Genomic DNA, 103,778 nt, shown 5'->3' with positions numbered 1-103,778 from the left:
TTACTGGTGCATTTACGGTTGAATCTCCTGAAGGGCCCGCATTTCTCTTATTTGTTTCACTATTTTGTGCTGGTTGTTGATTTTGTTGTCTGTTGTTGATTCTATCAACAGGAAGTTGTTGTTGGTTCTGAGTTGGCCTATTGTTGTCAATTACAGGAACGGGTGGTTGTTGTCTATTTATTCCATTGTTGATTAGTGGCACAGGTTGTTGATAGTTGTTTGGTAAAAGTTGATCATTATCATTGATGTTGTCATCTTGTATTTCTTCTGGATTCAGTTCTTCGTTGTCATTTTGAAAATCCTCTGGTAAATTAGTCGGTCTGTCTTTTGGATCGTAATATGGCTTCATTCGTTGCGCGTTTACCATTGACTTAACCTCTTTGTTTGTTGCACAATTTCTAAGTTTGTAAGTACTATTGGGTCCAATACGGGTAATATAATAAGGTCCGGACCATTTTCTATGTAATTTTGGTGCTTTTCCGACAGGAACTTTGGTACAATAAAGCCAAACACGTTGAGCTGGTTGAAATTCAGGTTCTTTAGATTTTTTGTCATATTGTTGTTTATATCTTTCTTGAGCTTGCTTGATGTTCTTAGCAGCTATTTTTCTTGAAGTTTCCAAATTTTGAAGTATTCTGCTTAAAAATATTTTGTGGTCTTGTGCCAAACGATCTTTTGGTATTAGCGCGGTGTCAATAGGTAATGTCATTTCTCGTCCATAAAGTAAAAAGAATGGTGAATAATCGGTTGATTGAGTGGCCGGCGTAGCACGATAGGCCATTAAAATTCCTGGTAGTACATCATACCAATCATCTTGTTGATCTCTTGTATAGGCTCTTAATGCTTGTAAAATTACAGAGTTCATTCTTTCGCATGCACCATTTGTCTGCGGATGGTATGAGCTAGTAAGGTGTCTTTTAATATTGAACAGTTCCGAAAGAGCTTTAACTAAATTTGAAACAAAATTACGTCCGCGGTCAGATAATAGAGTCCTAGGAGCACCATAACGGGATATTATTTCTCTATATAAAACATTTGCAACTTCACCTGCTTCCTCAGATCTTAACGGAAAAGCTTCGCACCATTTCGAATAGCTGTCAACTACGAGTAAAACATGTTTATATTTATCTTTTGTTGTTGGAAGTCCACTTAAAATATCCATATGCCATCGGCCGGAAATGTCATTTGTTGGTTGTGGTTGGAGAGGTGGTGGTTTTGAATTGAAAGCACTTTTGGAAGAACAACAAACAACTATAAGGAATAAAAAAGTGAAAGGTAAGAGGAGAACAGAAAGGGACCGATCCCCATTCATTCAACATATGGACAGAAAACAACCAATGTTTGAATTACCATTTTCAAATATCAGAAATACAGCCTTCGTAAGTGTTTTAGAAACAAATAATTCAACAAAAGTAGAGCTAAAAAGAATTAAAGAAAAATTAAAGGAGAATAATATTGACCGTGAAAATTTTAGACATCAGAACAGTCAAAAAGATGAAGAAATCAGTAATCTAAAAGAGCAGCTGCACACAATGTGGGAAAGAGCACAACTATATGTGAAACAAAATGAAGACTTTCGCCAAGAATTGGAAAAATTTAAATCAACACCAGAAAACCTGAATATTAATGATCTATATTGGCAAAATGAATTATTAAGGGCAGAAAATTTAAGGATAATAACAGTGAATACTAATTTAATGAAACAACAACATAAAGAGAAAAGTAAAATAGATGCAGAGTATAATGAAATAGTGAAAAAACATCCGATATACTTAGATCTTCAACTAGATTATGATCAGTTACAAAAGACGGTAGATATATTTAAAGAATCAACAATGGGAAGAAGAGAAGAAAGAGAAAAATATGATATAAAGATTTTACAGCTTGAGATGCAGATAAAACAATATCAGCAACAATTGCAACAACAACAACAACAACAGACATGGAATCAACCACAGAATGTTTATAATCAAGGACAACCGTTTAATTCTAGTTACTACAGCAGGAACAATAGAGGACGATTTTATTAACTTCGGAAACACGAGGACGTGTTTTTTGTTGAGGAGGAGCCATTTGTCACCAGGCTTATTTGGACTTAATTCTGATTTTATCATTTATTTAGAAATTGGACTTTTGGAAAAGATATTATTTACAAATTCAAATATTTACATGTATAGACAAATAATGTGTTAATCTTAATTAGTGACATATGATTTTCAAATGTTTGTGACAGATTTATTTATTGAGTAACAGAAATTAATATGAAAGACATTAATTCATACTAAAGGTGTGAAAATTACTGTATAGGAAAATGAAAGAATAAGATTATATGAGTATTATAAATTATAATTATCTTTTATATTAATTAATGTGAATGCTGTCACTTATAGCTTAAAGTTATGAAATGTCATTTTAATTTGAGTATTGTCATGTTAATTGAGTATTGTCTATTTTCGATATTTAGTATAAATACTTATGGTAAACTTTGTAAAATGAGTACGATCAGAAGTAATATACTTTGAGTTAGAAAGTAAGATACAGTAGGAGTCACATTATATTGACATTGTCCTTTGTATATGTTATATTAGTACTTTGGCTTGGAATTAAATTATATAACTTGAATGTGTTGGATCTTCGTGAACTGCAACAACTAGTTCCTGATATTGGTGACTTTCATGGTTTAATTGTTTTTCTAATGATTTTACAAATAAAATCATGACCCCGTAACCTTTAGGGAGCCAAGACAAGAGTCCCAACTGCGCTCCTGATTGGTTACATATCTATTAAAATCACATTGCAAGACTGGAACTTCAAATATGTTGTACAAATCTTATACTGTAAAATGTTAGTATTTGAACAGCACTATAATTAAGAAGTACTTTATCAGTACTCTATTACATAAGTACTTTTTTGGTATTTTAAAACTATTGTACTAAATAAAATAGTGCATATGCAAAAGCAAAGGAACTGTTTTGTTAATGGCGATCTTCATATGTAAAGCATTTCGGAAGATTAATAAAGGAGAACATACTATTTTTTTTTTCAAATACTAAAATACTAAATCTGTCAGGTTTTATAATTTACCCAACATGATTATATTTTTAAAGCTTTGTTGCATTTATAAAATAGATAGGTGGATTACTATTGAACTGTATTTTGATAACAAACAAACCGGTGATATGCAATATTTTATTGTTGTGATATTCATATGATGAAGACATAATCTTACAATCAGTTTAATTGAGGTCTGGAGGTGGTATGTCAGTAACTGCTAGTAGTCTGTTGTTATTTATGTATTATTGTCATTTTGTTTATTTTCTTTTGTTTCCTATTCTGACATTGGACTCACACTTCTCTTAAACTGAGTTTTACTGTGCGTACTGTTGTATGTTTGGTTTTTCTACATTGGCTAGAGGTATAGGGGGAGGGTTGAGATCTCAAAAAAACGCATTTTTGCACCTGTCCCAAGTCAGGAGCCTCTGGCCTTTGTTAGTCTTGTATCATTTTTAATTTTAGTTTCTTGTGTATAATTTGGAGTTTAGTATGACGTCCATTATCACTGAACTAGTATACATATTTGTTTAGGGGCCAGCTGAAGGACGCCTCTGGGTGCAGGGGGTTTCTCGCTGCATTAAAGACCCATTGGTGGCCTTCGGCTGTTGTCTGCTCAATGGTCGGGTTGTTGTCTCTTTGATACATTCCCCATTTCCATTCTCAATTTTATTATCAGTAAATTTCATATGGGATTCATGAAGTCACATTTACTTTTAATGGTGACGTCATCTTTTTATGTTATTGTATTTCATTGTTTATTTTGATACAAAACTTAGCAGGAATAGTCCTGTGTGTGATAAATTCGTCATACAGTTCTCTACTGACCCCCTATGGATCCATTGAGGGTTAGTAGCAAACCATATAACTTATATTAATAGGGCATTCCTTTCATTTTCAGTTGTCAAGATGAATTCTTTTAAAACAGGAAGGAATGTTATAAATTGCATGTGTTTTTTTTTATTATTATTATCGTTATAATGGTCAGTAAAGAAGTCTGGGATTTTCAGCAAGTAGGTCATTTTTTCCCCGATGTCCGGCTGTTATGGAATGCTTTGGTTTAATATTTTATTGGATAGATTACTGAATGATATCTTTGCTATACACATTTTCATTGTTAACTCTAATGTTTTAGTTTAATATGAAAAATTGTTTATTTATTATACTTGTGTCTACTATTTTACTTTAAGTTAAGTAAATATTTAAATTAGATTTAACTAGATTATTAATGTGACTCTTTTGGGTATCTAGTGTAAAAAATGTGTCTGATGACTCGGCCTGCCAAACAAGATGGCCGCCATTGCTAAAAATAGATCATAGTGGTAAAATGTAGATTTTGGTTATATCTCTGAAACCAAAGCATTTAGAGCAAATCTGACAAGTGTAAAATTGTTCATAAGGTCAAGATCTATCTGCCCTGAAATTTTCACACGAATCATACAACCTGTTGTTGGGTTGCTACCCCTCTATTGGTAATTTTAAAGTTTTTATACGACCGCAAAAAAAATTGCGGCCGTATATTGGTATCAGGTCGTTGTCGTCGTCCGAAGACATTTGGTTTTCGCACAATAACTTTAGTATAAGTAAATAGAAATCTATGAAATTTAAACTAAAGGTTTTTGACCACAAAAGGAAGGTTGGGATTGATTTTGGGGGTTGTGGTCCAAACAGTTTAAGAATAAGGGGCCAAAAAGAGGCCCAAATAAGCATTTTTATAGTTTCCAGACAATAACTTGTGGAATGGTGTATGGATCTCTCTGAAATTATACCACAAGTTTCCATACCACAAAGGGATTATAAAAATTGGTTTGGGGGGTTATGGCTCAAACTGTTTAGGAATTAGGGGCAAAAAAAGGGGAAAACAAGGGTGTCCTGGTTAAAGGACAATTACTTAAGTACAATACATAATTTAAAAGCAGTGTAAGGGAAGTAATTCAAACACAACATTTTGAATTACCTCCCTTACATTGCTTTTAAATTATGTATAAAGAAATGTTGTATTGTCTTGAGGTGATTAGCTGTCAATTTATTTTTAGAAGTTACTATTTTTTGGCAAAAAAAAAGGGGGGGGGGGGGGGGAGGGGGGTTAAAAAAAAATAAAAAAAAAAAAAAATTTCGGGGGAGAGAGGAGAGGGGGTCAATACGCAACAGCAAAGTGTATTGCACAAAGGCAAAAAAATGAGTATAAATTCAAATCACATAACCAATTCAAGTTCTTTGACTACAGTTATTCTGTGTCAGAAACCTATTATGTGTCAAATATTGATTTACAATCCAAATTCAGACCTGTATCAAGTGCGAATATTGTGTCCATTTTTGCCCCAACTGTTCAGGGTTGGACCTCTGCTGTCGTATCCATCTGCGCTCTGCGAAGCAATTTATTGGTTATTATCTTGAATATTATTATAGATAGAGATAAACTGTAAACAGCAATAATGTACAGCAAAGTAAGATCTGCAAATAAGTCAACATGACCAAAATGGTCAATTGACCCCTTAAGGAGTTATTGCCCTTCATAGTCAATTTTTAACAATTTTTGTCTCTCTTGACAGAGTCAAAAAGCGAGACATAAGTATGCTGTGGCAGTGTCAACAATGTATTAGTTTGTGATTAGGTCTAGTTTGTGGTGAACCACAAGTTGTAGGTCAATCATATTTGGTATACAGTTGTATTAGTATTGGCACATCTCATTTCCATGGAGATTATTTGGCCCTCCCCCCTCAGTCATGGTCTATTGACTTTGAAACTTTTGCTTATTTTACATGTATTAGTTTGTGATTAGGTCAGTTTATTGGGAACCATTAGTGGTAGGTCAATGATATTTGGTATACAGTTGTATTAGCATTGGCACATCTCATTTCAATGAAGATTTTTTGGCCCTGCCCCCTCAGTCATGGTCTATTGACTTTGAAACTTTTGCTTATTTTACATGTATTAGTTTGTGATTAGGTCAGTTTATGGGGAACCATTAGTGGTAGGTCAATGATATATGGTATGCAGTTGTATAAGCATTGGCATATCTCATTTCCATGGAGATTATTTGGCTCAGCCCCCTTAGTCATGGTCTATTGACTTTGAAAATTTTGCTTAGTTAACATGTATTAGTTTGTGATTAGGTCAGTTCAAGGGGAACCATTAGTGGTAGGCCTATGTTAATTGGGATTCAGTTGTATAAGCATTAGCACATCTCATTTCAATGGAGAATATTTGGTCCCATCCCCTCAGTCATGGCCTATTGACTTTGAAACTTTTGCTTAGTTTACATGTATTCGTTTGTGTTAAGATCAGTTTAAGATGAACTGCTAATGTTAAGACAATGATATTTGGTATGCAAATTTATTGGCATTTGTAAGTATCGTTTCCATGGAGATTATATAGCTCCACCCCCTCTTCATGGTTCATTGACTTTGAAACTTTTACACAGTTTACAAGTTAATGTTTGTGTATAGGTTTGTTTAAAGGGAACAACTTATAATAAGTCAATGATATTTGGTATGCAGTTGTATTAGCATTGGCACATCTCATTAAAATGGAGATGGTTTAGCCATGTACATCAGTCATGGTTCATTAACTTTGAATATTAGCCTTACTTGTTAAGTATTGCCATTTTGATTTCAACATTTCCATAATCAAAATTACAAAAAAGCGAGACATATCTCTGTGATAACAGTTCATTGGTAAATTTTTGTAATCTTTTACAAAAATCTCCTCTGAAACTACTGAGACAAATTAAACTAAACTTGGCCACAAACATCATTAGGGTATATAGTTTAAAAAGTGTGTCTGATGACCCCGCCCGCCAACCAAGATGGCCAACATGGCTAAAAATAGAACATAGGGGTAAAATGCAGATTTTGGCTTATACCTCTGAAACTAAAGCATTTAGAGCAAATGTGACAGGGTAAAAATGTTCATCAGGTTAAGATCTATCTGCCCTGACATTTTCAGACAAATCAGACAATCCGTAGTTGGGTTGCTGCCCCTAAATTGGTAATTTTAAGGAAATTTTGCAGTTTATATACGACTGCAAAAATGTTTGCGGTCGTATATTGGTATGACGTTGGCGTCGTCGTCCGAAGACACATTGGTTTATGCACTCTAACTTTAGTTTAAGTGAATGGATCTCTTTGAAATTTTATCATAAGGTTCAATACCACAAAAGGAAGGTTGGGATTGAATTTAGGGGTTATGGTACCAACAGTTAAGGAATTAGGGGCCAAAAATAAGCATTTTCTAGTTTCCAGACAATAAATGTGGAATGGTGTATGGATCTCTCTGAAATTATACCACAAGTTTCCATACCACAAAGGGATGGTTAGGATTTGCTTTGGGGGGTTATGGCTCAAACCGTTTGAGAATTAGGGGCAAAAAAGGGGGAAAAACAAGGTTGTCCTGGTTAATGGACAAATACTTTAGTACAAAACATAATTTAAAGCAGTGTAAGGGAGATAAATCAAATACATCATTTGAATAACCTCCCTTACACTGCTTTTAAATTATGTATAAAGTAATGGTTAATGAACAATTAAGATAATTTAAAACAGTGTAAGGGAGATAATCCAAATACGTTTTGGTTACTTCCCTTACACTACTTTTGAATTATGTTTAAAGAAATGCATATTTATAAAGGAAGACCAGTAAAATATTACAAATGTTGCATCTTTTTTTAATACAAAAAAATCCATAAGAAAGATTTGACACCATATTTTAAATTCTATTATAAAATAAATTAAGTTAGCACTATGGTAAATTTAAATGGGTAATTATTTTTTTCTCATTTCAGATTTCAGAAACTAAAAATAATTATTCTTCAAATATTTTTTTTTTTTCAAATTTCAAATATAGTTTTCAAGTTGGTCCAAATTGGGGTCCAAAATTAAAATTGGTTTGATTTCAACAAAAATTGAATATATGGGGTTCTTTGATATGCTGAATCTAACCATGTATTTAGATTTTTTATTTGTGGGCCCCGCTATCAAATTGGTTCATATTGAGTTCCAAAGGTTCCAAAATTAAACTTTGTTTGATTTCATCAAAAATTGAATTATTGGGGTTTCTTTGAGATGCCAAATCTAACCGTGTATTTAGATTTTTAATTTTGGGTCCAGTTTTCAAATTGGTCTACATTAAGGTCCAAAGGGTCCAAAATTAAAGTTTGTTTGATTTTAACAAAAATTGAATATATGGGGTTCTTTGATATGTTGAATCTAAATATGTATTTAGATTTTTGATTTTGGGCCCAGTTTTCAAGTTGGTCCAAATTGGGGTCAAAAATTAGACTTTGTTTGATTTCAACAAAAATTGAATATATGGGGTTCTTTGATATGCTGAATCTAACCATGTATTTAGATTTTTTTATTTGTGGGCCCCGCTATCAAATTGGTTCATATTGAGGTCAAAAGGGTCCAAAATCAAACTTTGTTTGATTTCATCAACAAATGAATTATTGGGGTTCTTTGATATGCCAAATCTAACTGTGTATTTGGATTTTTAATTTTGGGTCCCGTTTTTTAAATTGGTCTACATTAAGGTCCAAAGGGTCCAAAATTAAACTTTGTTTGATTTTAACAAAAATTGAATATATGGGGTTCTTTGATATGCTGAATCTAAACATGTATTTAGATTTTTGATTTTGGGCCCAGTTTTCAAGTTGGTCCAAATTGGGGTCAAAAATTAGACTTTGTTTGATTTCAACAAAAATTGAATATATGGGGTTCTTTGATATGCTGAATCTAACCATGTATTTAGATTTTTTTACTTGTGGGCCCCGCTATCAAATTGGTTCATATTGAGGTCAAAAGGGTCCAAAATTAAACTTAGTTTGATTTTAACAAAAATTGAATTCTTGGGGTTCTTTGATATGATGAATCTAAACATGTGTTTATATTTTTTATTATGGGCCCAGTTTTCAAGTTGGTCCAAGTTGGGGTCCAAAATTAAACTTTGTTTGATTTCAACAAAAATTGAATATATGGGGTTCTTTGATATGTTGAATCTAACCATGTATTTTGATTTTGGATATTGGACCATAATAGGTAAATTAAAAAAAATTAAGTTCTTAGACCACATTCTTTCTGTGTCAGAAACCTATGCTGTGTCAAATATTTAATCACAATCCAAATTCAGAGCTGTATCAAGCTTGAATGTTGTGTCCATACTTGCCCCAACTGTTCAGGGTTCGACCTCTGTGGTCGTATCAAGCTGCGCCCAGCGAAGCATTTTATTGGTTATTATCTTGAATATTATTATAGATAGAGATAAACTGTAAACAGCAATAATGTTCAGCAAAGTAAGATCTGCAAATATGTCAACATGACCAAAATGGCCAATTGACCCCTTAAGGAGTTATTGCCCTTTATAGTCAGTTTTTAACAATTTTTTTGTAAATTTTTGTAATCCTTTACAAAAATCTTCTCCTCTGAAACTAGTGAGACAAATTTAACCGAACTTGGCCACAATCATCATTAGGGTATGTAGTTTAAAAAATGTGTCCGATTACCCTGCCTACCAACCTAGATGGCAGACATGTCTAAAAATAGGACATAGGGGTAATATGCAAGTTTTGTTTATTATTTTTTGAACCGTTATAAATAGAGAAAATCTGAAAGGAGCAAAAATGTTCAAATTATGAGCTCCAATTGCCCATATATGTCAAAACTGTTAGACAAATTCTTATAGGAGTTATTGCCCATCAATGACAAATTTTACCATTTTTTTTTCTAAGATATTTAGAGAGAAACATGTTATTTTCTGTTATGCCTTATATGATTTAAATTATAATAGATAAATAAACACTTTAAATCACAAAAATGATCAGCAAGGCAAGATCCGTTAAAAAGCCAAATTTTGCCAATACAGTTAGTAGACTGTCACTCATCATAGGAGTGATTGCCCTTAAATGAGGATTTTTTTTTACCCTCTTTGTGTTTTGAGCAAAAACTAAAGAAGATAGAGAGAAACTAAACAGACTAATAGATCAGTAATACAAGATCAACAAAATAGAGATTTTTGTCATGAAGTCTATGCTCGTCTACAATGTTGGAGAGTGTTCTTTGTTTGATATATATGCACATAGACCAAGGTGAGCGATACAGGCTCTTTAGAGCCTCTTGTTATTTGTTGGATACCAGTTTTTGTGGATTTCGTGGTTACGGGCAACCACATATTCCAATGTCCAACGAATAACAAATTTTCTTGAGGAATTTAAGCAGACTTTAGCCAAACCACAAAATCAAATATCCGCGAAAAATGCAAGAGTTCCTCAATCCACAAAAATTGGTACCCACGAAAATAACTGAATCCACAGTAAAATATGACAGACAGGTTGAAAGTATTTGGAAACTGGTTTATTAAGGGATTACATATGTCTTGTGGCTACAACCTCATTTGAATGCATAAGTGTTCAGGATATTTTTATGCCCCACCTACGATTGTAGAGGGGCATTATGTTATTCGGTCTGTTCATCCGTTCGTCCTTCCGTCCGTCTGTCCGTCCATCGTCAACATGTGGTACACTAATTCAAAAACGTTTAAACAATTTGCATGCAACTTTGGTGAATTGTTTATATCTATTGACGTGAGCTCCCTTAATTTCGATCATTATACATTTTAGATTTGACATTTCCGAGATATGGGGTTTTATTCATTAAAAAAGAGTGATTTTCCAGTTTTAGGACAATAACTTAAAAATGCTTTTAGTGGTTTTCGATTGGTGAATTGTTTATATCTATTGATGTAAGCCTCCTTTAAGATAAATATTAATATATACATGCATGCAGATGCTTTATAGAGATAAGTTATAATCCAAGTCTAACAAGGACAGTTAGTCCATGCTTTATAGATATAAGTTATAATCCATGTCTAACAAGGACAGTTAGTCCATGCTTTATAGAGATAAGTTATAATCCAAGTCTAACAAGGACAGTTAGTCCATGCTTTATAGAGATAAGTTATAATCCAAGTCTAACAAGGACAGTTAGTCCATGCTTTATAGAGATAAGTTATAATCCAAGTCTAACAAGGACAGTTAGTCCATGCTTTATAGAGGTAAGTTATAATCCAAGTCTAACAAGGACAGTTAGTCCATGCTTTATAGAGATAAGTTATAATCCAAGTCTAACAAGGACAGTTAGTCCATGCTTTATAGAGATAAGTTATAATCCAAGTCTAACAAGGACAGTTAGTCCACTTTTTTATTCTCAATTAATGTTTGTTGACTTGTGTAAAACTTCAGTTATAAATATTATCATAGCTAAGATACTCTAAAATATAGGACATTAAAGGTAAATTGTGTGTTGTATTTTAATGATTGGGTCAGCATCCATGCAGATGAATGTCTGTTTGAACAAAATATTCATTGTATATTGCAGAATGGTATAAAACCAATAATTCATGGCCCCATTGCTTGCCACCTGGTATGCTTAGCTCAGAAATTTCAAGCATACATAGCTTTAAATTCCTATGTTCAAATAGAGTGACAGTCTTTCCATAAAATTGAGAATGGAAATGGGGAATGTGTCAAAGAGACAACAACCCGACCAAAGAGCAGAAAACAGCCCAAGGCCACCAATGGGTCTTCAACACAGCGAGAAAATCCCACACCTGGAGGCGGGCTTCAGCTGGCCCCTAAACAAAAATGTGTACTAGTTCAGTGGAAATGGACGTCACACTAAACTCCGAAACATATAATAGAACTAAAATTAAAAAAATATACAAGACTAACAAAAGCCAGAGGCTCCTGACTTGGGACAGGTGCAAAAATGTGGGGGGGGGGGGGGGGGGGTAAATATGTTGTATCTGCAACTCCTCCTAAACCACTTACTACAAATTATTGAAACCTTAACCATATAATGCTTTTGTGAACCTCCTATTTTGCTTTTTAAAAGCATCTTCACTATATAATGCCATTTGGTTTTTGATCACAAATATTTATGGGGTTTCCATTACCAAAGTATGGACTTTGCAATGGGATGTGGTATCAATTTCTCACAGTACCTCTTGTTTATTTATTGTTATACAAATAAATGTTATTTTTTTAAATGATATTTCTAGGTATACATATGTTACATTATATAGATGCAATTATTTTTTTTGTGCATGTAATAGTTACATTTAATAAAAAATTATTAGAAAAATGAAATATGCTTTCACAACTGTCTTCATTGAGCTTTAGGACTTGATTGTTTTAAGAAATTATGTTTCATTATGTACAGTTTACCTCAATATGACCAACTTTGTCAACAAATGTAATGTCATGAATAAGTTTTAGAAATGCATTTTAAAAATATGAAATTCATCTTTGTCCTCTTGAAATATTCAGAATAATTGAAAGACAAAATATTGCAAAAAAAGTTACCCAATCTTGCAAAATTTGTGAGTATTTTCATCCATTTGGATGCTTACTATGACAATTTCTCGTTTATATACATTTGTATTCACAATCTTAATTACATACAACAATTGAAGATAATGAAAGGCATCCAAATCATGAGTTATGATATATATTAGGACTATTTGAATTTTTTGGATTTATGAGGTCAGAATTTCAACTATTTGAAGAGTCTTAAAGTATACATGTACATACATATACCGGGGTATGTAGTTTCATTCACCTGGTTCAAAATCCAAAAAAATATTGTATTACAGCAGAAATGGAATATTATGAAGAAAAAAGTCACAATTAATTTACATTTCATCAATTTATGATATGATGTTTCTGTATGTTTAAAGTGTGGTGGATATCATTTCATAAAAGTTGAACAAACTATGGACATGATTAGAAATGATTAAAGATTTGATTTTAATACATGAAAAGGATAACAGGAATTACTATAAATATTGGACAATACAAAAGTCCACACGAACAAGCAACACAAGACTTCTTGGGAAAAATAGAGATGTGAACAAAGACAAACAAAACAAATAACCTGACTTGGTTCATGATCATTGGTTGTGTTAGACCTGAGTCTTATGTGTACACAAGCCTTCTCATTTCCTTTGCCTGTCTGAACCTTAAGCATTAAACTTTTGACATCAATAACTACAAATAACAATGTCAAAAGTCTTATGTTCACATTTTTTTTGGTCAACCCACATATAATTATGTCAATAGAAAGTGGATGACAAGCTCTAAATAAGATTCCAAACAGGTTATTATGTATCTAACAGAGACATCCATGACTAAATAACACCCATCAACAAATTCCAAAACAATATATATAGAGACAGAAATAAACACTGAAAGTATTAGTAGTATGTGTATTAAATTTTGTACAGGTGTGCAGCTATTTCATTTTTTTTTCATTCAATGTATTAAATTGGCATAAACAGTTTTGTAAGTCTGTAATTCGATGGAATTTACTTGATTTTTGGTTGTTTTACTGTTATCTAATGAAATTATAGCTTACAAAAAATTTAGACCACCACACAAACTTCTTAATGGGAGACCACTGCTATTTACTCCCAAATAATTTTTGGTCCTGAAATAGTCAAATCCATGGCTTGTGGGAGGCAACTCCTAATAATCGTCTCATTTCGAATATCAGAAAAACATTGGTTTTCAAGAATAAAATGGTCGCACTGGAACGCACAAAAGAAAAAATAAAGAAAATTCTCATGTTTTCAGAACATTTTCTGTAAACATTTAACTATGGTTGAGCAAGTTAACATGTGTTTAAAAAAAAATCAAGAATCTTTTTAAAGTCTGGTAAATTGCATGCAAACTTGAAAGATAAATTTTAGAGACAATAGCTTAACTCAATACCGGTACATTTTCTTTGACTTTAAACATTATATTTTTATTTCTATCCTATAGTTGGTCCTTGTCACAACTGATGTCTATACTCAAAGACATTAATAAATCAATTAGTGCTGAGAAAGCATGACAATCAGGAATTTGTCCATCACTGGTAACAAAAAATTCTAAAATATAATTATTCCCCTTTTGCCCCCAAGTGAAAAATGTAAAGGCTATAATTTTTCTGTAAAACTGAATATTTTTGTTGTGTTCAAATAAAAGTTACCATTTCAACAATTGCTGGCCGTATATTAGATATAGATGTAAAAATATGGGCAGCAGCCCTGCAGCCAAACAGAAAAAAGCTTTAAGCCCACAAAAAATAAATTTTAATTTAAATTAGCAGGAATTTCATAGCAGGAATATTGTGATTCATACCAGTAATATTTAAATTAGCAGGAATAATTTTGCAGAAGAAAAAAAAGATTCTTACCAGTATTCCTGGTTGGAATTTTTCAAATTCTGACAAGAAAAATTTATTTTCTTGCTAGAATATTAAATTCTAATGCAATTTGTTTAAAACGATAATTTTCATTGGACGTTGACAAATATTTTGAAGGGTTAGATTCCACATTTTACCAGTCCTTAACTAAGGAAAGCCACCATTTTGAATTCCAATTTTTTTTAGTATGTAATTTCTTCAAAAGTAAACAAAAAAGTCACATTTCGTGCCTCAAAATCTTCTTTTTGTCAATGTTTAAACCAATCAGAAGCGCACGAAAAGTATACATACGTCTAGTGTTTATGTTTGACACTGGGAGTATACCTATGAAGGTATAGAACCACTAATTCAGGCCCGGTCGGAAAGAACATACAAGAAAATAGTACATATTTTAAACAAAATAGTTCCTACGCATAGCTGTATCTTTGTCAATAGTGGGAATATTTGGGTAGTTTTAGTATCAAATGAAAGCTTGGGGACTTGGGGTCACTGTAGAACCCTTGTTGAAAGTTTTATTTGAATAATAAAGAAGTATAGGAAATTTTAATAGGAGGGCTCATTTGGCCTGTTGTTCAGATCAGAAGTTCCTGTTTTTGTACTATCAAACTTCCGGGAACCAGTACGCTCTAATATGCAATTAAAGGTATGTTGATTTTTTCAGCACAAGTCAGCATAAGGTACAGTTTTGACATGAAATAAATGCCACTTTATTTGAACTTAAGATAAAGTAGCCATTTATGCTTGAAATTGCAGAATTTAACATAGAAAGCAATGGGGCTATAAATTAGTGGTTTTATACCTATTACTGACAGGCATGAGAAATTCTATTTTTAGAAATCATACCCTTTACAGTGAAAATTGGTCACATTTGTTGTCAGAAATCATGTTACATTATTTTTTTTATGTAACAATTATGTTAGTGTCAAATTACAGCCCTCAAATTGCTACAATAAGGTATTTTAGCCTTTTTTGGTCATTTAGCATGCACACAGTTAAGATTTTACCTGAAATTTAAATTTTTGGATTATCTAACACTGAAACCAATGAAACTTGTATATTATGACTAGTTTATAGTATAAATATTGTTTTTGGTCAAATTATCTAGTGAGTGTTCATGTTTTATTGTGTTTCTTGGTGAATTATTTATTTCAAGGAAAATTGGTGTATACTTATATAGGAATTCCAAAATCTCACTTGAAATGCATTTTATAATCATTTTAGCAAGTTGTCTAGCTTGGAGATACATAAATTGCTTTGTTGATCCATGTTTATACATAAAAGTATGTTTTTTTTACCTAATCACTCTCCTTTTCCAACATGTAGGAAAAAGGGGGGACCAAATTATCAATTATATTTTATGTTCGGACCACTGTATTTGTATTCAAGGAAGAATCTCTGATAAAAATAAGACATATAGGTAAGAACACTGTTATTTGAGTAGATATTAACAAATCAGAACTGGTAAAAATTGAAAAAGTGTCATATCTGTCACTATTAGTATCTATATGTAGTTTTCTTTGTTTAACGCATATGTTACTACCAGTCCAATTTGAGCTTGAATTCAGTGATATAGTGTTTTGACAAAAGCTTTATGTGTTTTTCTATGCTAGAAATAGATCATAGAAGGAAATTAAGTCAAGCAGAAGTCAATATAACAAGTTTGGTGCTGTTATAGGTATAGAACCACTAATTCAGGCCCGGTCGGAAAGAACATACAAGAAAATAGTACATATTTTAAACAAAATAGTTCCTACGCATAGCTGTATCTTTGTCAATAGTGGGAATATTTGGGTAGTTTTAGTATCAAATGAAAGCTTGGGGACTTGGGGTCACTGTAGAACCCTTGTTGAAAGTTTTATTTGAATAATAAAGAAGTATAGGAAATTTTAATAGGAGGGCTCATTTGGCCTGTTGTTCAGATCAGAAGTTCCTGTTTTTGTACTATCAAACTTCCGGGAACCAGTACGCTCTAATATGCAATTAAAGGTATGTTGATTTTTTCAGCACAAGTCAGCATAAGGTACAGTTTTGACATGAAATAAATGCCACTTTATTTGAACTTAAGATAAAGTAGCCATTTATGCTTGAAATTGCAGAATTTAACATAGAAAGCAATGGGGCTATAAATTAGTGGTTTTATACCTATTACTGACAGGCATGAGAAATTCTATTTTTAGAAATCATACCCTTTACAGTGAAAATTGGTCACATTTGTTGTCAGAAATCATGTTACATTATTTTTTTTATGTAACAATTATGTTAGTGTCAAATTACAGCCCTCAAATTGCTACAATAAGGTATTTTAGCCTTTTTTGGTCATTTAGCATGCACACAGTTAAGATTTTACCTGAAATTTAAATTTTTGGATTATCTAACACTGAAACCAATGAAACTTGTATATTATGACTAGTTTATAGTATAAATATTGTTTTTGGTCAAATTATCTAGTGAGTGTTCATGTTTTATTGTGTTTCTTGGTGAATTATTTATTTCAAGGAAAATTGGTGTATACTTATATAGGAATTCCAAAATCTCACTTGAAATGCATTTTATAATCATTTTAGCAAGTTGTCTAGCTTGGAGATACATAAATTGCTTTGTTGATCCATGTTTATACATAAAAGTATGTTTTTTTTACCTAATCACTCTCCTTTTCCAACATGTAGAAAAAAGGGGGGACAAAATTATCAATTATATTTTATGTTCGGACCACTGTATTTGTATTCAAGGAAGAATCTCTGATAAAAATAAGACATATAGGTAAGAACACTGTTATTTGAGTAGATATTAACAAATCAGAACTGGTAAAAATTGAAAAAGTGTCATATCTGTCACTATTAGTATCTATATGTAGTTTTCTTTGTTTAACGCATATGTTACTACCAGTCCAATTTGAGCTTGAATTCAGTGATATAGTGTTTTGACAAAAGCTTTATGTGTTTTTCTATGCTAGAAATAGATCATAGAAGGAAATTAAGTCAAGCAGAAGTCAATATAACAAGTTTGGTGCTGTTATAGGTATAGAACCACTAATTCAGGCCCGGTCGGAAAGAACATACAAGAAAATAGTACATATTTTAAACAAAATAGTTCTTACGCATAGCTGTATCTTTGTCAATAGTGGGAATATTTGGGTAGTTTTAGTATCAAATGAAAGCTTGGGGACTTGGGGTCACTGTAGAACCCTTGTTGAAAGTTTTATTTGAATAATAAAGAAGTATAGGAAATTTTAATAGGAGGGCTCATTTGGCCTGTTGTTCAGATCAGAAGTTCCTGTTTTTGTACTATCAAACTTCCGGGAACCAGTACGCTCTAATATGCAATTAAAGGTATGTTGATTTTTTCAGCACAAGTCAGCATAAGGTACAGTTTTGACATGAAATAAATGCCACTTTATTTGAACTTAAGATAAAGTAGCCATTTATGCTTGAAATTGCAGAATTTAACATAGAAAGCAATGGGGCTATAAATTAGTGGTTTTATACCTGAAGTCACGTTGTTTAGATGCCATAGACGATGTAACAGTTTCATAATCTTTTTCATTATTGGCTTTTTTATGCCAAGATCTTTAATAAAATTGAATTTATTTTAACATGTGGAATGGAGATAACTGTATTGTATTTTAAGCTTGGACTTCGTATTGCTAGGTAAAATCAATATGCAACACTAAAATCAAAGTTTTATAAAGGCCAATCTCAACACCTCTTGTAAAATTTTTTTTTTTTAAGTACAAAAGTGAAGAACTGCTTATTTTTAGTTTTGCATTATCTCAATGGTTGGCTTAAATTGAATTTTATACCATGTATTTATAAGTACAAAAATTGAAATTAAAGAAAGGGACAAGTTTGACCAAGTTAACACACTCATTGTATCCTGTGGTATTTAGGTTTTTGTTTTTGAAAGACTTTGGTCCTTAATTTTAAGTATTTATAAGATTTATACATTGCCCAAATTGTTTTCTGTAATTCCATTTACCTAAAATGTCTTATTTGCTACCCCATATACTCCCGAAGTTAGCAGTAAGAAGGAAATGTCCATCCAGTTTTGCCATTTGTTTTCAGCTAATTAGCATTTTATATTTTAGTAACTTTCGGTTAATCATCTACTTATACACTAATGATAATTGAACAAACAAATAGAAAGGCACAGATTTAAGTTCAGTCCATAAATAAAAACCACTATTTTACCCCTATTCATGACCAAACCATTTAAATTTATATTTTAAACATAAAGCAAATAGACAGATTCTTTTCTCAACTACAAAAGAACTGATGTGATCTTTCAAGACCAATACCTCCATATAAAGTATTTTGATTAATAAATACATATAAACATGTTTCTGTCCCCACAGTTTAAAACAGCATAAAGTATTGCTGTTATTCTGTATTGCTGCAATTTAGTTAAGATTCTGTCAAAATCTGTTTTCATTCTGCTAAATTCTTTTAAATTTTAATCTTCATTTTTATCTGAGAAAAAAAAAATCAGTGATTGAAATAGTTTAAATTAAACCTTGAATGCAAATTTGAATTCAATAGGTTCGTTTAAATTAACTGGGTTTAATTTCTGACACTCCCTATGTCCTATACCTAATACTGTAACGTACATTATTGGAAAACCAAACTTTGAAGAATAATGTACACGATTTGTATTTAAATAGATAGTGTATATATGTATTGCTATTGAACATGTCTCAGCTTAATTGATTTGGAACTATTTAAAAAAAAAATAGGTTAGGTCTTGAATATGATCTTATTGGGTATATTTGAACTACATTTTCAATGATCTATTTATTGAACTTTATAGACATTTTAAAGCTGACAGACGTTTTTTTATTTCAGATTATGGACCATTTTTTGTACTATGGCATGCAATAAGATCATTTTAGTTATTTACAGAAATAATTAAGGACATATAATTAACAGAGAGAATTAATTTAGTATAGGTAAGTAAACTATTCTGATTATTATTCAGTTGTTGTAATGCATTCAATGTATTCCATATTCTCCAAGTAATGTTTAAAAATAGACTAATTTATTCTCAGGTAAAACCTTTTGAAAATCAATAAAACATTAACCATACATTATAATAGTTTACTTGATTTAAGTCGATCAATATGATCTTTAAAGCTTCATTTTATTAGTTTCACTTCATGAATATGTTTCTTGATATGCTATTTATAATTACTAAGCATAGGACATGTAAAGTTCAAAATAGCTGTTTTTATAATAATAACTCGGATGGAGGTGGAATAGGTTTAATTATTCTGCCTTGATTTGTATTCTTTATTATTTTATCAATGGTTATACTTAAAGTATAATGTAGAGACAAAAATCAATAGATATATTAAATGGTTAGAAACAATTTTCCTATGTTTATATCAAAATAGCAACAGGCATTGTAAAGAATTGTGCAAGGGACAACATATTTTATTATTGGTGGTGTTATATTTGTTTACTTTTCATAATATTTTAAACACCACAGATAATAATTGCATGTTCCTTAGAATTAAAAGAATCTTCCTTATGAGATTTTGAATTGACTAACAACAAGTAAAACATACTGACCTATATTAATGGTGAACTAGTGCATTTAAGACCTTTTTCATTTTAGGCATTTAGTACTTTTATTGCATTCAAAATCAAGATGGAAAAAATAATATCAAAGTATGATTATGCAAATGGTAATGATGATACTGAATCTGCTCTTCAAGATGAACTTAATGACCTTGACACAGATGAAATAGAAGAAAAGATAAAGATATCTGACATTAAAAATATTATAAATATCTACATCAAGAAGATTTGTTTGGAGGAATATGTTAAGAAAGTACCCAGAGATGCACCTGGTTGTTATATGGCCACCGCGACTTGCCGACAACTCTGTGACCTTATAGAGTGAGTTCATTAGCTAGAACAAAACATCGTGACATTATTTTCATGGCCCCACCACATAGTTGTCAGGGCCATATAGTTTTACCCTTATCTGTCATTCCGACATTCTGTCATTCTATCATTTCTTCATTTTGTCATTCTGTCATTCCGTCATTCCATGATTCCACCATTTCACAACAAACAGTGATATGGCCTTCACATATTGAGCTGATTTTTAGTATGTGAGTCTACTGTGATGAGTTACAGATCGAGCTTATGTTTGGTTCCACTCACTCTGATTTTTGATGAAATTACAGGCTTTGGACTTTGAAATTTCTTGAACCTAGCAGTTATACAGTCTCTTTTCTAAACGCCTTCAAATATTGAGGTATTTTTAGTATGAGTTTACTATGATGAATTACAGATTGAGTTTACATTTGATTTTGCTCTGCTGATTTTTGCTGAAATTACTGGCTTTGGACTTCGAAAATTTCTTGAAAATAACTTTTCAACAAAATATACATTTTTTTATTGGCTTGTATGCAGACCTCGGCAAAATCAGATATTCACGAAAATATAATTTTCCCTCAATCCATGAAAATTGGTAAACACAAAAATAAATGAATCCACAGTATTTTAATTTAGCTTTTATGCACAGTAGGATTTTGAATTGGTGTTTTTCTTTTCCTCATACATTTTTGTCCAGCCTTCGACTTTAGTCAAAAAAGCGAGACATAGCGATCCTACATTCCTTCGGCGTCGTCGTCATCGGCGGCGGCATACACAAATATTCACTCTGTGGTTAAAGTTTTTGAAATTTTAATAGCTTTCTTAAACTATCCTCGGTTTGTACCAAACTTGGACAGAAGCTTGTTTATGATCATAAGATAGTATATAGAAGTAAATTTTGTAAAAAAATACATCCATTTTTTCCTTATTTTACTTTTAAATGGACTTAGATTTTCTGCCAGGAAACAACACATTCACTCTGTGGTTAAAGTTTTTAAAATTTTAATAACTTTCTTAAACTATCCTGGGTTTGTACCAAACTTGGACAGAAGCTTGTTTATGATCATAAGATAGTATATAGAAGTAAATTTTGTAAAAAAATACATCCATTTTTTCCTTATTTTACTTTTAAATGGACTTAGATTTTCTGCCAGGATTTAACAACATATTCACTCTGTGATTAAAGTTTTTAAAATTTTAATAACTTTCTTATACTATTTTGGATTTGAACCAAACTTGGACAGAAGCTTGTTTATGATCAAATGCTAGTATCTAGAAGGAAATTTTGTTTTCTTCCAGTTAACATTACATTCAGTCTGCAGTTAAAGTTTTTAAACATTTATTAGATTCATAAACTATCCTGGATTTTTACCAAACCTGGACAGAAGCTTCTTACAATCAAAAGAAAGTATCAAGAGGAATATTTTTTTGATTTACTTCCTCATTTTTGTTGAGCCTACGATTAACAGCAAAAGGAGGCAAGACACTGGGTTCCGCGGAACCCCTTACGAATTTTTAAATTTGTAAAAAAAGATTGATTTGGCTGTTGCATATATAAAAGACTGTACACAAAAGAAAAACATATTCTCATATTTAAAGAAAAAATATACAAATGAAAAGAGAAAATATTATAATTAGGTTGGGGGCTAATTTTTCTTAAAATTTTAAGATGACATGAAAAGTAGAATATTACATAACTTGTCTTAATCCCAACAAAGCTTCAGAGAAGCAGGAAAAAATTATCAATTCTGGAACCTAATTATTACTTCTACAAAGATAATAGTATTAAAGGATAGCATGAGGTTAGTAATGTATGCTGGACATAGATTATTAGCTATTTTCAGGAAAAAATATTGTCTAGCTTTCCTATTTTACCAGAATTACTTGACAAGTTACAAAGTTTAGAGATTGTTTGCATGAAGAGTTGAGGCAGTTAGAGTTTCAACAACCTTGAATTTTAATTTCAAAAGATATAGTCTGTATTTAGTTGGACGCAGCTATCCCACAATAAAAAAAACAACAAATGACATAAAATGTGTGTAAGAACCGACTTGAGATAAGTTTTTCCTATTGGCATGGCATTTCAAAAATATTTGAAGAAAAATTCTCAAAACATGTTAAAAAATCTCAACCTGATAATGAGGTCTTTACACTTAATATTTTGGAGGTTTACTGCTTGATATTTTTGTATGAAAAACAACATTTTTATTGATTAGTTGAAATTGGACTTTGAACTAGCTTTCAATAACTGTCAGTACTGTAATCTGAACTTTGTGTCTTTTGTCTTTTTGTGCTTGAAAGGCAAAAGGCATTGATAGCCTTATTTGTCACAAAATTAAATCAGTTTTTTATAGTATTTATAGTTGAAAATGGTGAAATTTTCAGCAAGTTTAAGGGTTTTATAGTTGTAAATAATACAAAAGGCAAGTCAAAGGTGCTAACAAACAATACCAGCAATGTAAAACTTTTAAACAAAACAGGTCTTAATACCGCTCCCTTCTCGTTAAACGGTACATGTATAATTAAAACCACAACCATTTTACAACTTGGAAATCAACCCAAGGAAAATTGGGCAACATAAAGGTCGAGAGATACACAATTTTTAACAATGGAAGAAATCAATGCAACAGCTGTTCATTTTAATTAGAGTATTTACATTTTTATCGTCAAGAAGGAAAAAGCAATCTTGCAAAGTTTTAAGTAGTATGTTTTTGTGCCATTTTGAAATATTTGCTGCTGCTTGATTTAAAGTTTAAACTTTTATGTTGATTTTTTTAGCAATGGTGTAGAGAATGAGAAATTATCAAAAACAGATTGTCAGGACTGTTTGTTTGATCTTTATTTGGCCATTATACGTGCTGGACCAGGAACAGCTCATTATGAAGTTCTGGAAAAGATAGGAGACTGCATTGAAATGGACAATTATTTGAAGGTTTGCTGTGTTTAAAAATTAAGGTGTAGAATAACTTAACTCAGGACCCTGGCAGAGAGAACATACCAAGTATTCAAAACAAAAAAAATCCAAGTTGTTAAGACTTCAGTTTCACTACCAAATTGAAAATCTAAAATGTATTCTTTGCTTTTCATTTAGGATCCATACATATTGATAATTATACCCCATGCAACGAAGTTGCAGAGGGTATAATGTTTTTCACCCATCTGTCCGTCCGTCCGTCCGTCCATCTGTCAGTCCGTCCGTCAGTCATGTTCTTCATCGCAACTTCTCTGAAACCATACAACAGAATTTCAGGAAACTTTGTAGATAATTAGGACATGCTATGTAGATGTGCTTATCGACAGGAAATTATGATTCAATTATTAGGCAGTTAAGCTGCCTTATGCGAGCACCCTAGATTTGTGTTCTACCCAATAAATGCTGAAATACGTGCCATTGTTATTATCTAGCTGGCTATTATGTTATTTATAACTAATTGGACATTTTTTTAATACTTTTATTTCTGGAATACAAAAAATATGACCAGAAAAACCTTAAATGATCGTCGAACTACCCAAAACTTTTGAAGTTGCACATAGGAAGTAGTGCTCAATAGAAATCCGTACGTAGTTTATTATCCCCTGCGCTTTTGGCTACGATGTCAAAGAACAATTGTATGAAATATTTCATCGCAGAAAATCGGTAATTACAAGTCGTTTATATTTCCCAAATGGCAAAATGCGCAGGAATATTGTTCATGTACAACAAATCTCTATGATAGAGGAAATTAAGTTATATAAGTGGGTGGTAATTTCTAACTTATCTTGCCAAATAAGGTTGTTGTTATTTTATGAATGAAACGAGGTCACGAAAACAGATGTGGAAATCGACGTTGATGGGGTGTTTTAAGTAATGTGGACAACTCGTCCCCGAGACAAGTCGGACCGAATCCACTCAAACCGTCTAAGAAGACAACTTTGACCGTTTGTCAGATTTACTTAGGGTTTCATAAAATATTAGACTAACATGTCTAGCGGAGCCATTTATCTTTTGTTTGTGCATTGGGGTCTATTTAGGGGTATTTGGAGGGGCCTGAAGAAGGGAGGGGTTTACTATAGAACCCTATGGGATTTTTATTTTTTTTAATTTTCAAATGACTATTTCTCGAAAACAGTAGGTGATAGACACATGCAGTCTTCAGTAATGAGAACAGGACAATACAAAAAATCAACCAAAATATAGGGTGAGTCCCTGGGGGTCATCCCAACCCCCTTTAATTTGAAAATGTACTTTTATCTTGTAAACCGTCGCGATCCCCACCCCTAAACAATATATATACTTGAATGGGACAATTAAAGAAATCAAATGAAAATAATTTGGGGGAGTCCCCAGTGTCGTCCCACCCCCTCCTGTTTGAGAACTTGGAAATGGTCAAGATCCCCACCCCTAAACCATATATATTCATGTATGGGACAATAAAACAAATAAAAAATGAAATATAGAGTGAGTCCCTGTGGTCAACCCACCCCCTCCTGTTTGAGAACTTGGAAATGGTTGAGATCCCCACCCCTAAACCATATACATTCATGTATGGGACAATAAAACAAATCAAATGAAATATAGGGTGAGTCCCTAGGGACACCCCCGCCCCTCCTGTTTGAGAACTTGTAAACAGTCAAGATCCCCACCCCTAAACCATATGTATTCATGTATGGGACAATAAAACAAATAAAAAATGAAATATAGAGTGAGTCCCTGTGGTCAACCCACCCCCTCCTGTTTGAGAACTTGGAAATGGTCAAGATCCCCACCCCTAAACCATATATATTCATGTATGGGACAATAAAACAAATCAAAAATGAAATATAGAGCGAGTCCCTAGGGTCACCCCACCCCCTCCTGTTTGAGAACTTGTAAACGGTCGAGATCCCCACCCCTAAACCGTATATATTCATGTATGGGACAATATAACAAATCAAATGAAATATATGGGGAGTCCCTTGGGTCACCCCAACCCCTCCTGTTTGAGAACTTGGAAATGGTTGAGATCCCCACCCCTAAACCATATACATTCATGTATGGGACAATACAACAAATCAAATGAAATATAGGGGGAGTCCATGGGGACACCCCACCCCCTCTTGTTTGAGAACTTGTAAACAGTCAAGATCCCCACCCCTAAACCATATATATTCATGTATGGGACAATATAACAAATCAAATGAAATATTTGGGGAGTCCCTGGGGTCACCCCACCCCCTCCTGTTTGAGAACTTGGAAATTGTCGAGATCCCCACCCCTAAACCATATGTATTCATGTATGGGACAATATAAAAAATCAAATGAAATATAGGGGGAGTCCCTGGGGTCACCCCACCCCCTCCTGTTTGAGAACTTGGAAATGGTCGAGATCCCCACCCCTAAACCATATGTATTCATGTATGGGACAATATAACAAATCAAATGAAATATAGGGGGAGTCCCTGGGGTCACCCCACCCCCTCCTGTTTGAGAACTTGTAAACGGTCGAGATACCCACACCTAAACCATATTTATTCCTGTTCATCATTTCAAAAAGATTTGAATGACATACAGGGTCAATCTCCTTGGTGTCACATATGCATATCACTTTACTAGACCAAACCAATATGAACTGGACTTTGCCCAATGTCAGGAGACCATGGGAATGACGAATTATGGGGGCTTTGTTTGGGAGACTTCGTAACGGCATCCTGTTACAAAATATTTTGTTTATTATAAAAAAAATTTGATCCAAAAAATGAGTCTAGATTATTGAATTTACTTTAATTGTTTATTAAATTATTTCTGGGCCTATAATAATTTTCATTTATGGCTCATTTTAAAGAAAACATATAAATCTTTCAAGCAGTGTAAAGCCCGAGAATGTTTGACCTACTGTTTTATAATCACCTGTCATTTTATTCCAAACTTGGTATGGAGTAACATCTTGCACTTGGGGGTGAAGATGGGGGTCATTTACATTGATATATGAGTTGCTTTTGAAAACCTTGATGAAATATTAATTAATTTGCCTTAATAATCAATTCATTTAATGAACATAAATGTACAATATACGAATGTTTAATGTTTGTTCTTTCAAATCTTAAAAGAAAATTGAAGCAACATTGCCACAGTTTTCATAATTACGTTTGGCTTGGTTTTTGGTTAACTGCCTACAGCGCTTACAGTGCTTTGATTTTTCTAGGAGTTATGCCCCTTTAACTTAGAATTTTGGCCAAAATATACTTTGTCATTGCAACTCTTCTGAAACCACAAAACAGAATTTCATGTAACTTTGTAGTTAATAAGGACATACTATGTAGATGTGCATATCGAGAGAAAATTACGATTCAATTTTTTTTCTAGGAGTTATGCCCCTTGAACTTCGAATTTTGGCCAAAATATATTTTGTCATCGCAACTCCCCTGAAACCACACAACAGAATTTCATGAAACTTTGTAGATAATAAGGACATACTATGTAGATGTGCATATCGACAGGAAATTATGATTCAATTTTGTTTCTAGGAGTTACGCCCTTTAACTTAGAATTTTGACTTAAATATACTTTGTCATTGTAACTCCCCTGAAACCACACAACAGAATTTCATGAAACTCTGTAGATAATAAGGACATACTAAGTAGATGTGCATATCGACATATTATGATTTAATTTTTTTCTAGGTGTTATGCCCCTTTGAACTCTTTTGTAGAGTTATGAGTCTTTGAACTTACGAATCTGGTGAGATTTTGTTTCTCCAGTGACAATGTGGGGGTGTGGGGTATGTGAGCGTGCTCACAAAGGTTCTTTAATTTGAAAAGTTTAAGGTATCTGTTTCATTTTGTGAATGCTAGACATCACTTTAATTTGTTTGATTAGTTCCAAATACAGATAATCTTTCAAAATTCCCTAATCATATGACATTTCGAAAGATAGCCAAAAATTCTTCATTTTACAAATGCCATTTTGTAAATTTTGCAGTTACATCCTTAGCTTTTATGGTGATTATAAGTCAATTCAATTGTTATATGGATTTCTTAGGCTCAAAACTGAAATGATATGCCTGCTTCTAATATTTGAAATATTTTGAAATTGCTTCATTATTTTAATCCATAACATTTAGTGCTGATTATATTTATTACAGAATTTAAAAGGAGAAAAACTTCAACAAATGGCTTCAGCTGTAATGGAACACAAATACATCAAAGAAAATATGGAGATGGAGGATTATGCAAGTTTGATGAATTCTTACATGTCCCGTATTCCTCAAACATTTGCTGAGTAAGTATATAAGTGATTACTGAATAATGTATGGTAATAAAAAACAAAAAAAAACAGTCTGAAGCACTTTAAAGAATGAGTATAAGTTTGTCCAGTCTTTTATGATAACAATACATGTCTATTTGTGTGTATCAATTAGCTCAAGGTGTACAATTTAAGACATATACTAATTGAATGATCATGTAAATAAAACTTGTCCTAGTGAAAAGGGCCCCATTTATAGGATGCAGGAGCCCTTAGTTTTAATGATAATGAGATGTGGTATTATTGCCAATGAGACAAATTTACGGTAAATCTTTAGATACCAAAGGATAAAGATGTAAACAATTACAGGTAACCAGAGGGCCTTCAATAATGAACAAAACCCATACGGTATATTTGCTATAAAAGGCCCTGGGATGAAATTTTGAAAATGAGTACATAGTATAGTCAAAAATCTTGTACATTTGTAATTATTATTGGGTCAATTGTAATTCAGATACCTTTAATTTATAACAAGTTACTTTGGTTATGCAAAATATGTGTGCTGTGTCCTATATCTTATTTCCAATAGTTGTACTGTAAAAGGTTGAAAGGTAGTTATACCCTATGCAATGAAGTTGCGGAGGGTATAATGTTTTTGACCCGTCCGTCTGTCTGTCCGTCCGTCCGTCCGTCAGTCCTGTTCTTGTCATCACAACTCCTCTGAAACCACACAACAGAATTTCATGAAACTTTGTAGATAATAAGGACATACTACGTAGATGTGTATATTGACAGGAAATTATGATTCAATTATTTTTCTAGGAGTTATGCCCCTTTGAACTTATTGGCCTCAATATACTACTGCAACAGTTTGTCATCGCAACTCCTCTGAAACCACACAACAGCATTTCATGAAACTTTGTAGTTAATGAGGACATAATATGTAAATGTGCATATCCACAAGAAAATTTTTGATCAGTTGACTTTTGTAGAGTTATGAGTCTTTGAACTTAGGAATCTGGTGAGATTTTGTTTGTCCACTGACAATATGGGGATGTGGGGTATTAGAGCGTGCTCACAAAGGTTCTTTAATTACCCTTCTTGTCTGCAGGGCTACTTACAGAAAAAAGTAGGACCAGAACATTGAACCCTAAAGTTTACAGGTAATTACTTGGAGATATGTACCTCTAGGATTGAGGTTCAGTTGTGTGTACTTGTCAGTCATCATGGTGGCTGTTACTGAGCCTATGTTGGTTAATACTGTTTTGTATTTGATTTATTATAAATCTAAATATATATATTCAGTGATAGAGAAGATATTAGAGACCCAGCAATATGGACGGTTTTCCTGGATTTATATCTTTACTACCTCCTTCACACAAAAGATGTTCCAGATGAGTTACATGAAGCACTGGGTTACTGTGGTAATACTTTCTGGTATCTGTATGACAGAAACCCATATAAGGTGAGATTTACTGTTCTGTACCCGATTGTCCAAAATATGCATGAAATATTTGCTACTAATGTTAAGCACAAAATAAATTACTCTGGTATGTGTCTGATTGTGGGAGACCCTAATGGGTTGTCACTAGGTTGTTTAACACACTGGTAGGTTATAAGTACCTTCATAACAGAGACCTTCATAAGGTAAGCTACATACAGCTACAAAGTGAAGGTCAGCATATAGTATATTTCTTAAAATAAAAGTATTATGCAAAAGAAAACATTTTAAAAAAATTCGGGATGTGATTTCAAATAAGTTACACAACAGCCTCATGAACATGGCCTAACTTCTACACAGCACCATCATGAACATGGACTATTTTCTACACAACACCATCTACAACCTGATACTAAAAATTCTGTAGTTCGTATATAAAAAAAAGTATAAAAAAGATTACGTTATATGGGACTTTGATAATCTACAATTTTTGTGTTATAATTGAAAGTAAAGATAGTAAAGCTATTACACCTCAGTAATATTAATTTTTAAGTGATATCAGGAATATGGATGTTCAATTTATACCAAAAAACAAGTTTCATGTTGCCTCATTTAACAGATTTGTGTAAATTTCCTGTGAGATGAATAATGCAAAATAATTGTTCACCTGTGTTGAAATTGTGTGAAAACTTTGAATCTGGAAAGATTAGCTATTGTTTCATATTTTTATTGTCGGGGCCTTTTATAGCCAACTATACGGTATGGGTTTTTCTCATTGTTGAAGGCTGTACAGTTGCCTATAATTGCTTACATCCACTTTATTTGAACTCTGGAGGATAGTTGTATCATACCTCATCTCCTTATTTTTATATAGCATGGAAATTTTAAGATTATGAACTTTACTGTGATATGTCAAATTTGTAAACAAACTATTTGTTGTTGATGTTTTATGGACATTAATCTGCAAAATGTGAAGAGTACATTAAGTAAAGATTTAAGAAGGATGTAGTTTTATGATTATTATTATTAATGTTATCTGTACTGGACGTGGTGCAAAATGAGGGGGGAACATAGTAAACACATAGAGAATGGTAGTTTTTTAAATGATATAAAGGCAAAATAGCTTGTTTTGTGCTGTTTAAAGTTTTGCAGTAATTTAGTGCTTTTTATTTACCTGTAATTGATTTTGTAGGGATTTCCAAACACAAAGGTTACTGGACAGCATATGCAAAAAATAGCAGCATTTATCCTTTCACCAGAGTTTCCCAGGGGCAATCAACTTGAAAGGGCTACTGATTATGTAGAATATTTGGCACAAATAGAGTAAGATAACAAGACTGATGATCAGTATTTCAGTTTATAGAGTCGATTAAGTTGCAAGAACAAGATTTTTCTCCAGAACAAAAAAGTACTAGTAAAAATGCTATTACCGATACTTAGTGATCCTAATAGTACTTTTTATACTTGATTTATTTAGCCTTGTTCATTTTCTTTAAAAAAAAAGTGTGATACCATTATTCATCATACATTTAAATGCTTATGAAAACACTTTCAGAAAATAAGAACTTACCCAAACTTCAAAAAAGTGTATCTTCTCTTTCTGTGGATCTTAGTCGTGTATCAGCATGGGATATGGTGAGTATAGTGAAAATGTGTCTCCTCTTTCTATGATTCTGCTCATGTATTCACAATGGATATGATGAGTACAGTGAAAGTGTACCTTCTCTTTCTAATGATCTAGTCATGTATCAGCACTTGATATGGGGAATGTGAGTACAGTTGAATATATATCATCTCATTCTTTTGTTCTACTCATGTATACGCATGGATATGGGGAATGTGAGTACAGTGGAATATATATCATCTCGTTCTATGGTTCTACTCATGTAGAAGCATGGATATTCGGAATGTGAGTACAGTGGAATATATATTATCTCTTTCTATGGTTCTACTCGTGTATAAGCATGGCTATGGGGAATATGAGTACAGTGGAATATATATTATCTCTTTTATGGTTCTACTGATGTATAGAAGCATTGATATGGTGAATGTGAGTATAGTGGAATATATATCATCTTGTTCTATGGTTCTACTCAATGTATAAGCATGGATATGGGGAATGTGAGTACAATGGAATATATATCGTATATTTCTATGGTTCAACTCATGTATAAGAAAAGTATATAAGGAATGTGAGTTTGCCAATAAGGAACTATGAAATTATTTAGAAATGTATTTTATTGTATATTTTCAGAGGAGACACATTAGCAGAATTGTGGCCAGACATGATGGCTTTATTCAAAGCTCTCAGCTTGTGTAAGAAGGCCAATGAAATGTCCAAGATGATAAGAGGATTCAGATACCTGTTTGATAAGTTGGATGATAAAGCTATGCAGGTAACTAATATCATTGGCATTTATTTTTCTTGTTATGTTCTTATTCTTAATGCGAAGTAACATATATCTGTGTTTAGAGGGCTGTACTGGGGTCATGTAACGGGAAAAGTTTATAATAAATTGATTTTTTCAAGGAATGAAAGATAAATTTTATTCTTTGCCAAGTTTGAAAATCTAATGTTCATAAAATGTGTTCAGTAATAAATAATGAAAAACGTTCAAGCACAGGGGCATGTCAGATAAAAATGAAAAAATAGGTTCTACAAAAATATTTCTGTTTCACCTGCTAAAAATATATAGATATTTATGAAATATCTTTCCTGAACTGAGATTAAAAAAATTGTGCCTTTGTTATGCATACTTTTCCAAGTTGTTAATATATATCCATTTTCGTATCATAAAAATGTCATCAATAATTTTTTAACACAATTTTTCATTCTTTGCATTTTAATTTGATAGTTTTTTTTGAAAAAAAAATAGCTCATATGATGGCATCACACAGGTGCTTAAACATTTGAAGCTGTGTGCATCTTTTGAGTTTCATTTAGAAATCCTACATTTAAATGCATCAAAAAAAATACAGATGTTACATTTCTTCAAAAATCGCTTTATGTTGTAATTGGGAAACACAGTTGTCAACCTATAAAAATAAGAAGATGTGGTATGATTGCCAATGAGACAACTCTCCACAAGAGACCAAATGACACAGAAATTAACAACAATAGGTCACCATTTATTTGTCTGATTTTGTATTATAAATTACAGAAGAATCCTAGAATCTTTCAGTCATGGGCAGAAACTGTAACTGAGGTGGTAGAGAAGATTGAACATTTCAGATTGCTTGATGACGTAGTTCCAAGAATGATTTCTGATATGGATTCTAAATATAAACCAGCCAAGTAAGAACATCTATGATGTAGCTTTACACAATAAAAATAGGGAAGTCCCAAAATTATATTTCAGGCCAACAACTTGATTATGAAATGTGACAACAGGATGTCACTGAATACAACTTACCGTCATATTTTACATGCCATGGGAAACACAATTGGTTTTGCTCCTAGTGGAGTACGAACTACTTAAATGCATACGAAACTTCAAATTTAAAAAAAAGTTGAATATATTTTATATACTTGAAAGGAAAAGTTTATAAAACTAGTGTACATGAACTTTTTTTGTAAAAAAATCCTTTTTAGCTCACCTTTTCAAAGGAAATGTGAGCTTTTGCCATTACTTGGCATCGTCGTCGTCCGTCCCATGTAAACTATTTCAAACATCTTCTCTTCTGAAACTACTGAACCAATTCCAACCAAACTTAAGCTGAATGATCCTTAGGATATCTAGAATAAAGTTTGTGTTTTGTATTTTCTGTTTTGTTAAAAAAACATGGCCGCCATGGCTAAAAATAGAACATATGGGTAAAATGCAGTTTTTGGCTTATATCTTCAAAAACTTAAGCATTTAGAGCAAATCTGACACGGGTAAAAATGTTCATTAGGTCAAGTTCTATCAGCCCTGAAATTTTCAGATGAATCTATCAACACATTGTTAGGTTGCTGCCACTAAATTGTTATTTTTAAGGAAATTTTGCAGGTTTTTTGGTTATTATCTTGAATATTGTTATAGATAAAGATAAACTATAAACAGCAAAAATGTTCAGCAAAGTAAGATCTACAAATAAGTTTTATGACCAAAATTGCCAATTGACCCCTTAAGGAGTTATTGCCCTTTTAGGACAATTTTACACAATTTGTTTATCATGTTTTCTAACTTTAAAAATCTTCTCTTCTGAAACTTCTGAACCAAATTAAACCAAACTAAAGCTGAATGATTCTTAGGTTATCTAGATTCTAGAATAAAGTTTGTGTTTTATCTTCTGTTTCCTCAGAAAACATGGCCGCCATGGCTAAAAATAGAACATAGGGTAAAATGCAATTTTTGACTTGTAGCTCAAAAACTAAAGCACTTAGAGCAAATCAGACAAGAAGTTAAAGTATTCAATAGGTCAAGGTATACCTGCCGTGATATTTTCAGCCAAATTGGGTATCTGATTTTTAGGTTATTGCCCCTGAATTGATGATTTTATGGAAATTTTGCAGTTTTTGGTTATTATCTTGAATATTATTATAGATAAAGATAAACTGTAAACAGCAAAAATGTTCAGCAAAGTAAGATTGCCCAAAATTGTGAATTGATCCCTTAAGGAGTTATAGCCCTTTAAAGACAATTTTCACAATTTGTTCATCTAGTTTGCTTACTTTAAAAAATCTTCTCCTGAATCAATTTCAGCCAAACTTGGGCTGAATGAGTTTCAGAGTATCTAGTATAAATTTTGTATTTAATTTCCTTGTACGTCAAGAAACTTTAGCCAATATGGCTAAAATGTAACATAGGGGTAAAATGCATTTTTTTGCTTTTGAATAAAATATGACAGATACAAAGAACATTTAAATGGCATTTTTAAGCCACTCATTAATATATATTGAAAAGCAAAAATAATCATTGATGAAAGATTTAAGCAAAAAAAAATTACAGGTGAGCGATTCAGGCTCTTGAGAGCCTCTTGTTTATTATCAAAATCCTCATAAATGTAATGCTATTGAATTATTGTCTTCCCGAACAATGATTTGCCAATATTTTCCCATATGCAGTGACCTTAACTACAACGAAAAAATGTAAACAAACATGCACTGGAAGATAAATAGTAATAAATGATTCTTAAAGAACAAATCATTTAACAACTGTTAAGGAAATTTAAATTCACAAATGGGAATGCATGGAAAATTTAAAAAAAGATTTATTCACTTATTTGTTATGTGATCTGTGTTGATTGCTTATCAATGTCATGATCTGGTAAAATACGGCAACAAACTTGAAAGTTAACTAGCTTGAGATCAACAATCACATGTTTCATATGACTTTAACCATCAGGTATTGATTTTGTTCTTGTGTACCAATCTTTAGATTTCTATGTAATATAGATTGTCTTTCATCTTTATTTTTCTTTTGGCTATGATGTTGTCTTTCCTCCATTGACTTGATACTGTGGATTCATATCCCTAGTATCTTGTTGAGACCAAAGGTTTATATTGGTTAAGGGGTGTTACCTGAGAGTCAATATGCAACAGTGGATACCTTCCACCAGTATATTTTTTCCTGAGGACAAGTTACAATGGTGTATAATTTCAAAATGAACTATTGCACTAGGTTACTTTTTTCATGCTTAGTATAAATATCCTTTCTTTAGTTGGGAGTTCGAAATACTCTTAGAAGTTGTTTTTTTAAGGGGGACAATAAAAAAAATTGGGTATGGGCCTTTTTGGAGGTTTAAAAAATATAAAAATCATTATGTAAAAAGAAATTATCATGTTAAAATTATACACTAGTGTAATTTGTCCTGATAAAAATTATACACAAATAATTAAAGGATAGTTAATGTCATCTGCATTTGGCTTATATTATTCTTCTAGGAAATAGGACAATGACAGACACCAAGTGATGACAATTAAGAAATCATCTAGTTTATGGAAAAAGTAACCTGTGATATTATAATGTTTTATCAAATATTGTAACCCTAGCTAAAACAAATTTTATTCATTCTTGATTTGTTTTTCTTATTTTGATACAAACCTGACCTAAACCTTTATTCATGGTTACAGTTGAGAAATATTTTATCAAAACTGAGTCAACCATATTCATAGAAGATGAAAGCTTGTTATGTCTTCAATATAAAATAAGGAGATATATATATATGACTGCTAATGAGACAACTATCCACTAGAGACCAAATGTTGTAGAAGTTAGCAACTATAGGTTGCTGTACAGCCTTCAAACCCTACAGCGTGTAGCAAGCTTGTTTATTATTCATACAATTTAATGAGGAACATAGAAATTCAAATGTAAATAAATGTATGGAGGTAATTATACCCCCGCTTTAAATAAGTGGGGGTATACTGTTTTACCTCAATCTGTCCTTCCGTCAGTCCATGCGTCAGTCCATCTGTCCCATTAATATTTTCGTCACATTTTCACAGGAACTAATTGACAAGGATTTCTGAAATTTGGTTACAGGGTGTGATGCGTTTTCAGATTCATCACTCAACAACTTCCTGTTTACCGAACACTTGTATTATTTTACACATGATAGCCAAGTTGAAAATTTTCTTCACATTTCTCTCAGGAACTACTTGACAAGGATTTCTGAAATTTGGTTTCAGGGTTTATATAAGTAAGTTACACCGTGTGATGCGTTTTCAGATTCATCACTCAACAACTTCCTGTTTACCGAACACTTGTATTATTTTACACATGATAGCCAAGTTCAAAATTTTCTTCACATTTTTCTCAGGAACTACTTAACAAAGGATTTCTGAAATTTGGTTTCAGGGTTTATATAAGTAAATTACACCGTGTGATGTGTTTTCAGATTCATCACTCAACAACTTCCTGTTTACTGAAATATTTCAGCGGGGGTATCATCAGTGAGCAGTAGCTTACAGTTTTACTTGTTTCATTGGGCGTTGACAAATATTTTGAAGGGTTAGATTCCACAATTTACCAGTCCTTAAATGTAGTCATAAAAAATAGATTTGATAAACTTGTGTTGTTTGGTTACTGTCTAATGTTCTTATAACTATAAACAATATTATGATGTATACATTACAGAGGAGATGAGAAGTATTGGTTTCCTCTAATTAAAGCTATGTGGTTAGTGCCTACCAAGGAGTTTCTTTATAGAGTTAGGCAAATATTGGATGATACCAAGTTCAGGAGGATGTGGAACTGGAAGGTATGAATTTCACTGACATTGCAACTTCTTCTTACGTTTAAAAAAAAAGATTTTTGGATTATCAATTTTTACAAATGTCTTGCTCACACAAACATTAATACCATATTAGCTGTTTGTGTTAGAAAAAAAACTGAGCAGAGAGCACAAATTCATACCCTTCCTAACTCATTGCATGGAAATGGTAAAGTCAGTGTTTTTCATAATGAACCCCAAACATTTTCAATTAAAAAAGATGGAATGTGCATTGTGCACAATGCTATTGGATACTGAAGATATTTTTCTCAGAAATGTGTTTTGAAATGCGATAGCTGGTTTTGAGGGTGTTACAAGAATGAACAAGTAAACAAACCAGAAAAAGGTTAGATGAAGGAACAAATACAACATTCACTTTAAATCCCCTCTTTACTGAATGGGGTATAAGAAGTACTCATTACACACAGTTTTGTCCTCAACTATACAGTTTTCACAATCTTTCGGCATATCAGGCCTTACTAACACAATAATTATTTGTTATCATCGATCACAAAGGATGAATTCTACACAGTTTTTGAAGGATGTGCTTTCTAGTGTTCATGTTATTAAAAAATTTCATTCTCTTACAATTTGAAATTTTGGATAATATGAAATGTTCAGTGAAAAATATTTGTCAGCTCAAATATCTTACAGACTAGACCATTATAATGAATAAAAATCAATACATGTTTTTATTGTCTGACTGCGAAAAATTTAATATGTCTTATAGTCTATAGTTACCATCTGTCATATGTCCCTTGTCCTTGACCTCATTCTTATGGTTCAGTCATTGCTATAAAAACATATCCAACTAAGTAAGACATTACGTGACTTTGGTGACGTAGCGATCCGCCATTTTGTGTCATTTTGTCCCATATAAATTGCATAGGTACTTCAATGAAGTTCAATTTTCTTATTAATCTGACCCGTTTTCTAACTTTTGCAACAATATCCTACCTAAAATTGTTGGTTCTGACAGTTTAATTTTTGATTAAATTAGATCTCTGGAGATTCGTAAAAATCGTACTTTTTCTCGTCATTTCCCTGTTGACTCGATGGTAATTCAAGTGACCCCATGTCTACTTGTACATCAAATTCACAAATTCCGTAGTTAAAAGTAATACTTTACAACTTGATTGAGAATTTTATAACAAAAATCTGGTGAAATATTCTACTTAAAACAGTTTTTTGGGCAAATTACGTCCCACATCGATTTAAAAAAGTGATTTTTAGGGATTTTTCAAAATGGCAGATGTGTTTGGAAATGTTGCATGTATTTTCGATCATCGTGTATTTTTCATGCAGAATCTGTGCCTTTTCTGTTATTTTCCTTGTTGATATTTTGATATGTTTAATTTCAAAATTTCTTGATAAAAATAAATTATTTCAAGTGCGAAGTGAAAAAAATAGCAGGAACATTTATTTTGACAGATATACTGTTCCCAGGATATACTGTTCCCAAAAAAATAGTTAACACTGAAATTTATATAAAATTATTTTGCACTTTTTTTTAGGTTTTTTCCCTTTTTTCTGTATAATTTATCTTTATTTAGAAGAATATATACATTCATTTTAGAAAAAAAATGTTTTTGTCTCGAGAGAGACAAAAATAATGCCCAACAATAGATAAATGCTCTGTACCTTTTACAGTTAATTTCCCTTGACTAACAGGTGAACTCGGGTTTAGGTTAAAATGTTACATAACAACAAATTGTCAGGTAATGTAAAGGAATCGGGTAAAACCAAAAGCCACCAGGTGACATTTACATCCTGTGTACACATGTATTTCCAGAGTTTAGATTTTATGATATACAAAAGATTTCTGAAATGTACAAATAAATATTTATTCTTTCCCGTGTACAAAACCGAAGAAATATATATCATAAAGAACTTTACGAAAATATGAATATTATGAAAAATTCTGCAATAAGTTGATTTTTGCTTAAATTAAAATTAATCAAATATTAATGTTTCACAATAATTTTAAAGAAATACTCCAATTCAAATTTTATATTTAATAGATTTTTTATTTCATAAAAAGTTAAACGAGACTTCTTTGCATATGATTTCTGTCATTTATTTGTTATGCCCCCACCAAAGCGGAGGGGGCATTTAGTTTTACCCTTGTCAGTCTGTCTGTACGTAAGACGTACGTCCGTACGTCCCAAAATTGGTTACCGTTCTCTAACTTAAGTTAATGCCTCAACCAAACATGAAACCTATACACAATACTTATTACCACAAAACTAAGATCAAGTACAAATTTGGGTAGCATCACTTTTATTGTTTTTGAGTTATGTCCCTTTGTAATGTTGTATGCAAGCGGGGGCATCATCTGTGTCCATGGGAACACATTCTCCATTTATTTAATTCAATATTTTAAGCAAAATCCAGGCATTAAAAAAAATCGATATTGAAATTTAACTTGTGTACAAAAAGATGTTATAGCATGCATTTCAACATTGTATACCTGCCAACATTATCGACAGAGTTATCGGTCCTGAATAGGACTGATATAGCTGGGTATGACTTCAGATTTTTTATGCCCCCGCCGTAGCGGAGGGGGCATTAAGTTTTACCCTTGTCCGTCTGTACGTACGTCCGTACGTCCCAAAGTTGGTTTCTGTTCTCTAACTTTAGTTTGCCTCAACCAAATGTTATGAAACTTATACACAATGCTTATTACCACTAAATACAGATCAAGTTTGAATTTAGGTGGCGTCACTTTTACCGTTATTTCTGTTATTTCTATTAATGGGACATTTACATTTGCTATATAGAGTTATTGCAAGGTATACATGTCTATCTGGCATCTTAACCTTGACCTCAATTTTATGGTTCATTAGTCAATGTTAAGTTTTTGGGATACAGTCTATTTCTCAGATACTATCAGCAAAAGGTGAACCTGTATTGCTGTATAGAAAGATTTTAAGATGTAAATGTCCTTATAACATGGTTCATCTGACTTTAATCTCATTTATATAATTCATTGGTCAACTTTAAGTTTTCATGATAAGGTCTGTTTCTCAGATACTATAAGCTATAGGTCAACATTTTGGATTGTAGAGTGATTTTAGGTGTACATTTAAGTCTGACAATGTTCCTATGACCTTAATCTCATCTCCATGGTTCTTTGATCAAGTTTAATTTTTTGTGAATAGGTCTGTTTCTCAGATACTATAAGCAATATGTTACCTTTATTTGCTGTATAGAATGATTGTAACGTGTACATGTCCATCTGTCAAGGTTCATGTAGCTTTGACTTAATTTTCATGGTTCTTTGAGCAACAGGAAATGCTTTTTGATAAGGTTCATTTCTCAGATTTTATTTGCAAAAGGTGAACTATATCCCGTATATAGAATGTTTTTAAAGTGAACATGTCCATTTGACAAGGTTCAAATGACTTTGGCCTGATTTTCATAGACAAATTGTAATGTTATGTTTTAGTGATACTTATAGCAAGGCCTTGATCTTAAAGATTTTAAACATAGAATTCAGTCAAGCAGGCAAGACATTTCAGTGTGTACACTCTTTTTATTTTATAGTAACAAAATCTCCGACAAAGTTTTGCAGTTATACATAGATCATGTTCATTGAAATTCAACACAGAATAAAGTTTCAAGATTATGCTATATTAAAATCACAAAATTAGAAAATTAAAATTTACAATTAGGAACTAGAAGTCATTTCTTTTATCTTAGATTTTAGTATTAGTTTGTGTATCAAAAATATTCAGATCTAGAAAAAACAATTTTCCTTTCTGATTAGATCTATTTAAAATCAGTTCCTGACAGGTAAAATTTTCAATTTGATAAAAAGAAGTGGGGGAATATTCTTAGCAAAAATATCACATGGATAATGGCAAATATTTTACAACTCTTTTTATAAAAAAAAATCTAGGAAGATCTTTATGGAGTTTGTACTTAACTGTAATTTGAACAATAATAATGAAGTAATAAGTCTACCAATTTTAAAGCACACATGTTGCTTATTTGAATTCCTACAATGAACTGGTGAGTGTATACAATGTCAATGGAGAGGGTTTACTAATCTAATCATCTCTCTGCAATTCCAATTAGTAAATCGAGCCTAGTATCCTTTTGGTTACAGTAAAGGATTTCTAACAGTTGTGACATATACATTGGCTATCTTATTTCTAACAGTTGTGACATATACATTGGTGTCTTATTTCTAACAGTTGTGACATATACATTGGCTATCTTATTTCTAACAGTTGTTACATATACATTGGTGTCTTATTTCTAACAGTTGTGACATATACATTGGTGTGTTATTTCTAACAGTTGTGACATATACATTGGTGTCTTATTTCTAACAGTTGTTACATATACATTGGCTATCTTATTTCTAACAGTTGTTACATATACATTGGTGTCTTATTTCTAACAGTTGTGACATATACATTGGCTATCTTATTTCTAACAGTTGTGACATATAAATTGGTGTCTTATTTCTAACAGTTGTTACATATACATTGGCTATCTTATTTCTAACAGTTGTAACATATACATTGGTGTCTTATTTCTAACAGTTGTGACATATACATTGGCTATCTTATTTCTAACAGTTGTGACATATACATTGGTGTCTTATTTCTAACAGTTGTGACATATACATTGGCTATCTTATTTCTAACAGTTGTGACATATACATTGGTGTCTTATTTCTAACAGTTGTGACATATACATTGACTATCTTATTTCTAACAGTTGTGACATATACATTGGTGTCTTATTTCTAACAGTTGTGACATATACATTGGTGTCTTATTTCTAATAGTTGTGACATATAAATTGGCTATCTTATTTCTAACAGTTGTGACATATACATTGGTGTCTTATTTCTAACAGTTGTGAAATATACATTGGCTATCTTATTTCTAACAGTTGCGACATATACATTGGTGTCTTATTTCTAACAGTTGTGACATATACATTGACTATCTTATTTCTAACAGTTGTTACATATACATTGGTGTCTTATTTCTAACAGTTGTGACATATACATTGGTGTCTTATTTCTAACAGTTGTGACATATACATTGACTATCTTATTTCTAACAGTTGTTACATATACATTGGTGTCTTATTTCTAACAGTTGTGACATATACATTGACTATCTTATTTCTAACAGTTGTGACCTATACATTAATCAAAAATATGTTAATTTTATGGAAAATACAATTTTAGGATATATTCTGGATATTTCGGTGCAGAAATATCAATTGTGCTGTCGCTATGACATCAGAAACATGTTGAAATTGACATATTAAACCAAAAATGAATGTGTAAAACATAGTTTTGCGGAAAAATTAGATAGAAGCCTTTGAATGAACTTTTGAAACGACAATAGGGGAAACATAAGATATATAAATGTTAACTTAATTTCAGGAAAATATCCAGGAGGCTAAAGACATGATAGCTAATGCAGAGAAAGTAGACCTTCCGCTAGAAGGAGATGACAGGGATGAAAGAGATGCTAATTCTGAATGTGGGAATGCTGTCAAAGAACTCATAGAAATGTTCAAGTAAGAAGGACTTTATGTTAGAGAATATTATTCCTCAAAAGTATTGGTTAATGAAGCGGAGAAAAGACATATATTTGCTAGGTATATATCTAAAGAGCTTACCAAATTAAAAATTAAAATAAATGAGAAACAGTAATAACATAAAACAGGTTTAACCAATTTCAAATGAACTATTGCATGACCTTGGAATGGAGTCTATGAGGTGCAAAATTTGATTCCAAACTGCTTGACAGATTTCAAACACATTTGCACAAATTCTAAAGGGTACGAAGTTGTGTACCTGCAATTTCATTTTTTTTAATCATAAATTGATTTCTGGTTTCAAAAACTATCCATAAACTACCATTTTCAAAGGATCTAATGGTCGCCATTTTAAAAATGGCATAGTTTTAAGATTAATACGTTAGAACTCAATGGAAAATTGTATTTCTTCTGGCAATAAATTTCATGTTTGGGTTGTTACAAGAAATCACAAAATATGATACCCAAGGAACATGTATTGCTTTTATGTTTGCATCAATATTAAATAATTGTTTGTGTGCCTCACAAGAAAGTGTGAAAGAGGGACCTCTGCTGGTGAGTTATCTAGTGGCATTATACCATTGCTTTATTTAATGATATTGCTTCATCATCCATGTGCATGCTTTAATTTTTAGGAGAATATGAGGCTCCTTAATCATACTTCACTGACTTTGAAATGTTTACTTTGTTCAGATCTTGTTTTCTGATTCACTGTGTAGTAGTAGTCAAAACAAAAATTTAATCATTTAAATTGATCTTAAAACTAAATTTCTGGAAAAAATCAAACCTATTTGGGAAAAATACTACCACTTTTGAAAAAATTAGAAAAATCATATCATTAGCCATAACAAAAAAAATGTTTGCTTCTCAAGACCTGCAGTGTTCCACTTTACTATTTTTAAAAAAACATTTGAAAATCCAAAAACATTTTATCATTAGCTTCAGGTTAGAGTTATTTCCAGTAGTTGAACAAAATTTTCCTGCAACAATAATTTTGGGGTGCAAGTCAGTTCTGGTGATAAACTTCCTTTAAACTGACAATTTGGAAGATGGAAAAGAAAAGGTATACATGCTCCTAGAGAATTGTTTTATTAAAGAACATGTTTTTGGAATTGGAAACCAAAACATTTTATTCCAGATTTATATTCTCTATACCAAATTTACTAGTATTTGTATATACACAGATCCTGCTATTATGAATCAAATTTTAAAATAGGGCTTTTTAAAACAAACAAATTATTTTAATGGCTTTTGTGGATTTTTATGGCCCAGACACAAAGTGGTCAGGCCATATAGTTTTACCCTTATCCGTCATTCCCCAACAAACAACTATACAGACTTTTTTTTTAAACGCCTTCACATATTGAGCTGATTTTAAGTATGTGAGTCTTCTATGATGAGTGGGCGGCCTCGGTGGCCAAGTGGTCTAAGTAGTTACTACTGTAATCACTAGCCAGTCAACACTGAGGTTGTGAGTTCGAACCCCGCTCGTGCGGGTACACACGACTCCAATCTCAATTGACTAGGATTGTCAGTTTTCCTATAGAAGGTCAGTGGTTTTCTCCGGGCACTCCGGCTTCCTCCACCAATAAAAACTAGCCGCCACGAAATAGCCCAAAAGTGGCGTTAAAACATCAAAAATCAAAATCAATCTATGATGAGTTACAGATCAAGTTTAAATTTTGATTCAGCTCCTCTGATTTTTGTCAAAATTACAGGCTTTGGCTTTGAAAATTATGTGAAAATAACAGTTATGTGGATTTTTTTTCTAAACCCCTTCAAATATTTGAGCTGATTTTCAGTTTGTGAATTCTATGATGAGTTACAGATTGAGTTGACACTTGGTTCCGCTACTCTGATTTTTGCTGAAATTACGGGCTTTGGACTTCGAAAATTATGTGAAAATAACAGTTATACAGACTTTCATTCTCTCAAATTTCCACTCCTAAAAATGGCTTCAAGCTTTTTTGCCAGTGGGGCCATTTGTCTCGTTCTGACACATTTAGTTTTAATTAAGTTTGTTCATGAAAAGACTTAACAGTATTTCTTTATGTATACATGTGTGTGTATTGCAGGATACTGAAAATAGAGCACCTTATTATGCCTGACATTGCACGAATGTCTTTGTCACGCATGGAAAAGAGGTCAATTCTCCAGAATTATATGGTCGATCAATACTTTGGAGATATGGATTTTCAGGTAAAGTTTGCTTACTGCTCATCTGTTACTACTTTATAAGGGATTTTGTTACATTCATTGATAAATAAAAATGAATTAATTTAGCCAGAAGGAACCTGTAAAAAAATTCTCTTAAACATTACAATCTTTGACCATAAATATCTTTCCCTTTATGTTACTATGGAAATACTTTTCTTTAAATTTGCAAGGTTTTCAAATTGTAAGTTGAGGCAAACAATGAAATTTTGTGGTTTATGAAAACAGTGTTGGTTTTGGTTTTTTTATGCCTCCCCCGTAGCGAAGGGGGCATTAAGTGTTACCCTTGTTCATCCCGAACGTCCTCAAAATTGGTTTCTGTTCTCTAACTTTAGTTTGCCTCAACAAAATGTAATAAAACTTATATACACAATTCTTATTACCACAAAACACAGATCAAGTTCGCAATTGGGTGGCGTCACTATTACCGTTCATGAGTTATGCCCCTTTATAAACATAAAAATTACTGAATTTTTCATTTCCATTCTCTAACTTTAGTTTGCCTCAAACAAATGTTATAAAACTTATACACAATGCTTATGACAGCAAAACACAGATCAAGTTAAAAATTGGGTGTGGTCACTTTTACTGTTCATGAGTTATGCCCTTTCATAAACATAACAATTACTGAATTTTTCGTTTCCGTTCTCTTAACTTTAGTTTGCCTCAACCAAATGTTATAAAACTTATACACAATGCTTATTACTACAAAACACGGATCAAGTTTGAAATTGGGTGATGTCACTTTTACTGTTCATGAGTTATGCCCCCTTATAAACATAAAAATTACTGAATTTTTCATTTCCGTTCTCTAACTTTAGTATGCATCAACCAAATGTTCTGAAACTTATACACAATGCTTAAAATCATAAAACGGTCTTAACTACGTGAATCCTGCATCTGTATGTGGAAGTTGACTCAAGCATATTTACAAACGGGGGCATCTGTGTCATTCTCCAATTATTTTATATGTGTTGTTATGACTTTCCTGGTTGAAAGCGCCATGAATTAAACAAAATCCATAAGCCTAACAGACCTACAATAGTAGGGAGGCATAGTGTTTTCATTTCTGTGATTCCAATAATCAGTCCATCTCTTTGTCTGTCCTTTTGATCTGTTTCAGTTTTAAAAAAATGACTTAATAAGGTAGTTATACACAAAGTTGAGGTCACATTAACTTGAAATCAAGTACATATGTTGATTTTTTATGTGAACTTTTTTTAGCTCACCTGGCCCGAAGGGCCAAGTGAGCTTTTCTCATCACTTGGCGTCCGTCGTCATCCAGCGTCTGTCGTCATCCCGCGTCGTCCGTCGTCGGCGTTAACTTTTTACATTTTAAACTTCTTCTAGAGAACCACTGAATGGAATGAAACCAAACATGGCATGAATGTTCCTTATGAGGTGCTGACCAAGTGTTGTTACTTTGTAGCCGATCCATCATCCAAGATGGCCGCCAGCGGGGGACTTAGTTTAACATAGGACCCTATGGAAAATACATACAAATGTCTTCTTTTAGAGAACCACTGAATGGAATGAAACCAAACATGGCATGAATGTTTCTTATGAGGTGCTGACCGAATGTTGTTACTTTGAAGCCGATCCATAATCCAAGATGGCCGCCAGCGGGGGACTTAGTTTAACATAGGACCCTATGGGAAATACATACAAATGTCTTCTTTTAGAGAACCACTGAATGGAATGAAACCAAACATGGTATGAATGTTCCTTATGAGGTGCTGACCGAGTGTTGTTACTTTGAAGCCGATCCATAATCCAAGATGGCTGCCAGCAGGGGACTTAGTTTAACATGGGACCCTATGGGAAATACATACAAATGTCTTCTTTTAGAGAACCACTGAATGGAATGAAACCAAACATGGCATGAATGTTTCTTATGAGGTGCTGACCAAGTGTTGTTACTATGAAGCTGATCCATAATCCAAGATGGCCGCCAGCAGGGGACTTAGTTTAACATTTGACCCTATGGGAAATACATACAAATGTCTTCTTTTAGAGAACCACTAAATGGAATGAAACCAAACATGGCATGAATGTTTCTTATGAGATGCTGACTGAGTGTTGTTACTTTGAAGCCGATCCATAATCCAAGATGGCTGCCTGCAGGGGACTTAGTTTAACATGGGACCCTATGTGAAATACATACAAATGTCTTCTTTTAGAGAACCACTGAATTGAATGAAACCAAACATGGCATGAATGTTCCTTATGAGGTGCTGACCGAGTGTTGTTACTTTGAAGCTGATCCATAATCCAAGATGGCCGCCAGCGGGGGACTTAGTTTAACATGGGACCCTATGGGAAATACATACAAACGTCTTCTTTTAGAGAACCACTGAATGGAATGAAACCAAACATGGCAAGAATGTTCCTTATGAGGTGTTGACCAAGTGTTGTTACTTTGAAGCTGATCCATCATCCAAGATGGCAGCCAGCGGGGGACTTAGTTTAACATAGGACCCTATGGGAAATACATACAAATGTCCTCTTTTAGAGAACCACTGAATGCAATGAAACCAAACATGGCATGAATGTTCCTTATGAGGTGCTGACCAAGTGTTGTTACTATGAAGCCGATCCATAATCTAAGATGGCCGCCAGCGGAGGACTTAGTTTAACATAGGACCCTATGAGAAATACGTACAAATGTTTTCTTTTAGAGAACCATTGAATGGAATGAAACCAAACATGGCATGCATGTTCCTTTTGAGGTGCTGACCAAGTGTTGTTACTTTGAAGCTGATCCTTCATCCATGATGGCTGCCAGATGGGGACAATGTTTAACAAAGGACCCTATGGACAATACATACAAATGTCTTCTTTTGGAGAACCACATACTGAATGGATTGAAACCAAACATGGCATGAATGTTCCTTATGAGGTGCTGACTAAGTTTTGTAACTTTGAAGCTGATCCTTCATCCGTGATGGCCGCCAATGGGGGGACTTCCTTTAACATAAGACCCTATGGGAAATACATACAAATGCTTCTTCTAGAGGTGCACTGAATGGAATGAAACCAAAACATGGCATAAATGTTTCTTATGAGGTGCTGATTAAGTGTTGCTACTTTGTTCCTGATTTACTGTTCAAGATGGCCACCAGGATTTTTTATTAAATTACAGGACCAATATTAAACCAAATTTGGCCTCACTCATTATTAGGGTATCTGTTATGATTTTAATCTATTTTTACATGATTTCCAAAACCAAAGTAGAATCAGGTGAGCGACACAGGCTCTTGAGAGCCTCTAGTTTTTTTTTTTAGATATAAGGCAAATGGTGTCCAAGGTGTCCAGTGGACACATATTCTTGTATGTTTATCAATTTACTTTCTTAAACTGTGATATATTTTGCAGAAATGTACAGATGTTCTTCCAGAGTTAGCAAGGCGTTTTGAACCTTTAATAACAGATGAAGACTATCCATGGCTAGATAATTGGGTTCGCAGTAATGGGGTTGACTTATTTAACTACTTTATAGAATCTTACAAGTAAGTTATTTTGTTATGAATTTATTGCTTGTAAAAAGTCAAATATATATACTCAAACATTTTTTAATTCTTTGAAAATGTTTTTCCTATGTTTTGTTATATTTGGCTTTCTAGTTAATAAAAATTTACAAAATTTCAACCAAATCATATCATTTCAAAAGACTAGATCAACGATAAGCAGAATTTTTGATTTAACACAATTAGAATTAATTTTTACCATAAGAAAAATAGGTTTAACAACTCGTTATTTAATTCAAATAGTAATAATAAATTTGCACTGCACGTTTATTATTATATTGAAATTAAATAACTTGAGTTGATATCAAGCGATATCCCATTCTCACTCGTTATGAAACCTATAAATATTGTGATCACCTTGAAAAATTATGGTTGATAACCCCAACCTCCACTAATACTGAAAATGGATAATTTGCCAAAAGATCAATAGAAAATAAAAAAAAAAAAAACTTGCAAAGAACTAATTGTTTGACAAAAAATTACATTAATAATTATAAACAAGAGTCAGGACATCCTGAAATGTCTAGCCAGCTTTAGTGGTCTTTATGGAATTTTATGTTGAAAGTCTTCTTCAGGTATTATATAAATTGAGTTAAAAGTCAGATGAACCCTGACAGACATTTGCACTTTACAAATCATTCTATACCAAATATAGTTGACTTAGTGCTTAAAGTATTTGAGGAATAGACTTAATCACAAAATTTAAATTGATTACAGATAAATTATGAAAATGAGGTCAATGTTAAAATAACCCTGCTAGACAGACATGTTTGCCTTACATCATTCTATATGGCAAATATAGTTTTACTATTTGTTATAATATCTGAAATATTGACCTACATCAAGAAAACTTCTATGTTGACCAATGAACCATGAAAATTAGGTCAAGGTCAGGTGATTTATGTTGAAGACCAAGATTGTGAACTGTAGATCCAGATTTGTATTTTCAGATCCTCAGAAGATATACCAGATGAAGTAAACCAGATAATGATCAGAATTCTTAGTTTTTGTATGGAGGATGGGAGAGAACTGATCAATTTAGAAGATGGTTCAGATACTGTTTGGGGAATGATAATTCGCAATAGTCCTTCATTTGTGAGCAAGGTAGGTAGTAGATGATTTAAGATATAAGTAAATAATACATATAATAAATTATTAGTAAATAATACATATAATAAATTATTAGTAAATAATACATATAATAAATTATTAGTAAATGATAAATGTAATAAATTATAACAATAATAAATAATGATAAGTAAGCTTAAATTAGTGTCAGCATAGTATACAAAAACAAATACATAACATAAGCTCTATTTTCTTGTGAACTGCATAACAGAGCTTTGTGAAACTAGTTATTAGGGTTCAGGCATGTTAATATCCTAAACCTTGTGATTAATTTCATATTCATTTATTATCAACTTCATGTTTACCGAATACTTATGAATTTTTTCATATAATGACCATTTATAAACATTTAGTCACATTTTTCTTGGAAACTTTGTATCAGAGCACCCTGAAATTGATTTCAGCATTCATTTTAATATGCTATACCTTTTGATGAGTTTTCATATTCATTTCGCGTCAACTTCATGTTTACCAAATGCTTATAACGGGGATAAAGAAATACATGTGTGCGCTGAATTTAACTGTCCTAGCTCACTAATGGTTAAAATCTTTATTATGAATTGAACTGTGAAAGCAGTTTACAAACCTTGTGCTTAGTGAGACAATTCTTATTTGATAATATACTTACTGTATAGACTTTGATTCAACATTTTTTAGCTTATAAGAAAGTGAATGTTATTTGTATTTGATCTGGAGCTAAAGACAATGTTGAGATGTATAATCTATGCAGTTTTTAGATCATTAGCATATTCCTGTTAACTAATTGTTTGAAATTTTGAATAATCTAAGATTTCTCGTCTGAAAAGGAAAGATTAGGTTGTCTCTATTTGAAAGGGGAGCATTGTGAAATACAAGGCACCTGTCTGTCCACTACGTCTTGTTAGCACTTTAATTTCAGCCGACATTTCTTGTCAGATTTTTATTAAATTCAATCCGGTTTATGTCTTATTGGCATTTGAATGGCCATATGATTTTGGCCCTACTCTTAACTTTTGAGGCTATAAAATTATGTGATGACAGCTAAAGATAGTATACCTTGAGTTTTAAAGTCCCCAAAGAAGCTTAAATGCATTAAATATTAATGACACATGAAAGAATTTTTAATGTTATATTATTTTTTTTTTTAACTTTTCTTGTCCCTCTTCCAATTATTTATTTTCAACAGAGCTTTTTATTAAAGGGGCACTAGCTATGAGATTTATAAAAATATAAAGTATGATTTTTTTTGTTCAATCATTAATGAAAGTTAAATAATGAAATAATAATTCGCTTTTAGCAGCCAGTATGGTTCAATTTTGTCAAATTAAGCTAAGAAACATTGATGATGAATTATTCACTTGCAAGTGAATAATTCGACCTCATTGAATCGGTATTCATGTGAACTTCAATTTAACCCCTTAGCTAGAGATGGATAACGCATGCATTGTTCGTGTTCGGTTATTTAAAGCAAAAAAATGTCAACATTGAAAGTGAAACAAAGGTAAATCATTTGATTGACTGGTTCAATCCACAAAAATCATTCTTATACAGGTAAAAACGATGATTAACATATATCTTTAATATGAAATTAAACAGACCTAGAAAAATCCAATTGCACGAGTTTCGCTTTCTATTTATATCTATATTTATGTTTATATCGCTTATATGACCATCAGAGGTTTCCAGAGGTCAACTCGATAGTTAATTAGATGGCGTCAAGACTAAAATACACACGAAACGAAGCTACATATTATCGAGCTCATGCCCTGTAAATTGTTTATTTTAGACTTTTTATGATTTGGATAAATGTTTTACATGGTTATAAATCAAATATGAGAATATGAGTCAAATCGGTGAACATGAATTTGACAGCTAGTGCCCCTTTAAGCAATGGAATAATGAACTTTGTTAGCACATACTATCTTTGTTTGTTTTTAGCATTGTAATGGTGATACTGGTAAAGTTGTTATACCTGTTTTAGAGAAATTGCTCAAATATCGACATTCAGATGAAGAATTCTTGCGAGAAGCCTGCACAAATTCAATGCAAATAGCTGGTCACACATGTCCTGAAATATGTGCTGATTTTTTTGGACCATTGTTGGATTGGTATATTGAAGAACCATCAATGAATTTGATGAGTATGTTATTTCACGCAGAATTAAGAATAGTTCACTTCATTTAAATAGTTTGATGTACAAGTGTACATGTGACTGTGTGAAAAAAGACAACTGCATTAATTATCTGTTCTGTTCAGCTCTTTGCATAAATTTTTGTCCCTGTTTGTCATTTTCAGTAATTTGTAATATCTGATATTATTTCATTATAACCAAAACCAAACATAATGGCATTCAGTAGCACATAGTTCTCATTGAAACCCTATGGAAAAACACATTTTCATCTTCTTTTCGGAAACTACACAGCCAATGCAAACCAAACTTGGTAGGAATGATGAATTTAAGATTATTCACACAATGGTCCTCATTTGGTCATGATAACATGAGAAACATGGTCACCAGAGGCACTAGAAAAATTTATCCTCTAAAATTTCTAAGAAAAATGTTTTTGAAACTTTAAGGAACTGATGGCTTCATTGTCTGAGACCCTTTACTAACAATCCTCATTTCATGCTGACTGAGTGGCACATACGGCTACATTGGTGGCACATATGGCTGCATTTGTGGCTCATAGTTTCAAGAAAACAATATGGAAAATCATATCTTCACCTGCTTGTCTGAATCTTCTCAGCCATTTTGAACCAAACTCAAGACAGGATTTGGTCCAGTTTGAATGAAAAATATGGCTGACTTGATCTGATTTTTAAGATTTCTTTCTTCTGATGTTGTATTTTCTAAATGGGATTCCAAAAAGATTTCATTTCAATTTGAGATCTCAAATGTTATTAAACATTTTCTTTCACATTCAGACAAACCAGGTTAGGCTGGGTAAAGGGTCAACTTCTGATCAAACTTCTTTTGAATGAAGTAATGAAAATGAAATGCATTTTTAAGGCAGTTTCAGGTGCCAAAGCACCATGCTATTTTTAACATAACATCTTGCAGGAACTTAAGTCAATATTATGTTTAAATACCTCAGCAGAGCAATACAGGCTGTTTGAAGCCTCTAGTTTATATCAATGTGAATCAATAGTTAAAAATATGAAATTGTTAAGGTACTAATCATACTATCGTATCTAATATTGGAAGAAAAGGATTGGCATTTTAAATTCCGTCATGCAATATTAATATGGAAAACAGCATCCCCTTGCCTTATATTATACAAGATGTTTTTTTTTTCTTTTCAGGTTTTTTTTATAGAGTAGTTGAACTTAGTCCTAATGCCTTGAAAAGCAGAATGGATAAATTCCTTGATACCTGTAAAGATGACAAAGAGACATGGACTCTTCAGATCCAAGTATTTTATGCTCTTTCAAATAAATATCCAGAGGTATGTTAGAAGCATTGCTACAAATGCTTTCAGTTTAATATGGACATATAGGTGTAATACCACCAAATCATATAACCTCACATCCGGTTTTATACGAAAAAGGTTTGAAAAAAAATATGCCCTTTAATTTGACAGAAAAATTCTGAGTCATATATCTTGGGTGTTTCAAAGCACCACTATTTTTTTATTTGGTGTTTCTATAAAAATATTTTGAAAACTTGAGGTTACATGGTTACTAAAGCTTGTAAATAGGAAAAAAAGGGGTGAAAATTTAATTGGTTAACTTCAAGTGATGGTTATTATCTTATATGCAATGTAATGTTATGTGAAATTTTGTCTGTACATGTATTACTGGACAGGATAAAACTTTATTTATGCCAAGTATTTCTTTATTTGAAACAAAGATACATTCTGACTTTTTTTTTGGAAAAGTGCCAATTTAACAAAGACTAATAGGGGAAAAACAATGGTGGTATTTATACTCCAGACTATACATGCAGGAATAGTGTTGCAAATTGTTTATGATATGAAAATATTTTTGTAAAAATTTGAAATTAATTCAAAACTCATGTGTTTTAAATTCTTAATCAGTCAATATATACAGTGTTTTAAAAAATGTCCAAGGACAGTTGACAAAATCCTTTACAAGAAGATGATGACAAAGGCTGATTTTAAGTTACATAAATTAGTCAGTCCTGTCTCCACAATAGTATATTTTAGACTGATGTATTTCACTTTAAAATGTATTACATGAATTTAGGAGTGTATTTCACTATAAAATGTTTTACACAATTTTAAGAGTGTATTTCACTATAAAATGTTTTACACAATTTTAAGAGTGTACTTAGTCCAGGAAACTGAGAACAATTTATAGTGGTTTCTGATGTCTATGAACTTTCAATCATTATATTATCAGAAATAGATTTATTATAACCATGATTAGTCTTTATCTTCAATCTTGGTTCTATTTGTGAAAAGGTGGGAGAAGTAACCATTATGTCAGTTTCAGTATTATTGAATGAAATTTTTGTCTTCACAATAGATGATAACTCAAAAAGTGGCAGACACGTTGATGAACTATCATTACAGTGATAGCGATAACAGAATACAAGTTTTGATGATTATGGAGAAAGCCACTAAAGTCAACCCAATCATTTTTGAAAAATATATGGACAAGTTGATTGGAGACAAATCAGTTACTGCAATGGAGCAGCATTTTGTGAATAATACACTAGTAAATGTGACCAAGGAAATTAAGGTTGGTAATTTGTCATTTAACCCTAACAACAGTCAAGTATTTTTTTTAAATAATTCCTTTCAAAACATCATCTTGCATTTAAAATGTCTTAACTCTGTTATCAATATTTGATACACTATATAGAAATAAGGAGATGTGGTATGATTGCCAATGAGACAACTATCCACCAGAGTTCAAATGATGGAGATATGTAAGGCCACCGTTCTGCCTTCAACATTAAAAAAAAACATAACATATAGTTGGCTATAAAAGGCCCCAACATGAAAAATGTGAAACAATACAAACAAGAAAACTAACGTCCTAATTAAAAACAAAACAAATATGACAGACATGAAACAATGACAACCACAACTACAGGCTCCTGATTTAGGACAGGAACATAAAGAATATGTGGGGTTAAACATGTTTGTGAGCGCTCAGCCCTCCCCCTAACCTGGAACAGTGGTGTTACAGCACAACATAAGAACAATCTGTAAAAATCAGTTGCAATATGCTTAACTCAAAAGATTGGTACGAGGCACAAAAACTACTAACATAAAAACAATAGACACAAAACTCTGAAATAAGTGTGCTCACAGTTACTGAAAGGTAGTTTAAAGCCAATTACAACTAATAAATAAATCATATTCTCTCAGACTTAAGCCTTTTTTCAACAAAGTTATTAATGTCTTAAGAGAAGCAAGACAAAGTTGAATCATTATTTAAGAGATCTGAATAATCTCCTATTTCAAAAATAACGTCTTACAGTGTAATAAAAGTTTTTTGTAGTTTTTTTTAACAAATGAAAATTACACTTATTTCATGCTTTTAGAATCAGCAACACTCAAAACCAGACAAAGCAAAGGATTTTTTAAATATCTTTATTACTGTTGTTGCATATACAAAAACAGAAAAATAGCTTACTGTGGATTTATTATTATTCGTTGGATACCAATTCTTGTGGACTTTGTGGGTAATGGGGAGCCACATTTTTCGACAAATTACAAATTTTCTACAGGAATGTATGACTTTGGCAAATCCACAAAATCAAATATCCATGAAAATGCAAATTTTCCCTATTCCACGAAAAATTGCATGTGCACTGCTGCGTAGCAAAGCTGACATGCTCCAGTCTTGTTCTATTATTTTTATCAATTGATCAGTTTGGTTAATGCTGCAAACTACAATGATTGGTGGAATCATTTATCTTGTCACAAAGACAAGTCTGCATATCGTACAGTCAAGTAGCAGATTAAGGATTACATTTGAATCTTATTAGTCCCCTACCGACGAAGTTGAAGGGGACTTAAGGTTTGCACTCCGTCCGTCTGTCTGTCCATCCGTCATTCCGGCAAATCAGTTTTCCACACTTTTTTCTTTGTGCTTGAAGATATTGATTTGATATTTGGTGTATTGTTTTATCATGACAAGCTACAGATCAAGTTCAAATATTGTTTAGGTCTGATGATTTTGTGCAGAGTTATGGTCCTTGGACTTAGAAAATTCACTCAAATAATCATTTTCAGCACTTTGTTTCGTCATGCTTGAAGATATTGATTTGTAGTTGGTATATAGGTTTATCATGACAAGTTTCAGATCAAGTTCGAATTTTGTTCCAGTCTGATGATTTTGTGCAGAGTTATGGTCCTTGGACTTAGAAAATTCACTCAAATAATCAGTTTTCCACACTTTGCTAGAAGATATTGACTTGCTATTTGTTATATAGTTTACACCATGACAAGTTACATGTATAGATCAAGTTAGCATTGTGTTCCAGTACAATGAATTTTTAACCGGTAGGGGACTATGTATTGCCATGCAATACTCTCAGAATGCTTGTTTAGCTCTGCTATACATTAAATTGCTCTCAGTAGATCCATTTGTTTATAAATAGCTAGAGACTGCAATATAAAATTTGTTTTACAGAAATTCAAAGATCCTGTTTTCAACTATCTTATGAGTGTGTTGAAGGTAGCTACAGATGTTACTCAAGTTTCAGTAACATTGATAGGACTACGTGATCTGTGTGTGATTTATGGACCAGAAATGTTTGGTCCACATATGGACTATCTTACACAAAAAAAACAGAATGAACAAAGTACAACTATTCAACAACAGATAGTTGCATTGATTGATCAAATAGAAGGAAGAAGGTAAGCTTAAGCTAGAAAATAAATATGACCAAATTTTGTATACAAGTAGTCAAAGGATCGGGTGTAATAAGAGCATTATTTGACCTAATTTTTTACTGAAATTTGAACTATTCATTTAAAGATTCCATTTATGTCTCTTTTAAATTTGAGTGAATTTAAAATTAGGAACGTTAGATTTAGATTAATGACGTCACAGTAAATGTAGTTATGACATCACAGAAAAGGCAATTTGTGAAAACAGTTTGGGAAATTTAAGCTGAGTCCGATTTTTTTGTTTCTTTTGCTGCCGAGAACAAAGCAATAATTAAGCACACATGAAAAAAAAACCCAGATATACGGTAGTTTACCTTAAAACCTTCATGTTAATATTTTTGTGGCACTTGGACATGCATATTCTTGTTGATCATACTTCAATATATAATTTACAACTTCAGTTTGGAAACAGTAGCCCAAGATGTGAAAGAAACTCAGGAGGATGTGGAACAATTAGACGAAAGAGTGACAGGTGCAGAAGTGGCTGTAGTAGGACTGACCACTCGTGTGGATGAACAAGAGGAAAACATTGAGGAATTAGGGGAGGGACTTGATACTGTGACTCAGAGGGTAGACTTTGCTGAGAAAGACATTGAGGAGACTAAAATTAAAGTGGAAGAAGTTGACATGAAGGTATTTATATGTATATTGAAATTAGGTTTAAAACTAATATTTTGATATTTTAGAAAGAACATAAATATTTTTGAAAAAACCTATGTAAGATTTTTTATAGCAATATTATCGGAAGACAAAAGTACTGAACCAGTTCCTTCATAACTTTACAAATATCATTTAAAAATTTAGATATTTATAGCAGTTGATTAATTTCATCTTTTCAGACAATGACTAATGCACCTCGATGGTCAAGAGATTTGACAAAGATAATGAATCCACAAACAGAACATGATTGGAGATTATTGGCCCAACGTCTTGGTTACAGTAAGGATGACATCAGAGCGTGGGCATCACAACATGATCCTTGTATGGCTGTTCTCAGTGAATGGTATGCTACACACAAAACAAGGGAGGCAAACTATGCTGTCTTAACAGCTTTACAGGAAATGAACCGAATGGATGGTGCTGCTATTGTGGAAAATGCTATGAAGGCTGTTGGTAAGGGGCATAACTCATACTTAATACTGCAATAGATTGTGCCTTTGTAGACTATGTTAAAAAGGCAGAAAATGAAGGATATAGTTTTTTTGGTTTTTTTTTTAAAGCAAATAAGTATATTTGGTCCTGCTATGGTGGAAAAGGCTACACAAGAAACATGTAATATAAGGGGAAGTAATTATTTCATGGTAGCTTTTAGTTAGTTTAATAGCAAAGGTTTTTTAACATGATAGATGATGGTTTTTATACTCTTAAAATGTTTTAATGTTTTTTATCTGTTATTTTTGTAAGAAATATACTTAAAGTTGTCCAGACTTTTTATATTCTTTTAGATATTGAACTCATTTTTGGTGTGCTGTTGGAATACAAATATGTTACAGATATTTTTGATTTGTTTGGGGTAGACCATTTTAGATGGAATTTTCAAGGCCCTTGAACTTAGAAAATCTAATGAAAGTAATATTTCTGATTTTTTTTCACTATGCTCTCAGATATTGAACAGATTTTAAATGTTAAATTGTTTTATAAGTTACATATAGAGTTTCCATTTCGTCCTAGTTGACCTACTTTTTTCAAATGTTATGAAAAATTCTTTATTTCAAGATTGTTACTTGTGTCATTACAGGCAAGTGCAGGTCTAGTAATCCTTCCACTTAATTTGTAAGCCCCTCTGTCCCAAACATAGAAGAAAAAAAGTAAGGTTCATTCATGATTCCAACATTTTCCTTTCAACATTATTCAAACTTTACACAAAGTGATTGCAGATTAACATGATTAAAGATGTATTAAACCTCAATTTTGTTTTATTAATTTGAATTACTTTTTTCTCTGGTTTCCCATTTGTGAATCATAGTCCATTTTTTCATTGAATACTAAAAGAGGGTACCAAGTTTGATTCAATTGAACCTCAAACAGTTTCCCTCCAAACAATACTCTGTTAAAAATCAACATTTTTTTTTCAGCTGATGTTGTAGAAGATGATGAAGTAGATTACGCCTCCCCTCCTGCTGTGTTCCTTAGTTACCAGTGGGGTCATCAAGATGAGGTCAAACTTATCCGTAACCACCTACAAATGGCAGGATATGAATGTTGGATGGACATAGGTCAGATGGGAGGAGGAGATAAATTATTTGAGAAAATTGACAATGGTATCAGAGGAGCAAAAGTCATCATTTGTTGTGTGTCAGAAAAATATGCACAGTCTCCAAATTGTAATAGAGAGGTAATTGCAGAACAAGTGTTGATTTATATTTTCATACAATTGTTTAATTATTCAAAAAGAAAACAACTCTACTCCAGAATCAAACGCATGTGGTGCATGGAAGGCACTTTTTTACACCCGAACTACCCAATATAATAAATATGAATTTTCATTTTAATTATGATTCTTATGAAATTCTAAAGAAAATGAAACCACCAAAAATTAATTAATTTGAGTGCCTCCAATACTTCACCACATTCAATTTTGGAACAACCCTCAGGATGAAACGCAAGTTGATGGAAACCAAATCACCTAATGCTTTCAACATAAGTAATTGCTTAACTTTATGTAGTTGACAAGTTGTTCATTGAAAAAGACTTTTAGATAATCTCATTTCTTTCTGTTAGTTAAGTTGGAATTAATGAGTATTATGACAAATTCAGATTTCAGATTTTCCCTGCAGAAGCTGATGATATAGCGTTTTATTATTTGATTGTGGTTCAAAGATGTATGCCCAATTTTATTCAACTTGCTTCTATGTTTAAAAGTTTTTGAATGATTGGTATTTTTTCCATATAGTCCTTTTGCTCTCCTCTGAAATTAGATTACAGGTAAACTTTTTGTTCATAGTGTAATTCAATTTTGGGGTATTTTTGTGTATTTATAGCCCCCTTACTTCCATCTCACTTAAAACCAATGTTACAGCCTCCAAATGTAAGTCATTAAGTATTAATTTCTTTCAGGTAAATTTGTCGGTAAGCTTAGGTAAGCCAATGATACCTCTGCTAATGGAGAAAATGGGTTGGCCACCAAAAGGATCCATGGGACCTATCTTCAGCGAGTATCTTTTTGTTAGGTTTTTCCAGCGAGCTGGAGAAGAGACTGATGATAACCGAATTTGGCCTGTTGCCAAGTTCCAGGAAATGCTGATGCAGCTGAATTGTTATGGTATTCTGCCAGATGAAACATTGATTGATGATAGTAAGTATTTTTGCTTGCAAGATCTACACAATGATATAAAAGTTTGTCTCGCTTTGCCAAAGAAACAGGAAAAAATCCAATTTAAAGACAAATTAAAAAATGAAACTTCCATAAAATTACTTTTATACTTATTTTGGCATTGCTTATTTGTTTGGTTTGTTCAGTTGTTTGTTTATTTGGAGAATAAAAGTTCATGATTAATTTAGAATTTGTTTTCCATAAAAAATGATATTTTACATGTACATGTATTAATTAAGGTAGCATAACAATCTGATTTATGGAAATGTTTTGTTTTGTATGTCCTGGTCGAGGACCAGTTACCTTCAGTTACCAGTTACCATCACCTGGCATTTTATGCAAGAATGGAAGCATTTTGTAAATACAGCATTTTGCTATTATCTGCACACTATAAATTTCATAACTGGTCCTTGCACTCGAAAAATTTCACACAAAAAATCGCCACAATAGTACCCAACTTTACCTTAGTTATGAGAGGATTTGCAGTCATAGTCTATGTTGTTAGATTATGTTAAAAAAATATGTGCCCATGGAATTCCTCTTTAAAAAAAATTGAGAAAAACTGTGAATTTCTGATGGTAACTGGTAGTGGACCATTAGTTATGTGATTTTTGCATAACGGGAAAACAAATTATGTTGTATAAAAATGGAGAATCAAAAGATTTGGAAAATTAAAACTACACCATTCCTTTGTTTAGTGAAAGAAAACTAACATTTGGTTATAATGGTCTGTTATTTATGGTATACCTATTAATTCAATCTCATTAAGATGATCACACTTGATTCATTCGATTCATGATATACTTAGTCTTTTATCAAGTAATAATAGGTAAACATTAAAATTAAAGTATTCTATGATGATGTATCATCTTTGAATAAGTATTCATAAAATGAAAAATATTTTTTCTCTCAACAAAATTTGGTTCCCCCAAAATAAATGAATTGACAGTTTTAGAATTGTTTTCTTGAACAAATGTGAATCTTGCTTAGATATTTACTGGTACACAGAATTAATGTCTTCAACGAAATTAAATTAAAAGGGGGATTGGGTTTGAGAGTGATTTTGGTTTCTCCAGCAACCAGCAGTAGTTTGTTCATTTATAAAGAAGTGAGAACCAGAACCTTTATTGGGTATAACCTATTTTTTTTTATTAAATTGAGTGATTTTGTATTAACAGTGTACAAAAAGTGGTGGATACCAGTACAGGAAGTTATAGTGATAGATAAAAATAAGAAAAAACAAAGTCAGAGCCAAGCCAAGCAGAAAGAAATCAAAGATGAGGTAATATTGCAATTATTTTCAGATTTAATTTTAACATTGGATTTTATCCCTTGACATTTTAAGTCTGTTGATTAAATAATTATATAACTGTATCGCTACTGATGTTTGTCCTTTCTAGACTTTTATACACATATGTCAAGCTTGCATGGTCTCACATTGAAGGATTACAAGAGACGGCTTTTCAGTTGTTTCAAATTTATTAAGCCATGCATAATGCCAGGAACCTGTTGTTCAGTGGTTGTCATTTGTTGATGTGGTTCATAAGTGTTTCTCGTTTCTTGTTTTTTATATAGATTAGACTGTTGGTTGTCCTGTTTGAAATGTTTTACACTAGTCATTTTGGGGCCCTTTATAGCTTGCTGTTCAGTGTGAGCCAATGCTCCTTGTTGAAGGCCGTACTGACTTATAATTGTTAACTTTTTACACATTGTGACTTGGATGGAGTGTTGTCTCATTGGCACTCATACCACATCTTCTCATTTCTATATATAGAAAATATTCAGATTTTTTATAACATATTATGTTTCCTGTGTTGGTAACTCTTCTGGAGCACCTCAGTTCACTCTCATTTTTATTATGTGGGTTTCATGTTTGAAATGAAGCTATGTAATTACTCTGACCATAATTGTACACATTCTGAGAAGCTGCTTATAAAGGTCAGGAAAGAAGGAAATACTTTGGTCATTGATTCATTTAAGCTTACCAACTTTTGTTGTTTTGTAGAAAAGTAATAAATTTGAAAAGAAGATGTTTTCATATGTTTATCATCCTCTTACTTATACAAAGTTTCTGAAAAAATTGTAATTTGTTTAGGTCTTAAAATCTATGCCTTTTACAAATGGAATGTATGAAAAAAAAAAAACAATGTTTCACTAACAATAATGAAATAAAGAACTTTAAAAATATTTTTGGGCCTTCATTGCAAATAATGGATGGAAAGTGTCATATTCAGAGCCATAGATTAAAAAAAGACCAACAACACTTGACCAAAAAAAAAAAAAAATGAGACTTTATTTTTTCAGTTTTTGTTATCACACTTATGTATGAGTACATGATAATACTGTTAGTACTAGACAGCACATTTTGATTCATGAACATGCAGGCATACAGTGATTGTTGGCCAGAACTAGTTCTGGATGTGATCTATTTCATTGCCAGACATGTAACCGTTTATGTTGATGAAATTAACAAATATTTATTTGTTGAAGTTGAATTATTTCTTCTTCCTATTAAATTTTAGGACAAGAAGTCACCAGATATCTTTATATCTTACCAATGGGGTAAACAGAAACAGATTATGGCCTTTTACCAAAGATTGACGGGGATGGGTCTGAGTTGTTGGATGGACATCTACCAAATGGGAGGTGGAGACTCATTGTATGAGAAAATAGATTCTGGTGTACGAGGGTGTAAGGTAGTACTTACCTGTATCACACAAAAGTATTCGCTATCAGCAAACTGTCGTAGGGAAGTCAGTCTGGCCGATGCTTTGAAGAAACCAATTATACCATTGCTTTTAGAGAAAATGGATTGGCCACCATCTGGACCAATGAGTATGGTGTTTACCCAGTTGCTGTTTATTAACTTTTATCGTGACGAAGAAGTACAAATGACATGGACTGGACCAAAATTGGATGAATTAATGGAGAAAATAGGAGAACATATGCCAATGATTACGCAAAGCGAGCATACAAATGAAGAAAAACAAAGCACTAAGAAAGAAGATAATGATAAAAAATCTGGAAATTCAGAACCAGAGTCGAAACCAGCAAATCAGAGTATGTCTCCAAGACCTGTCAGCTCCAGAAATACCAGAGGTGCAGGTGGTCCACAACCAACAGAAAACAAGCCATCTCCAGTAAGACAACCTAAGCCTGTGGCCGCCACCAACACAATTGCTGAATCTCCAACAGATCCAGCACAGCAAAGAAAACAAGAACAGACGTCTGCTCCAAAACAGGAAAAAGAACAAAAGAAGTCCAAATCTTGTACAGTTTTGTAGATATTTAGGTGCAGCTTTAAATGATACAGCTTGAACATCACATTGCAAGACTGGTACTTCAATTTTGTTGTACAAATCTAATATTGTAAAATTTTAGTACTAATATAGTACGATAGTTAATACGTACTACACCAGTACTATATTATTTAGATACATTTTCAGTACTATTGTACTAACTAAAATAGTGCACATGCAAAAGTAGCTGTGAAAGCAAAGGAACAGTTCTGTTATTGCTGTTCTTCATATATAAAGTTTATTTCTGTTTATTAATAAAGGAGACATTCACAATTTTTTTAGAAATACTTAATCCGTCAGGTTTTGTCATTTTTCCAACATGATTACATTTTAAAAGCTTTGTTGCATTTATATAATAGATAGATTAATTACTATTGAACTGTATTTTGATAAACAAACAAACCGGTGATGTGCCATATTCTATTGTTCTGACTTTTTGTGATTGTGTGTGTTATATGATATGTTTAAATTCTTTGATATAGGGAAGAAATATATCAGTTTATCGCACCTCAGGTAAATTAGTGACAGTGTGATTGGTTTATCGCTGTCACATGGTGACCGCCTATGGATCCGTATTGGATCAGTAAATTTCATATGGGGTTCATGATGTCACATCTACTTATAAAGGTGACGTCATCTTTTAATTTATTGTATTTCATTGTTTATTTTGATACAAAACTTAGAAGGAAAAGTCCTGTGTGCGATAAATTTGTCATACAGTTACTACTGACCCCCTATGGATCTATTGAGGGTTAGTAGCAAACCATATAACTTATATCAACAGGGCATTCCTTTCATTTTCAGTTGTCAAGATGATTTTTTTTTGAAAAGAGGAAGGAAAGTTAGAAATTGCATGTGGTTTTTTATTATTATTATTATAATAGTCAATAAAGAAGACTGGGATTTTCAGCAAGTAGGTCATTTTTTTCCCAATGCCCAACTGTTATGGAACGCCCTGGTTTAATATTTTGTTGGATAGATTACTGAATGATATCTTTGCTATACACATTTTCATTGTTAACTCTAATGTTTTAGTTTAATAGGAAAAATTGTTTATTTATTATACTTGTGTCTACTATTTTACTTTAAGTAAATTAAATATATTTAAATTAAATTTAACTAGATTATTAATGTGGATTATTTAAAATTAGACTTATATATTTAATAGATATCTCCGGCCTTTTTCTATGACTTTTCTAGATTTGTCAACGATACTTTTATTGTCCAAAAGTTAATTAGACGTAATTAAATAAAATACATGTATATCCATATTTTCTATTAGCTAATAATATGCACTTCTTTTCACTATTGATCACCCTTATTCTTTGTGTTTTTGAGTAAAATATGACAGACCAGTTGAAAGTATTTAGAAACTGGTTTATGTAAGGGATTATATATGTCTTGTGGCTACAACCTCATTTTAACGCTTTAGTTTTCAGAATGTTTTTTTTTTTTAGTTTTGGTCTGTTCCTCAATAACTATAAATGCCTGACAGGTCAACAGTTTTTGTTATATATAATAGAAATGAAAGGATATGGACTTATTGTGACACAGATATGTCACAGACATATGACTTTAACCTCATTTCCATGCTTCATTGGTTGGGTGAATTTTTCAGGGTTAAATCAATTCCTCATTTACTGTTTTGAAAGGTATATAATATTTGTTATGGTTTTTCTTTGAATTGCACTCTTTAAAGGTCTAAATGTCAAGTTGTCTTGATCTATTTTCGTTCTCCAATGGTTGGAATAAAATTTATTTATCTCCGAAAGTATACAATATTGGTCAGCAATATTTTTTTTCGATTATGTCTGTATCTGAGAAAGTATATAATAGAGGTCAGGAATATTTGTTTTATTTGATCTGAACCTCAGTTTCAGAGTTTTTCAACCTTCAAAATAATTCAAATATTACTGAAGGTGAGAAATGAAGGTTTGTCAACTCTTGTTTATTTTTATATGAGTTATTTGTGATACCTTGTATGTTTCAAGAACCACCCAAGTGTCAGTGACATGATTGGGGTCAATCCGTCCAAATAGGCATTTTGATTGCAAATAAGGGTAAGTAATTACTTGCTGAGACTAATGGTATATCTTTACTCAAAGCAGCATGTCTTTTGGAGTTTTATTTTAAATTTAATATACATATAAGTTTCAGGAATTTTTGGAGGGGATTTAAGGGGGGTTGTAATTTATTTTATTATTTATAAGATGAATATTTATTTGCATCAGGTTTATATTTATAACTATTATGTGATTTATTTTTACTTCTCAGAACATTGTTTATAGATTGTCTGTGATATTTTTCTAGAATAAAGCATTATCTGTTATGTTTAGTAATTTTATATCTTAAAAATATGATAAAATATTTGTGTCAAACAGCAAAATTTATGGTTTCACTTTGATCTTGTTCCTACCACTAAATAGCACTGCTGGGCTAGTGGACTGGCATGCCTGCAGCAAACCTTTAGAGCTACACAGTTTGAGATCTGCCTCTTTTAAGCAACACTTAGGGGAGATAATTCATGACAACCTTTTTTCATTCAAAATTTTGTATTAAGATACACAGAATTTCATTACATAAGCATAAGCTTGTTGCAAACCACAGTCCGATGTTTCTGTGTGGCTGTGCAAGATGTATAAATATGCAGCCACATCTGGTCATAATGCATAAGGAGACAAAATATCCGATGCCTTGTGTAGAGTGGGTTCCACACTCTCAGCACGTCAATGAAATCTTGCAAGATTCTGAGTGGTCTTTAGATGGCCCATTGCATGGCAGAATTTCTGACTCTATCCAACATACTCTCTTGTTTCAGAAGTAGTCCAAATTTACCCACTTCATTTCAGTGGATCTACCTACTGCAGAACCTTCCTATCATGTTATTGTTTGTTGGTTCTTGTCCTGAATTTGCACGACTATGAATATTTACCATTAGGAAATGCATGAAGTATTTGCCATTAGACAATGCATGAAATATTTGCCGCTGTACACTGCATGAAATATTTGCCACTAGACAATGCATGAAATATTTGCCACTAAATAATACACCAACTACTTGCAACTAGACAATTCATGAACTATATGCCACTAGAAATTGTATGAAATATTAGCCTCTAGACAATGTGTGAACTATTTGCCACTATACAATACATGAAATATTTGCCACTGCAATACATGAACTATTTTCCACTAGAAAATGCATAAAATGAATGCCACAAGGCATTAAGCAAGCAACAATCAAATTGATAACATGACACTAACACTGGTAGATAAAATTTTGGTGAACTGCATGCATGGTGCTATGACGGAGAACTGTAAGATTTTGTTTGATGACCCCTTTTTGCAATTATGTAAACATTAAGTGGATGCAGTCCTTTTGATTTTAAAATATGACTAAAACAAATATTTACTTGTCACTAGTCCGTACATAATATGAATTAATTTGTGATTGTTTCTAGGAAGAAAGTGTTAATTGATTCGTGATTTTACAACGTTTATATCTTTAAATCTGTTCCTCAGTGAAGGCCATCTTTAGTTTTAGGTCAGCAAAAATAACATATGTAGGACTAAACTATTTTCATCCATGTCTAATAAATATATTAAATATGTTCTATGGAAAAGCTGTTTAAATTCTCTTTGTTTGATCTCTATGTGAAACTTATTGGCCAAAGCAACAATTTGATATTACGCTGGAACAAAAACAAATTCTGGTCAAGACCATCCAGGAACCATCAACTCAGTCAGGGTTTTGAGATGTGACTGTTAATGTACACTACAGCAATGTAACAGAAGACTTAAACAACGTCTTAGAACTACTAGAGTCTAGTTTTGACAGGAACTTCCCTTTGCAAAAAGTCTTCCCTTTACATAAAGACATAAGTTATACTATTCCCATGTCAAGACTAAAAGAGTATCAGCAGAGTCTCAATAAAAAAATATCAAATATTTAATAAAGTAAAAGAGGACCAACAAGATTATGACCTCAAAAGAAATGTATACATGCTACATGCACAGAAAACTAAAACCATGGAAATATTAGTCACAAGAATGGCTAAATTCAAAATATTTTGATGGATTTGGAATTCAAAGATGTAAATATTAATAACACTGAAGTACTCTAGTAATGGACTTCTGATACCCGTTACACCTGGGACTATTATACACCGGTTACACAGACATAATTATTTTGATATATATCTTTTAAACAATTAAAAGACATACAACAATGTTAGATGCATAATCGGAACATGCAAGCATAAAAAACAAAGCATCAGTAAAATCAAAACACACATCAGAAGCATGGTATTTATGATTCTGTTAAGAAATAAACCCAAAGCAAGTCTAGTAAGCTAAATATGTTAAAATACGTCAAGCCGAAAAAAACTTGTAAAGTCATATGATACTTCAAATTTAATATGAAAAAAAAGAGTTGAAAATGTTTTATATACTTGGATGGCTAAGTTTTACTTTAAAAAGAAAATCCCTTGTTTTATCAGAATCTTCAGAAATGTACTGCTATTGATTTATTGTCTTACTCTAATTCGTTGACGGCTTTTCAGTATGCCATGACCTTAACCATGACACCTTTAGAACTTCGGCAATCGCACAGCGCAAGTGCGAGGGAAAAGCCGTTATCGGAAAGTAAACTTTTAACGTAAAAAAAGTTGAAAGAAGATAGTATTAACCGATTCCAAAATAAAACAAAATAATGCACCAAATCATTTAACAACTGTTATAACAAACTTTAATTAACAAATGGGTACGCATTGAAAACATAAAAAAACAAAGATTTATTCCTCTATGGCACGCCTGAGCCACTTTTATTACTTAATCTTAGATTATCTCAGATAAACTAGGATTTTCTCAGATAATCCCGGTTTATCTCAGATAAACTAAGATTTTCTCAGCTTAATTCAAATTCGAGAAAATCCTAGTTTATCTCAGAAAATACAGAAAATTCATTATCTGGAGAAAATCCCGGTTTATCTAAAAAATTTAAGAAAATCTTGGTTTTTCTGAACGATTTTCAGATAATCCTAATTTATGTTCAGATAATTAATTATCTCAATTTCAGATAATCAATTATCTCATTTCTCGAGAAAATCTAAGTTTATCTCGGATTCTGAATATAGCAAAGAACGATCTAATGACTGTTTTAATTGGACGACAATCGTTAAACGTTTTACTTTTTCTCTGATTCCTCTGTCGTCTCTTTTATTTTCCACGTATTCCGGATCCATATATACTTATGTGTTGATTGTTTATCAATAGGTAATGGTCGGTAAACTTCGGCACCAAAACCCGACAGTTACTGATTTGCAGGAAAAATTTTCGATCAACAATCACAGGATGAAATATTTTTTTGCCGATTATACTGTATGGATTAGTAATAAATGTAAAAAAACGTTGCGCAAAGGACTTAATTTAATATTATATATATATAAATCTCAGATATGAATACATTAGTTCAATAATTTCCTCAACATAATAATTTCTAGAAACTCATTTCATATGACTTTTAGACCTTAAAAATAAGATCTGCAGGCGTCACACCCCAGAGGCGGATTTAGGGGACCGGATGGAGAGGGAGCCCCCTCCTAATGGAGATAACGATATAAAGTTAATGCATAGACTTTTCACATGTTCTACTCCAAACTTTGCCTAGCATGGGGCCACCTCTTTTTCATAACCATGGATCCGCATCTGCACCTGAATAAACTATCCTGTTCATCAATCGGTTTTAAATTGGCTTGAGTCTGACTGGTTTCTTTGCGTAATCGATTTTATTGATTTTGTAGTTCGTCCCATATATCTAATAATTGTAGTTCTTGGTATATTAAAACAGTTTTGTTTTGTTTTCTGAAAGAGTAAGAGCTAAACATAACGGAATTTTACCATAAATTATCATGAAAACCGCAATGGCTAAAGACAGTTAGCCTTCATAATTTTTAAGGTGGCAGACCAGATTTTATAAGTAATTCTTCATAAATATGCTAGTAAAATCATCAAAGTGCTCTTTCAGGCTTCATGTGTTACTTTCACCACAAAAGTGCCATACAATAGGACAATAATCAAAATAACACATATTAAATATGAAAAGTAAATTAACAACCAAGTCAAAGCCTAGACGCCTGAATTATGCATATTCACATTTGAACTTTAGCTGTCTATCACTAATCACACCCAAAAGTTTGACTTCTTGTTCAATTTTATTTCATTTCCATCCAAATTCAAACTTATACTTTGTTTTGTTGTTTTAAACTATTGCAAGTGCTTTGAATGGCTTGAATGTAGGCAGGGTTTGTTTTCATCTGGTCGTGGCAGAACCAATTTATTAAATGTAATCTTTCCGAAGTGTTTTTTCAAAAGATTCACAACCGTGTTGTGTCAGATCTGAATCTATTGTCGTCAGCAATAAATGATTAGTTATAAAAATAGATGTTGGGTATGATTGCCGATCAAACAACTATCCAACAGAGACCAAATGTAAGCAACTTCCTGTCACCCGGCATACGGCCTTCAACAATAACTTATTTCAGTGGCAAAAGTTATTTTCACGTTTGTGCACATTTGTTTCCTGCAACTTGTGTTGAAGAATGTTCGTCTATGTGCAAAAATATTTATTTACAATTCTTACCCATTCTTTAATAAGTTATTCATTTTCAAAATCCTCCTTACCCCCCCCCCCCCCCCCCCCCCCCCCCTTCCTTTACGTCATAAAGTGATAAAATTTGAACTCAATTTGTGACAGAATGTTATGATTCCTGGGCTTATGAATACCTATATATTGCCATCTAGGTACAAATATTAATTTTATTTTCAATATAATCACAAATGTTTTGGCAACATAATTACATAATCACTAAAAAGGGCAAGTAATCAAAAATCAAAAAACCAAATGGAGAGACTCAAATTCCGGGAAATCATAATTGGTTCTCAGATAACTTCTATGCATGCTACCCATGCATCTTTCTGTTTAGAAATTTATTTGACTTTCGTGAGGTTACTTCAACAAACCAGATTATTGAGGTCGCTCGAATTTCTTAAAGCGAAATTTGAAACCCATAAATGATCTTTTATTTTTTTCTTTTCTTCGTGAAACAATTTTTTCAATCCATATACCCACACTTAAATCAGGTAAAAAATGATGCATCTCCATATTGCCGAGACTGAGCAACGAAAATCTGAACTAATTAGCCTATACGAAAATTGCAAACAGTGGAGTGCTGTAACCATGCAGACAATTTGACGTTAGAAACTTTTCTTACTGTCCTTCCAACTACGATACAGGCAGACGGGGTTTGTTAATGACCATCAATGACCTTACTGTCCTGATCAAATTAGACAATATGTAGGGACAACACCCCGTCAATAGAAGGGTCATAGAATTTGATTACGCAACGTCATAATCATATGCGAGATATGTTTACGGCCGCAACGTCAAATGCTTATCAAATCGCCAAATGCCATGGTAGACAGATCCATGACATAAATGTTTCCCATAAACTGAAATGCCAAAGAATCGACTGCAGAAAAATATTTAAAGCCCTAAAGTTTAAACCGCATAATTGCAAAATCACACTGTAATGGGTGGGACAAAGGCAAAATCAAAAGTACAAAACTGAACTCAAAACATGTCCAAAAGAATTGGTGGACCTTTCTGACAATCATTTTGGCGTTGGTTACATGCAGTCATTTCCTTCTACGATGCTACATCCATTGATCAGGGGAAACCCCGGGTTAAGTGGCTTACCACATGATTTGAACATTCAAATTGACGTAACCAATTCAACTTCCGAACTGCAATTTTTTTTAAACAGTGAAGTAATGAATGAAATTTATGTTCATACATTTGTTTAACAAAAATTGCATATTTAAAAATGGAAATTAAAAATAATAATCTAGTGCAGGGACTTCCTATACTAACGTTAGTATAGACTGTCCCTGTCTAGTGTTGCATTTCTAAAGTCGGTCAGTTTTAATTCCGAAGTTCCATATACAGAAGTGCTTCTGTAATGGGTACGTTTTTGATCTGTCAAATATAAGATTGAGTGGGAAACTTTTACATTAAATATTTATGCCTTGAATGATGGTAATTTCGAGAACAAGTTGCTTTTTAAAAAAAAAGACAATACGTGAACCTTAGAACTTTTTTTATTCTAATTATTAATTCAACTGAATAAGAAATTATATATCAGTGTTTGCATGGGATAATATTTTTTTTTTATTGTTATTCATTACAATTTTGGCATGTTGAGAGAAGTGTTAAATATAAAGCAATGAGGAAAAAATAGATTCCTAGACGTATAATTTCTTAAAGAACAATAATGATTCAAAACATGGGGGACACTGTACCTTCTTCCAAAAATTCATAAAATTAATCTAGAAATAAGTAATGAGGCATTGCGAACTGGTCAGCTAGCAGGACACATTAATGTTCGTTACCGACCAATCATCAATAAATGCAACTCTCCCGCGAGAGATACTTACTTGATCTAATTATAAAACCATTATTGAAGAGGCATAACTGTTACATTCAAGATAAAAAGTTTCCATTAATAAAATAGAGTCACACGAGGTCAAAAGAGAATGCATTCTTATTGCCTAAGATGTACGTCAAGGTACACAAATATGATCACTGATAAATTAGAAGAAACTGTTATCTATGCATTAGAATTAATTGACACACAGGAGAAGATACTTTAAATATTCTCAACAAAATAGATATAACTGCATTTGTCAAATTAATTTTTAGAAACAATGAATTTGAGTTTAATGGACTGTTATACAAACACATTATAGGAGCGCTCATGGGTGGTATATTTTAACCAACATGCACAGATCTGCATCTGTCTGTCCTATTCATTAAAATCTTAGATAAGTTCATCAAATTACACTGTCGATAGGGATGACGGTTTTATGGTCTTCACAGGCAAATTAGAGCAAGTTGAAGATTTCTTTAACCTAGCAAACGAAATTGACCATCTACTTTAGTTCTAATATGAGGTGTCGACATCTAGTATGACCTATTTAGAGGGTGGTAAAGGGTTGTTTTCGTGCAACGTTTTCGGCCTTTTTATTTCACGTGATTTCGTGTTTCAACGTTTTATTTCTCGTTTTTTTTCGTGTTTGTTTCGACGTGCGTGCTTCGTGTTTTTCCTTAATTATTTTCCGTGTTTCGTGTCGGTACTCTTTTATTCTCGTGCTTGTCCCGCATTTGATTAAAAAATAAACCGGGACTAATTCAAAGTCAGCCCATATATTGTTTTAAATTATAAACTAATTAACTGGTCCCAAGACATTTATTAATAGCCATTGTATTACTATGATAAATCGTATGCAACAAGTAGAGGACGCTAAAAAGTGACCACATGCAGGGTCGCCATGTCAATTTATAATGACTCCATGATCTCCAAGAACGGCTGAGTAATAACTTTTGGTACTTTTTTCCTAAATATTTATGTTACGATTTTATTCCTTGGCTTCTTTTTTTTTCTGTTTTTTTCCGTGCAACGTTTTTCCGATTTGTTATTTCACGGGTTTCCGTGTTCAGACCCACCCCTTTTTTTACCACCCTCTATTTAGATACCGAAGTGTACAAAGGTGATCAATTCCATAGTAATGGAATTCTTGATGTTTAAGTCACGTATATTAAAAACACAGAAACGTACCAATATTTACCAATCACTAGTGCACATCCAAAACACACATAAATTTAAGAGTATTAATTTACAGTGTGTGAATAATATAAGAAATAATAGTGACATCAGTGAATTAAATAGACATTTAATTAGCTTACAAAATAACTTAATTGATAGAGAATACTGTAAAAAGGAAACAGTAAAAATTGTAAAAAATGTATATTAACGAATAGTCTTTTAATATTTTACTTGTTTTATTTTCAGTTAAAACAGATTTTTTTTATCTGATTTGTCAAAATGACAAGTATGCATAATGATTTTATTGTTACAAATCAAATCCCAAAGCCCACTATAACTCATTATGTAGAAGCCACAGCACTATTTTAAAATATCTCTCTGTGAATATCTAGACACAAATGTTTGATACCATATGCATAGGTCGTTATAATTAAATCTTGACCATTTATCTTTCACTTGTTTATCAAAGGGTACAACTGTCAACTTTGCTCAAGTCAGTAAACCCTTGCAATGCATAAAATGTAGCTTTACAATAAATATACATGTTTGAAAAGGATCTATAGATTGTTTATTATCATATATCAGATAAGTGAATTAGCAATCTGTGAATATTTTTTATTGTCATGTTTTAAATATCTTAGATACCCCGTATGGAGGTGCTCTTAATTGCAGGAAGCTAATACAGATAAGATGAATAGGTGTTCCGAATGAACAATAATTTAGCTTCCGAATATTCCTCCATAGACTATATTTCTAACTAATTTATTAAAAAAAATTAAATTCTGTTGGACATATATGATGATTGGTGGGTATTTTAAAACATACTTGAGAACGTACAGACCGTCTCTCGGCGCTTGACATGCTACACATTTATAGAGACATGGCAATCAGAATTTGCATCTCTTAAGGGAAGAAAACTGAACTTATTAACTTTTTTGTTGAAAACATGTAATTTTTTATAAATAAATCATGAATCTCATTGGAACCCTATTCAATATTTTCCAGGCGCTTATTTATTGAAATACAAGAAACAAAAATCTAACCAGTGTCGGATTCTGAGGGAGTACATGTATACAGGGAAAATGTCCGAAAAAATATAATTTTCTGCATAAAATGGTCCAAAAAAATTTTCCCCTCGCTACGCTCGGCGATGGCATCCACATCATTTAAACCCTGGTTACGCCACTGTAGGGCATGCTATGCCTTAAAACTTTTCCAGATGCACAGGTTTGTCTGTACTCTAGAGTAAATTTTGGAGTGAAAACGCAGCCATTTCAGCCAAAAGGTCCACATGAACCTTAATGATAGAACAATAAATGTGAAACACAGTGCTCCATGTCAAGGGGAGAAATATACAACGCAAGGCACATATCAACATGATAATGATGGTTTCACTCCCCTTATTGAAAAGATGCCCAAACTTTTCTTACATCAATAAACAAAATGAAGCATGAAATATCTTGTTAAGCAGCTTCTATGGAAGAAAATTAATCAAGGCACCCGTTTAACATGTAAACCTACCTGTAATTGTTCCGTTTCATAATTTTAAATCCTATGCTAAAAAAGAAACTTCTTCATATCTACTGGGACTATTAGTATTATAATACTAGTATAATAGTCCCAGATATCTGTATTTTTAAAATAGTTCAAACAATAATGACGTTTTGAAAGGCTATTTTAACCTAATGTAATCCGTTTTGAGAGTCTGTGTTCTGAGAGATTTTCTTATTTGGCATCCTTCTCTAAGGACACAGAATCCCAACATACCCAACTATATCAGTCCTATTCAGGACCGATAACTCTGTCGATAAATATTGTCGGGTATACAATGTTGTTGAAATCAGAGCAATTGTATTATATGTCTCTGTTGAAATGTATACAATAACAAATTTTTTTACACAAGTTTAACTTTATATCGATTTATTGAATGCCTGGATTTTGCTTAAAATATTGAATTAAAAAAATAAATAGTAAAATCATATTCAATGAAATCTCGTTTAATTTTTTACGAAATAATACAAAATCCATTTAAATAAAAATTTGAATCAAAATATTTCTTTAAAATAATTATAGAAACATAAATATTAGTTTGATTATCTTTTAAAGCAAAAATTATTTTTTTAAAGATTTTTTTTTATAATATTCATATTTTCTTAAAGTTTATTATGATACATACTTCTTCTGGTTTGACACGGGGAAGAGAAGATATTTATTTGTACAGTTATGAAAACTTTTGTATATCACAAAATTTAAACTCTGGTAATACATGTATACACAGGATGTTTAATGTCACCTGGTTGCTTTTGGTTTGCACGTCTACCTGACAATATATTGTTGTGTAACATTACATCCAAAGTCAGAGTTCACCTGTTCGTCAAGTGATGGGATTTTGAAGGTTTGGAATATTTATCTATTATAATTGTTGGGATTTTTTTCTCTCTTGGGACGTAAATATTTTTTTGTTCTAAAAGGAATGTATAAATATATTTCTAAAGAAAGATAAATTATACAGAAAACAGGAAAAAACCTTTTAAAAAAAGAAGAGAAAAAATTTTATTATAAATTTTATTGTTAACTATTTCTGGTAAAAGTATATCCTGGATATCTGTCAAAATAAAATGTTCCCGTGTCACACTTAAAAAATAATATTTTTTTAATCAATAAATTTTGAAATCAATCATATCGAAATATCACCAAAGAAAATAACAGAAACATCAGAGATTCTACATGAAAGTTAAATTAAATCAAGGAAAGTCTTACCATACAAATCCTCGATTTGATGCAACATTTCCATATACATCATCCGCCATTTTGAAAAATCCCAAAATATTCACTTTTTTAAATCGATTTTTGACCGAAATTGCCCAGAAATTAAACTGTTTTAAATAGTATTTTTCGCCAGATATATGTTTGAATATACTTAATCGATTTGCAAAGTTTTATTTTTATTAACGGAATTTCTTTATTTGTTATACAAGTAGACATGGGTATCGGTACATTTAGCATTGAGTCAACGGAGAAATAACAAGAAAAAGTACATGTTTTTACGATTCTCCAGTGACAGAATTTAATCAAAAATTAAACTGTTAGGACCAACATTGTTTGATAGAAATATGTTTGAATATCAAGGATTGATTTGCAAAAGTTAGAAAACGGGTCAGGTTCATGAGAAAACTAAACTTTATTGAAGCACCTATGCATTTTATATGGGGCAATATAATACAAAATGGCGGCTAGTATACGTCACAAAAGTCACGTGATGTCTGACTTAGTTGGATATGAGGGATTACATCAAGTGATATGTACAATGTTTCCTACAAAAACGAAAAAGTTGGTGGTTCTCTCCGGGCACCAGACTTCCTCCATCAATAAAAAACTGGCCACCATGTAATTGCCAACAGTACTGAAAGTGGCATTAATCCCCAATCAATCAATATGAACAAAAATTTGTTTATTTCATCACTTGATCATGTCGTGATACACAATGTATAGTAGGAAATTGAAATTTCAGATATTTTGTTCCTTGATAGAGAAGTAGACTCCCAGTAAGTCCTAGAATAAAAGACACTATTGAAGTTTCAGTTGGTGATATACATGTGGCTCCTAACATTTTGGCTTATTTACATACATGTATCTCTGGCTTTCAAATGCTTAGGTTTTAGTGCTCCTGATGAAGATTAATCCTGAAAAGTCAATAAAAGTGCTTCAGATGCACACAATTTAGAATCTGTTTATTTCATTCAGTGTTAATATATAGACTTTGTCATATTTTGTTGAAAATGATGGATTAATAATCAAATCAATATTTCCTTTAATTTTTATCTTTCAAGCCCTTTCTTAAATTACTTATTAAAGTAAGGAGATGTGGTATGATTACAAATGAGACAGCTATCTAATATGGTGATGTCTTAGAAAAACTAAATTCTATTGACTATGTTGACTGTCAATGACTGTTATGAATTGTATACTTTAAATCTTCTGTACACTACTTGTTCACATAATCTAAATGGAAATTATCTGAACATGGACGATAGACATAACTAAAGCTTCTACATTTTGTAATATCTTGCTTTACAATATTCTTGTTTCGTTTACATGTACATGTATATCACCAAATTGTAAGAATTCCTATGAGTACCAGTTACTGGTCTTTTTTTTTACAATGTTTACGGCAGACATATGAATTTCATGAAAACATTTAAAAAAGGAAAAATTCAGTAATCAGAAGGTAGACTTAAACCACCTGTATCAGTAACTTTATGGTTAATTTTACTGTTTTATGTACAAGTTGTGCTACAAAATGTATTTATTTTTCTCTGTAAGAAAACTTTATTTTATTTCTTACCATATCTACATGGAAGTGCGTGATTATTTTTGACTGATAATTGATCACAAAGTTTATAAATATCAATGATGTGAAAAAAACACATATTTATTTCACTTTATTTCTACACAAACATTTCTTATTTTTATGTTTTTGTTATGCTTGTTGTTTTCTTTTCCATTTCCAGCACCCAGAAAGAACGTGTGTGCTATCTTCTTATCTGAATTAAAAATTACACATTTATTTTTCATACTTTAAAAACAATTTTTTTCTTAGGTAGAAGATTGTTAATGGCTGATGTCACCCTAGGGTTAGACAGATTTAGAAAGAATGTTGCTAAAACTTGCTCAAGTTTCAAGAAGGACAATGTGAGGAAAGGTATGCATGAATTTTTAAAAATCCATCTGAATGCATGAACAATATAAACAAAGATGAAATAGGTTCTGGTTATCTTATTTATTTACCTCATGCAGCTGTTATCAGTAAATTAAAAAAAATGCTATGTATAAATTATAACGTGTATGATGTCCACATGTCCATTCATTGATTCTAAATATCTAAAATCCACTACACCTCTTAAATAAATGAATCCATCCCCTCTTCCATATGAATCATTGATTTTATTTCTTGTCCTTCAGTTCCCTTAATTTTAGTAATGTAAGTAATGTTTCAAGATTTAATGTCCTAATTTAAAAAAAAAAAAATTAAATCTGTTTTTTTAACCTTTCAAAAATATAATATATCTGCAGGGATCAGACAAAATTAAAATATCATTATGTCACTTGAAATATTAAAGACTTAAGATTCAGTAGTTTTGTTGGTATTACTATGCAATAATGGCCAAAAAATAATTAAATTGAGAAAAATGTATTTTACCAAGGTCATCAGGACCTTTGAAGAAGTTTTTAGAATTTCATAATTTTGGATATTAACATTATTTTATTATTATACTGAACTAAGTAATGGGTGATTCTTTTTTTGTTTGGAGAATATGTGCTATGCCTAAATCCAAACTGAAATGTTGGCCACTGTTTTCACCAGATGGCATCAAATATAGGGAAATAACTTCAACCTGAAAAGGTGTACCAAATTTACATATTTTTAATTTTGTTTGGTGGAGGAAGCCAAAGTACCAGGAGAGAACCAAGACCTATCACAGGAAAGCTGGCTATCCTAGTCAAGTGATCGATTAAGTACCAGGAGAGAACCAAGACCTATCACAGGAAAGCTGGCTATCCTAGTCAAGTGATCGATTAAGTACCAGGAGAGAACCAAGACCTATCACAGGAAAGCTGGCTATCCTAGTCAAGTGATCAATTAAGTACCAGGAGAGAACCAAGACCTATCACAGGAAAGCTGGCTATCCTAGTCAAGTGATCAATTAAGTACCAGGAGAGAACCAGGACCTATCACAGGAAAGCTGGCTATCCTAGTCAAGTGATCAATTAAGTACCAGGAGAGAACCAGGACCTATCACAGGAAAGCTGGCTATCCTAGTCAAGTGATCAATTAAGTAAAACGTACCTTGCCACAAGACAGGTGGGAACTCACAACCACAGTGTTGACAGTGATCACTGTAGATGAATTGCTTAGACCAAATGGCAACAAGGCCCCAATCTGTTTTTGAGTCTTTTCTTCAGGTAATGCAGATAAAACAGCCATCAAAAGATTAGTTGGATTAATTTTAAACAAAAATAAGCAACACTGATGTCATCTGTATTGTTACTGCTGTCATATGACCCCAACAAAATTTACAAAATTCCGTGTTGAGAATAAAAAAAGTAATGTCTGAAAATTAATAGCAGAAAGTTTGATGTCATTGAATATTGCATTAGAATTTGCTGACAATTATAAGTACAGTACAGTTTTTGCATCTGTTTGTAAAGAATGTTTTATGAAAATGAATAACAAGAAATGTAGGAGATAAATCAATGAGACAGCAACCCAATCATACACAAAAAACATTAAAGTTATATTTTCTAGAGAATGTTGGGTTCAATGTTTTCCATTATAAATACAATTTATTAATATTGTCATTTAATTTAAGTATTTTTTCAGACATTATATTTAAAAATAAGAAAACAATTCCAGAAGATGAAGTAGATTCACATCTTCTAAACATGATCTACATCGCAGCCACTGATGAAGAGGTCAAGGTCTGTGCAGAAATAGCAAACAGGTTAGTCTATGAAAGTGGTCAGTTATTTAGGTTACTGTAGTGTGTTTAGTTGATCTCTACCTATTTAGTAAGTAGGAAACCATGTATAATTGCAGAATGTCAACTCAAATAATGCATTTTTAATATCAGTTCAGCTTAATAGCTTAAATGTTTTTATTATATGTAAAGAAAAGTTAATTATGCATCTTATTTTCTGACGAGATGGTCAAAACAGTTTCTCTTTGATTTCAATGGAGGATTTAATAATTGACCAGTTGGAAAGATAAATGAAAAATACTAGTTATGGAATTTTTCCTGGTTTGTAGAAAAAATAGCATTTCTAGCTCAGCTGGATGAAAGGCCAAGTGAGCTTTTCTCATCACTTGGCATCTGTGGTCTTTTTCTGTCATTGTCGTCAGTTGACTTTTTCAAAAATCTTCTCCTCTGAAATTACTTGGCCAAATTTAACCAAACGTGGGCACAATCATTATTGGGGTATGTAGTGTAAAAAATGTGTCTGAAGACCACGCCTGTCAACCAGGATGGCCGGCATTGCTAAAAATAGAACATAGGGGTAAAATGCAAGTTTTATCTATTATCTTGAAAACCACTTTGAATAGAGAAAATCTGACAGGGGCAGAAATGTTGAGAATGTTAAGATCTACCTGCTGTCCAATAATTGTAAAAACTGTCAGACGACTTCTGAAAGGAGTTATAGCCCTTAAATGTCAATTTTTGTCATTTTTTTTCAATTTAGTCTATTATTTTGAAAACTTTAATAGATACAGAGAATTTTTTTAAGAAAATGATTAGCAAGACAAGATCTAAAAATAAGCCATCATGGCAGAAATCTTTAGTTTATTCATTATTAGAGTTATTTCCCTTTAAAGATGTTTTTACCATTTTTTTAAAGTTTTGCCTACAGTACGCACAGAGAGTTTGTAATCGCGAACTCTAATCACGGATTTCGGAGTGTAGCGGTGTCACACCGTGAATCACGGATTATACTCCCAAATTCCTCCAAAGATTCTCTCCCAACACCGCGTGGCTGTTAATTGGTTTATTGCCCATCGGATGTACTGAAAATTAATGACTCGTGACAACATAATTGGATTAGCCAGATTTATTACCTTTGTACATTTAATCGATGTTGATTGCACCTGTGTGCTTTAAAACACGGTATTAAAATTTCCTTTCTTTGACAGATAAAAATGTGACATTTTCATTCAAAATAAGATAATTATTCTTGTATGTATTTGCCCCATGTCATTGTCATTTGAAATAAAACGTACAAATGTATAAAAATGCGAATAAAACACTTATTTTGTATTTTTATTATAGTCCGGTCAGGTCATAATTTTTGTTTTTTCAACAAAGACGATTTTACTACAATTAGAATCTTTTATGACCTACTCAGACAGCAATATCCGGTTCATTAATTGTTCAATATATAAATATCAACTGGCTTAAAACAAAATGATGTTTTTACGGTAATTTGTCCAATCTAAACCCAAGAGTTAATTTATCGGATCAACAAGTGAACTCTGTTACTTTCAATTTATTTTGCAATGTAAAATATTATGTTTCACTACCTCGGTAGATTACCGACTTGAAATATTTGAACTCAGAAAAGAAACTGTAAAGTGACAACTCTGTTGAACGAAGGGAAAACGTTTTGTATGCAATGTGCCCTATATTCATAAAAACACAACACTGAGAGACATTCCCCGCCCAGACACAACACAATAATCACAACCTAATTTAATTATATGAAGAAAAAAAATCATGTGTTGTTTATCTCTGTTATGATCTGTTATTGATCCTTTATTATTTAAAGTAAAATTGGATGGGCGCAATCCATATTTTACTGCTCGTTAAAAGTCCTTGGCGAAATAAAAAAAAGAAGTATTTAAACAATTAATACTATAGAATTTTTAAATGAAATTATATCGTGTTCTACAAGAAAGAAATATGTGAAAAAAAAGTGGATCTGATTTTTACGATCTACACATTTTCACAGAGGATCTCTACCAATGCCCAACAGGTACTGAACGACATGCATCCTGTTTTCATCTACCATTTATGTATATTGTTGACCATGGACGTCTAAATAATGTCCAGGTTTATGTCCTGTGTTGACTGAGAAACGTAAAATTAAAAGGCTGGTGTTCGTTTATTCAGAAAAGGATTATATTTTAGATTCCGGTTAATCAATTGTAAAAGGACCTTCTAGAGCCTCAATCTTAAGGCATACAAATGTCAATCATTCCAAAGCAAATTTAAACCCCGAATGAATTTTCCCACGGTCATCCAGAAAGGTCACCTGAGTTTACTGTTACGTGATAATATTTCCCGCCAAATACAAATCTCGTGGACAAAATTAATGTCACTATTTTTAGCATTCAATATTGTGAGCGAAGTGAAGTTCAAAGTTCAACCACGGACTGTTGATCACTGAGATGTGTATGGTTTTCCCACAGCAAATAATTTCTTTTAAAAAATTTAAAAATCACTGTCCTTTATACAACACACAAGTTAACATTCATTGTGCGTAAATGATGCAGCTATAGAAGTATTCCTGTTGTAGCCGAAATGTAATTATTTATCCTAAAGTAATGCCAACAAATCATAAAGAGAAAATGCCGTAGACTTATTAAGCATAACGAATGGTGAATAGTATTTCTTTTTTACTTGCATATACAAATTTTGAGACACGTAATTTTCTTTAAACTGCTCACTTTTATATTCAGCGTTAGTTTCCGTTTATCTTTACGCAAGTATGTCTCTTTTCGTAAATAAAATAATTTACCGATGAACTTAAACAAGGTCAAAATCAAGTATAGTTTTTGTTATAAAACTTTAATGCAATTGAAAGAATTAACAACAACATTCTGCTTTTAAATCTTTAATTTGTTTCAAGCAATTATGTAATCGTAAAATGAAAATGGCGTGGACTTATTAGCATAACGAATAGTTAATAATATTTTCTTTTTTACTTGTATACAAAACTTTGAGACATGTTATTTTCCTTTAAACTGCCCACATTTATTCAGCGTAAGTCTCCGTTTATTTTTACACAAGTATATCTCTTTTGTAAATTAAATATTAATTTACTGACCAGAAAAAAACGAGGTAAAAATCAAATATAGTTTTTTTTTAATAAAACTATTTTTAAATGTACAGTGTAATTGAAAGAATTAACAACAACGTTTTGCTTTTAAATCTTTTATTTGTTTCAAGCAATCAGAAATATAACCTGATTATCAATAGACAGGAAATACAATTGTTTAATTACATAAGTAATCTCACATACCTTGACTTTCGCGTGCCGGTATAGATCAGAAGGATTAGGGCAATTAATTACCTGGTGTGACACCGCGTCACACCGGACTGGGAGAGATGTCGCTAATACAATAAACAAAAGGTAGCGAATTTACGCGGAAGTCGGAGGGAATACTCCCAATTTTCTCCGATAATTTAGGGAGGAATGTCGGAGTTCCTGGTGTCACACCAAGAAAAAACATGGTGTTCGGAGTTTGGGAAGCCTATAAACGAAATTTGTACTGTATTATCTTGAAAATTGTGATAGATACAAATGTAGATAGGAACTTTAAAAAGCTAAAATTAGCAGCAGGACAAGATCTACAAAAATGTCAAAATGACTGAAATAGTCAGTTAACACATTATAGAGTTATTGCCCTTTCATGATTATTTTTACCAAAAAAATGGCTATTGTTGAAGATGCAGGTGAGCGACATAGGATCTTTAGAGCCTCTAGTTATTAAACGAATTATAAAGTTTACATATTTTGCAATTTGAATGGTCAAATATGGCTCTTCTCATACCTCATACCTCCTGCTATTCCGTGAAATTCATTTATGTACTATTTACAAATTGCTTGACACAATATAAAAAAACTAATAAACAAAATTGAATTCATAACGTGAAAAAAATAGTTTTTTTTTTCAATTTTTTTCAATTTACAGAACTCAATACAACAGACCTAGAATTCCAAGCAAACTTACTAAGTCTGATCCATTCAACTATGGTCCATTACTGATGAGAATGCTACATAATTTGGGAAAACCTCATGTAGCTGTTTCTTTCATGGAGGATGAGGTAGATAAAATTTTAACCACTTAATCATGATGACAAAAAATGACACAATACAATAAAGTCATCAAAACTCTTAAGATAAATCAAGAGAATACTTAAAAGGAACAACATGAATAGGTTACAATACAGAACATTACAACTGATCCAACTAACTCATGACTCCCCCTGAAAATGTTAGACATAGAAACAAAGACAAACAAATGTGAACAACATATGAACATGATAACCAAACTTGGTCGAAAATTTAAAAAAAAACTTATGGAAGTAAACTCTTTATTGGTCATTACTCCCCATCTTCATTTCCCATTGCAATATGGATGCTTAATGTATAAATGATTTTTTTAGTAAATTTTAAACAGTCTTCCATATCAGTATAACATTTGTAACTTGAGGTGAGTGACTTAGTATATTATCCATTTTTTGAGAAAGAATTAAATGTTTAGGTGCCAGATGTCAGATATTTTTATTCCTCACCTAAGATAGTAAAGGGGCATAATGTTTTCTGATCTAAGTGTCTGTCTGTCTGTAAGTCTATCTATAAGTCTGTCCTGTGTCAAGTTAAAGTTTAAGTTTAAGGTAGGTCAAATTTTGGTTTAGGGAAGTTTGTAGTGATATCAAATTGAAACTTAACTGTTTAGAAAAATGGGAAAAATATTGTAGTTCATGGTGCATTTAGGTTAATTTGGAGAAGACAAAAATAACTGTTTTCAATAAAAGTGGAAAGTTAACTAATTGTAAATTTTATTTCAATGGTGATTTGATTGAAAATGTACAGTGTTATAAATATCTTGGTGTTGTTTTATCAGCATCTGTTATGTTTAAGACTGCTCAAAATGATTTATATCAAAGAGCTCTAAAAGCATTTTTTAAGCTAAAAGGTGTTTTTGGTAGTATCATGCCAAACATTGATACAAATCTTCATATTTTTTATCATACAATTAAGCCTATTTTACTATATGGTTCCTAAATTTGAAGTACATGTACTTATCATTAAAAATCACAAACTATTAATTTGCATGAACTAGAGCAAAAGTATATTAAATTTCCTTGTAAAAAATTATGCCTAAAATTTTTTGAGTATATACTTGGAGTTGATAGTAAATCAACAAATTAAGCAGTTTACTCTGAACTTGGTTGTACCCATTACATATTGATATTATTTGTTCAGTTATTAAATTTTTCTGTAGGATCAAAGACATGAATGAGTGTCATTTGTTGAGTCAAACTCTTACAGATATTATCATAAACATTATCATTATTGTTTTTTTACTTTTGTCTATTTGTAATCATTATGTGTAACATGCCCTTTACTGGCTGATAATTGGTTCAATAAAGTATTCGTATTCATACTCGTATCAACTTGAAATTTAGTACACATTTTCATTATTAAGTCAACTGTTTGATATATAAGCCAAATTAGGGTTTTGAAAAAGATTTTGCGTTTCAATGAACATGAAAATGTATTAATGTGTTAGTGGGGCATGGTTTCCTATGCCTGGACACAGATTTCTGCTTTATGATATTACTCAGTCCACTTCTCACGTTAAATTATATATCATGTTTTTTAGGATTTAAAAGAAATGTTGCATCATCCAACCACATGTCTTATTTACTTGGATCTCCTCTATGAAGCTGGATTGTACGAGAAAGTGGTAGAATTTTATGAGAACACATTCAAAGAAATATTTGAAAGAGCCAAAAGAAAACAGAAAAGTGCTGGTCTACTGCTATATGACATGAACCATACTACATTAGCAGTGGCAGCACTGTACAAACTGGTACTTATATTTTACTTTTATTTTATTGGACATTTTAAAATCTAACATCAATATGTCAAATAAAAGGAGATGATGGGTATATGTCAATGATAAAATTGAGAATGGAAATGGGTAATGTGTCAAAGAGATAACAACCCGACCAAAGAGCAGAAAACAGCCCAATAGTGAGACAGCAACCTCAGGTTTCAAAACCCCAAAGAAATGTAGAGGTTAGCATACTGTCTTCAGTCTTTTTTGATTTCGACTATCAAAACTCAATTCCCTACAGGACAAAAACATAAAGATATAACTAATAACCACGGTTAATGTTTCTGGCTTGGGACAGGCATATGGACATGTAGCACTTTAGAAAATTCTTAATAACTCAAAACCCTAAACCTAGCTGCTAGCATGTGGGAATTGCCTTGCCAGAAATGTTTTTAAAGTGTAGAACCTATTCATAAAGTATTCTGTGATCTTTTATAGTGCATGTTGCCAGTGAAATATCAATGTCAACAATAAACATCCAAAATTAATCCAATTATGTGGTAAATCGTGAATGAAAAAAGGAAGAAGATATAACAGGACAATTAAAAACCATGATCAAAGAAAGACAGAAAATACCTGTAGCTGACTCTTCCCTTCATAATGTATGTTAGGGTTATTCTACTTATCTCCATTTCTGTCAGTATCACAATTATCAAAGCCAAATGAACATTTAATCATTTTGTAGTTATGATGTTTTGTAGAATTCACAAGAATCATTGCAAAAAGTAGTGAATTTATTTAAAGGAAAGTTTCATGATGATGAAGGATTCTTATCCAATCGCACTAGGGCATTTGCAGCAGCTTTGGCACTAAATCAGGTATGAAACATGATCACTCAAGGTGTATTACATCAGTGTCAGCATATAATCAAACCAACAAGACTTAGGTGTACTGTTTCTTGCAGCTTTGATTGTCAACAATTTGTTAAAGTTTGTAATTAGGTCAGTTTAAGTGGAACTATTAATAGTTAGTCAATTATATTTGGTATGCAGCTGTATTAGTATTGCACACCTCATTGTCATGGAGACTATTTACCCCTTCCCCTTAATCATAGTCGAGTGACTATAAAAAAAATTCGTTGCATTGTTCACATGTAGATGATTGATTGATTGGTGGTTGCTTTACCGTGCATCAGCACAAAAAGGCTATATCATGGCGATCACATGTTGATGTGTTGCCCTTTTAATTTTATCATTTGCATATATTATCCGTTGGCCAATTCAGGGGCATAGAGGGTGTATGCCCCCTCCTTTGGTAGGAAAATTTATTGTTTTTTTTACATAAAATTTCACTTCACTATCCTCAGCAATTACCACCCCTTTCCTCAAACCTTGCATCTACCCCTGCTATCAAAATTACACAGACATTATCTCAGTGTCAACAGTTTTTTTTACTTGTGCAATACATGGATTTTCAGAAACTCATTAACAATGATTGAATGAAAAGGGTATTACTTTGTTAAAATGATGCATGAAATAAGTTATATAACACATAGGGAAGTCATCTTCAAAAAGAAAAAAATGAAATCAATAATATCGAATTGTTGAATGTAGAAGGTACTTCAGATTTTAACAGGACTCATTATATATGTGTATGAATTTTGTCGAAAGAGTACCTACAAAGTAATGTATAATTTGTTTTTCTAAGTTGATACTTTAACATGTTTAAGGTTGAAAAAAAATATTGCTTTCTTAAAAATTGTTATGTTTCCAATTGCTACAGTGATATTATTAAATTCAATTATTTTAAGATTCATTACTTGTTCAATGATAAAAGATACATAAATTTTTTTTTTATTCTTCTGTTCCGTCCCATCAACTTCCCATTGCATTTTTCATAGGAACTTCAAATCACAGCTAATTTGGTTAAGGCTTTATGATTATTGCATACCCAAGCTTATATCAGGGGTTTCCTAAGTTAGGTAATGCCCACAGTTGTTTTATTTATTTTACAGAATGAACCAGAATTGGCACTAGATTTTATAGACATTGCAGAAATAAAACCTTCTGTATTTAACAAAAGTCTAAAGGTGAGTTTGTTTTGACATATATAAAATAGTTGTGTTAAAAAAAAATCAGTAACTAGCACATAGCTATTTACTTTAAAATCTTAATAATGCCACTGATTAGTAGGTTTTTTTTCAAGGGGGCATACTTAAGACTTTGCTAAGATAATTCCTTGAAAATAGTTTATGAATAATATTTTTTACAGTTAACTAATTTCTTAGCTCATTTATTCTTTTCCTGTATGGTTGATTACTTTTTCATAATCAACATGTTATTCATTAGTAAACAGTCTGCGATGTTAAGCGGTAGCCCGAAGCCCCTGACTAGTAAAAATCTCATCAGACTTGTGCAGAAGCACTGGTGATTGCCTGACCGGTCTAGTGAACATCTGAAATCGTTTGCAAAATTGTAGCCGTTATTTTATTGAATCTATGAGAACAAGTTATAAATTTGTCGCCGACAATGTTTTCATCCGTTTACTGGTATCCCTATTCAATTATATACGGTTGATCACCCTTCTAATAAAAAGAAACCAGTCGTCAACGTGATATACTGTGGATTCATTATTATTCGTTGGATACCAATTTTCGTGGTTTTCGTGGATACAGGTAAACCACAAATTTAAATGTTCAACAAATTACAAATGTTCTGTCGGGTAGTATGCTGACTTCAGCAAAACCACGAAATCACATATCCACGAAAAGGCAAGTTTTCTGCAATCCACGAAAATTGGTACCCACGAAAATAAATGAATCCACAGTAACTAAAGACCAACGAAATCGAGAACGAGGCTCAACCACGTGCTTGCAATAAACACAATCTATAAATACCGCTCAATGTAAACAAACAATCAAGAATTCGATCTCATTCGATACTGAAATGGAAACCGGGGTGTATCCCAGGTAAAACATTGAAAAGATGTAAATTCCAACATGAATAACCGGAAAAGTTTCGAGTTGCAAAAACCTATTGGCGAAAATAAGAATTTTTCATTTGACCTGGAGAAAAAAACAAAATTTTTTGATAAGCTATATTCACTTTCAGATACAAAAATGTAACCTCAGAATGCAGGATTTTACATCTAATCTTCCAAAATTTTCTTGGGGGGGCATGCACCCAAACCCTCCTAGGAGGTTCGGATCACAAAATTTTTCAGGTCTAGTATACATCAATTCGGGCTAGGTTTTTTTTTAATCAACTAGCCCTATGGGCTAGTGCTTGGAAAAGTTATTGGCACAGACTGAGTAAAACATATATATAAAGAAATTTGGGTTGACCTTTTAATAAAGGTAAGATTTTTCTGATTACTTGTGGTACTCATTAAATTTGCCATTAATTTGTAGTGTTCTGTACTGAATCAAATTCAAATATTGTATTACCATTCCTCCCTTCCTTATTCCAAATTAAATGTATTTAATAAATTATGAATATAATGTATGTACAATAGCACCTCGTAAGTAGTGATCCCATAATTAAAAGCAAATGTATCAACTGAACATTTCTATATGGTTTTAATTCTTTGCAGACAGAATCAGAATTTGTTGGTTTGTTTCACATATTTTCTTCTCTTCTGGCTATACATACATTGGCAACATGTGACAATAAAGAAATATCATTTAGGGGATAGATTTACAAATAGGATGGTACATGTATAAAGAAGCACAAATAAGTACAGTAGTGATACATTTTTTGTATGCAAATAGTAGGATGAAAAGTCTGAATTTGTGGTGAAAAATCTTCTTTTTGTTAAACTCTTTTCTCAAAAACCTTTTGTCGATGAATATCGTAAACAAATCTTTAAAAGGCTGACAGTGACTTGACCAATAAAGATAAGGATAAGAAAAATAAACTGATACGGATACTTTTTGGTTAAGCTGTAATAAACCTTTTCAATAACATATCTGTAATATTAACAAAAAAGTAGTGTTGTCAAATCGCACAGTTTTGCCTAACTGGTTACTCTGATGATCTTTCGACCAATTAACCGGTTAACTGGTAGTTCAGGTGATATGTAATGGCCTTATATATCAGTCAGAGCTCTGACATAAACAAGTCAGAATAAAATGACTTCTTAAAGTCAGAAAGTGTTTTGAAATTCTGACCTGTACGCGTCAATTTTTGTTTTGCGTAGTTTTCACTCGAGTCCGTCAAACCAGAAGTTATTTTGAATTTGCCGCCGATCTACGACACATACGATCACGTGGTTTTTTGCAAGAGATCACGTGTTTGAGAGTCGTTGTTTTGGAAGTGTCTCGAATGAGAAGTCATTGAATATTATATTGATTATTTACGATTTTTTGTGAAAATCTAGGTCATTGTGGGCATTTTTAGAAAGGTAATTCATATTACCTCCGTATTTTCATGGGCATTTTTATATTTTTTGCCTATAAAGAAGTTCCTTGCAAGTGATTTTTTTGCTGTTTCGTGAAGGCGTGCGACCTGTAAATACGGACGCGTGGTCTTTGAGATGACCTGGTGTTTGACAATTTTGACTTGTTCAGGTCAGAAAATGTTGTTATGATAATGAATTGTTATTTTCGGGAGATAACTCGTGTTGTCTTAAACAATATTAACATTATTAACCAGTCAGTGCAATTTAAAAAGTAAAATTATTGCTTCAAGCTGAACATCGTCACGTGATTTTTCTATTTTTAAAATCACGAATTGGTTTTAACCTTTCCGATTCGTTTCTCCCTATGAGAAAAACGATCATTGTGAATATTGATATGATGATAATGAAACGAAAATGGAAAAAATTTTAATAAAAGAAAAAGGAAGGGAGGGGTTTAACTAAAGAATTTTTTTTTTATTTTTAAAGTTATAACTTAAGAACAATAAGTGATGCACACACCTGGTCTTCATTTATGATCATGGGACATGATAAAACAAATCAAATGAAATGTAGGGCAAGTCTCCAGGGATCACCCCTATCCCTGTCATTTCTCTATTCCTCTTTATAATGTCAAATTGATTTGAATGAAATATACCGGGCTAGTCTCCAGGTTTACCCCCACCCCCTGCCATTTGCAAATGTTCTTATATTTTGTAAACGGTAGAGATCCCCACCCCTAAACCATATATATTCTTGTATGGGACAATTTAACAAATCAAATGATATGTTGGGGAGGTCCCTGGGGGTCACCACTACCCCTCCTGTTTGAAAACTTGTAAACGGTCGAGATCCCCACCCCTAAACCATATATTTTCTTGAATAGGACAATAAAACAAATCAAATGAAATATAGGGGAAGTCCCTTGGGGTCACCCCCACCCCCTCCTGTGTTAAAACTTTTTAACGGTCGGGATCCCAACCCCTTAACCATATATATTCTTGTAAGGGTCAATAAGACAAATCAAATGAAATAAAGGTGAAGTCCCTGAGGGTCACCCCACCCCCTCATGTTTGAAAACTTGTAAACGGTCGAGATCCCCACCCCTAAACCATATACATTCTTGCACAGGACAATAAAAAAAATCAAATGAAATATAGGGAAAGTCCATTGGGGTCATCCCCATCCCCCTTTTTGAAATGTTCTGGATCACCACCCCTAAAGGTAAACCATATGATATTCCTGTTCGTCATTTCAAGAAGATTTGAATGACATGCAGGGTCAAACCCTAGGCGTCACTTATGCATATCACTTTACTAGACAAAACCAATTTGTACTGGAACTTGCCCAATGTCAGGCAACCATGGGAATGACGAATTATGGGAGCTTTGTTTGGGAGACTTCGTAACAGCATCCTGTTACAATTATTTCTTGTTTATTTTAATCTGCTGAGAGACCACCTTTACATATTATATCTATCAGTGTTTGTGCAAACAGAATTGTCTATTCAGTAATATTTTCCTCTCACATGCATCACATCTTATTAATTACATGGATATAGGAAGATGTGATATGAGTGCCAATGAGACAACTCTCCATCCAAGTTACAATTTATAAAAGTAAACCATTATAGGTCAAGGTACGGCCTTCAACACGGAGCATTGGCTCACACCGAACAGCAAGCTATAAAGGGCCTCAAAAAATTTGTATCCATCTTGGTTACTCTACCAGCTTTTCCGTTAGAAGGTGTTGGTTCACTCGTCACAAATTATTTATTTTTCTGTGAACCCCTGCATCCGCACACGATCCACCTTAGCCGTCCTGCGTTGTAGTTACAACCGTTAGCCTCATGTCTACCGACCAGTTCCATTCTACCACCAACCTCACTGAAGAAACCGCCCATACCTCGAAGAAAAGGAAAACCCGCGAAAAAGAAGACCACCGCAAAACGTACTGAACCGCAGAACCGCACGATTATTGTTGAAATAAACTTGCAACATGGATAGTGTACCACAACCGCAAAATGTAACCAATTCACCACAACTTCCACCATGCCCTACATGTGCGACTACCATACATCTTACAACATTCCCGACGCAATTGGAAGTAGTACCTCTTTCCGAGTGAAGCCTTTTGGAATGGTACGGAATGTCCTGTGAGGTGTTGTCCATTTTGGAAAAGACACTGACCATGCATTATTAACTTTTACTTTCACTTTCATTTTAAAGTTGTCAAATCAATTATTGTGACGTTACGTCTTGTTAACCTTTGTAACCCCATATGCACCGCATTTTATGTACTTCAGTATTTGTTTTCTATGTTTAAATTGTCCTGAAGACGCCACCGTAAGTGGCGAAACATGTAGACTCAATAAAACTATCACCTTGCGGTAACCCAGATGTTGTTGTCTCTACATATTATATTTCCATGAGGTTTTAAGACAACCGCAGCATACTTCGGTATCCATCTTGGTTACTCTACCAGCTTTTCCGTTAGAAGGTGTTGGTTCACTCGTCACAAATTATTTATTTTTCTGTGAACCCCTGCATCCGCACACGATCCACCTTAGCCGTCCTGCGTTGTAGTTACAACCGTTAGCCTCATGTCTACCGACCAGTTCCATTCTACCACCAACCTCACTGAAGAAACCGCCCATACCTCGAAGAAAAGGAAAACCCGCGAAAAAGAAGACCACCACAAAACGTACTGAACCGCAGAACCGCACGATTATTGTTGAAATAAACTTGCAACATGGATAGTGTACCACAACCGCAAAATGTAACCAATTCACCACAACTTCCACCATGCCCTACATGTGCGACTACCATACATCTTACAACATTCCCGACGCAATTGGAAGTAGTACCTCTTTCCGAGTGAAGCCTTTTGGAATGGTACGGAATGTCCTGTGAGGTGTTGTCCATTTTGGAAAAGACACTGACCATGCATTATTAACTTTTACTTTCACTTTCATTTTAAAGTTGTCAAATCAATTATTGTGACGTTACGTCTTGTTAACCTTTGTAACCCCATATGCACCGCATTTTATGTACTTCAGTATTTGTTTTCTATGTTTAAATTGTCCTGAAGACGCCACCGTAAGTGGCGAAACATGTAGACTCAATAAAACTATCACCTTGCGGTAACCCAGATGTTGTTGTCTCTACATATTATATTTCCATGAGGTTTTAAGACAACCGCAGCATACTTCGGTATCCATCTTGGTTATTCTACCAGCTTTTCCGTTAGAAGGTGTTGGTTCACTCGTCACAAATTATTTATTTTTCTGTGAACCCCTGCATCCGCACACGATCCACCTTAGCCGTCCTGCGTTGTAGTTACAACCGTTAGCCTCATGTCTACCGACCAGTTCCATTCTACCACCAACCTCACTGAAGAAACCGCCCATACCTCGAAGAAAAGGAAAACCCGCGAAAAAGAAGACCACCGCAAAACGTACTGAACCGCAGAACCGCACGATTATTGTTGAAATAAACTTGCAACATGGATAGTGTACCACAACCGCAAAATGTAACCAATTCACCACAACTTCCACCATGCCCTACATGTGCGACTACCATACATCTTACAACATTCCCGACGCAATTGGAAGTAGTACCTCTTTCCGAGTGAAGCCTTTTGGAATGGTACGGAATGTCCTGTGAGGTGTTGTCCATTTTGGAAAAGACACTGACCATGCATTATTAACTTTTACTTTCACTTTCATTTTAAAGTTGTCAAATCAATTATTGTGACGTTACGTCTTGTTAACCTTTGTAACCCCATATGCACCGCATTTTATGTACTTCAGTATTTGTTTTCTATGTTTAAATTGTCCTGAAGACGCCACCGTAAGTGGCGAAACATGTAGACTCAATAAAACTATCACCTTGCGGTAACCCAGATGTTGTTGTCTCTACATATTATATTTCCATGAGGTTTTAAGACAACCGCAGCATACTTCGGTATCCATCTTGGTTACTCTACCAGCTTTTCCGTTAGAAGGTGTTGGTTCACTCGTCACAAATTATTTATTTTTCTGTGAACCCCTGCATCCGCACACGATCCACCTTAGCCGTCCTGCGTTGTAGTTACAACCGTTAGCCTCATGTCTACCGACCAGTTCCATTCTACCACCAACCTCACTGAAGAAACCGCCCATACCTCGAAGAAAAGGAAAACCCGCGAAAAAGAAGACCACCGCAAAACGTACTGAACCGCAGAACCGCACGATTATTGTTGAAATAAACTTGCAACATGGATAGTGTACCACAACCGCAAAATGTAACCAATTTACCACAACTTCCACCATGCCCTACATGTGCGACTACCATACATCTTACAACATTCCCGACGCAATTGGAAGTAGTACCTCTTTCCGAGTGAAGCCTTTTGGAATGGTACGGAATGTCCTGTGAGGTGTTGTCCATTTTGGAAAAGACACTGACCATGCATTATTAACTTTTACTTTCACTTTCATTTTAAAGTTGTCAAATCAATTATTGTGACGTTACGTCTTGTTAACCTTTGTAACCCCATATGCACCGCATTTTATGTACTTCAGTATTTGTTTTCTATGTTTAAATTGTCCTGAAGACGCCACCGTAAGTGGCGAAACATGTAGACTCAATAAAACTATCACCTTGCGGTAACCCAGATGTTGTTGTCTCTACATATTATATTTCCATGAGGTTTTAAGACAACCGCAGCATACTTCGGTATCCATCTTGGTTACTCTACCAGCTTTTCCGTTAGAAGGTGTTGGTTCACTCGTCACAAATTATTTATTTTTCTGTGAACCCCTGCATCCGCACACGATCCACCTTAGCCGTCCTGCGTTGTAGTTACAACCGTTAGCCTCATGTCTACCGACCAGTTCCATTCTACCACCAACCTCACTGAAGAAACCGCCCATACCTCGAAGAAAAGGAAAACCCGCGAAAAAGAAGACCACCGCAAAACGTACTGAACCGCAGAACCGCACGATTATTGTTGAAATAAACTTGCAACATGGATAGTGTACCACAACCGCAAAATGTAACCAATTCACCACAACTTCCACCATGCCCTACATGTGCGACTACCATACATCTTACAACATTCCCGACGCAATTGGAAGTAGTACCTCTTTCCGAGTGAAGCCTTTTGGAATGGTACGGAATGTCCTGTGAGGTGTTGTCCATTTTGGAAAAGACACTGACCATGCATTATTAACTTTTACTTTCACTTTCATTTTAAAGTTGTCAAATCAATTATTGTGACGTTACGTCTTGTTAACCTTTGTAACCCCATATGCACCGCATTTTATGTACTTCAGTATTTGTTTTCTATGTTTAAATTGTCCTGAAGACGCCACCGTAAGTGGCGAAACATGTAGACTCAATAAAACTATCACCTTGCGGTAACCCAGATGTTGTTGTCTCTACATATTATATTTCCATGAGGTTTTAAGACAACCGCAGCATACTTCGGTATCCATCTTGGTTACTCTACCAGCTTTTCCGTTAGAAGGTGTTGGTTCACTCGTCACAAATTATTTATTTTTCTGTGAACCCCTGCATCCGCACACGATCCACCTTAGCCGTCCTGCGTTGTAGTTACAACCGTTAGCCTCATGTCTACCGACCAGTTCCATTCTACCACCAACCTCACTGAAGAAACCGCCCATACCTCGAAGAAAAGGAAAACCCGCGAAAAAGAAGACCACCGCAAAACGTACTGAACCGCAGAACCGCACGATTATTGTTGAAATAAACTTGCAACATGGATAGTGTACCACAACCGCAAAATGTAACCAATTCACCACAACTTCCACCATGCCCTACATGTGCGACTACCATACATCTTACAACATTCCCGACGCAATTGGAAGTAGTACCTCTTTCCGAGTGAAGCCTTTTGGAATGGTACGGAATGTCCTGTGAGGTGTTGTCCATTTTGGAAAAGACACTGACCATGCATTATTAACTTTTACTTTCACTTTCATTTTAAAGTTGTCAAATCAATTATTGTGACGTTACGTCTTGTTAACCTTTGTAACCCCATATGCACCGCATTTTATGTACTTCAGTATTTGTTTTCTATGTTTAAATTGTCCTGAAGACGCCACCGTAAGTGGCGAAACATGTAGACTCAATAAAACTATCACCTTGCGGTAACCCAGATGTTGTTGTCTCTACATATTATATTCTTAATTATAATTAAATTTCCCCAACATTTTGCTTACAAACTCTTTAATTTCTAAAGTCAAATTGAAAGTTGTCTTCACAGATTCAATGTGTCTGAAAATGTTATATTGAAAAAAAAATACTTTTATATCCTCAAATAAAATGGGCATACCATGAGTTTAATGGTCATGCAGATATGCAATCCAGGATGTTAACAATCAGAGTTTAGATTACAGTCATATAGTAATAGGCAGAGTTTTTCTTATATAATCAATAACCAGAGTAAAGATAATTGATTAATAGAGGTTTAGTTTAATATAAGTAATAAACAAAGCTAATTAATACACTTGCAATCACATACATGTAGTTAAATTAGTAAATACAGAATATTCATACAAAATTCAGACAGAAATACTGTAATAGGTCAAGTCATTAGGGACGACATCAAAAGTTCAATGTAGGATAAAAAACTTAATTCACATCACATAGTTTTTTCACTGACCCACCTACCCCCCTCTTAACTTAGTTTTTTCACTGACCCACCTACCCCCCTCTTAACTTAATTTGGGAAAGATTGATTGACCAATATGGATTTATGTAAAATCGATTTTGGATAAACAAAACTTGCAGCAACTTTAACCCCACCCCCACCCCCAAACTATTTGATTTAAGTTTTTTTATCCTACATTGGTCTTTTGATGGCATCCCTTAGAATGTGCTGACTTTGTACATGAATTGTAGTGATAGTTATGGCACCCATACAACATGTAGGAATCAGTCAAAAGGAGAAAAATTCCCGAAATTAATATCAAATGGCAATGCCTGACTTAATAATTTCAATAAATTTAGTTTTTGACTGATTTTTTAAAGTCAGAACATGACTTGACCTGTTTAAGTCAATTTGCAGAACAAAATTTCCAATCAAAGCTAGGTGTACTTCCTTTAAGCCCTGCAATGCCCGGCTTAAATATTTCAATAAATTTATTTTAGTTTTGGACTGACTCTTTTAAGTCAGAACATGATTTGACCTGTTTAAAACAAAATACATTTAATATTGAATATACCAAATAAACTTTTTTATAGTCCTCATTATTGTGACTTATGGGGACCTAATTTCCTCAGTCTTTAATTCGAAACTAGTAAATTAAGTAATCACCATATTTTTATGGAGATTGATAACAAAGTGGTAGTAATGACTGCTTCAAATCAGAGCAAAAATTACCTCTCGAAGTCAAAGTGCATTAAAAAGGGGCATAAATCTTATTAGAATATGAAGATATTAAGTCACAATATTTTGTGCAAAAGCTGACCTGTGGAAGTCATTTTATGATAAATTAAAGTCTGACATAAACTGACCTGTACAAGTCATATTCTGTTGAGTGCAAGAAGGGAGACAACACTTACATCAAATTATATCTGACCTATGGAAGTCATTTTATTCTGACTTGTTTATGTCAGAGCTCTGACTGTATATAGTACCCTACAAATGTGCGTTTTTATGATACGATTACCAAGTTTATCCTTGGGCATTATAATGGTTAGCTTTGAGCATTCTTAATGAAGTTTTACTTTTATTAACCCAATACTACCGTTTTTACTATGACGTTTGAAATAACTTCATATTGAGAAGATGAAAATCTTCTTGATTTCTTCGAATTGACAATGTCTGAAACCGTTGATTGATTCATTTCCTCTGATGCCACAGAAGATAGTGTGGAGTGTTCAATATGAGATGATTAGGCGATCCAGTATGCATTAGTTCCATTCACGTTGATTCGCATGATTTCACCATTTTTGAGTCGGAATTTTGTTTAAAGTATGACAAAGCCTTGGACGATGGAGGTGGCATATTTAGATGTACACAATATTAAATAAAAAATGAACAAAATAAGTAAATCGTAAAATTTAATCGGCTTACAACTTATTAAACATGTATGCTGATTTTGTTTACTTAAGATCTTGCCCCTGTGAAAATATATTTGTTCCACATAATACTTGTTCCCCCTGGAACAAAACTATGGATAATAAAAGTTCTTGGGTACAAATATAACATTAAATTATTTCCACCTTCATTAGATATTTTCCTGGAACTAAAACATCAAATGGAACTTTTGTTATATGATAAAAGTTCTTTGGAACAAATATTATGGGGGAATTTATATTCTGTCACACCCTAAGCTCATAGATAAGTTGTCTTTGTGCTAATTAATTTTATGTTTTCGAGGTTAACAATAGCAATCAAAATACTGGAAATTGATCTGTCACATTAACTACCACGACAATCATTTTAGAATTGAACAAAATGCATTTACTGTTTTTAATACACATCTATATCAAATCTTTTGAAGTTGAAAAAAGGTCCGGTTAACCGGTTAGCGTTTTTGGTATTAGATATTCGGTCCTTCCGACTGTTAACCGGTTAACCGAATAATTGTTGACAACACTACAAAAAAGCAATTGTAAAATGAATACATTATTTAGTGTAAACTTAATTTTTTTCCATTTTCAGATAATAATACTGTCAAAATTGAACAAAGCAAATCAAGCATTAGATCTACTAGTACGGATGACATCTGTAGGAACTGTGGAACAAGAATTGTTTATATTCCCAGACTGTGTAAGCCTTCATTTAATCAAGAAAAAATGTATACTGAATGCATAGGTTTTTTCCATAAACAAGTATACTTAATTTGTCTGCAAATATTTCATTTGAATGAAATTGTAGTTAAAAGACTTCTAAACATGATTTTAACTCTTTTTGATTAATTGATGATAGCCTGAGTTTGAAACTTAGTCAAATGTTTTTTTATTTTCAGCTTGAAGCTCTGAAAGAAGTTGTAGACAAGTCAGAAGACATGGAACTTACACAAATATATGAAGAAAAAGTTGAACATTTACAAACCAATGGAAAAATACAAAAACAATCTTTGTTTGAAGCTTTAAATGAAAATCTAATGAATTCTAAGAGAGGTGCAATACGCTATAGATTTACTCATGTTTCAGGAAGAAAGGACATGACTGAAAGCAGAAAAATTGATGTAAAATCATTTACACAGTCAGAAATGTCTTTAAAGTACCGTCAGATGGACAATGTGTACCGATACCAACACAAGCCCAAACGAAGAAATAATAAAACTTATGATGATCTGCTGAAAGTACTTAAGAGTGATAAAAAATAGAGTTAACTATATTTTCCTTTTCTAGGGAGTTGAATATGTTTTCTACTCAAATAATGTGAGAATGAGAAATATAATTATCTTAATTATATACCAGTCTTCGTTGTACGCGTAAGAGAGATGCATTTGGTAGGGAAATTTAAATTGATGATTTAACTTAACAAAATAATACCAATTTTGAAAAGGCATGTGTTCAGGAATCTTTTAGAGTGCACAAGATGGTTTGTCCTGTTGTTTTAGTTTAACTTTATAGTTTTATAAAATTTATGCAGATTTTTTTTTATTAACAATAGCAAAGAGCAGTTAGAATATAAAAACTATTGTTTGTAAATATTGTCGTGTTTTGTTTCTTTTTGATATTGTTCTCAAGAAAATCTTGATATGCTTTAAGGCATTTAAGTGTGGAGAAAATGAGTAAAGTTTTATTACTAACATGATCTGCATATTTCTATAATTTGATACTGATTACTCATGTTGAACAAGTAATTGCGAAGAGTATGAATTTTAAAGTTCTTATAGAGTCTACAATACAACATGAACTATTTAAACATGTATACATACATGTAGGTTGTGACATTGATGACACTGAAAACAGGAATGCATGTTGATTGTACCACATTGTTTTCAGACATATTCTATTGGAATAAATATTGTACTGTTCAGATGCACTCATGTGGTCTGTGTAGGTGTTTAAACTGATCTGTGCACTAACACACATCAAACATACAAGTCAATCTAACTTTTATTCAGTTTTGACTTTGTAATATATCTATAAATGTAAAAGAGTATTTTAATTATAATCAGTGTTAATAGACAACTTTCGAGTTCGTTGCATTTCCGTCAAAAACTTTGGTTTTAGTGAACATCATTTGTGCGTTAAGGGCGTCGTCACTTCCGTTTCTAAGTTGAGCGATTGGTTGAAAAAATTATAATGCTACATTGCACGAATTCTGCAAATTAAATTCTTATAATTGATAATCAGCACTGCTATCATTAGGAAATTGTGATTTAGTACTTACGAAACAAATATTATTTATATTTTATCCTGCATATTGACGATCACAAAGACGCTTGATGAACTTTAATAGAGCAGGGATACAGGCGATCCCCTCTATCTGGTAAATGACGTCACAAAGGCACACAAAATTGACGAACTTTTCCGGTGAAGGACATAACTCGAAAGTGGTCTATTAGTAAATGCTTTAATGACATGTCTTGTTGTTGGTAGTTATAGAACCTCATATGAATAACTATGGATGATTCTTGAATAAGAGATGCAGTGTAATGAGGTTAGTTATCTTCAAAAGACTACAAGGTTTCCAGTAATCAGTTGAACATGATTATGTTAGTGTAAAATAAGAGAAAAAAGATTCAAGCATTCACAAAGTGCAATACAAGATATCAGTTTAAGAACTTATTTAATCACACCATGTTTTACATAGTTTATAAATTGACATGTATATGATTTTAAAAGCCCATGGTTTATCAATGTTTTAATTAGACTTTATTGTTGATTACTTTTGTTTAAAAAAAAATAAATACACACTGTTATATTTCATTTTCTATTCTTATTTCTATGCCACACCAAATGAATAATGAGTACATCTAAATCTACAATTGTAAACCTGATGAATATATTCCATAACAGTCAACCACCTCCTGATGGCATCCGTGAAACTTTCAAAGGGATGACTTCAACTTTATCACTTGAAATCTTGGTTCAAAACCTTCCTTGTAAGCAGCAACCCTCTATCAAAAAATCCATGATAGGAAACACAAGCTCTGGAATATAACAACAGTTGGGAGATGACATATACTCTATATTTAGGAGCTGCATAGAAATGGAATGTTCACAATTTGAATCTGAAATCCTCTCTTTTGTGGCAAGTTGTTATGTTCTCAAACGTTCAGCATTGTCTATTTCTAGATGTAAGTCAAGATAAGTGACAGACTCAAGTATTGTGTAAATTTCAAGTGGACACATTGCAGAACATGGATTTGCCTCTATTACAGATTCAAAGCAGAAGTATAACTATTATGAATAGTCGAAATACATCAGAAGTAAAGTTGGCCATTGTTTTTTTAATTGATTTAAACACTTAATTGGCGTTATAATAGTAACCACAATGACTATGCCAGTATTTCTTTTTTGTAGCAATAGTCAAACAAAAAACATGAACTCTTGTTTAGAGTTTAAGTGAATTTTCAGATACTTTCCTGTTGTAAATTCAGTATTGTTCAGATATTTGCTTACAGTCAATTCAGTACTGTTCATAAGCTTTTCAGAAAATTCCGTCTGTTGTTGATTTGTACAGGTAAATATATAACTACTACTGAAAATTGACTGATAGACGGGACATGACTTACTAATTTAATGTTCAGTCTTAAGAGCCGTTCGGATCAACATGGCCGTATCAGATCAAAATTGGGTTACTAGTGTTGTCGTTAGATGTGTGTTCTGCTCTTAATATCTAATATTTGATACCCTTGGGGGATTTAGAAACTTTTAGAATTCTAACTGGTAATACAATCTCGTCGTCTAAAGCGCCCGGTATAAAGTGGTGATAGTGTCCGTCGACCTGTTGATCTGTCCAACTGATCGTCCGTTCATTTTGTTCGTCTAATTTCCAACTTTTGTATCCACAACTACTAACCGTTTGACATAGTTTTGTAAAACTTTCACATGATCATGCTAACATGATTTTGAACATTCTATTTCATATTTTCATATAAATATTTGTATGGGTTTACTTCAAGATGACAAGGGCTTCGTCATATCTGAACACTATAGTACACATTTGCTTTTTCTAAATCCTAAATCATAATTAATGAAACTTTCTCAAAAACTTAACCAAATAAAGCGATTGTGATCCTTCTTGTATTATCTTTAGGATTGTTTGTTGGTTGGGGGTCCCTTACCAAAGTATGGACTTTGCCATTACTTTATTTAGGGGGTATCCAGTTTGTAATTGCAACTCCTTAACAAGGTCGGGGAATTTAGACCACCTTGAAAATGAGGATTTATTGAATAGGGACAGAAATTCTGCCTTGCAACAGGCCACTTACGGACTCCTCAAAGAGTTGTTACAAGGGTTCTTAACGTGCACAGAGCGTGGCACTCTCGCTCTCTCTACACGAGGCATCTTGTAAATCCCGCACAGCCAAACGGACACCCCATTTTGGCAAGGGTTTTACTGCCTGTAGTGACCATATTTCTCTTCCTAAGCACACGTGGGGACAGGACCTGAAAGAAAATGAACATGTGATACAATGGAGTATATAAATTATACATACTCACGAAATGCATTTTAAGTTTACATAAAGGCCAATCGGTGATGGATATGATATTTTTTGCTTTATCAAACTACATGTTACTTCCATTTTCAATTTTGAGCAGGGGCCTCGGTGGCCAAGTGGTCTAAGTAGTTCTACTGTAATCACTAGCCAGTCAACACTGAGGTTGTGAGTTCGAACCCCGCTCGTGCGGTTGCACTCGACTCCAATCTTAATTGATTTGGATTGTTAGTTTTCCTATCGAAGGTCGGTGGTTTTCTCCGGGCACTACGGCTTTCTCCACCAATAAAAACTGGCCGCCACGAAATAGCCCAAATGTGGCGCTTAAAAGTGGCGTTAAAACTCTAACAATCAATCAATCAATTTTGAGCAAAGGTTAAGTTTAGCTTGGTAAACTGTGATAAACATTACAACCAGACCGTCAGAAATAGTTTTTCTCGTAGATGGTTCCTTAATTGTTTGAATGAAATACGTTCTATAAATTAAATACTATTACGAGTTTAAAAACATTATCGAACTATTTATCAGCTTGGTACCTTGTTTGTTATTGAATATGATGTGAAGTTGCGTGTTAATTAAGCCTTCGGTAAGGTATTCAGATTAACTAAATAGGTCTAAGATATAGGTATTGTTTTATTTCGCTATATAATGTTGGTTGAGATGATACAAATGTTTGGTACAAATTCCACTTTGAAAATGCTATTTGTAGACAAGTTATATTAGGGTGATACCGAACCTTCCTTATACGTTGTTAAAACTAAAACAAGTTCCAAAGTGCAATGTACTTTAGCATAGTATCATAGAGGAAGAAGACTTATAATATATTTTTATTTATGTGCACTTCCCATTTAAATTCCTTGTTGGCGTTTTAACGGAACAAGTATCAAAGATAACAAATTCAATTGAATGTAACAGGAACAAATGAACCGTAAGTGCATTCTTGTATGTTACTTATTCTTTTAAAATGTTATTTTCGATTAAATGTTTTTTCTATTTTAGATATAATTGAAATTAGTATCAAACGAAAGAGCGACAAAGATTGTTTTTTTTAAGTTTCCCTTTCCGTTTCCTTTTTGCCATGATGTAGAAAATATTCTGTTTTGTATGTCATAGATAATTCATATTCACACCTTCCGAATGTAAAAGTCCTGTTAACCAAAGATAAAAAAAAATAGAGAAATGATTAAACTTAAATGAATCTCAAGACGGAAACACATTCCTTTATACTACAAATATGTTATAAACTTTTGCAGGAAAATATGGAATTCGGCAACATATTTTTGGTGATGATATTACTGATAAAGAGTATTGACTGTAGTTACCATGAAAGTGCCTATCCATGTCCATTTGATCAGCGTTGTCGTTGTTTGAATAAAACAGATTTATTAGAAGTAACATGTAGGATTGTACTGGACAAAATTCCAATATTTCCATCGAACGTATGTATACTTGATCTTCGATGTAACGCTATCGAAACAGTCCAAAACAGATCTTTTGAAAATCTAAGGCATTTAATCAAACTTGATTTAAGCGACAATATTCTGGTTAAATTAGAACCAGAGGCATTCTTTGGACTTAAAAACTTGAAACGGTTAATGCTAAGAAATAACTATTTACACTACAATTTCAAATCATTTCCGAGTAAAATCTTTATGCCTTTGTCATCACTAGTATATTTAGATGTAGGTTCCAACAATATGCACAACACCAATCACCACTTCAAATTTCCCGACGATGTTATCTCAGAATTAACGTCGTTAGAAAGTATAAGTTTAGATATAATAGCTTCTGGACAGAAGTCTGTGCCGTTTGGCAGAAAGTTTTCAGAATTAACTTCGCTAAGAAAAATGAAAACAGATTTCTGTAGCCTGACCACTCTAAGTAACAACACGTTTGCTGACCTACCTTATCTTGATTCGATCAACTTAAACGGATGTTTGGTGAAATCGTATATACTATGTGCAATGTGTGGGAAACAGTTGAAACTTTTAAGTCTGGCATCGGTAGAGTTGAGTTATACCGATTTCTGGCGCTTCATCGCAGATTTCGGAGCATTTTCAGTCGAAACTTTAGTTATGACCGATATACTGCCTACAATAATTGATTTACCGGAACCGTTTTTCGATTTTTTATACAATACAGGAGTACAAAAGTTACTTCTAAACAAGAACAGATTTATAAAAGCAATACCTGCTACATTTTATCCATTCGGAAAATTTCCCACAACACTTAAAGTTTTAGATTTTTCGGACAACCATTTAAAAGAAATCCGATACAATATGGCACATTTATCACGGCTTGATTTACAGGGCAATGATTTGGGACAGTTTCTTGCAACTAATACATACATGGACAGCAACAAAACAGCTTTGAAAGAAATTAATCTGTCATTAAATTACATTCATATGTTAAATTTTTCAATATTTCACGGTCACTCAATGTTAGAAAAGATTAATCTTAGCAACAATGCCCTTCCAGACATTACTTTTGATGTATCAAGTTTAAAAGCGCTTATGTGGCTAGATCTATCAAGTAATAAAATAAGCATTTTTAAAAAGAGGACAATTGCATCATTGACAACTCTAATCAAGACAAACAATCTGAAGATTGATCTATCTGCGAACGTTTTACAGTGTAGCTGCCACTCGGAATATTTCATAAAATGGATTGCTGACAATTCTCGAAATTTTCTTTACAGTCAAATTTATAAATGCAAATTTGACAATGGAACCGTTATTGTTTTAGGGCAGATAGAACAAATAGCCCTTCAGCTCCAAAAAGAATGCGCCAGTCATACTGCTCTTATAATATGCATTTCTGTTGCCATATCTACAG

General features: G+C 32.7%; 2 protein-coding genes across 4 annotated transcripts; both read left to right on the top strand.

Moving 5' to 3' along the window:
* The first annotated feature begins 19,086 nt into the window (after window positions 1-19,086).
* On the top strand, window positions 19,087-64,235 carry LOC127735735 (uncharacterized). The gene is made up of 23 exons (XM_052246021.1): window positions 19,087-19,230; window positions 19,899-20,182; window positions 22,946-23,099; window positions 27,268-27,404; window positions 28,674-28,833; window positions 30,002-30,132; window positions 31,064-31,205; window positions 31,971-32,104; window positions 35,871-35,994; window positions 41,420-41,556; window positions 43,653-43,776; window positions 47,167-47,300; window positions 48,269-48,422; window positions 50,364-50,565; window positions 51,729-51,871; window positions 52,914-53,129; window positions 55,035-55,261; window positions 55,696-55,927; window positions 56,134-56,407; window positions 57,370-57,629; window positions 58,352-58,589; window positions 59,786-59,889; window positions 61,130-64,235. The coding sequence occupies exons 2-23, from the start codon at window positions 19,932-19,934 to the stop codon at window positions 61,889-61,891; spliced, it is 4,440 nt and encodes a 1,479-aa protein (XP_052101981.1). The 5' UTR covers window positions 19,087-19,230; window positions 19,899-19,931; the 3' UTR covers window positions 61,892-64,235.
* Window positions 64,236-72,936: 8,701 nt separating this feature from the next.
* On the top strand, window positions 72,937-99,207 carry LOC127735733 (pentatricopeptide repeat-containing protein 2, mitochondrial-like). 3 transcript variants are annotated; one of them, XM_052246017.1, is made up of 9 exons: window positions 72,937-73,079; window positions 76,169-76,270; window positions 77,951-78,071; window positions 82,037-82,169; window positions 83,735-83,944; window positions 84,673-84,789; window positions 85,926-86,000; window positions 96,983-97,090; window positions 97,290-99,207. In XM_052246017.1, exons 1-9 carry the CDS (start codon window positions 73,019-73,021, stop codon window positions 97,650-97,652), a joined length of 1,290 nt encoding a protein of 429 aa, XP_052101977.1. In that variant the 5' UTR covers window positions 72,937-73,018; the 3' UTR covers window positions 97,653-99,207. The 3 variants fall into 3 exon arrangements, with proteins under 3 accessions (XP_052101977.1, XP_052101976.1, XP_052101978.1); XM_052246016.1 differs by having other exon boundaries at window positions 72,959-73,091; XM_052246018.1 differs by lacking the exons at window positions 72,937-73,079; window positions 76,169-76,270 and adding an exon at window positions 77,495-77,532.
* Window positions 99,208-103,778: the final 4,571 nt, after the last annotated feature.

This window comes from Mytilus californianus, unplaced genomic scaffold (genome assembly GCF_021869535.1).
Source record: "Mytilus californianus isolate M0D057914Y unplaced genomic scaffold, xbMytCali1.0.p SCAF_3, whole genome shotgun sequence".
NCBI lineage: Eukaryota > Metazoa > Mollusca > Bivalvia > Mytilida > Mytilidae > Mytilus > Mytilus californianus.
The sequence above is the reverse complement of the archived record's forward strand: the minus strand, read 5'-3'. Positions and strand labels throughout refer to the sequence as shown.

Excerpts from the sequence above, each read along its gene's own strand:
- LOC127735735 (XM_052246021.1), top strand. The coding sequence starts at position 19,932 with ATGGAAAAAATAATATCAAAGTATGATTATGCAAATGGTAATGATGAT. Across the intron at positions 30,133-31,063 it reads GAATATTTGGCACAAATAGA|AGGAGACACATTAGCAGAAT; the intron begins GTAAGATAACAA and ends GTATATTTTCAG. Across the intron at positions 48,423-50,363 it reads GTCCTTCATTTGTGAGCAAG|CATTGTAATGGTGATACTGG; the intron begins GTAGGTAGTAGA and ends GTTTGTTTTTAG.
- LOC127735733 (XM_052246016.1), top strand. The coding sequence starts at position 73,019 with ATGAAATATCTTGTTAAGCAGCTTCTATGGAAGAAAATTAATCAAGGC. Across the intron at positions 84,790-85,925 it reads CAGCTTTGGCACTAAATCAG|AATGAACCAGAATTGGCACT; the intron begins GTATGAAACATG and ends TTTATTTTACAG. Across the intron at positions 97,091-97,289 it reads TGTTTATATTCCCAGACTGT|CTTGAAGCTCTGAAAGAAGT; the intron begins GTAAGCCTTCAT and ends TTTTATTTTCAG.